Source organism: Enoplosus armatus, chromosome 5 (assembly GCF_043641665.1).
Source record: "Enoplosus armatus isolate fEnoArm2 chromosome 5, fEnoArm2.hap1, whole genome shotgun sequence".
NCBI lineage: Eukaryota > Metazoa > Chordata > Actinopteri > Centrarchiformes > Enoplosidae > Enoplosus > Enoplosus armatus.
Genome location: NC_092184.1, coordinates 3,345,863 through 3,490,041, shown reverse-complemented (window position 1 = coordinate 3,490,041; position 144,179 = coordinate 3,345,863). Strand labels below are relative to the sequence as shown.

Genomic DNA, 144,179 nt, shown 5'->3' with positions numbered 1-144,179 from the left:
CTCAGCCCATTAAGTGCCTAAGGGCTGAAACATGCTCCTCTGGCTGTTTCTTTTATACTTGAAGTACAACTACTTCCTTCTGTGTTTGGAACCTGCCTCTAGGTTCACAGAGAGGTTTACGTGTATCTTCGCAGAATCAAACGTAAATGGGCTCCAAGGTCCTGGCTTTAGCTCTCAGTCATTTTGTGGTAGAACAGCCTTATGTTTCAGGAGATTAAACAGGTTTGATGTTCCACCTGAAGTGATATTTGCTGTGATTTATTTATTTGTTTATTAGAACCTTACATGACACAGCAAGGCTTGCAGCTGGGGCTTCAAAGTCAACACAAACCGCTTCAGCTCATTTCACTGGCGCCTGTGTCGTCATATCTCAATCTTGGCTCAGGTCAGACAGGAGCCCTTCCTCTGGAGGAAGAGAGGCTGTGGTTATAACTCAATAAATCTAAAGGATAAGGGTTGTGAATGTGGGGTTAACAGTGAGGACTTCATTCGCAAGAATTTATTGGCGGTGTCGCGTCCCCGCACCAATCTTGTTTTAAAGCGAAGGATTGATGGTCTTCAACTGGAGATGAGATACTGTAACATACCGCGGCCACATGTGCGATTTCAGCAGTGTGTGGTTTTAATAATGTCTTATTACAGGATGCAGTCAGCAGCACGTCAGAGTGATCGGAAGTCTTCAGCCTTGATGATCTTATAAAGCTTTGACCATTGTACAGTTTACCGTGAGACCAGGAACAAGACAGAAGACATGGAGCGCTAGTTACGAAAAAGTCTGTAATTTTACTTTCATTTCAGCACATTTTCAACAAATACTTTTAAATTCATGCACACTGCCTGAAAGGGTCCGTTCACCCAAATCACAAGACTTTCTCTCTTACTTATATGCCTCTCAAACCTGTGATGTCCTGTTTACTCCATGTAATGCCCAGAGCCATCTAATAGCTTGAACACAACCCTGGACGCCAAAATAAAATGTTTTTGACATGTTCATATTTGTAAGTGCAGCTTTTTATAGCTGACACAGAATTTCAACATGCAATTTGGTTGAGACATACATGCAGCACAGTCTGTCCAGACAGGAGTTTCAAACTGCCAGAGCACATTCAGCTTCATTGTTGTGACATGTAAGAAGTCACTGTAGAGCTGGACTGACTTTGGTCATTACAAGAGGGACTAAATGGCTCTCCTCTCCTCAAGAAGGCATATAACAGCCCACTCACAGTGTGTCAAACAGCGTGTTTAAGACCCTAAGAGTGTATGGAAAAATATTTTCTGGTCTGGACTGATGAGATAAGAAATGAAATATTTGAAGTGAATCTCAAGCCCTACCGCAATGCATCCGTCTGAGGCAAACCAGATTGTAGTCTTCATCGCCTGGTTCACAGGGTGAATGAGTGGTATACCAGCCCAGTACCCTAGGAGTCACCTCGTCTTTTATATCCAGTGTCAAGGTTCAGGGCCAGTGCAGGAAGTAGTTTGTATGCAGCAAGCAGTATATATGTAGCGAGGCTAAAACTACTGTAAGGGTGTGTAGCAACATTTGAATTTCATACCCGAGACCAGAGTTTTGTGTCCTGTCACAGACTTGCAATTAGCGTGTTTTTATTAACTGTAACCACAATCTTTTCCCTGACCTTGACCAAGTCTTTTGGTTGCCTAACCATCGTTTATTTGCTACAACCATGATCTTTTTCTACCCTTAACCATACCATATCGTACCATAGTTTAGAGCAGTGCTTCCCAAGCTTTTTCTCAAGGGACCCCTATTTCACCATTGTATATACACTGACGAGTGCTTCACGACCCCCTGTAGAGCTTTGGCGACCCCTGATGGGGGTCGGGACCCCCAGGTTGGGAACCACTGGTTTAGAGAGCAAACTTAATCCAGGGTTTGAGTTGTTCAATATCAGTGATTCGGGTAAATCACGGTTGATGGAATGATGGCAGGGAACCTAAGAGAATATGGACAGACATAAAGAGATCCTTGACAAAATCCGCCCTGCTGAAATGCATAGGAGGATTTATCCGTCATCATAACAGCATAAACCACACAGCTACAGCGCTGGAGAAGCCAAAGGAAAAAAATCTTTGAATGTCCTTCAGTGCCTCCGTCAAAGCTCAGACAGTAATTCTGCCGAAACCACACACAGGATCACATTAACCTGGAGATCGCAGGTCACTGACACGCCAACAGAGCTTGAGACAGTCTGCCACAAAGCAACTGCCCAAATCCAGGTCCAAGGTGGTGGAGGCATAACCAAGGGGATTAAATAATCAGTGCCAGCGATGCTTCCAAAAGCACTGAACGGAGGATCTGACAGAGTACGTCCGTGAGGTACATTCAGTGTCACATTTCAAATTTGCAAAAAATGCAAAACACATTTTCAGCTTGTCCAACTTGACAAACTGAAATGTGGTGGAGGAAAAGTGAAGGACCGTGTATAATTACTAGAGTAAGTGCAAGTCACACACACATTTAACATTTACATTTAAATTTAACATTTAACTCAATCTTACAAAAACGAATTGTCAGCCTCTCTCAGGGTAACAGTCCACTCTGATCGGCCTTCATGATAACCTAAAAAGACATCACTCCTTCTGTATTCTTTTCCTCTCACTTCCTCCTCCTCTTTGCTCCCCACAAAGAAAAATAACTTAATGAGGACTAAATTGGGGTATTTCCAGCGCCTACATAGCTTTAAGTTGCCATGGAGACTTTGCAAAATAAGGGCCGGGCTTAGTTAACTGCTCTCCTAATGTTTCAGCAATCATCCTGGCTGTAATGAAAAGCAGCACACTAAAAAAAAAAAAAACCCAGCTCTTTACAGTCCGGTCCTCTTAGTTTTATAGTTTTCATGCCTGCAACAACAGTTTTACAAATGTGCTAAGACTCTTAAAGTGTTGTGAATACTGTACACCATGAAGTTTTTCCAAAATAGACAATTTTCTTCACCCAGCTGCTGCACAGATTGTGCCAAAGTTATACTTTGAGAAATGCTACAATGAATCCCAGTTGGTTAGCAAAGGTCAAGTTACTGAAAAAGTAAGAGCAGCACCTTTGGGATCCAGCCTGTCGTCCTGCTGAAGACACCAACAATGAGTGATTCATTAGCCCCACAGAGACTTTGCACATTTTAAACGCTTGCTCGCTCTCGCACAACAAAAACGCCTTTTGTTATCTGAAGGAGATGGAACCGATGGATGGCAGGAATCCGCTGAAGATGCCAATAGGCTTTGATCCCACAGAGCGGCCTCAGCTCTGCTTTGGCCAACAGCCATGGCATGTTCAAACTGTGAACTGGACTTAGCTTAGCGAGAGCAAGGAGGGAAAGTGGGTGAGGAGGAACGTAGGAGAAATTCGCAAAAGTTAGGGAGAAAACAGGACGAAAGAAGCAGAGCTGTTCCTCAGCTGAAATAACGCTGACTGTTGTTATCCTGTAAAGGCGTGGAGTGAGACAGCATGGTTTTCATCACAACATGCTGTGTTTGCTTAACAAGTTTACACTAGAGCGCTTCGCCTCGGCCCGCGCTGATGAGCCTTTCTGAAGGGAGGCAACGTTACGGAGGGCGGCCACGCAGTGAAGTCGGTCAGGCAGAGGAGAAGCAATCTGGGGGACATCTAACACACTGAGAAAGACACTGGCAGAAATAAAGTAATTACACTTCTTCTCTTCCCTTCTGTTGAGCACACGTCAATAATGTCCGGCAGCTTAACAGTTTCCAGCAGTTTCAAAACAAAAATCTTGTGAAACTTGTATGAACTTGAAGGCTACGTAAAAGGATGAGACCAGGCACCAACCTAGCCAATGTGGAAGTGCCTTAAACCTGCATTCTTCTTTCTAATAGCCAGCAGGGGGCGACTTCACTGGTTGCTAAAAGAAGTCCGTTGTATAGAAGTCTATGAGAAAATGACCCAACTTGTCATTTGACTTATTACCTCAGTAAACATATTCCTGATGAGTTCATGGTCTCAATCACTAGTTTCAAGTCTTCTTCAATACAGCATGATGTTCATTTTGTACATTTTGGTCCCATTGAGAGTGAAATCGATGAGAAAGCATGGTATGGCTACAGGTGTGGCTACCTTATGATTGACAGGTCTCTACCTCTGCGACCTGACAACCAGGATTGCAAGACACTCTAAGGAGTCGGCTGTACATATTTTACATTTACAAGCTAACTTTGATAGCAGCGACTTTGCACGGCGTAGCCGGATGCAGTCAGGTGGCCGTGCATAGTCCTGGTATTATTAGTGTGATAAGGACAATTATAAGACCGCTAATATCAACTAAGGTTGGCTCGTAGGCTAGAGTATTTCCCCAAATCTAATAAAGAGCAGGACAGCGCTGCTAATGCCACCCGAAAGTATTGAGAAATACTACTAAATGCTAGTATCTATACTAGCTAGTAATGATGAACTCCTCAGCTTTTGAAGTGTCACTCCGCTACTACTGTAGGTGGTAAGATAGTTAGCCAGGCATGCTAACGATGGCATCATACATTAAAGCAGACAAACTCACTGTTTAATCAAGTCTTTACACTTCTGCTCTTGTATTTTTGGTTTCGGAAGGTCTAGAAAAAAAGACTCCACACTCTTTATTAGTCTTACTACAGCCCCCATGCACACCGCTTAAGCATGAAATAGAAATCTTGATTGATTGTCTGCAGTGCCCAGCTATGGTTACCAAGCGATGATTGGACAATAGCTGTTCAGGGTAGGGGTTTAGCAAATGGTCAATTGCCTGTGCTGAGCTCTTAAACCAACCTGTCCCATCCCATCTGTCCACTCTTAACAGAATCACTCAACAGATGTCTTTTGTTGTTTTGACAAACCAGGTCTGGACCTTGGTTATCTCCAGTTCAAACAGTCATCTCCAGCTAAGCAATGTTATGGTTAGTATCAATCACATTTATAGTGACTTCCTCTCCTCTGCTTTGCCAAACATTTTTGTGTGACTCACTGGTTTTGATCTCTCAGCAGAGCACCTCTATCTAAATCGCAGGGTTGAGTTGTATTACATAATGCTTTCATTTATTTTCACCTCAGGTGAACATGCACATACAGTATAGCCATGCCCATACAATAAAATGTGTGTGTCATAGCATTTTAACAACACAGTGGAACGAGGAAAACATGCGGTCAAGTCTACATACGCACAAGCAGTAAAAGGCTCTTTTTATGACGGGTGTTCTCATGCTATCCACAGAGTCTGTTTTCAATGTGACAGCATTGGATCAAAGACCACCATACTAAAACATATGAAACACTAGACTCTGATGCCAGTGACATGATCTTTTTGGTTTGACAAGGTATCAGGTGTCATGTTGGCGAGAGAGGGAGAAACAGAGAGTGACGTAACCAGCACAGCAGAAGACTTTCACACGGACCATTAATCACTGGCGCCTTCAAAGCAGTCTCATGCCACACACTGGACCACTTAGTTCAACTGGGATGGGAACTGAGCGGGATCCAAAGTAAAACCATATACAGAAACCTTGTCCTTAGCAGGTTCAGGTTCATTTCTATTCTGTAGTTACATTGCAGTGGATTAAAAAAATATTCATCAGCAAAATCAAATGTGCAAATATATTCAGTGGGACAGAAGATTGCACAGTCAGTTGAGGACCAGTAACCGATCATGGCATTTTAATGCTGCTTTCCATCTAAGATGAATAATGTGTTTTTAATGAATTCGTTTGTCCTAAATGTAATTCACTAAATTCACTAATAGCTGAATGATACCTGAGTTATTTTTATTAGAGTTATTTGGCACAATGAACATGCGTAAGAGACCGAGCTGTTGGGAGGCACAGTTAAAGGAAATGCTAGCGCGCTTGCTCTGTGGGCCGCACTATGCGGAAGATTCAGGTCATTTTATACTCTGTCAACCTTCTTTGGCTTCATGCGCCACTGAGCAACTTTCATAGGAATGAACTGGACCCTTCCTCCAGGACGTATACATCCATCCAAGCCTACATTCAGGAATCACCTGGAGGGTTTGTACCCTGCAGCTTCACTGTGCTGCCAGGACGTAGTACTGCATGCAGTCACCGGGGCTAAGCTAACTGTTGGTCAGTATAAATACCTCCATGTCGTAGGCTGGCTGTTCCTTAAACCGCAATGTTGTCTATCTATAACTTACACATATATACAGATGTAACTTGTTGGTGTCGGGAGCTTGGAGTTCTCAGAAGGCACCTTTGATGAAAGTAATGTAATTATTTCTCATCACCATCTGTTGTTTATTTCTAATGAGTAATCTGTAATGAGAAATTGATTAAACTCTCCGAGTAACTTACCCAACAATGGTTATAATTAGGTGTAAAGAAAGAGCTGCTCCAAATTCTCAAAAAGGCCCAGCTTACTGCATTTTACATCAACACTATATATGGCTGCATCAATGTGGCCTCTTACTATACTGTACAACCATTTGAGGTCAGACGCGTGTGAAAACCGAAACTTTCTATATGTAACTTGAATTATGCGTATGAAAATATCTTCAGACATTTGTGAGACATTCTGTGTAAAATGTGCTAACACTTTAGGAACATGAAGACCGTAGGCCATGTGAACTGTGCATGGCCCCAGGCACTGGAACCAATAACTGGGTTCTTCCTTTTATGTTGGGTTTCCTGGTTTAAAAGTCCTCAGCTCTTGGGAATCTACACTGTGTTTTCCTCTACACCACACACGTGAACACATGAGAGAGTGGACATGCATCTGGATCCACTCCAGTATTATCAACAAATTGCTGATCAAAGCTAAATAATCAAACAGAGACTCTTGTGTCACATAGGAACACGTTATTTGGTTGGATTCTCTAAGGAGACATGGTAGATTAAGCATATTAGAGGAAAGCTTAAGCACACTGAGGCAAAGCTCAACACCAAGTGTGTAGATTTGACATATTGCAGCTACATTCAGCACTAGTTTACTCAAGGAGTCAGGGATTTGTGGTCAGGGATTATGGCAAGCCACAAAGACGCAGCAGTGATCATAGGAACAAGTGGTTCTGGCTCTAAAGAAAGAGGCTGGGGGTCCAAATTATGGAAACCAGTCCTGTGACCACAACAGGACTCCCATTTCATAGGATGGCATAGCTATAGCTGGTAATTCAAAGTTAGGATTGTGAACATCTGATTGGGCTGCTTCAAGCCTGTGAAAGCGGTTTCAGACAAGAAGAGTCAGACATACGCTTCTTAGTTCAAATGCTGTGATACTAGACATATGCAAACCTCTAGTGGTTTGCAGTAGTCACAGTATAATTATAAGTATTTTTAGACTTTAGATTTTTTTCCGAACCCATGGATTGGGATGCTAGAACTACTAGCTGATAACCTTGGAGGCATACATAACTGCTTTCACCCTTTTCTTTGAACTGTCTTGTGTTATATATGCATATAATAAAAAGCCTTTTAAAAGACTGTATGGGACATTAGCATCATAACCTGTAGACAAAGACTGAAGTAAAGAAACATTTCAGTGCACCATATATATTTCTAAGCCAAAAAGTCATTTTAAAGTATCTGAAATACAAAAGTTGTGCCTTCGTTGTAATGTGCGCTACATCTGAGACCGGTCCAGTTAACTTGGAGTCAGTAAGGGGTCCAAAAGAAGTAGAGATCAAGTCAAAGACAAAAACCTGATGCATCCTCTCCAAGTCCAAGACAAAAACAAGGGTCCATAGCTATGCTAGCGGCTCTGTGAGGCTGTACATAGGTACAGCAGTGCTTTTGGCTAGATGCTAACATCATCATGCTAAGATGCGCACAATGACAATAGTAAAAATGAAAAATGTTCTGTTTAGCAGGTATAATGTTACCATGTTTACCATCTTTGTCTAATGTGTTGGCATTTGTAAATTATAATTAGTACAGCTTGATCCTGAGCTAAACTGTACTGGATACATAAAAAACTGACCTGCTATGAAAAGTCAGAGGATCACCAAAGTTATTACAACTCATCCCAAAGGGGATCGTGGACATCTGTACCTACGTTTGTGGCAATCCGTCCAATAGTTGTCAAGACATTTCACTCAAACCACAAATGTCAACTTGCTGGTGGTCATAAGGATTGATTCTCCGGGCACCGTGGACATCTGCACCTAATTCCATGGCAATCCAGCCATAGTTGCTGAGATATTTCAGTCTGGACCAAAGTGGTGGACCGACTGACTGATTTCGCCATTCCTAGAAACACTCCAGTAGCAGGGCTAAAAGACTGTACATGCGTACATGAGGAGTAGGTTGTGTTCAAGTAAATGGCATAGAGACAACACAGGTGGAGTTAAGTTGTGCTTTGCCTCCTGAATGACAGTAATGGCAAATGGAGCGGGCACGGAAGGCATTTAATAGTCACATGTTCCATAAAGCCTCCAATCATGTATGTCCACTGTCGCTATAGGCGGTCCATACAAACATCTGTTCATTCTGTCTACGCTACAACGCTGAGCGCCGCTGCCTGCTTTCAGAAATGTAACTTCTTCCACCTCCCCAGCCTCCTCCTGTATTAGCATTTAGTTGTACGTCAAATTTCAAATGTTTTTCTTTATCATGTGTTCATGCTCAATAAATGTTGTTTATCTCAGAGTTGCGAGCTCAGGGACACTCACGCCCGTTCAGATTTGTTTCAGAGCATCACATGAGCAGAGCCCCACCGCCAAACCTGAATGCACATTGCTTGCATTAAAACCTACATGTCAGTGTCTTGACTGAACTCCGTTTAGTGCTAGAATAAAAATAAAAGTCAAACCAATGCAAGACCATCTCACAACGGGCACAAGACCAATGAGAACCTCCCCTACGGGCGCAAGCGGCAGAAAGGTTCTCCAAAACTTTAGAGGAGCTCACCTCTGCATTCTTTAGGACCTGCAGTGAAACTCTTCCACAATATGTTCAACACTGGCTGGAGATGTACATACAAACCTCTGCACAATTGATCACAGCTCTTTCTGAACTGTATTTGCTCTAACTGACAGTGAGGGGAGGTCCACTAACCCTGTCAGATTGTCAATATGCCTGCCGTCCAGTACTAATGATTAACCTTAACTGCAACATGCCCTCAGAGTATAAAGAATTACCCAATCCTTGTGGTATTAAACATGGAGGTAATCAGAGTTTGTGTGTGTGTGTGTGTGTGTGAGCAAGAATGGAGCACGTGACTGCATGTCTGTGTGTGGGAAATCTCAGGTTACCCCCTCATCATTCCACCGCGCTCTGCAATACATCACTGTCACGGCAAATGTAGCCTCGTTCCAAATAGTTTAGTCTGACAGGACCCACTTGAACACGATAGCATGGTCTTGTGCACAGCGCCTGACATATTCAAGCTAAAAGCTGCATTGTTAAAATAAATGGGGGGCATGTTATCAGTTTGTAGGCGAAGGCTTGATATTCATTCATATTTGGCTTAAAGTCAAACATCCTGTTTTAGATACTATTGCTCAATGAATCCTGCAGTTCTATGTGGATAGCATTATCCATAGACACAGACATACACTAATACGGTGTGCAGCCAAGAATGACTAATATGTTTTAGACGAGCAGCTGCTGCACATTGTCATAATGAAAACAAAACGTGTATGTATGAGTGTGCTCTGCAGAATTTCCAATTTTCCACCTCCAATCGAAATAAGTAATAACCACTGCACAAACTGCAGAAATGTGGTATTAGATTAGGCTTTTTCAGTTAGCTCACCCTGTCGTCACTTTCACAGTGAACCTGATTCTCTCCGAGGAGCCAACTCAAGACTCAATGGATCTTTGTTTTCTGATATTTTACTAACAGCAGTCCCTGTTGCAGTCCATCTGTGGGGGCCTCGTCATTGTGTTGTGGGAGTCAACGCACAGCGTGACCCTTTAGCTGTCCTGCGCAATCATGAACTCAAAATTCAACAGAGGGTAATTTAGGATAATTAACCCATGTCCTAAGCTCACACTACATCTGACAGCCAAAGTCATTAATGTGTTATGGAAATACATTTCTCCTTTGTAATGGCTGAGCAATCCAAGTGCATTTATTCACTAATGAAGATGTAATTGAAGCCTGGCAGGGATTTCAAAGCTTCTCTGGGGGCTTTGTCATCGTGTTATGGGAGTCAGCAATCATCCTTGACCCTTAAGCTGTCCTGCACAATCCAGATGAATCATTACTGAAAAACTCTACTTAGGCATGTTCATAGAGGAAAGTATACAGATATTAACTAATGCTGAACTGAAAAGTATATATCTGAAGAAATCCATAGCCTTACATCTCCCTAAAGCAACCGTGCTAGCAAGCCCGAATTGTGTTTTTCATCTATCCAAAGGTTGCCAAAACATCTCACTAAAAGCCAGAAATGTTAACCTGCTGGTGGTGCTAAAGGTAAAGTCAGTATGATTCACCCTCTGGGAACCATGAAACAACAAAATTAGTTTTTAAGATATTTCAGGGAGAGGATGCAAAACATAGACTGTATAAATGAAGTGGCCGTGACTGTGACTGTCACCCATTGGTTTGTGGACTACCATTTCACCTCGAATTCGGCATTTTGGCCATCACCATCTTATTTCTGGGGGCCAGAAGTGACCGTCTTTGGACGAGACGGTTGAGCTTGGGACCTGAGAACCCAAGGACACTTTTCATGCCTATCTATACCGGCGACCTGACTGCACCTTGCCACGTCGTGCGAAGCAGCTTGAAACAAAGTTAACTTGTAAATGTACTTTACAAATGAACGCTTCCATCCTGATTGACAGGTCATCGTGGCAGTGACGCCCTAAAGCATACCCTGCTTTATTGTCTATTTTACTCGAAATGCTTCATGACTACAAATTATAAACAAATAGAGACAAAGAATAGGAGAGGGGTCTGGAGGGAAATATCAGAAATAACTGTTTCTAGTACATTTCAAGGTCAATCATAGGCTGAGCTGTCACACACATACAACCGCACTTCGCACACATGGTTGGTGTGTACACAGGAACAACGGATTTCTATACAGTCGATCCTGTACAGACGTCAGTGTGGTACAAATCACATTAAATCTGAACACAAAAGGACTGATAATAAATGTTAACATGTGGAAACTCATTTATTCTTTGTGATGTTTGTCACGCAGTCTAAATGAACTATCATTAACTAATAGAGAAATTGAAGCTTGGCAGTGATTTCATAGCTCTGGTCAATTTGTTGAAAAGAACTGCAAGCTCTGATACACACTGCTTTTTTTTTGGAAGGGCCCTCTGGATTACCTTCTCCAAGGAAGGTAATGAGTTACAGGCTTTCAAATTCACATCCAACCTCCTGTCCTGTCCTTTTAGCCAAATATTTCCTGGAGACATGTTTGACATGTGTGGACGTAAATGCAAAGATGTAACTTTTGAAGGATGCTTTGCTGTATAGAGAAGTACTGAGGCAATGAGGAAACCTGGAATATGGAAAGTAATACTCCTTGAAATACTGTTGTCAACTGTTGTTTGACTGATATGAGTTTTTGAAAACAGATGTCAAAATTCTTATACTGAAGTTTCCAATAGCTGACATTTTTGTATTTAAATTTTAAATAAACTTTGAATTTAACCAATTCCAAATGACGGTCCTCTACAACTCTCCCCTGACCCCATACTAAGAAATTATTTTCACCTTTTTACTGCTGTGTGGATAGATCACTAGAGGAATAATTCAAGCAATAGTTCATTATTTTGTTAAATTTGTTTATTCAACTTCTTCCCGAGAGTGAGATGAGAAGACCGATACCACTCTCATGTCTATGTGTTAGATACAGAGGTGGGTGGTTAGCCTAGCTTAGCATAAATCCAAAGTGAAAAAATATGCCTACCAGCAACTCTAAAGCTCACTTATTAACACAGTCTCTTGTTAGTTTGTATCTATGATAAAACTGACCATATCTGGCTACCCAGGTTATAGCAGGACATATTTCACACAAGCACTAGGGGATAGATAAGCTAGTCAAGAAGTAATAACAAACATAACTACACGTAAAACCACTAATTAACCATGCATTTTCACATTTCTGCCATTTCATTTGGAGGAGCTGGTAAGCAAATGTATGAACTTTGGAGAAAGCTAGGGTAGCTGTTTCACCCTGCTGCCAGCCTTTATGTTAGCTAGCCATGTCCTGAGTCCAGTTCCACAAACACTGGAGTCGTGTTGATCTTCTTTCTCTGAGAGAATGCAAATCAGTAATCAATATTTCTCACAATGTTTGAACATTTCCTTGTTCCCATTTCAATGTACAGAAACTTCATGCAACAAATAATGAATGCGTTTCAATGAAAATTGCATGGTTTTAAATATGTTTTTAAGCAGCTGTGGTCATGTAAGAACATCTCTAATCAGCAAGCATCTTGGAGAACAAAATACATACGGTACATACAACATCACCACAAGCCAGGTCAGTCACAAACACTCACAAATTCAAACAGTCGCAAGTATTAAGTAGTTAAAGTCTCTCAGAAGAATGAGCGTCTAATTTGTGTTTTGCAGTTCATTCCGGTTGTGGTGAACAGTAACAGAAACCAGTCCAGTGGTGGACTCTGACTAGGACCTAGCTGAACCATTGTGGATTCTTCGTATATCACCGTATATGAATGTCAGGATAGCCAAATTTGCTAGTCAAGAATTTATACCCTCACATTTCACTCTCCTTTTGTTATTTTATTCTCCTGTCTGTTGTTTCCTCTGTTGTTACACACCACCGTTGGATTTGGTTTCTAACACTTTCCTCATCTGCCTCTCACTTATGAGAAGGCTAACATCTCTGGAACAAACCGTGAGAATCAATCTTCCTCTGGTCTTTTTGCAGAAAAGGGAGAGGACACTGTCTGGAAACAACCGTCACACCCATATACAGTCAGCTAGGCTTCATCCATCACTGTTCGTCAATCTGACACAAGTGAAAATACCTGTGCCTCAAATGTAAGTTTTATGAAGTACGGCGTTGAAAAGCATTATATAAACATGTCTGAAATTGTGCTCCTCTGCCAAAGTTACAAAACAAAAAAAAGCAAAAATGAGGAGAGCATGAGCTGTTTCATGGGGCTTTCTTCCAAAGTAATTCGCAGACCTATGAGTGCATTATTCTTCAAAATGGGCGCTGCCTGTACAAATGAAACACCCTTTGTCATGTGAAAATAGGTGATCTAGCCCTTGGAACTATCTGAGAATCAAAAATGGGATATTAGGAGAGCAGAAGAGCTAGGAACAAGCACTTGGAGTTCAGTTACACATTTCAACTAGGTGAACCATTGAGCTGACACAGAGGTTCGTGGTCTGCGAACAGATCGAGACGAGATGAGAATGAAAATAACCTCTCACGCACCTCACCATCCAGGACAAAAGCCAGAGCTGACCCATTATTTGTTCTGTGTGAAGCAAAGCCACAGAAATGCCTGTGCAAATGCCATGCTAAACATCTGGTGCAGCCCGCTTTTATGATATCATCCAACAGTCATCCGTATTTAGTATAACTCGACGAAGAGAACGCAGCTCCATCAAGACAATGCAGGCGACCAAATGTAGGTATGAGTCCTTTGAATTATCATGGATATTGTTCTCTGTTCGGTTTGGCTTACCCTGGTGGAACATGGTGGATGATATATGTCTGTTTCTAGAAATTCTCAACCTTCAATTGGATAACAGTGGGTGCTAACATTAGGTAATAACATTAATACTGCCTAGTGAATTTACTGATAGGTGGGGTTAAAGCTCTGAGGCACCTAATTACCTGAGTTAAATGTCCAGAGAGTCTGGCACAATTTTATTTCTTAACAAATTAAGGTGGTATCTAACAGCACAGTGAGAAGCACTGTGTCCAAATTCCAATAATATTCTCTTTCTCATGTTCATGCATGCGTACATGCACTCCCTTCTGCATGCACTGTGGGGGACAATTATTTCAGCGCTTATTTTCTAATAATCAATTCTGTAATGGCTAATCTCTAACTGGTTAGTGGCAATCCATTACAGTGTACAGACTAGCCGTCCCACTAAAAAAAAAAACACAACCTTAGACACACATCACCAATCATTATTGACTCTGGATCATTCCAGTGTTAAGATGGCTGATCCATTTACATTTCCAAACAGGAATCGCACTTTAGCAGCACTAGTGGCTGAGTTGGACATCTATCAGACAGCCATCATTGACAGCTTCCAGCCTCTAATCCATCAGCTTCATTGACTGAAATGTGGAAATACCTCCATGAAGGCCACTTGGGAGTAGTTCATCAGGCTCCTCTTGGGTTTTCGTGACACGAGCAATGATTCAAGTCCTGCTTTAATAACTTTAGTGTAAAGGCTTGACTAAAAGCAGCATGTGATTAAATAGAGGCTTTGTAGTCTCTTGTCTAATGTAGAATGTGGAGTCATTTTTTTTCTTTTCCTTTCGACTGAGGAGGAAAACCTTTGCTGCAGACGATGGGACCTGTTGATTCCAGACTTGGAAAATCTAGATGCCTCCAAGGGTAAGAGTGATCCAAGTTGTGTAACTAAGTTACAGCAAATTAATTTGCGGCCCTGATCAATATTGTCGTCCAGACATTATTTCACCTCAAAATCAACTGGCAGAAAAGACAGAGGACAGTCAGATCTCCTCACAGCAAGTTGACCTGGATGTAAATCCCTATGCAATTAGCAACAATGGGTTCAAACCTGCTGTCTTTCTGAGCCATTACAAAGTGCAAAGTTAGCACAACACATAGATCGACAATGGCAACATTAATGGGAAATATGCCAGGTTGAAACATACGGGAATTTTCCTTTTGAGTAGGACACAAAAGAAAGTGTCAGGAAAATAGAACAGTCTCTAACACAACTTTTTAATATCTATGAGTAATGCATACTCCCACTGTCCTGTTGAAAGTTATGGGTGGTACAATGCAGCAGTTTGTCCATTTGTTGCCATGTACAGCCAAATATTAGCCAAACACAAAAACCAAAGCTTATATAAGACAAAGAAAAGGCCAATTTAATCTTCCTCTAACAGCTGCCCTCTCGTTTTTTTAAGAAAGAAACCAGGAGGGTGAGGATGCTACGAGGAGCTGAGATTAAGAAGCATGGGCGTGACAGTGGTGTTTGACTGCCTCACAGTTTCCAGCTCCATTTATCATTCTCAGATTCCATATGTATAATGTGTTAGCAGTGTGGAGGAGAGGAGAGCGGAGGAGGCCCGACCCCGACAGTCTCTGATGGATCGCCTGCATACTTCACAAGAGTTCTAATTAAATCGACACCAACAGGAAAGGTACAGGTGCCTTGCTCTCTTCTACCTTTTGTTACCCACAAGCTGTAGTCTGGATCAGTGACGGGTCTGAAAAAAACTCAAACGTCTGGAGACTGTTCTGACAATAACTTTGTAGGATCGCGAGGCCAGATGGAGAAATACGCTTCTATTATGAAACTATCTTCTGGCAAACTTCAGCCTTTGGAAAAACCTGCAATCCCTCTTATATGAACACAAGTAGTTGAATGCAATGCATCATTTCACTCTGAAACAGCCTAAATTAACTTTAAGCCCCCTTTGGTCAGGATCAGTTTCTTCATGGCAGGTATTCTAGGGTGAATATGATCATTGCTTGAGCTTTCATTCATTTGAGAGCCTATTTGAAGAAACTGTTTACCCTTTTAGCTTTTATTTTTTTGTATTTTATATTGACCTCTGTTCAACTTTGCCGTTTGTCACGCCTCCTCTGTGCAATCAAACCATGCATCAGTGTGGAATTAGTCATTTAGCCCTTTGATGGAAAATGATAAATCAGTCTTTAACTACTTGTACCTTTTGCCAGCAAATTTTGATTAAGGCCAAATAAGCCAAATCCTTTTTAAAGATACACAAAGTGAAAAGCTGCCCTGCCACCAGTATCCTGGTGCCTAAAGGCTTAGGTATGCTTGAAACAAACTACTTACATACAAAGACTAAAGGCATAAGTGTATCTGTATCGAACTGCCACACACACAAAGGAAGAGTGGAAAGCCTGTCATAGTGCAACATTGTACATATGGGGATATGGAGTACATTTTCTCATAGTCTGTCCTCGAAAGCATTCATAGTTTTGCTTTGGGTTTGTACACAAAAAATAAGCTTGAGAGAGAAGTTCAAACTGTGAACTCACTCACTCACCTTGGCACACCTGGCGAATCATTGCTAAAGTGGGCGTGACTGTTGACTGTTGAATTGTCAGTTACAAAAATTACAGTTAGTTACAAAAATTGTCGGACCATTCCTGACATCAGAAAGGTGTGGGGGAATGGGGTTTAAGACACTGTTGGACGACCTGACTAGCATTTCATTCGAAGTATACTGACGCCTTAAAGGGTCAACTGGGCCCTCTCTCAACAACTAATTTCCTGTTTCAATGACCTCGCTTGTAAGGGTGAATTGGGGGCCACATCAAAGCCAGCCTCCCCAACTTGATGGACCGCTTCCAGTTTGCACATTGTTCAAACCACTCCACAGATGATGTCATGTTGTTCACCACAACATGAACCAGGACCTTCACACTACCCAATAACACCTGAACAATAAGGACACATAGGGCAGAATACTGTTTGTAGACTTCAATTTAGCATTCAGTAATAATCATGCCATAGTGACTGATAGGTAGGATCTCCTTGTTGTATTTCAACTTCTAGATTAACAGATTAAGAGCAACATCTTGCCTATCTTCAGGAGGACATGGCCTGACCATTCCCCACCACACATCTTTTGAGTGCATATTGCTGATGATCACCTGCTTGAACACCACCACCTGGCCAAAAGGGCTCTGCAGAGGATGCGGTTCCCGAGAAGACTGAAGGGTTCGGTATACTTGAAAGGAACTAGGTTGTGAAAAGCGTATGTCATAGATGATCTGACAAGCACGTCACTGACAGCATACTGAGGCCTTGAAGTGAGTGCCCCATTCTCACCACCTTTTCTCAGGGCACTGTTGAGAGTGTCATGACCAGCTAAATAGATCACATTTTTATGATTTGCTGTTTCAGTTGTCGGAGACTTGCTGTCCTATTACAGACACTTCACCAACACGGCAAGAATAACACAATTAATATTGTATAATTTAATATGATACTACCATATCTCTTCTAACATTGTTTCCCAGGTGTTTGTAACAAGTGAAATGCTACCCACATAAAATTGCTCTGTTTTCTGGCGTGTTCACTGACCACTTGCTACCCCGTGCCACTGAGTAAAGTCTTTGACCTTGTTAATGTGACAGCATGGTTGATGTAAGCCACACTCAGGGTGGGAAACCTGAGTGGGAAAAGTTGTTAAACTGGAAAGGATGGTACTACTAAAGTGAGGTGATGCTGAATCTTAGCCAATGTTCTAGTTAGCTACATCCGTGTTGTAAAATGTCACACTTACCTCTAATTAAACTAAAGTTCCATTTAAAAAATCCGACCCTTAGTATCTGTTATACGTTAACAAAATGTAGGCTAATATTATATTATTCATATAGTGAACAGCCATTTCTCAAACAGTGAAATGTAACCTGCTGGCTAACAGTCAGTCCTGAGCTGAAAATAGTCCCCAACAAATGTACTATTTATTCTTGTTTGAGTAACATTTACTAAAAAAACTACAGTGCCCAGTTGTTTGGGGAAATAATTGAGCCTTTTGTGCTTTGAAAAAAAAAAAAAAAAATCAAAGATATCCGTTATCAGGAGGAACAAATGGGCTTGAGGCTGAATAACGTGGACAGAGAGGCAGAAAGTATCAAGAGATGGATCGACACATCATTTAACTAAAATGTTTGAACCTCTTGGTATTTCTTATCGATCCACCCTGAGGGATTATCTTGGTGCCTGTATTGTGTTTGTTTGAGGATGATTGAAGAATGGTTTAATTACTTTCACCACTGTACCACTGTTGTTCAGTGAGATAAGCACGTATAATCGAAAGAAAGTCAGAAAGTGTGGCTGTCTGGCTGTTCTCCATCTGCTCCTTACCTGTTTCTGGAAAAACTGGAAAAAAGCTTATAGTGAGGTATATATTGTCATGGCTCTACCTCTCCCCTTATTTTACTGCTGTATTGTCATCCACCTCTGTGCCTGCGCCTCTTTACCCCATCCAATCCTTTTTCTTTCTCCATCCACACTTCTATCTCATCATCCCTCTCCTCCCTCAACCTCAAATCTCTCGCTGTTATTTTTTTTTTTATAGTGGTTGAGTCACCCCATAAGACATGAGGCAATTTAGCTGTGCAGAGGTCAGAGCCCAGCTGGTGCTGGTCTTGTGGTTTTCAGGAACAAAATAACTTGTTGCAAATCAAACAATGACACTAATTTCATCACTAACAATGTTTCTGAGTGAAAGTTTTCTTTTTACTACCCAACACCCAATTCTTCAGTCTTGCCTTTAATTCATTTCCCAGATTTGACTCTGGCACTCACACACACTTTGGTCTTTACTCGTGCCCTAATAACTACTCAAAAATATGTCATTTGCATTGTTAAGTGTTACTGCTTCAACAAATAGATTTTGATCAATCCATGACTTTTACTGTTTTCCCTCAGGGTCCTAAACTAATCTTTTTTTTGTAGGTGTGGCTGATTGCCTGGACAAAATAGCGCCATGATAAGACAATTTAGGCGATGATACAAATGATATGATACTGCTTTGTATAGGACTATCACAAAAGGATGGGGGGGCATGAAGAAGATGGATGAGATGAAGGAAAAAATTAATTTTTCTATATTTTGTACCATTTGGGTGGTTTAAAGGAAAGGTTCGGCTACAGTACATTTCAATGAATCAGCCCCTCCACTCCCCCAGTTATGATAGAGGTTGGCAGGGAAAAAAGTGCACTTCATTTTAAGCATACTGAGGTCTTAAGGGTGTGGGCGTTGGTGGGCATCAAGCATGTTTGTGTCCTCTCATAGACTTACAGCCTAACCAAGCATTTTGTGCCTGACCTTTACCATAGCGTAAGAACAGACTTAATCACAGTCTTTCCCTAAGCTTAACCCTATTGTAGTTGCCATGCCCAGATGTTGTAGAAATAATTCTAAAAACATCGGCAATTACTGTTTAAAAGCATTGCCACAGAAGGTAGGTATGATGTTGTTTCCTGGCGATAATCATTATTATAATAGCTTATTTAGAGATCGCTTTTCAAGCAAGAGGCACAAAGTGCCGAAGGGCTAAAATATAATGACAAGACATAAGCAGCATTAAACTCAACAGCATGAGATAAAAGTAGCAATTACACAACATAGTAAAGAAATATAAAACATATAAAATCCACAAAAACAGAAACATTAGGTAAAACAGTAGTAGTTAAGAAAAGCTCTTCTGTAAAACTGTGTTTTAAGACGAGATTTGAAAGCAGAGAGGGATGCTAAGTAAATCATTTGTAACTCTAAAACAATACTGTTGTTATTAAGTACCTCTAGAGGTTGGTCTATCAATCGATTTCATTTGACACATACAATCATACAAGGTGCAAACACAGTGAAATGTACCTTCTCCAGTGTATAATAGCTTTCACTATACAATAAGTCCACTAGATCCAGAAAAGTCTTTGAAGATGTATAATACATCTGCGGATCTTGTTCCTTTCAGTGGTCTCTTTTAGTCCTGGAGAAATAATAATGGCACCATACCCGTGCAGTCTGCGCAGAACTGGACTCTGACTCCAGGGACAGGGTTGCCACCTGATCCACCTGGAGGTACGTTTTACAGAGTGAGTGAGAAATGACCATTCACACTGTGTTAAATTAAGCCAGTCAATTATATTGCTACTTGTAAATCTCTGACAATTAGTGTCTGAGTGTAACCTCCTAGAAATGGAGCCCAGACTAGAACGAGCTCTTTGTGCCTGGACTTTATCCAAGCTGGTATAGTGTGTGTGTGTGTGTGTGTGTGGAATGCCTCAACATGCTCATGTTGTTCATGGTAGTTCTTTGCAATCACATGCTCATGTTGGCATGAATGACAGCACCTGGTAGAGATTACCTGTTGTAGAGCCGAGCATTGATGTACAATTAGCGCATGGCTCACGCCTGGCCTGGCCTGCTGGGATAGTAAATAGCAGGGGGGAGCTTAGCGGTTGGATTTTACAACTAACACCTGCCCCTTATGGGCCAGAGGTAGACTGCTCTACAACCGCACCATTAACCCGAGGAATGAGGGCTCACTTGTGCTGCTGCTGTGACTGTCCTGCATTCTTCACGCATCTTGTCAGAGCTGTTCATGATCTTATTGATTAGGATTTCTACCTCGGGAGATTGTAATGGTGAATACAAAAGTCAGCCATTGTGTGTGCCTTTAAGTGCCGGGGCAAGGGGCGTTAAATTGAATCATACATTTAGCTTCCATTTGGGGGTCGTTCATTAAGTGAATTTGTTCATTTGTGTGTTTTACCTACATACAGCGGCGGCTTCCAGCTTTGGATGACGCAATAGGCTTCAGAAAATAACAATTAAATGTATTTTATTGGATTATAAATCATTACATTTTGACATTTATAACACATTTCCTGCAAGTGACTGCTCTCCTCGCCCGACTTCCACACACAGGTTTGCTGCATTTACAGCAGGTGTCAAAGTGTTTGGTTTTTGCTTGCATCTTTTCCAAACCTGATCTGGATCTCAGTCTTTTCCTATGTAAGACAGGAGATGCAGAGTGGGCCGGTTGAATGTCTTAGCCAGTTCAGACGTTAATTATCGCCAACGTTCTATGAGCATTTTATTTTGCTAATTTAATGGTCTGCCTCCTCGAGAATCCAACCTGGTAAATAATTCGCCTGTGAAGCGCAATTATCATATCAATGCACGATCGTGTTGCACCAAGGAATAAAATTAGATTTTCACATTAAAGACTGCAGTTGTCAGGGGATAAGGTGAGGGCACATTTACTCAAACAATCTAAGATGTGATTATGTTGGACAGGGTGTGATTGTAAAAGCAGGCTCTAAGGTGGTTAACAGTAACTAGTGAGTCGGCTAGCTGTATAAATATTAGATTCAACGCAACACAATTTAATAAAGGTTCATAAAAGTAGGTATGTAGCCAAAACTGTACAAACTACTTCCATGTGGTTGTGGTGTGTCTGCTTACCTTTCCCCTAAAAAAGAAATTTGGTGGGGGGGGGGGGGGGGCATTTAAGAAGCCAGTGTGAATAAAGGTTCTTGTTTCTAGATAAATGTTACAGTAGCTCCACTGTCCTTAGTGGGTGGGAAGAGAGCAGTGAAAAAGTCATGGCTTAAGGCAAAGCAATTATTGAACTTCACAGAACTGACAATTAGATGGTGATGGGGGGGGGGGGGGTGATCCCACTGACAGGCCTAAACATTCTTCTTTTAGTCAACAGCCTGGACTTCATTTCACCGAGGACAAAAACAACTTTGAGAAGAAGCCAAAATACTGTTTCTAGCTGCCCATCAACGGTAAGACAGCTGCGAACTGGCTGACTGATTGACCGAACACTCTTAATGGTTGCAAACTGGTAAAAGCCATGTCTAAAGCCACTCAGACATGTAGAGGCCCAGCATGTCAATGAAACAGCCTCAGGAAAAAACAACCTGCTGGCTGCGAAAATAGGCAACTGTTAACTCGTTCCCCGTATCAACTTTCCACAGTGAGTGTCGTGTTTACAGCTTGTTCCGCTGCCTACAAGTGGCCAAAACATCAGTCACATACTGCTTGAAAGATTTTTTTTATATTGCTCTATTTTATTTCTTCATTGCTTATTGCTGTGAGGCGCAGTGATCAGGGCTCGCCTCTGCCCGGCTCGAGCGGGCCATACAGTGGAATGCTCGGATATAGGGACAGAGATGCACCTCGTGAAATATGTCACCATTCTGTAAACTGCATAAAAAAACACTTAATTGCATTGGTTGGTTGGTCTATGAAGAACAAAGTAAGGGCAACATAGGCAGAACAGGCCTGAAAGGACAATACAGTACAAAGGTGAAGTGTGAAAACTGCGAGGACATACAGCGTCTATCTGTTTACACCATTTCTAAAAAAGTTACATAATAGAAAAGCAATTCTAAACCTCAAGTGAGAAGAGGAGTAATGACAGTTCATACAGAAGACACGGTATTCTTTGTCAAAGGGAAAAAGATAAATTGAAGGCATTTGGCAGAAACAAACGCCCTATACGTGAGGGCTTTGGCAAAAGCAAGTCTATTTGTTACCTGAGTAGGAGGGTGCTGTCAAAACCACAACACAATACTTCACTTTGTCACTTTGAAAACCTGCAACTATCCTCTCCCTAAATGATAGGTGAGGGTGAGGAATGATGTCCCGGAGGGACATGCGGGAGATGCACTGTGGGTACGGCAGGTATAATCTTTCGGCACCTCCGACTATTGCGTATTTTGCGGTGGTGAAATTGATATGAGGTGAGCGCACTGAAGAGCAGAACTGTGGAAAACACTGACGTCATGGGGAGCTGGCCAGCAGGGCACGTTGACACCACCTTCAGAGCCAAAAGATGAGCTGGTCACCCCAGATCTTCACTCTCCCGGATCTGAAAAAATCATTTAGCAAACTCCAAGTGATGTCCCATTGCCCTTTCCCCTCGAGTGTCGCAAAAGTGCTCTGAGCTTCTATCAAGATGTCTTCATCAGCACTGGAATGCTGTGAAACTGTCCTACCAACTATACTAAGGACTGTGTGTGTGTGTGTGTGTGTGTGTGTGTGTGTGTGTGTGTGGGATTGCCATTGTGTCACCACCCCTGTAAAGAGCCTCATATGGTGAACAGACTTTGTTTATTTGGAGTTCACACAGCATGCATGTTGCCAATGTGCACATCTATTCTCTTACATTTCCTGCCCGCTTTTCAAGCAGGAGACACGTCCAAGTCAAACAACGTGCAAGAGAAATAATAAAGTCATAACAATTGCATGCGACTCAATTGGCTCAAATCCATTGGACTTCCATCTACACAGAACATATGACTGAAAGCGCATGAACGGACATCACATCCTGTACTGTGCACAATGTTCGAAGCACAATTCCCACTTGGAACGTACAGCTGCTTTCAGAGTTTTACATCATTTGGAATGAATTATTTCAATGTAGTAAATTAATGTCATGTGGAAGATGTTATGGAGTGCAGACCCTACCCTGGTACTTTCACGAGTCACGACAATTAAGTTTAGATGTGCTGTGTTATTGCATAAGTGCAAACATTTAGTGCTTACACATTTCCCCCTCTTACCATTTCATGTTCTTGCAGGGATATTTTATCGTTGAATTTTTTTCATAGTTGACATGCTATAAAAATGTCTGTTGCAGTTACTGGAACACACTGCAGTAAATAGGCCTATTTAACTTGGGCAACAAAATTAATTGCACTAAAGGGGGCGGCTGTGGCTCGGCGGCTTAATCCCAGGGTTGTGTCTCCTGTCCGTGCGTCGAAGTGTCATCGAGCCAGCCGGAGGCTAGACCACAATGTAAAGGGCTTTGGTAAGAAACATGCTATATAAAGGCGGTTGTTGTACAGTTGTTGCTTTGTTTTGGTAGTTAATGGAAGTATTAAAAAAAAAAAACTGCATTCTGTGTTTCAAAGTGGTGCCCCGTTTAAATGAAAGTTGCTCACTAGCTACATACGCCAAATCGGTTTTTCAGGCTTCCTCAGGCCTAGAAGCCTCCATCGGTTGTGGCCCCTTATAAGCATGTGCATTACAGTCCTTCTCTGGCTGAGCCGTATAGATGTGAATAGCATAGCACTGAAAAAAACGTATGTCCACGCCCACCTGTTGTGTGGGCCTCACCTCGGTCTCATCTTATGTATAAATTGGACTGAGACGGACAATCGGCTCCCAGAAACAGCTTTCTCTCCAGCAATTTAAAGAACCAGTGAGGCTCAGATCTCAGAGGGCTGCGCCTATACTCATAGTTACAGTTATGTATGGGCTTCACCCCCGCTCGTGGGATAAGGACGAAGCAGGATATAGTCTGTGTGTGCCCTCGCTGGGTCCGTGTGGTACCACAAGCACAAGAGATGAAACAATGGCAGCGGCCCGTGCTCGGACCACGCTCATCTTCGAATTCGGTCTTCATTGTGATCTACAACACAGCTGTAAAGATTCGCGACTCCGTGGTTTGCCTGGCTGTGACGCTATCGCATTGACAAAATCTCTCCACGGACAGACATATAAACACCACAGACAGGTTCTCAAGGTGAAAACACGACATATGGATTTGCTTCGTCTGTGCGCTAGAAGCGTCTTCACACATTTGACAGGTTATGCGCTTTGTTTTGTTCACTTTCGTAGCGCTTGATTTCTATTCTCTCTCTTTTCTCTGAGTTACACTTCGGATAAGCACATACATGTAGTTCTGTTCCAACAAAAGAACACGTGCGAGACTTGTGGGCTGGGGGTTGTGGATTTGTTGGTTCTATATCGCTGAGATTATATTAAACCACAGAAGACTGTTATGTCCCGTCAAATACAATGACATCACTGTTTTGTTGGGGTTTTTTTTAAGGTGTGTGTGTGTGTGTGTGTGTGTGTAGTTGAGATTGGGCTCCGTGGTGCTGGGTGGTGCATGGTCAGCTGTTGGCCTGCTAGGACTCCATGACTGATGGGTAGCAGAGCCATTGGCACAGACTTCCACAGCTGCACTCTGCACATTCCTCTAAAAGTAGGAGAAATGAGGTAGTATGCTTGTGTAGTGGCACGCAAAACACTATACGTTTACATATCTACGAATTCACACATGTAAACGTTAAAAATCAAAACCACCTATGCACATTACACATACATATACCTCCACATTGTAGCCACAGGTTTGTATGGGATCACTGTAAATAAGAGGTCTGTTGCTAATTTAGACCGGATAGATTTGGCAACTCATCAATTCAGGTTTCTGGGTGTATCCAAAAGGATTAATTGGAGCACATAACAACCCATAAACATATATTACAGAGTAAATATATGCCATAGAGTAAACTGGGGTATTTACTCCCCTCCTCTATGAGCTAGTGGGGCGATTCCGATTCCAAAAAGTTCCTAATATAATCTCCTGCCAGCACAATGAGTCAGTGGAACAGCTCTTGCATAACTGAGGCTTTGAAAATCAACCCGCATACTGTATGATGTGGCATGTGTTAATCAGATTATGATATCATATTCACCAAGTAGATCTGTTTTGGGTTTTTTTGTAGTTTAAAATGGCACGTGGCCCAAAGTTGGAGGGGTTATTGACACACTGAACAACTTGTGACGAGAAGAAATTTGGTCATACAACATCAGCATCACTGTTCCCACTAGACGTGAATCACGGGGGGGAATGTCAGCTTGTCAGGCAAATGCAACACAGTCCTCTCGGTCTCTCTTTGGCTTTTCCCAGTGGGCGATTGCATGTTTTACGTGTAAAACATGACACACAGTAAGACCCACTCAGGTGAAGGGCACAGCGAAGACTGTCCACAGTACATTTCGGCAAAGTCAAAGCAAATAGATCCGAGGCAACAAAGGCAGAATAAAGACTAGCTAATGGCGAACCAGAGAGCTTGTGTTCTCCAAGCCACACTGGTTGTAGTCCAGTTTGGGAGAGGACAGTTTCTGTCTTCAAATGGACTGAGTTGGTGATAGCAGTTAGGAAGAAAAGCAAATTCGTCAAGTCCATTTTATTGCTACAGCCCAATGTCACAAATCACACATTTGCCTCAAGGGGCTTTACAACCTGTACAGCATACCACCACACGCTCTGTCCTCAGGAGACTCGGGAGGAAAAACAGCCCAAAAAAAACTCCTCAGAAAGAAACCTCAGGACGCAGAGGAGGGCTCCGTCTCCCAGGATGGACAGACATGCAGTGGATGTCAGCAGTGGTCTGGAGGAAGGACCGAGCAATGGGGCCAAGAGGGCAGAACATAGGTTTGCGGGGTTCGGTTCTCCCTAATGAGTCATTCATCTTGTACAAGAAAAAAGCTGGTGATAAGGAAGTGGTTAACTAAGGAGGCGTTTCATCATCCATCATGTGCTGACTGAGCACCGGAGAAGCCAATTCCTGTCAAGGCTGACACTCTTTATGACCGAGGATTGGGTTTCACTCTCTGGCTGAGTGTTCGTGCTGTGTATTAACGTAATTATGACACACTTGTTTGTATATTAGTGTGCGTAGGAACACATTGTTCTAGATGGTGTCCAAAAGCTGCTGCAGTTAGTGGCACTTCAATGGAGGAAAACTGCTGACAACAAGTCAGTGTGTTGCAGCAAAACAAAAAAAGTCTCAGGTTTGTTCATTAAAAACTACAAAATACACTTGTGACAGACGTTAAAATCCACACCATGCTGTACATTAAATCACCCATGTGATGTTTATGTGCATGCCCGTGCGTGGACTCTTGTAAACAAATAAATAACAATATAAGATGGAGGTTTTATATTTCCATCTCACATACGCCATGTTAAGCAGATGATGTGTTTCGTAGTTTTAATAGTATATGTGTACATATTTCGGAGGAAAAATGAAACCACGTTGACTCTTTAAAGCATCGTTCATTATTTTTCTTTGGCCACTTGGGGGCAGCAGAACAGGCTGTAAATGCAACATTGACACATTATCACTGTATAAAGTCTTTATGGCAAACACGTTGGCAAGATTCAGCAGGCACAGACCAACATTAGCGCTGATTTGGGGTCAAATTTCTTTCCTCTTGCTGCTCTGTTTTGGTCTGCACACTAAATCCTGAGAAAAGCTGCTAAATGCGCCACCATGTTCACCAGCTAGCCGCTATGTGTAGGTAGCATACGGTCCTTTTATCAGAGCATTCTTGCTGGAAAGTGGATGTTAGCGATCACAGATATATTGGCATTGGCACAAAGGTTGACCGATTACGAAATTGCAATACAGAAATACCAAGATATGCATGCCAACACACTAAACTAAGATGGCGACCGAGGCAACCATAACCATCAGAGAGTTTTTTTTTTTTCAACAGTAAAATGTCTTGCATCATATATATCTTGGTCACAATTATTTAATAACCAAATGTAAGCGATCCTTAAACATAAAAAAAATGTTCATGTTATGAGTTTATGTAAAAAAAAGAATTTAATCGGTTAATATATCGTTAGAAGATTTTTAAATCACAAGCATCAGTCAAGCTCCAATGTGGAGTTCACATTAATATAATCCATGTGCAACATAAAAGAAAGTATGCTGCCACATAAACGTGCAAATGAATGCAATGATTAATGTCCATAACTGCGATGTATGCTGCACATGCCGCCAGTCTTTTCTGTCTCAGGCTGAGCCAGGTTGGAGCTGAAGCTGGTCAACATGTCACTGTGCTTTACAGCACTACAAGTAGCGTGCAAGTACTTATTGTACATGTTGCACATACAGAGGACATGAGTCTGTGTGTGTGTGTGTGTGTGTGTGTGTGAATGTGTCCAGGCATGCATGTGTGTGTGTGTGTGTGAGTGACAATGTTTAACTTAGCACAGATAAAGCTGAACCGTTGACTCTGTACGCATATTCTATTTAGTGTGTGCCGAAATACCTCATGTTTTTACATAATACCTTGAGTCAGCCTTGAACTGTTTTCCCTCATGGTCCGAACCTTTTTTGGCACCTAGGCCTAATACATCAAGAACAAAGCGGTGTCTTTGCATTGAAGAATTCACAATCAGAGCCATATCTAAGTGTGTATTGGGACATACAGTAATTAATGACTGATATTTTGTTTTTTTGGCACAAAGGCATGCTCTCTGAGTTATGCGCCTTTTTTTTTTTTTCCTCCTTTCTCAATAGGATTCCAGAGGTATGCAACACAAAAAAACGGAAGAACATTTTTTGGAGATGACACATTGTTAGGGCTGTGGTTTAGATCAGTAAGTCAAGAGGGAGTCAACCGACCTGAAGTAGACTCTGCAGTTCCCACATCTATACAGAGAATGTTGGTGTCTTTCAGCTCATTGTTTTGGTTTTACAGCCCACAACTTCACTCTCACTGCAGGCAGCTGTTTTCAGTAAAAAAAAAAAAAAAACCCTCTGATAAACCATCTGTTCACTACCTGCCCAGCACCAAATGACAGACAGACAAAGCTAGTGACTTGTGCTTGTGAGCACAGCGGAGCGTTTAGCAGCTACAGGAACAGATATTTCTATCAAAACAGAGATAGAAGAAGGAGAGTGAATGTTGGACTTACGTTCAACAGGTGGACGCAAACACCTATCCACATGGCAATTTTATATATATATATATATATATATATATATATATATACATTACAAGTAAACTCAATGTGCTTTGGACGAAATATAAAAATTTAGACACAAACACGAGATCATAGGTAACAATGAATCGTACACCCACCGACAGACATTAAACATACCACACAGCAACACGATGAAATAGACACCCCTGCCCTATCACATAACCACACATGTAACCAGCTGTACAAGCCATATGAGTACACACACACACACACACACACACACACACACAGCAGTTAACCATACGCCTGAGAGAGTAGGAAAGTTTTGAGTTTGCTTTTGAATGTGGACATAGTCGGATCTCAAGTCAGCACGCAGCTTGTTCCAGAGAGCAGGACCGCAGTCACTAAAGGCACCTGGATCTAATTCTGGGTACGGCCCGATCGGGTCATAATCAGTGAGCAAGTCAGAAATGTACTGAGGAGCCAAACCATTAAGTGCTTTATAGATTATTAGCAGGATTTTGAAGGCGATTCTGTCTTGTACCAGGAGCCAGTGAAGTGCTTTCAGTGATATGTTCAAATCTTCGTGAAAGCTCATTTTGCTCTTTGTCTGCTGGATGTGTAAATATGCAATCGCTTGGTAACATGTTACACCATATAAAGTTTAGAATGAGAACGTACGTCCGCGTCTGTGTGTTTTTAAACTGGTTTGTCCAGACGTCAAAAAAAAGTCAATTAATGTTGCTTTAAATACTGAAAAAGTCTACAGCGACACAAAACAGGACTTGTTTATCTACATTCAACCAAAAGCATGATCTTTCTCTAACAATCTTTTCCATACATTAATCGTAGTGCTTTTGTGGTCCCAACCCATACAACACGCGGGACACACACCCCTATCTCCGGTGTCAAAGTCCTGCACTTTGTACACCCACCAACCACCTCAGTGCGATATCAGTGTGATCCAACAATGTAGCATTTTTGTGGACTGGAGAAAATTACAATTACATTTCCTCCAAAACGTATTAGTATTTAAAGGTCAGACTTTTAATTCATGTTGATGTGACAGCCTGCGACAGATACTGAAAACTTGCATGGATACAGCGGAGCGAGAGAAAGTCGAGATCCATCAGCAACTGCCACCTGCATCTTTTGGTGCGATCAGGACCTTTAAAAGTTTTATGACATCAGTTTCCAAAAATGGTTCATTGTGCCATAAAATCATATTGTGAAAACACTGCGCTCATTTGGGTTTTCCGTTAAAGTTCCTGCACTTTGTCAAATGACTGCCTGAAACCCATAAAGAGAATGGATTTCCTGTGCCACACAGGAAAATGCATGTGCAAATATTTGAGAACTACCGTGGTGACTACTACTACCTTTAATCAAAGGTGAAAAATTGGGAAAAACAATACCTGCACTCTACATCTATCCCCTGGTGCGACATTTCGCCCCCTGCACATTTTCAGCATTTACGTATTGGCAGTAAAATTGTGAAAGGGGTATTGTTGGACTAACACTGCCTTGGGTTGAAACATAAACCAAATAAAGCTTAGTGAGAGCAAGATGTGATGTTGAGTTGTTCTTTTTCCTCTCTTCAGTATTGACTTAGTTAATTCCCTGTGCCTGAGATGAAGTTCTATGTGGAATGTGCAAACAGTAGACGGCACAGAACGACAACACTGTTTCTCTCCGGTGTATCTCAGTACCATGGTAACCCACCATGGGGTATATGACTGCAGCCCAGGCAGAGAGCAGGGCTCTGTCCGTTGACAGATACTGTCTGGCTGAGGATATGGGGTGGTGGGGGGGGGGGGGGGGGGGGGATTTTGGGGGCTGCAGAATTCAATCTGTGCAGGACATCAACCGTTCACACGTACGCATGCACTCACCTGCCCACTTACTCACAGCTTTCGAGGGAAAACAATCATGTCATACCATAGGAAAATATTTTTTTGTGGTTTTAAGGTTTTTGCTCATCTCCCTCTCTTTGCCCAGTACCTCAGAGCCACCAGACTGTTGCGCAATGCATGCAGCAGACTGTGAAATAAGTAATTTCATTTTACAGAATCAGAGACAGTTGAAACAACTTGAAAATGTCTATGAAACTGCAGTATCTTCTTTCACACTCCCCTCTCCGTGAGAGCTGTCAAGGTCTGTCACATTCCCTTTTCACCCCGCAGAGGGGAAAACAACAGCAGCAATGATGCCATGATGAAGTTTCCTCAGCTGACCTCATCGTCCACTGTAGTGATCCTATCCCTAGGAAAGAACAGGTGAGCTGCCATCCAGCCTTGACCTCCTGCAACAAAGGCCTACATTTATCTCAGACACCTGAACACCTCAGCATGGACGGATTACGAGACAATGGGCCCCTGTGCACAGACATGTAAAAGGCCTCCCACCCCTCATAGGAGCAAGAAACCCAGACGGAAGAGAACGACATTCAACGTTTGCAGTCATTTTGTGTCTCTTTCAGACTCTCAGAGACAGAATGACCTCTCAGAGATGTCGAGATGTAGTCATTTTGCATCTCCTGTGGTCATCGTACGTCTATTTGTGGTCGTTTTCAGTCTCTTTGTATAATTTTGTGTTCATTTGTGGTTGTTTTGGGTACCTGTATTAGTTATGCGCCTCTTTGTAGCCATTTGATTGACTTTAATGACATGACATGGCTGTCATCCGCCACTAAACAGAGTAGAAGAAGTAGAGGTTGCGGACCGGAAACAAAACAGGTCGCCACGGCAATCTGTAGGAGAAAAATGGAGAGAGGTCCTCGGGAATCTGTTTCTATTGGGTTAGTTTTAATTGTTCGTTCACGTCAGCTAGTACTAGCCATGTTTCATGCTGCCTGGAGACGAAGACAAACTAATGCGGAACAGCTGTTTTTACTGATCAGACATGTGAGTGAGTTAAAGGCGATTTTTCGACAAAGGCAAAAACCACCTCAAGCAAGTGTAAAGCCTTTTTTTTTTTTTTTTTTGCCGCAATTGAGGTTTTATCGAATTTTTGACGCTTTCTAAAGCAACATTTCAAAATGTGCATAAAAATGTATGGAAACAGGGCAAGTAAGAAGTAATTAGTGAAATAAGACAAGCTAATAGCAGATATCAGGGTAATATCTCAAAGGTCAGCGAGAACATATATCTGATGTAACAGCAAAGAGGGACACTAATTTAATGGAACGGGGGGGGGGGGGGGGGGGGGCGTTACAACTTGCAAACAATATCACAAAATGAAATGAAACCCAGTGCAGCTTGAATCAGCCGCTGCACAGATTGATTCATTCTTTCCACACCACCAGGAGAACCTTACGACTGTTATGTTCCACCACGTGCAGTTTATACACAACCATCGTTAACCTCCAACACATTTCAGCCTCCTCACTGAATGCTCAACAGTGCTAATAATTCACTTCACACATGTTCATTTTGTCAGTAACGTTGTGTCAATGATACAAAGTATAGTTTCAGAGTGCACAGTCATGGCCATGTTACCGAAGTGCACAAACTGAATATATTAAAAAGCAACAACAGCAACACAAAGCTGGGGCCCCTGTCGTTTGCCTACAGGGGCGAATCGCTCTGTGGATGATGAGGCAACATGGGCCTCAACATGTTTAGTCTGCTGCACTGAGAGGTCCTGTTAGATTTCATCCTTCACACACTGTGTCATTCCTGTGTTGTATAACTGTCATGTAATGTGTCAGGGCCAGTTAAGCAGGTCATACTTACTAACTGATCCTGATATATTTGATGATTAAAAACTATTCTGATGCAGGTGTCAGCAAAACTAGTCTAAATGCTGTAAAAAGAAAAAAAATTGTTTTGGAGAGACTTTCACCAAACGTGCAAAGTTTAAAAGGCAATTTAAAAGTAGGTGAATTTAGCACACTTGCCTGATGATGGTTCAACTCTTCAACTGATGGTTTTACCGTAATGTTACACAGACTACACGGTGCTGTGGCTCCGTTAACACACCATGAACTTAGATAAAGAAGAAAAACAAAAACATGACCGTATTTTAACACCCTAACAGAACATAGCACCGTAGCCCAATAACATTTTACCACAAACTTTTAAAAGCTCTGATTGGGTGCTGCAAGTAAGCATATTTAACTTTAACTTTAACTAAGCTGTCACTTCTTTAACTACAAAGACATAAAACATAACAAAAATAGTGAAAATCACATAAAACGCAGCATGTGCCTTCAAAATAAGAGCTGCAACCTTCATATAATGCCTGCTATGCCATTTTTCTGCTGTGGGCCAGTCTGCACTGTAATCTGCATAGTTGTTAGTTTGCCTTTCCATATGAGCACAGTACACACTTCTTATAGTGTTTACATGTTTACTTCATGTTATGTTGATTTTAGACAGCACCGCTGATTCATCAGACAGTTGAGCAGGAATGTGGTTGTGCTAGTGGTAAAATAAACAGACTGGAACTGAAGACGACGTGTGTGTGGTTCTCCTCCATCACCTGCAGCAGGTTACTACTTATTACTAAGTGAATCCAGCATAGAAACAGCAGGGAAGCCACCGTTTCCTCATAATACTTACAAGGCACAGCACAGCCTTAAGAAAATGGCTGTGAAATGAATAAACATGAAAAACAACAAATTCTTTGTGTGTACTAGACGATACTCAAGGTAATTTAAAGTCTTTTTAGTCGTTTTATAATTCCTCCTTGCTGCATGGAGCCTACACATCAAATTGCGTGAAAAATGTAATTGGGGACGTGGGGGTCAATCTGAAGTCACTTATTCTTATTTTTGGACTTAATAGAGACAATATGCAGTAAATTAATTCTACTCTGGGGTTAATTGGGTTTTTTTTTTTTTTTTTTTGGATACAGTTTTAACATCTGTTGCGAACAAAACACAGAAAACATTCTATTTTGGACTCTTAAAGCGTCACACTGAGGCGTTACAGAGGTGACAAAATGGAAGAATAGAATTTGGCTGCACGCTGCCCATGCCCTCAGATAGTCTGTTTATATTTGTAATGGGCCTAATGATGAAAATATATTACCGCATGTGGATGGAGAAGATGGAATGAGCTCATGTTCTTTCTTTGAAATGTGAAAAACAAAGGACCACAAGCTTTTTTTTTTTTTTTCTCAAGCTGACTTCACCCATCTGGCATGCTGTTGTTTTTAATAAGGTGCACAAATTTTGGAGCCCACCTTGACTCAACATATGACCGAAATCCTCTCGTCACCTGATACCTCATGAAACATTGCGTAAATGTTTTTCAGAGCCGTTAACTGGAGGGCTAACATGTCCCTGGAGGAGACGATACAACGCTAATATTGTTATGTCATCAGGGACGCATTAGCTCTATATATTACCCTGACAGAAAGGACGAGGAGGCATTAGAACACAGTGTGCTCATTCTGCATGTGTGGTATGCAAATACTGGGAATTACTCATCCGACCAGCAGGTCATCAAAATGTAACATCACCCAAAATCCCTGTGTCTAAGAAATATACTCACAGCGCTTCATATTATAGTTCCACTGGCCTCCGTTACCAGTTTCATCATTTAAGTTATCTGCTGTTACAAATGACCTTGATTTACGGCCCACCGATGTTGTGTTTGCGTCCTGCAACAGCAGCAGATTAGAGAACAAACATTTCTCAGAGAATTCAAAAAGAAAAACAAATCTCACAGGTAAGAGAAACTGTACCTCAACACCCTGTCCACCTCTGGACACATAATAACTGTCTGAAATGTTTCTTTAGGTGCACCACTATATTGCTTTTAGTCGTCGTGTAAGGGATCCACGTTCAACCAGAGTTGTAACACATCAGCCTCTCTTACAATCGACCATTGTGAAATGATTATAAGGTCCTTTTTCAGATGTTTTTTTTTTTTTACAGATATATTTTAAGGTGAAATTAAAGGAGCAAGACTAAAGCCCTGCTAGCAGCTCTGCGATGTTGTACATAGGCACAGAGGTGCTTTGAGCTAAATGCCAACGTTAGCCTGCTAACAGGCTCACATGTTATCATAGTCAGGCTCACAATGACTATGATAACATGCAGCCAACATGATGCTGAGCAGGTATAATGTTCACCATCTTAGCTTAGCATGTTAGCATTTGCTAAGTAGCACGGAACACAAAGTACAGCTGGTGGGAATGTCAGTTTTTCAAACCAAAGAACTGGACACACTTTGACCTGATGATGGCTCTTGATGGAGACTCGGGATCAGAAGTTATTAGGTTTCATCCTCTGGGCACTATGAATGCTCGCACAAAATTTCATGGCAATCCTTCTGGAGTTGTCGATATACCTCTGGACTAAGTGGTGGACCGACGAACCAACATTGCCATTCCTAGAGCTGCAATGCTGCAAAAACTTTTAATGGGGAAAAAATGAGAGGATGAAGATCCAGATCCTAAACATCTGGAACGAGCCACCGACAGCGAGGGGAGAGAGAGAGAGAGGTCCCAGGACAAGTCTGCAATATTCTCATCAGCAGGACAAATATGGACTATAAGTACCAGAATTAATAACTCAGTCATAGATTCTCCAAATCTCTGAACTGTATGGATGAACAGCATTCTTCCAAAAGGCATTTCCTCATTTGGTGTTTTGACAGTGGTGGTGGAGAGCACTGTCGCTCTACACATCACTCTATAATCTCCCATAGGTGTTCAGTTGGGTTCAGTTGGAGTCCTTGTGTTCTGGTTGAAGCATCTGTATTTCCTTCTCCACACATTTATTAAGGTTCTTCCTTTAATGTGTCACCTTCTATGTTTCATAAGCGGCTAATAAATCATTATCTAAAGGATGAGTGGAGCAGGGTCTTGTCAGTGTGTGCAGTGGCTGGGGTTATTGAGAATTATGACGGTGATGGGGGTGAACTTGACAGGTCAAAGGTTAAAGGCACTTATTATCTGGCAGAACTCTGTTGCGAACGTGTGGAGCTCAGTAGAAAAGAACATGCACAGCAATGTGCTGAGCACTTAATAATCAATCACATGATGTCATGAAGAAGGAGAGAGAGAGAGAGAGGTGTCTAAATTAAGTCAGCTGTCTAAACACAAGTTAATGGTGTGGTCCATATCTCATCCACATGGTACTGAATAAGAAACATGAACCTTTTACACCACCCTCTATTAAAAACACATCACAAATCAGAGACATGCATACAATACCACACACACACACACACACACACACACACACACACACACACACACACATGTATGTGCTTCAAGAGCCCTTTTTAGACACTAAGGACACCTAATTAACAAAATATTCACTCTGGGAATGAGCCACAGTGTGAAGTATTTACATTACAACCAGCGTGGCTGAAGTCCATTCACACAGCTTGATCAAATAAACAACCAATATTTCGTTACCAATCATTGGAGATAGAACATTGTTCTCCCTTCACTGCTGAGGCTTTGTCCCAGGAAACATTGTGCAGTGCAAAAGTTCCACCCACAAAAACTAGGATGTGATACTGATGTTGGCCTGTTCAAACTAAAACATCCAAAGACGTAGCTGCTCAGTCAATATCATCCGCTGCAAAAAAACACACAAAGTCTCGATTGTTTCTGGGAATACACATCGCCAACGGTACAGCAACAGTTGCTTCCCTTCACTCCAGCTCTTGTAGGAATTTCTTTTCACACGGCCACAAGTCTCCGGGGACCATGGGACCAGAGCAGGTTGTTACTGGACGCTGTCCATGCCTCTATCCCAGTACAGCTGTGAAAACCTGCCGCAGCCTCACATCTGGCGGCATCAGCCAGCCGTCGCTGCTGTGACGTCACCCGGTCTGAGGTCACCACCGTCTGTCACCAAGAGTCACCCACCACCCAGCTGTCAATCACAGTCCAGGTGCACAGGGGAAGAAAACTGTGAGTGAAACTGTGTGTGTGTGTGTGTGTGTGTGTGTGTGTGTGTGTGTGTGTGTGTGTGCGCGCTTGGTGGGTGGATATGGGTGTGCGCAGTGTATGTAGTGGTACTGTAAATATGACATTTGTTAAATTATGACCTCCAGCTGATGCTCATCAAAAAGCAAATCATCACCAGTATTAACAGAAATGAATCATAGTTTCAGGATGTTTATTTGAAACCTGCATTAAATAACATTTTTATATTAACGCTGAATCAAATGACAAATGATTAAATTATTTTTGTAATGCCTCTCACCTCTGCAGCTCTATAGAGCTTTTTAGCCCCTTTTATTACATTGTTTTGGCTTCGGCACACTTGCACCTCTGACTCTTGTATCAGTCTTTTTTTAATACATTGGTTAATCTCTAATCACCTCTACCTCCCACATCCTGCTGCAACTTCATCAGTTTGCGACGCAAAACAGATGCTTTTCTGTTTGAATGGACACAGGCCGCGTAATCAAGTCGGACTTGCGTTGTCCGTGTGCAAACGTGTCCGGAAGCATTGTTTATGTGCTACAGTGCGTAACTACAGTACTACTGTTTTACTTTAGTCTGAGGCTAGCCGTATCCACCTGCTTCCAGTCTTTCTGCTAAACAGGTCGCAGAGCTGCATCCGCATTTAACATGCAGAGATTAGATCAAATGCACTAATCCAGAATTTTCTATCAACAATGGATCAAATGACTATGTGTAATGCAGTTACAACCCACACGTAATTATCACCTGACTTTGCCCATGCAGTTCAACTTGGCTGTGTGTGGGGCCTTTTAGCGTCTTTCAGCTCATTGTTTCAGTTTTACGGCCCACAAATATGAGTGTTGAGGTTCAGTCTCAGCATTCACGTCAACGTTGTCTCAGCAGGCAGCACCAAGAAGCAGTCAGACAAACTTAGCCGCGAACTTGTAACATGATTTAGCGCCCAAAGAGCCAGATATTTTTCTCAGGAGTCGGTGGAGGCGAAGACAAAGCTAAAAGAAGAACGAACGTTAGACTTGGACTCGTCAGGAGGACAGAGACACAATTCCAGGTGAAAGCTAATGTTACTCTGCGTCTGATGGATGTGTCCATAGGCAACTGTTCGCTAACACAAGTTAAGGGAAAAAAATGAAAGTGATGTATTGGCAGCCAAAAACACCATGATGTATAACTATCAAACAGACATACGTAATAAAAGAATAATCTAGTATCTCAAAAGTATCTAAAGCATAATATACATTTTACATAGACTTGTCACTAATTACTACAATGAGTGTGGCCAATTTACTTTAAAGGATGAACTGGATTCACCTTCCACTTCTACACCCCTGATTGTGTGTGTGTGTGTGTGTGTGTGTGTGTGTGTGTGTGTCAGACTGAGAGGGGAATGAGTGAGAGACAGGGAGAGAGAAAGAAATCTCCCCTCCAGGCCAGACCCACCACATTAGTTAGTAACCACACAGCATGTTGGCCAACACTAACAGCTGAAACGCCTCGGTGAGCTTAATGCTCAGTTAGACACCATCATCCAACCACCACACCCAAAGCCAAGGCAGCCCAAAATCCCCTTTCTCTCTCTCTCTCTCTCTCTGTCTCTCTCTCTGTCTCTCTCTCTCTCCCTCCCTCCATCTTGCTCTCATTCCCTCGATCTGCACGTTCCAGGTAACGCTACACTAACAAGGCACACATGGGCCGAGCGTGCTTGTTTTTTGCCCCATTGTCCCACCGCGCTAACAGCATCATCCGCATTTACCCTGACAGGCCCGAGCTCTCCGGCTCTCCAAATATAGATGCAATACTCACGCCGCATTTGCACGCTTTCCTTTGCTGAAGCCTAATTACGTCATTATGTTGTTGCCAACATGCTGGGACCTGAGCAAGAGCAGATGTTGTGCGTTAGCATCTCGGCTGGCGAGCGCTCCCAGTGGATGCAAAGGCCACATGGTTGTTTGCACTCTAAGAAATGGCAAGAAATTACATTTAAAATACTTCCTGCATGTCACACACTGTATATGGCCATGCTTTTATGCATTGCGTTACGTAACTAGAGAGAAGAATACATCTAGATATCTAATCAGATGGGAAACACAGTGTGATCATTGTGGCATAAAGCAAGCACAGTATAGCTTCAGGCTCATTATTACTGTCTATACTGATTCATAAGTAATACTGGCTTTACATATACAGATGTGGTTACATAATGCTTATATTCACGTACATGGCATGAGTATTCTGCTGGAAATAGCTCGCCTTATGGGCCAAACACTGACAACAGAACCTCCGCTCCCCACCCTTGGACATTTCATTGTCATTGTGAGAAATTTCTCAGCACTTTGGCCGATGTATTGACCAGAATCGATGGTGACAATCAAGTCAAACAGAAGAGGAATGTTAATCTCATGAGAGAAATACTACAATGACCAATCAGATAATCGGATTAATAGGGGGCAGGAAAGTGCTGCCCCGCATTAGCCCCTCGGTCTGAGCACGAACAAACGCACAACTGTTTGGAGACGTTATCATCAAAATCATATGCCTCCTCCATTCCTCCCCTGGTTTGTTATCATGTGGCTTGAGCCCAGCTCCAGTCTAGTCCAAAGCAGGACTCTCTCTCAAGCGACCTTGAAAAGCATCTCTCTGAACAGTTTTCAGAAAAAACAAATAGGTGATCAGAATATGCACACGAGCTATGTCATGCACGCGTTGAAAGCGGGCCGCAGCGCGATGGAAGCGCTAACGTCTTCCAAATGTGCTGTGACAGATGACATCATGAATGCATAAACCATTTTTTGTGCTGGAGCCCTCTGCAGTGGAAAGTCCCTCTGTTTCTGGTGAGACGTGAAAAGCAACGATCACAACGCCGCGTAACACTCGCCTCTGACCTCAGCTACCTCCAGAGAGGCTGACCAATCACACAGGCATGTTCCCACCGACCTCTGGATCCGCGGCTGTCTGCTCTTGTGCGTGCTTGTGTTTTCACATGCGCATTGGGCGTGTATACATACAAGTGTGTGAATGCCTGTGCGTATTCCCACCGAGCGGTCCCAGAGTCTGCAACAGGTGCAGCTGATTAGCTAATCCCCCTCTCTCTTAAAGGAATTTTGCAAGAGGAAAAACTCCACTCCGCTCCTCTCCCAGTGGGAACATTTGCTTTTCGTCCATTTGGCTCCGGTCCAGATAGAATAGAGAGATCTCAGCTGCTCTCTGGATAGACGCTCCTCATCCATCAGCCTCCAGGACTCCAGGCTCAAAGCCGGAGTTTGTAATTGGTTTAAGTGTGGCCGTCACTGGGAGGATATCAAAGCTTTTCAATAAACCTGAGCGTTACGGCATATTCTATCAGGCAGTGTTCATGATGCTTTGCTAACAATACAAATCATTAAGTAAACCAGAAACAACACTGAATATATGGCTTTCTAAAGGCTGATATAGATTGTTTTTTTTTTTTATTTGGATCCATTGTTAAACATATCTGACCATTTCTCCAAAATAAAAATCCAGATCCAATATTAAGTCGCACTAAAACACTAAAACGCAAGACGTAGTAATATGAATTCTATGAATAGTTAAATGCTTTCAGCCACATCTCACTGTCTTCGTCAGTCGAAGGAGTTTGTTCAGTTGTCATGGATATAGCTCAAACCGACCAATCTCCGACTGCTATCAGCTCTTAACTTAAGCTCCGTCCAAGCTTTCGACCGCATCACATGGTCTTAATCAGCTCTGCTGTCAATGAAGCTTTTTTTTTCTATCTGAAAGCTTTAGGGAAAAAAGCTGGCAAGTGGACCTCGATTGAATTCTTTTCTTAGTAATAGAGCAGAGCAAAGCATCAATGTCAGACTGAAAACTGTATGAAAGGATGAAAGACGATCCAGGAAGTCCAGTTGCAGTAAGAGACTCAAGAATTCGAAGGCTTTAGAGACCAAAACGCTGCACAGTAGTTTATAATATGATAACGCAGGATTTTACAGTAATCTGCCAGGAATGCGTAATTGCATGGCTGCGTAACTGAGCTAGCTTCAACCTTTTTCTGGATGACCCTGCATCAACGCAGTGGCCTCTTTCAAATTGCATTGTTGTCAGTGGCTGCAGGCAGTCTGGAGACGTCGAGCGGTTTTGATCTGAAACTGTTTTGACAGACCGCTGTTGAGTTTCAGGGTGACGACACCAGGAACGGACCAAAACACAGTGTCTCTTGGTGAAAAGCAAGGCTCTCTGAGGTGAACACGGTGGCGGTGGTGGTGGTGGTTGGATGACGACTTTTGTGGGTTGAGAAACCTCTCTGACCTCCAGGGATTATCCTTTTTTAAAAGCAACTGAATAATGTTAGACATGAATGTCATTAAACCGCCAACTGTGTGCTCTTTATTTGTGTGGATCAGGCTTGTGCCAATAATAACAATAAAGTATGATCATAGATCGCTGATTTATGACTATTTATTAATTGGGCGGTTGGAAAAATATATCCATGAGGTGTAGAAAAGTCCTACTCATTCTGCTGTGGTAATCTACTAGTGACTTCCAAAATATGTTTTGCATTTACAGCTAAAACATTGAAAGAAAATCTTTCTACATTTATAAACATTCTGTGTAGCAATTGGGATGGTTTTAGTCCTAAATGTGATATTTTGGATATACAAGGTTAGAAGACTAGCTAAATGCTCTGTGGCTCTCTTCTGTGAGAAAAGCAGCCTTATAACACATCCCAAACTTCCTTATGTGTTTCAAAATACGGTCTGAAATGGAAAGCCAGTCATTCCAGCGTAAATGCCCGAGTTCACATAGGCTGCTGTGTGATCTGGAAGAATGCCGAATCCGAGTCGTCACTGTAAACCTCTGGAGTTCGTCAGGGGAGGAATTACAGCTTTTAGCAAAAATAATGTTCAGGGTCATTACCTCAGGTCAGCTAATTAGGAGGAAATGGTAGAACACTGTTTTAGATACAGTGGCACGTCACATTCATCATTATTGTATTTTTTTTTTACACAGGCCACAAATCACAGAGCAGTGCGAGAGCAACTGGGCCTCAACCAACAATGGAATTATAAATGTGAAAATTCCTGCAAGATTTCCCACTCACATGAGATTCCTTAAAGAATAACAAAAGGTAAGATGATATAGAGGGAAATGAATGGCTTTGCTGATAATCCCGGGCCTGGGAAGGACCAGACAAGCAGGGTGCCTAAACAGACAAATGACTAAATTAACCTACAGCCCTGTCATTCGTCAAAGGGGATGTGGGGAGGAGTGTTTCAGTAGATAGTTTTCCTCCCCTAGCTCCTCTCCTGTTCCCTTCTTTTTCTCTTACTATAATAACACCTCTCCGTGTTCCTTCCTCCTCCTACTTCTTCCTTGCTTGCTCTAGTACAACCAGTGGTGGAATGATTACCTGAAAGCAGCTGTGGCTCAAGAACACTCCCTCCGCGAATGGTAATATAAACATGCTCTTGTGATTAAAAACATGGAGTGGATGAGTGGTCCCGTTGGCAAGATATCCAGTGTTGATATGTGTAATATGACTGTATAACTGATTAGATACTGCAACTTTCCCACAGGAAACCATCCACTGAGGTTTCATGGGCTCATTTACCAAAAAACTGACATGTAAGATCCACATCTGTTTGGCCAAAATCACGGTCAGCTTTCTTCTGGGAAGTTAAATGTGTCAAAATGAAAGCAAGATGAAATGATCTCATGTCGGAAGTCACAGCTTGCGTGTTTCCTTACGAGCTTACACAACGGTATGTTGTGCCGTTTACTCCATGTGTTTTGATAAATGGCGGAAATCAAAAAGTCTAAAGTCTTTGTTTATTCAATGTTTCTGTTTTAGCGGGCGTTGAGGAACACTATTTCCTCGACAATCACAGCTTTTTTTCATGGGAGCGGTAGTTTTCTGTTTCATCATTGTTATATGAGTGGGTGTTCAATCATGGTTTAACTTTAAATCACGAAGGTTTCAGCTAATAGCAAGGGCCGTGGTGGATGCCAGTTTGACTTATAATATGGATAGCAAATTACCCCAGGAACGTGTTTACCTTTTTTTCTGGAAAGACCAATGAAGAAAAAATGCTCAATGAGAAATTGCATTGAGTTACACAAACTAGAGGCTAGCCCAGAGGTGACGTCAGGTCTTTAGCTATCTATTGTGAATGTTAAAAAAACGACTGTTCTGACACCCATGTTGGCAAAATACACAGAAACGCACAGTAACGAAGATATTATCTCTCCTCTCTTATGGGCAAAATATGAATCGAAATATTCAGGCGGGGTTTGTGTACTCAGCCGAAGATTGTTTATGAGGTAAAAGAACCTTCACTCTGTCGCACCTTGTACAATCAGAGTGTTCCTGTAGTCTCAGGAACTCCCAACGGAGTGAGACGTCTTCTATCTCCTGTCGTGTCGGATCGATCTCAGGACTCGCATTCTGTAGTTAAACTTTCAGTCATATCTTCTCAATGATTTAAGCTCACCAACTTTATAGTTTTGAATCAAGACCCTCAGAATTTGGATCAAGTAATTTTATATGATATGATTGAATATAAGTATTGATTCAGGGTCTGTACTGGCAGATGCCCAATATAAAAGGACTTGACTGTGAAGCAGCCACATGGGAAACACCACTCATGTCAGCCTCCTAGTTGTAATTCTGAGTCAGTTCTATATTGGCATCTGAGATATTGGGACATTTTGACACCCAATATCTCCCTCCAAGCGGTAATAAAAAGTCCTGCAAAGTGTTGGCAGTTACACCTAAACAAAATCCCATTTTGACAAATACGATCAAATTTAAATTTAAGGTACTGTGCACTACAAAAATGCAACTAGGTTATTTATCTGGTGTGACTACATACTAGGTATATTAGAGCTTGTTCGCTAAAAGGAAAACGCTGCTGCAAATTTCCCATTTGAAGGTGCGTTCCAGGTTCACGACGCCAAATGTAAACCAAAAACATGGCTGACCGTCAACTGATGTTCCATAAGACAGTGAATGTTGTATATTTCCTAGTGTTTTTCATGTTTTTGGTATTTTTAACATTTTCCCAAATAACTTTTGTGCAGAGAAGATGACTTTCAGAGATTGTTTACCGTAACCAGTTCCCTAATAACACTGGTGACATATTTTGACATCCATTTACATGCCGAACAGGTTTCGCTATATGACAGTGTGTATTGTTTATCATTTTCTATATCACAACGAAAATAAATTAATTCACAATGGGAAGTGTTTTGCTGATATCGGAGATCTGTGCAGTGTGCAGAAGCGGTGACACTTGATTTCGGCAAAAAGGTCACGTACACCTGACCTGAGAGGTTTTTCCTTCAGGGCTTTCTGCCAGAAAAACCAGGACTTTCACCCAGGAGACAGCTGTTTGTGTCCCGTGTGAAACCCCCAAAAAACTGACCTATTATTTTAACCCAAACCATTTTCCTAAACCTAACCAAGTGGTTTTGGTGCCTAAACCGAACCAAACTTTCACAACGTTAAACACGTGTTAGAAAGGCTTTCTGGCAGAAAGGCCTGGGACCTATTATAGTTTGTTTATTAATCTGGCCGCATGTCATTTTACAAAAGTGGACCCCGCAAGTTGAGTATTCCTGTCTTACACCACTCATCCAGTTGTTCCCAGAGGAGGAGTCACTTATTGTTTGAACTTGCGTGATCAAGTTACACAACAGCCCTACACGAGAGTCATGTGGGAAGGTGTAAATCAATGTGAGTCTGTCAGTGTATGGTGGTGTACCACATACTGTGCACATACATGTGCAATAAAACCTATGCTACACGCCTTTTTCACCATTTCCTCCAAAGGGCATTTCCTGTCAGCGAGGTGTACAAGACTTCTTAGATGAATCATGAAATGTCTTCAAGCCTAAAACAGCAAGTCCACATGCTCTTGTTTTACAAAATATCACATGGATGACCAAAAAACTAAAGTGGCATTGTCAAAGCCAGTGTTTCTGAACATGAAGTCCATTTTTTTTCCACAGCAATCTGTCTCTTCCTGTTGCAAAGAGAACATTGTTTCTCGCTCATGTTAGCATAAGGCTTCTAGTTGGTAGCACTGAACATGATGTTGGAAGTCATCTTTTAATAACATGTGTTTTGTGCCACCATTGTGTGACTGATTTGCCCGAATCCCTGTTTTTCCATTTTGTTTCCCAGTGCACAGTCTGCGTACTGTTCACTTTTAGCAACAAGGTAAGAAAACTGTTGCCATATATGACGCATTTTGAGGTTTTATTATCTTTAATCTGCTTTTGCGCTTGAATGACTGAGCGCCTGGCTTTGCTAGCAGGACACATGTTGCAAATATTAAGTGAGAGAACTTAAGATTGTTCCATATCTGCTAAAGCGGGACAAATGCAAATATCTTTATCTTGTAGAGGAGAAGTTGTTTTCCATCACTGAACTACTGGAACTATCAACTTTAAAACTTCTTACTTGGATGCCAGAATCAACATCACCCACTTCATTTCCACATTTAGTTCAATTGCCTGTCAATCATGTATGAGTTTTTCACGTTTATATGCATACTCTCTGACTTGTCAAATACAGGTGTTACAAACAACACTAATTATGGCTCACTCTGTGAAGAGAGCTGCTGGTCACTAATCGAAAAGTCTCAGGTCTATTTGAGACTTATCTCACATGGGGCATTTTGATTCCTCGAACGCAGGTGTAGCTAATAGCACTTATAAGAGCTACGTTCTATTCATGTGTATTTGTACTGTCTACTGTTGATGTATGTTTGTTTGTGCAGTTTGTGTTTTGTACTGTCTCTTGTGTATTTGTTGTTGAGTTTTAGGTATTTTATAACATTTAGGCTAGTGGTTCTGGGGTCAGTTTTGGGGGTGGCAGACATGCGTTGCATTATTTCGACTTTAGTCAGTCTGATCCCATCCAACAGTAGAGCACACCACTCGTTTTACTTCACGTCCTCTTACACCGGTAGGGTTATAGTCTTAATTGAATGTTGTTAAGCCACAAATGAGCTGTTCTGTGTAAAAGCCGATGGAGAAGCTGGTATTGATTAACTTATTGATTACTAATCTTCTCAGTGATGGTCTTGGCTGTTTCATGGTCATTACGCTAATGTCTCAGAATGGCCGTGGCAGTGATTTATTGACACTGAAAGGTCATAAATGTTCTGTCTTCGTGACCTCTGTGTGTGTTGCTCCACAGTTGCCCTCAGGTCCTCCAGCTGACGTTAACTGACTGAGCAAAAGAATGTGAGAGGACTTCACAATGGCCATTTGTGAATAAGCAAGACCCTCAAACTAATGGTAGTGGTCAGAGAATAGGAAGTAACAAGACAACAACAATAAAGAAACACTAGATTTGTGCAGCTGATGATACCAGTACTACATTTTTAATTGTCTCAATTTTCTTTTGAGAATGGCAAGTAATATGTCCACAGTTTAGTATTGTTTGCAGTGATGCAGCCTCCTAAACAACACAATCTCCACTGACATCAGTGCCACTACTATTACTCATGAACATAAATCTCTACATTGACACCAGATGAAAAAAGTGGCGTGATGAGAAAATCAGTGTGTCCTTTCAAGGGTATAATAAGAAATACTGCAGACGGACATCAACCCACGGCCTTGCTAGGTGTGCCAAAGGAGATGAGAAATCACTCAGTGACGCATTAAACATCTCACGGGCCTTGTATATTCACCCACAGAAGCTATAAAACCTCTGGGACGCTGCATGACAAATCAGCTTGTCATTGATGGCAAGTTTGAAGCGGACAAGTGTTTATTACTTACCTCTGCAGATTGGTTCACCGCACATGATCTCAACTTGGTTTACCTACTGTTTATTCCAAACAAACTGCTGTTGCTGCTAGAAGAAACATAAATCACATCAGGTTTTCTGAGAAAGACAACATCTCCTGCCTGAACAGCAAATTAAAAAACTGCCAAGAAGTTGTATCATTATTGTGTTAAAGCAATCTCCAATAGGTTGTGACAAAATGGATAGAAATGTAAATGAAAAGTCGTATAAAGTTGTCTACCTGATTTCCCTGTTATGAAAAACCTAGAACATCATGGGTTCAAGAGAAGCACTCTTAAGGCCCGTTTCAAACAAAATGCTTGTTAGATCGTCTAATGGTCTACCGAAGCCTCCTTTTTGAAGGTAGCCTATGTCTATGTTGGAAACTCTCGCCCTGGGGAGACAGTAAATAGTGGGCGCCAATGCTAATCTAATTTGTGGGTATTGGAGTCGCCTATTACTAACGTGCGTTGTTTTACCCTGTCGGCTGGGGGAGAGAAGTTACGCAAGTCAACAGGACTGCCAGTGGGACTACTGAGGGTCGAAAACTGGTCTGCAGTCCGTAGAGGTGACTGCAGACCACGCCACTCAACCGATTACGTGCTCTTGCGAGCCTTCCCACGCCGCTGAACAGGCACGAACTCTGCAAGATTTGCCAACGAGGTCATGGGAAGCAGCGTCACCGCAAACACCACCGTGTACCTGCAAAACTGTTCTATTGTATGATTCCTCGCATCGAGAGACACATAATTCTGTTTGGAACAAAGCAAGTATAACACGTCAGACACATGTCATACAACCTATTCTGTTTGAAACATACTAGGGCCTTGACTGACGTCAGTAAAGTTTGCAGGAAAAGTGCAGCACTTCAGTTTAAAGGTCATATTGTTTTCTGGAGGATCATCACAGCAGCCACTGCCACATACTCTCCCAAAGGATGAGACGAGATTCCACTTCGTCGTGTCTTGTTTAGAAAGAAGCAGATGGGAGAACAAAACCCATTCATGTTTTTGCATAAATCACATCCACAGAGATTACACTGATGATTGGATAGAGATCTCACAAACTCTCATTCTATTCACTAGCCATTATAATAGGCAGAGGGATGAAACAACTGCTTCCATTCAAGTCGTGGCCCCAAGTGTGGATGGATGGATGGATGGATAGATGGATGGGAGATTGGGTGGTCTGGTCTTTCTCCAAAGGCTGTCCTTCATTATCTAATCTGCACATTTCAAATTAGGACCTCGACATGTTCCTTCCATTCCCCCTTGAATGATTAGATCTCAGAGACCAGCTGAGGCCTGAAGCATGGTTAGTGTAGCCAGGCAGAAATGAGAGTGCTTCTAGTAATGAGAGAGAGAGAAAGAGTAAAGGAAAAACGACAGGGAGACACAGACAAAGCATCTATTAAAAAGCAACAGAACAGGCAGAAAGACAATCATGGGCCACTGCAAATTTGTTCTACCCCTGCTGATCATCTGATTCAACTCAGGGACTGCTGATGGAGATCTCCATCAATCAAACAACTCTGATTTTGAGCTAATTATACCCATAATTAAGTTTGTAATAATTCAATTGGTAATGAGCCTTGAAATGACATTTGCAACAAAAGTAAGTGTGCCAGTGTGGATAGCCAATATCACTTGCTGTCTCATGAGTCCTAATCAGTTTAATAAGCCAAAACAATGAGCTGAAAGACACTAAAAAGCCTGAAGAACTACAGCGCTGGATGATAATTTGCTAAATGCTAATTCTCTGTGTTCGTCACTGCGAGCGACACCATTGACATTGCACGTAGCCATTTAATCCATTGTCAATATAAAATATTGATAAGAACGGCTTTAAACCTGCAATAACTGAATTTATTGAGCCTCACCACCTTTTGATTTTATTTAGCGAACTTGTTGGCAAACAGTTGCTTATTTACACACTCGGCACTTGAGTTTCTGGCAATCAGGAGAATATAAGTCCTTATAAATATTCACTCTCTTTTAGCTCTGCTTTTGGTCTCCACTATGTTCGCCACATAAAGTTTTTTTTTTAGAGCATTTTCTCTGAAAACAGCTGCCTGCTGCGGCCGGAAATGAGTAGCAGTGAGAGTGAACCAAATCCAAAAACTCTAAAGATCCAGCTGCAGATTCAACTGACAATTCTCAGTAGGTTCATCACTACAAGCTGCCCCTTTCACATTGTTTTCACATTGTCATGTGATGCGTTTTATTATAAAAAAATATATATATTATAGCTGTTTTAAGTAATACAGGTAACATTTTGAACTAAGACAATATTTTGGCCATATATGAGCTATAAGAATGACTTTCTTTTGTCAAACTTTTTGTCTTTGTAAATACAAGTTTCAGTCTTCTCTATCACCCTCCATATATGACTGGAGCATCAGGCCTCCTGAGAGACAGATTGCTGCAAGTTCTCTACTCAATCTGCCTCATTGGACTGTATGTAAACATTAACCTACAGTGTGCCGGGATCAGACCGTATACTGAGAGGTCACGCAGGGTTCAAGCCTTTGATCATCCACCAATACGAAGAGCAGTACAGTCAGCTGCCCGCTGAAATAGTCTGAGCTTCAGGTAGTCCCATAAACAAAGAAACCCAGTAAAAACAGACCCATATAAGACCATGTGAGGCCACTTTTGCACTAAACTACTGATGCAAGGCTGAGGTCCTTTCTGCTCAATATAACATCAAAATCAAATGAATTCAACTACAATTTTCATGCCTAAAGACTTAAAGTGTGGAATGTTTTAAGAGTCAGTGTACAACTGTCCAATGAACCACCACTAAACTAAACATATAGAATGAGATAGATAGATAGATAGATAGATAGACAGATAGATAGACAGATAGATAGATAGTATAAACACAGCAAGGCTGTAAAGGAGGATGAGTGAGTAGATGAGCTTCCGTGTTCAGCATGAAGACTGATAATGTCCGACAACCTCTGTAGTCTCATTTAGCCACTTGTTAGCAACCGCCCTTTTTACAGACACGTAAAACCTTCATCATTCACGAGTGGGGTATTACTTAACCAAAAATCAAATTCAAGAAACCCATTGACTTCGACACGAGGTAACTGGAAATGCAAAAAAACGCTAACTCACTCACAGGTTTTAGGCCTCATTCCTGCAGCACTCTATTGTTAAATAATTTAAAACTAAATTTCTAATAAAAACATTGCCCCCCCCCCCCCCCCCACCCCCCGCTGTCCCCATCTTTGGCGTTATTGAAGAGAATATTGTCATTTTCATTCCTTCCCTTATCTGCCCTCGACAGACAGCCGTGGAAGAACGGCATCCTGTAGATTCCTGAAAGCAGCACTTTGTAATGGTCACGTTTGTTTGGAACGAGTATTAAAATGTCTCACAATTATTGATTCAGTGACGCTGGAATGCAACATGTTGCAATTTTAATTATGGCAACTTGCTCGTTGCGAAATCGTGACTCATGATGTGGATTGTTGTTGACCTCAGCCTCCAGGCTTCAGTGACACCAGGTCAGATCGCTTCACGGCCCCGAGGTGGACTGTTAACCTCCCATTCACCTCCTCGCTGAACCTTCCTCCACAATTAACAGGGAGCGTTTTTCGGAAATTATTGTAACAGTCCCTGGAGGTGTGTGTGTGTGTGTGTGTGTGTGTGTGTGGTTGTGTTTTGTGCGTGTGGCTCGCAGACACACCACCACCACCACCACCACCTCAACTGGGTGTGAAGGGTGTGTCGTATCAGTCCCGTGTGTGCGTTTTCATTGCCAGCATTGTTTAGAGGTCTGTGGAATTGCAGGGACACATAACACTCAGTCTTCTTTTGGCAGCCGACTATGTTTTACTTCCTGTTTCGCTGCAAGAAACCAGCAACTCGTGCAACAAAGAGAACTCTGTTGGCTTTATGTGGAGGCAAACTGAGAGTCATGCTGCTGAGGACAGCTGCACATTAAGCGTTAAATCTGATACAGACACCAAAATATAAGGAAATCTGCCTCCAGACAGAAGCATTCAATGTTGGAGTGACGGCAATATGATGACATCAATGCTGATGTCGTTAACATTATCATTCAACTGTAATTGTATTAATAACAGACAGAAAAACGTTTTTTTTTGTTCTTTACTAAAACCGGCAACGTTTATTTGACTCAGATGGCTTAAAAGGAATTTGGGGATATGCGCTTATTTGCTGTCTTTCGGGAGATACCAATCTCATATCTGTGAGATGAAGTACGGAGATTCAGCCGAGAGGCGGTTAGCCGAGCTTAGCATAAAGTAACCTGTAGACAAACCAATGTAAAACAGCAATTTGTCGTTTTGGTGGCGGGGGGGGGGGGTTTCTTGGTAAACAGCAATCAGGCGCTAGCCGTCTCCCTCTGCTTCAACCAGTGTTGCCAAATAGCCCTAACGTTTAAAAATGTGTAACGTTTAAAAAGGTAACTCAGGTGGCAATGCATTTCTTTCGAAAACGTGTTTGCCGTTGCAATTTAGTAGTATGAAAGAGACACGGTTGCCTGCTCCCTGTCTTTATGCTAAGCTATGCTAATTCCCTCTCGACTCCAATTCAGTACTTAGCGCACGTACATGAGAGCGGTATCAACTTTCTCATCTACCTCTTGGAAAACGTTGAACGATTTCTTTAAACAGCAGGTATGTTTGCTACTATTTTTACACAAGAACCCAGATAACCCCAGAACTGCATTCTTATCTGTGTGAAAAGCCTCTGAAACATGGAGGTTAGGTCCTGTTAAGGGAAAAACAGCCTATATGAATGTTTTTCTAGAAGTGTAACATATGTATTCATGTTTTTGGGGAGTCTAAACTAATGGTGCACACTGCCAGGATGTCATTGTTTCCCCACCTTTTTCTTCCCCATGACCTCACCGCAACAAGGTCTTACTGACAGGATCCAGCAGCTCCGTCAGATTCACCATTTTAAAGAAGTTTGGTGTGCTTTGACGAATGGTGGCTGATTTCCCCAGTCTCACACAGCCCCACACGGCAAAACAATAACAAATACAGCGCGAGCCAATTATACAAGCGGGGGGGATTAATTAGGCAGGGGAGGATTCTGGTTATAAATACAGCTGTGGAAGTTGTTGTGACTGCTCAGCGGTTTAGCTGCATTGCGACAGCGAGGCGGAGAGCTGGTTACCAGCAAACAACTGGCCGGACTGGGAGTTAATCCCCTCCAGCTGTTGTTGCTCCCTTTTTTTCCCCATCTGACTGGAGGTCATCGTTTATTTACTTTATTTACTGCCACACCACTGCTTTATTGTTTGACTGATGACATTGAAATTGATGCATTTCTTCAGCAGAACATACAAACTTTGTAATACTGACAGTAAACTTCCACTTCATAAATATTGACAGCACTACTGTGACCAAAAATCACGTCCACGTTTATCCCTTCGCAGACCATCCTCAGTGTTTCTATGAGCACCCTTCTCTCCCTTCTGCTTCATCCTTCCCTCCACAGCCTCCCTCACGGCAGTAACAGGTGGATCCCTGTTAGTTTACCACGCAGCGCCACCCCGTGGCCTCTTTAGGGACGGGCACTAAATCAGTAGTTTGGTTACATTGCCATCTAGAGGCGAAGGATTCACACATCTCACACATTGCCCAAATCAATAGGTGGCACGGGTGGTTTGATAATGTGTGTGTGTGTGTGTGTGAGAGATGGAAGTGCAATTAATAATGTTCTGGATTTGATGTCTGACAATAATAATCATTCCAATCATGACACACGTCTCCAAGTGACAAATGAAAATGCAGTAAAAAAAAAACAAAAAAACCCAAAATTGAACAACTCTAACTCACATGAACAGACCTTCACACATACAGTTGGATCTGTCAGTATTGTACTAGGATTATTCTTGATCTCATTTTATTTTATTTGAATTTATTTTATTTTGCTTTAGACTAAACTCGTGCATTTCCTCAGTTTATGTAAAGCTCTTTGAATTGCCACAAGAGGGCACTGTAGTGCAGCACAATGACACTGATCCGGTGTCACTGAGCTTTATCTGCGAGTTGTTGAAGCAGGTGAGATGACTCCAGCTACTTCAAAAACAGTTGATATTTGGAGACGCGTTTCAGGACCAAGCATGCAATGAAAATTGCCAGCACAACATCAGTCTCACAGATGTCCTTCAAAAGAGAAAGCTTCTAATGCCTCTAATGTTTCTGCAAAAATCTGCTTCTCACCTCGGTCGAGAAAAGCAGTAAAATTCTCATAGATTCACTGCAAAAAAGCACAAAAAGTTTTCTGTTCTCATTTTGGTATTGCCAGTAAACCCTCCGTGTGTGAGCAGGCATTTTGAAGAACTGGCATGAACTGTTTTTTATTATCTTGGACAGATTGATTTTGAAAGGGAGACCACACTCTGTCGAGTTGTTTTTTCTGGCCGGCCACAACGTCTCGAGCCGATTTGTAATGTTTATTTGTTTCAAGATGTTTAAACCGTAATGAGGCTGTCAAACTAACAACTCCAAATCTCTCCTCGTGGCATTAAAGGTGAAAAGCAGGTAAACAGGCCTCCCCGAAAATAGATGAAACCATTTGAAGTCAGTGAAAATACCTTTTGGGGTTGTGTCTCGGGTTTTGTCCTTTAAAGGGCAGTCGGCTCAAACTTGTATGTCCTCAGAGCTGCAGGCCTGTGTGTGTGTGTGTGTGTCTGCCTTTTATTATGTAAGAAAGAAAAGAAAACAAGAGTTGGACAGGGAACGAAGGTGGGGTGTGCCTCCAGAAAACAACCAGAGACCAAAGCGTGTCAAACGCTGCTGGAGAATATGTGTGTGTGTGTGTGTGTGTGTGTGTGAGGAGGAGGGTGATGAGAGGGGATTGCGTAACCTGTCGAGGACGAAGAACATGTGGTTTCCATGTAGATCAGCCCATGCTGCAGACGGATGCCGATGTGAAACTAAACTTTTAATTCATTTACTGCCCCCCGCCCCGAAAAAAGGAGGGTGTGCCGGTCAGGAGGGTGTGTGGGTGCTGCTGCAGCAGCTTAATGACACGGCTCATCAGCTCTGCGGTGGAGAACAAGATGGAGGTCTGCGACACCTCTGCTTGTCGTCTGCTAATGCCGTTATTTAAAGTGGGCGCGCAGATCAGGGATTGTACAGCTGTAAAATTCAAGCACTTTTCAAGCACTTTCAAGGTACCTAAACCAAACATTTCCAGACTCTCGAAGCCTTTATCGTCACATCTAAATTGTCACTATAAATGCAATTGGGAAAGGTTTACAGAATTCCTTTCTACCCACAGCAATCAATGTTGTATCGTCACTTTGTTTATTTTACCAGCTGTTCATGTTAACGTTAAAGACAACAAACAAATATGACGACAGGATTTCATATGAAAAGATCTTTGGTTTTACATGAGTGATAGTGGAGATGAAACACCAGGTCATGTTGAAACGTATATATTCAAAATAAAGCATATTCCCAACCTTTTAAGACTTTGTCCGGACCGCGGCAGATAGTTCCAGATAAATCTGACTATTGAGAAGACATTCTTGCCCCAAGGTCCATTTAGCAGCTTTCAAACGTATCACGCGATCTTCATCCGCAGATGGCACTGTCCAGTTATGTCCGGATATGTACACGTACAAGTTCAAACATTTTCGGAGCACTCTGAGTTGCGTTCCAAAGTGAATTCTTGACTTTGGTTGACAAAACCAACTCGGCTCAAGGTCCATTAGGATTAAATGTTCCTTGATGAGACAACTGAGGATAGGAAATTGAGAAGATTCTCGAATGTCTTAGGCTACAAAAAAAACTTCCAAAGTAACATTTAAAAAAACATTAGCACAAAAAGCTTAAAACAAGGCCAGTTTCACAGCTGAATCAACTAGTGGATCCACAGAACATGAATATGAAACACTTTCAACATTCTCTGAGTCCAGCTTCTTACATGAGAGGATTTGCTGCTTTCTGTTTCATATCATTTCAAACTTGGACTGTTGGTTTCACAAAATATGGAATTTGAAGATGTGTCCTTGGACTCTGGGAACTGGTGCTGCATGTTTCCCACTACTTTGTGACATTACAGTTCAATCAACAATTTAAAAAATGAATAATGAAAATAATCGTCAGTTGCAAGATGTTCCAAGATGCATTTTTGCCATGGCAACCCATTACTTTGTCTAGACTATGTCAGCAGCAGCAGCAGCAGCAGTAGGTAAAAGCCCACCACCCCCCCCCGACTCCTCCTCCTTGGTGCAGTTGCTACAGCGACACCGTCAGTTGGTCTGGTCATGTGGGCAGGATGGCGGGAGCCCTGGCTTCGACCCAAACACTGTCCTGAAACACAAAGAGCGCTCGGCCACCGCCAGACAGGCACGTCTTCCTCGTGCACATGAAGGAGGAGACAGTCCTGATGTCGGTCTGTCATCCATGATGACATGAGGCGCCTCCGCAACCACAATCACATTAAAAACAGTCTGGGAATCTCAGAATTATTTCATTTTCATTGGAAATTTGCATTTATTCATTTATTTGTCCAATATTGTTTTGGGGAATGTCTTCATTTATACGCAGTTATGGATCCCAGAGGTCCCCTGCTACTGAGAGGTGGCCTGCCAAACCACCAAAGTAACATTTTCAGTTTAGAGTTTAGCGTCACGTGATGCGTTTGAGACTTCTCCTCCCTCATGAGGAAAACACAGGGAGAACACCGAATACTTTTTGCACAGAAAGTTTACAGTTACAAGTTTAAAAGAAAAAGTAAAGGCCATCAAGTGTTTCAAGCTACGTGCGTCTGCCTTAATAGATATTGCTGTTGTTGCTCTGTGGGTCACACCTCACTCACAGACCCCTGATCAGCAAGACGCAGCTCTCTGAATAGCCTTCCAGGAATTGAGGCTCATCCCCCACACAGAGGCTCTTACTGGCACTGCTGCTCTTTTTGGCACTTTGTTCTCTAAACTATGGGGGACAAGACTCGCTCATATCTAATCACTGCAACAGATCACGTGGGACAATACAACCTTAGAGTATTTTATTTTTCAAAATACGACATTGGACGGTGTCACTTTATGTATGTGTAATGGGCGTCATTTGTTTAAAATGTATTTTCTGACATTTTACAGACTAAAAATATCGTTATCAATTAATCTGAGAGTAAGACAATTAATATACAGTTAGCAGTTGACAAAATACCCTGATACGTACTAAATTACACTGTATTGAAACAGCAGTAGAGAAAACTCAAGGTCCACTTTTCAAGGTTAGGGATATGCGAATGTATTCGAATTTCAACGTTTTCAACATAATCTGGCGTTTCATCTACACAATCACTCATGTAAAGTCAAAACGATCACATCGTCACATTTGTTTGTTGCCTCCCGGCGTCTCACGCTGGCCACAGAGCGGAACTGCAGGACAGCGAGGACTGAGACTTTTGGAGAGTTTGTCTTGAATGTGACCGGAAGACTGAAAGAAATCCAATTAATTTAACAAAGATACTATCAAAAAGAGATCTATGTAAATGTTTTATATACACACACACATATACATATATCACATTTATTCTTCCGTATCCCTCAGCGCTCGGCTAATCCCAAGTGTTGCTTACAGTTTTCATCTGTAAATCCGATTTAAGAGGATTTCTCGGCAACGCAAAGCCGTTTAACAGAAACCGTTCCAAGAAAAAGGTTCTGATCTTTATTATGGGGTATTTCATCCACACACACTTTGTGTTGTCGTTGGACGTGAAGCACAAGTCTGCAGGCTGCAGCAAATTAGTGGGGAGCTGATAAACGTCTATATAAATAAGGGGTAAAACATAATGATATGGAATGCATAAATGCCCCTGAAGAGTACGTTTCTGGTGCACCTCCAGATTGTTAAAACATGGCTGGGATACATTTAAAGTAAAGTCCCATAAAAGATTACAGAGCAGCTCACCAGCCTCTTGTAAAGTGCAACGCCCACCCCAGGCCAAAGAAAATAATGAGTGTGAACAACAGTTGGAAGATTTAATAACTCATGTTTGGTAACTTTATTATTTTTTGCAAATTTGCTCAAGAACAGCCAGCAAATATTTAAAAAGCCGGTGACACAATCTGTGCTAGCATATAGAGACAAGTTCACAGCTTTAACATGCACGACACAGCTCCACGTGTTCGCAGGCGACAGTGTGGAGAAAAACACCAGACACAGGATCAGCTACAAAAGAAAACGCAGAGGTGAAAAAGAGTGCAAAGGTGAGAGAGAAGAGGATTACGGTTTACAGTGGGCCTGTACAATGTCCCATACTTCTCTAAAACAGACAAAGCTTTAGTGCTTCAGTTGTCACAATCTACAGAACTGTTCTAAGTAACATTTGGCATAAATATGTGAAGTTCCAAAGACAAACAGCACAGTGCGCTTTTTTTTTTTTTTCCCATGAATGATGTAACATCTAACATCCACTATTGATTAAAGCAGATAAGTACGGCAGCGTATTGCTGCCACCATTGCAAACAACAGTTGTTATAAAATCTCTTGCTTTAACGAGACCCTTTCAACGATATATTCTTCATGTTATTATGACATAACTCTGCTTATTAACACATACTATTTCTTTTACCATCAACCTTTCATGCTAGAACATCATGTCCTTTATCTTCTATCACACAGAGTAAATGTGTCTCATTAAAAGATGAAACGTTTCTCATTATAACACGATATGTTGTTCTAATGATGTAAAAGTCCAGTCAACACTTCAGAGGAGAGTTACAGTGACGCGTGTAGCTGCGCTGGGAGCTGTAGTTTTTTTGTACGCTCACAAAGTAATAGTTATTTTAACTTTGCTCAAATTATGAAGCTTTTAACTTCTAATAGCAAGTGCTTGAAGTGGACGCTGACTTGCCTTAGAATATGGACAGTAAACTCTCCCAGCCCAGATGCGACGTCCTAGCCAGGACTTCAACCCCCTGTGTTTCAATGTACTGTAAGTAGCAAGCTTAATAAAGTATCTGATGTATCTGCTCTACCCTCTCCGTCACCCCTCCACCCCTGCTTGGGCTGTTTCTATTCATTTAGTGTTATGTCTAGTTTGCAGTGCGAACAAAAACATATTTGTGATCACAAATGAGTATGATTGTGTACATGTGGACTGGTGGTGAACCTTTACTCAGTGTAGGCTGAGATGGGATGGATGGATGATCCTCTGGCCATGTCTTATCCCAAGCATCAAATAAAAAACCTATTAATATAAACCAGTTACTGTCAATATTTCTAGCAGATGTAGGCTGCACTGTCCTCTCTTTAGGCACTGACTGGATCTTCTTCTTCTTCTTCTCTAACAATACACCAACTTATGTTATAAAAAGAGAGACATAACAAGATAAAGTAATGACGAGAAAAATATATCATTATAACATGAAATATATCTTCTTAAAGCATGAAAAGGATCTCGTTAAAGCAAGAAAATGTTCCGGTTGTAATGATCTGAACTGAACAAATATTGCACGTCATGGAGGCAGCAATATGCAGCAGCAGATAAGAGAATTAATACATATCTCACAATATCCTCACAACAAAAAAATCGTAACAACCTCAACATTCAGCACAATGTGACACAATAAAAAGGACACGTGTTAATAGTTTCACTACAGAGAGCTGGAACTGGGTGCTTATGTTCTACTAAGGCATGGTCAGTGGCTACACTGCAGCTGCATCACTGCAGGACAGGCAGGGCAAACTTCATCGAGTCACCTTGTAAGGCAAAATCCAGTTACAAGCACTTCAGAGAGAGGACGCTCCTCTCTGTCAGCGCTGGCACCTTCTTTTACGGGCACAATTCACAAAACGCCTTCATTTAGTCAAATCAAGAAAATAAATAGGTTCATAAATAGAATCAAAAGTTAACACAATTGGAAAAGGGAAGAAAAGGACTTTAAGACGAGGGTGAGACCACGTAACCAGGATATGAGCGCAAAACACTGGAATGATGGTAACATTAAAATCTGACCCCCTTTTTTTTTTTTTTTTTTTTTTTTTAAACTTACGAGATGGAATGTAACGTTTCTCAAACTTGGCTCAACTGAATATGCAGATTCTGTTCTGCGGGAGACACATTTGATGTGTTTTACATGAGAAAACACTGCATACTTGGAGCTGACCTCATACTCCTAAAAGTAAATTGACAAATGAGATAAGTGCTTCTCTAAATTTGAGTCTGAACAATTTGGAACCTGAAAATGGTGCCAGAAGAGATTTGGATCTAGATCACGTCATCACTCTGGCCAGCTGCAACTGAAGATGAACTAAACAGTATTTTAAGACAGTATGTGTTAAGACATTAGGGTTACACACGTCTGTGATAGAGATAAGAATAATTCTGTGTGTTGTAGCATATTTTGGATACATACCCCAACTACTAAATCATTGTCTTTTTTCCGACTGGGAAAGAAGTGCCGATTGTTGTGTTACCACCATGAAGGCAATAAGATGCTAAGGCAGATTTCCAAAGTGCAAAAACCTTCAACCATGTGTTTAAAGTGACTGTAGACGGTGTGGTGACACCACTAAAACTCTCTCCAGATGGTTTCCAAGGTGACTAGAGGATGACTGACCACGGTTATTGAACCCCATGACTATGTGGTCCAGCAAAGGTGGTGGTCTAGGATAAAAGGACTGAATAGATACACATAGAAGCACCAAGTAGTTGTGCTGAAAACTGTCCACAGTGAGATCTGCTGATTGTCCAGAGTAACGGGGACGTTGCTTCTGGAAACGACTGAATATTTTTGAACCTTATTTTGAAATGCTGTGATCACCACAGATTAAATAAAGCTAAAGCTATCAGCATGGACAGATAACACTAAAAGTGAGTAAAATATTCTTCGATGTAAGTGACCAACCCTTTAAGCCTGCTGGTTAATTAGCCAACTGACTGTTTTACAGTAACCTACGATAACCTCAAGTTATTGAGTGTATCTGCGCTAACACCATTCCTACATCCTTCATATGCCTGTTTTTGTGGAGCCCAGCTCTTATATAGTTTGGAAATTAACTGCACAGATAATTCTCCAGGGGACCTGTTAAAAGAATTGTGACACATCTGCGAAGCCAGTGAAATAACTTATGGCCAGCTCTTCACCACACTACACTACAGTATGTACTTTTCCTACACCTGGACACTGCAGGTTAAAAGAAAAAAAGAATCATCCCTGCGATCCCTCAGGAAGGCTCAGATTTAGGAAGTATAGCTCACATTATGTCAGAATCACATCTGTGGCTCTATACAGAGCCAGTGGGATGTTGAAGAATGGGTCAACAGAGAATACAAACACTGATGCTAAATCCCAATAGAGCATTTTGAGATTTAAATTGGGGGGGGGGCAGCAAATCCTGCTTCTCCAGATTAGAGCAACAGGTGTGGGTTTTTCCTGCAGGAGGGGATGGGGGACATCTGAAGCGAGTTTAGTCAAAGCCGGAGAGTTTAGCGAGCAGGAAGAGGCTGAATGTGGAGATGGGAGGAGGCATGTTTACATCTGAACAGCACGTCAGACACGTTCCGAGATCAAACACAAACCAGGCGCTCTCATGTAATCAAAGATGCTTCAAATGTAGTGTGTGTGTGTGTGTGTGTGCGTGTGTGTGTGTGTGTGTGTACGTGCGTGCACAGGACACTGTGTTCAAGAGCATCATATGTCAACACATCAACCACGTAATTAAAGACAGGAGTTTAAGGTGGGGACAGAGAATATTCCGTTCCACCAGAGACACTCACTGACGCTCCTCATCGCAGGAACATTAGTAGAACAGGAGCAGCCTCGCTGCCGCACTGCTTTTCAGAAATTCATCAATGGTGAACGATGAGTTAGGATGGTGGAAAATCAGAGCTAGGTGGCTGCAGTGGGTTTACTCATCATGCCAGCAGCTTCTCCGGGTTCTTGGTGAGGGTCTGCAAGAGGCTCTTCTGGAAGGCCTCCTCAGGTATTTCAGGAACCAGGAACTCCAGCAGAAGATCAAATATGCAGTAGACGAGGTGTCTAAGGGAACACAGGACCAGCAGTCAGCATCTTCACTTTAGTGACTTGTGGCCTGTGAAGGCCCCTTGGTTAGACTTGGAGCTCTGTAGCTCACAGGGAGTCTTATGTAAAAATGTATTAACACCATCTTATTTCTGTTAGTGTCAACAAAGTCTTTAACGGATTACGTTGAAGTTATTTCAGGTTATAGCTGACCAGAACGTTTTAGCAGGTCGCTTTGGTTGCATTGTATGTTGCCTGTGATGTTCTGAATCACACTGTTTTGCAAGTCTTGACTTAATACATTCAGCGTCTGAAGCCAGTAACACCAGCTCTTCTTAAGTTCACACTTTGCCTAAATGTAATGCAAGTATTTATGAAGTGGAGATTTATGCATCACTAAATTAAAACGGGTTGCACCACACAAACTACTTCTTACGTAGAGATTAGTCGTTACAAAGAAATATTTACACACAGTAACTGCCAAGTGCTTCATAGCTAACTGAATTAACTGGGGGGAAAAAACGTAATCGGAAAGAAAACACAACATACTTCAAATTACAAAGCAATACTCTAACAATGTTTGCTTAAATGACCCAATAAGATTAGCTTGGTCAGCTTAATCGGATAGTTCTCACCAGCCGTTTAATCCAATTCTGGTTCACCTAAAACATTTGTGTTTTTAGATCAATTCGAATTGCATTGATAGCAATAATGATGAATAATAATGTAAAATAACACATTTTCATGTATGAAGACCCCATGTCAATATACAGACCCTTTCACACTGGCTGTTTTATCCAATTCATGGGAGTGGTTCGCCTAAAAATTTGGCAATATATAGTGTGATTTTTCCATAACATGGTGGTCTGAGATTGGATACAATGGGAGAGATAAAATGACTCACAGCTGAAGGGGCAGAGAACAACATTCAATTGTTAGCAATGGTGGTAAACAGCTGTACTTTGAAAGTATCATGCAAATATACCACAGGAACATACAACAATAAACAAGCAGAGCAAGCTCAGAATCCAAACTGGGATTCAGACTGTAAGAAACATACCCAGAGAGAGAAAAATGGGTCTCATCTACTAACCCCGCATGTGACACTGACTCCACTAAATTCACAGTTAATGTCAAAATATAAAGACACAAGGCTCAGGAGGTTCTGACACAGAATTGAGACAGAATGGCTCACCCACTGACATTTCCCAGGAGTACAGTGGGCTCCATCATTATCGCATGGAACGGAGGTTTGAAACCAGTAAGACTTCTTGTAGAGCTTGTCTGTCTAGCCAAATTAAGTAACCGTGCAAGAAGAGCCTTAATCAGATCCAATATGTAAACTAAGTCTTGGAAAAGGGTGCTTTCAATATCGGTCTTCTTCTGTCTGGGACTCTGTGTACAAAAGTCAAAAACACCACAGCTGACTGATTCCAACCATGGTTTGTGCCTACATCTGTAAACCTTTTTAGACCTCTCCAGCTGTTGTTTACTCAACTGTCTGTTGTTCAGTGAGGAAATTAGTCCACACCGTGCGATTAAAGGTGAGCTTCTCTCCGTGCCTCCCTGGCCTCTTGATTAGATACACCTGCTTGGTAACAAAAGCCAGCGCCTCCAAACAGCAAACCGTGCGGCTCCATCCGAGTGTACAAAGCATGCGGGCAGACTCAAGATCCGAGTGGACGTGAGCTCAGCGAATGGTGTGCTGTCATTATTGTTGCTAGAGGTGCCATTCACAACGGAAATACATTCCCTCGGGTCATTTAAATAAATAGAGGTGAGACATGCTAGCAGCTCTGTGAGGCTGCACTTGGCTAAATGGTAACATCAGCATGCTAACATGCTCAATACTGACCATGACAATACTAGCATGTTTATGTTTAGCAGGTATTACGTTTACCATGTTGGCCACCCTAGTTTGGCGTGTTAGTATGCAAAAATGCGCTACTTAACACTAACCACAGAGTACAGCCGAGGCTCATGAGAACGTCACTCGCTTTGCAGGTATCTGGTCATAAACCAAAGCATCTCTGCTTCTATTTGGGAACTACAGTCCACGACTCCTATCATGCTTTGAGGTGTGCCAGCTGTGGGCTACACCTTGAGCCCCGCATTATTTTTTTTACTTATTTGTTTACAGTTTGGACAATCTGCATCATGGAAAGTCATGCTAAACAGCTATTAACAGTTCATTTTTTACACTGTATCAATGAATGTACTTTGGAATACTTTTGATCGGATTGGAAAGATATGAAGACCTATGTTTTCTATGGTGTCGAAGCAGACGTTTATCTGTGATGGAAATAGGAGACTACACTACCCCTGTCTGTATTAAGTCTGTGTGTTAAGTTTTGACTGAGTTAAGTACCTGAGAAGAAGGGGTGCAAGTGATTTTTTTTCCCCCCCTTCTACATGCACTGGTCCCCGAGGCAAACAGTCTATGTCGCCTGTACCACAAACTGCAACTGACTGTAATGAAGTGGCCATCGAGTGTATAGCGTATATTCACCTGTTAATGTAGGGGTCTTGAAGAGAGTCCAGTGCAGTCTGCCAGCTGAGTTTATACTTGTCTGAGCCCAACATGTCTGAGACCAGATCTAGAGACACAAAGGCATGGAGAATTATAGAACGGTGTCTAACCTACATATACCCCCAATAGATTTTTCTGTTACAAGCTTAACTGGTCCAATAATACTGGCCATGCGATGCATTGGTCATTCAAACATTCTGCGCTCAACATTGTCACTGTTTGTTTGTGTGCGTACATGTACCTGGTAGGATTCTCATCAAACAGTGTAACGCTTGTTGCCTGGTGCTGTCCTTCTGCTGCTGGCTGCGTTCAAATTGAGGGTCTGTAGGCAGAGCTCCTCCTGGCCACACAGCCTCCTGGATGACCTGCAGGTACACCACCCAGTATCTGGTGCAAGTCAGGTTGGCTACGCTCACATCCAGCCACCTGAAATTTACAAACACATAGCAATGGTTTTAAAACTCGTGGTCCCTGCCTAAGAAGTTCAACATTTATTTTCGATGATGTCCCATATCTCTGCTATTCAAAATATCTGTGTTGTATTTTTGCGATGTGGGTGGACTGAAACGATCCCCTCTTGAAGCCTGGTCACACCCACATCTAAAACTGCAAAGTTCAATTCATTTCAATGGGATCGCCAGCTGGCAGGGGGCGCTGGAAAGCTGATTGTCCGAAAGCCAGTGTTCGGCGTGGGGCGCAGGTTGAGTCTGCTGCGTGGAGTGAAAGGCAGCTTGGAGGAGTCAGATTTCTCAGCTTTCGTGTCCGACGGCTGTGTGTCACTACTGGCCAGTGACGTCACCGTCCCGGTAAAAATACGGAGAGATACTGGGGCATTTAATTCATACAGTGTGAGCTCTGTGCTGCCTTTTTCGAAGGAAACTAGTATGGGAGACCATGTTCTGATACGGGGTATGGGCTTAACGGTGTTGCACTGGTTGCTTGGTGCTTAGCTGTGGGTTGGTCCAAGGTGAGGTGGACATAGGTGTGCGGCCTGCACTGCCCATTGAAGGCGTGGACATCATTCGAGGGATTGACCTAGCTGGTAGCCGTGTGTGGGCCGACGGTGCACCTTCCCATAGTAACGTCTTCACCCTCTGTTGCAGGAAAACCAGATGAGAGTGCTCAATGTGTCCCGGGTGTGTTTACAGCTTGTGCGGTGACACGGGCTATGAGCCGTGCAGAGTCGGCGCCTAAGGTTCCACCGGAGCTGGGTGAAGCAGAGGAGGGTGAGATAATGTCTGTGCTATTCCTAATTCCCTCTTGTCTGTTTCCCACAGTGACCTCTTTGAATCAGCTGTTTGACAGAGTTCAGACAGAAAAGGAGAACTTGGACCAGCCAACAGCATTAAGCCCATAACATGCATCAGAATATGGTCTACCGTACTAGTTTCCTTTAAAGACTTTGACCCGCAAATTTGTGGCATTGACCAGTAGCAAGCGATCTTAATGTTTGTGACCTTTAAGGGGACGGCCATCAAAGCTTACTAGCTGTGTTGAACCATTCACTTTTATTTAACCTCCTCTATCTGAGTAAGAACTGTTCCATGAAAGAGGTATGGTTTGCAGGCAACTAGGAGACATGAATTAATAGCACAAATAAGTCTGAATAAACTGTGAAGTTATTGTCCCATTAACAACCAAACTAAGCTCGAGAGATTTAGTTTTAGTTCATCATTTTTTAGTGAACAATGCCATGGGGAACTAAATAGAACAGTAGAGAGAAAATAGAGAGAAGCTCAGTGAGCTATTTGACTGACTTGCACTAGCCCGGCCAGCTAGTGTGTTAGCGGTTATCTCACCAGCAGTTAACCAACTAGCCCAGCCAGTAGTCACTACATCATCAAGCATCCGGCCCCACCAATTTCACGTGGAGAAGCAAATATCACTTTGTGGTGTGACCGCCACTTTACATAAAAGTGTATCTCATTTCAAGGTACGACAACCTTGGCAACAACTGGTTAACCTCCTGACCTTAAGGTCCCACAGAACAGTCAGTAAGTTCATTGTGCTGTGACCTTGTCATCATGCCTGACCTGACCAGACCAGTGCTGAATGTTTCTGGCCACAGGCCAGCCAATTCCTTTAAATGTAACCCATGCCTCATTGCATTCCCACACAGATTTGAAACTCAGAGAGCAGCAAAGTAGTCTTGCCTGACACAGTCTCACACTGCAAGTGATCTCAAACATGTCCCTGAAGTCTTCCACATAACTGGTAGATTTAAGGTCTTGTGATGAGTAAATTCAATAGGCTGTGTCTTGGAGACGTTGACCCTTTGGTTCTGACCTGACCTTTTTCACACCACGATTTATCTGAGGGGTGGAAACACAGCCAGTCGCCACCCAGACTGGATGAGGGGGTTATTTAAAGCACAAAGTAAAAGCTAAAAACAACATCTCAATGTAACTCAAGTATTCAAGCATTGTACAGGCCCGTAAAGCTGCAGCAGATAGTAGCAAGTAGGTAGCAGGCTAAATGAAAAGAAAGTAACAAAGTATATACAAAATGATGGTGTTCAAGACCCTTGAAGGCCTTGAATAAGATAATTTCAGGTACTGTAAGAGTTTTCCAGGACTTGCAGACACCCTAAAAACATTTAACACCATGCAGATGCTGTTATGTAACATTGTTGAAAACCTCAAAGCTCTGTTAAAAAGAACCAGGGGCCTCCCTCTGGGCCTAACGTTCTCCCTCTTTTGCTCACTACATGTGGCCCCTAATGAAGTTATTTCATTAGCTTGTCCTGGCCAAATACCACACTGCTGAGCTGCAGTCAGAGAAGCTATGGATGGACAAGTTGTGCCAGCCACAATTTTTGGTTTCCACTATTTTACATTCTTTTTATCCCTTAGCATTTCGTAACAGCTCAAGAGAAGCCAAATCCTCAACACTGATGCTATTTTCGATTTCTCAAGTTGTACAACTGCAGACTCTTAACTTCATTAATCAGCCAACTCACTGGTGTGTGTGTGTGTGTGTGTAGGATCCCAAACTTTCCAAAGATACCAAGGCTGACTTTGAGGAGACGCAAATAAAATGATGCACAAGAGAGTTAAAATTAGACTTTTAGTTGAATAATCGCTTCGTCAACTGACAGAAAATTAATCAGAAACAATTTTGATAATAATTGTTTAATCAAGCAAAACATTCCCTGGTGTGTGTGTCCTCCAGGGGGCATGAATTTTTGGTCCAGACAATGTCGGTACAGTAATTTAATTAGTGCAATATCTGTGTGGGTGGGCACTAAAAATAGTTAACAGTTCAAATGTAATATCACTTCCAATTGCAACAAACATAGAGGTAATTATCCAGCTGGGGGGCCACTGTCTCCACAAATATGAAAAGACGGTTTTATGCCCAACAGCTGAAGTATCATTATAGTTTATAATTCCTTACACAAAAAGCGAGGAGAATTCCAATTAAAGTTCAACTTTAAGGGGACATTTGAGGGCAAAATCTGGGTTTAAAATATCAAAAAGGGTGACAAACATTCATAAGATATTGGGTTGATATGAGAGTAAATTCTACACCCACATATGCACAAGCACAGATAATGTTGTAAATTGTGTGAGCATGTTGTAAGCGTCCTCACCACTGAAGCTGAGCCTCATCCCCAGAAACAAGAGGGTATTTTGGTCGAGGCTGGTTAAAGCTCAGCAGGTGGACAATGAAGTTTGTCTCCTCACCAGCTCACACCAGTCAGACACAAGCTCTCTAAATCACACTGAGTTACGACTGGCCACTGTAAACATGTGGACACCGAGACCCAACAGCGAGTGACACAATAAAGAGCTGAAGTACTGTGACATTATTAGGACTAATTTACAGTTTGTCAGGGATTCCACGGTCGCTTTAGTGCCACAACTGTAAATCTTTAGAATGATTAAATTGCGAGCTTGCCGTGCTTCGGTGAATACCTCACATTCATTTTGACGTTTTAGGTTTTGAGTGGGAGACACGGAGAAAGCAACTTTTCTGCAGTGGTACGCGAGTGATACAATATATACTTGCATGGTATCCTGGAACAAAGCCAAACGCAGACAAGGAAGAGACCCATTTCAAATCTAGTTGTATACAAATATGGAGGCATTGTACATTTCATGGTTTTCTACAGTGCACTGATTGTCTTGTTGCCATCATGTCTCTCAAGAGATGTCTGTACATTTCTGCTGGTGGCTAATGACAGAGAGAAAGAGTCCATGTGACGAAATGTAAATTACTAAGGCATTCACTACTAATACACACATCAGTGAATGACAATAAAGCAAAATGATCCTGTAGCTATGATAATTAATGTGCACACAGTCAGTAAACAAACTAAAATCCAGTGAAGGTCTGTGTGAGGACACTGACTAACGCCTCTCACATTGAAAAGACAGAATTTAAGAACATGGATTAGAACAACATTGATGCACAGAAATAGACATTTCAACAGTAATGCATTTTGCTACTCTCTCTCTAGCTGGGGTGAGTGAGGTGTTCACATTATAGTCTGCCCTGTTATTTCTACTGACACTGCAAAAACACACCACATAGCACCATATCCCAGCTGGAAAAGGACCTTGCCTAATTGACAATTAGAGTGAAAACTGTCAGAGGAGTCACGCTGGGTCAATTAATGAGCTGTCTGTAAGTTGGCAGAGGAGGTTGAAGGTTGAGCAGCTGCCTTTCAGACCGCAGCAGGTGAACGCTGGCTGCAAGCTGAGTTAATTAAACGAGCCTCTGATGAGTACATCAAACCCACCTGAGTGCCATCTGAACTCGTGCTTTGATGGAAGGGATACAACTCAAAGAAATCTGACCTTTTGTGCGCCGGAGCTAAGTTGATCAATGCACAAATTTGCTTCAATTTGATTGGCAACCTAACTGCTGCTAAACCGCTGCCTTAACTCGGAGCCTATGGTATTTGGTTACAGGTACACATATGGGCCAGATCGAGTAGGGAAATGATGATGAGATAATTGCAGATAACATCTGTGCACCAATTCATTCACTTCAAACCCTACGTCATGCCAAGCAAATAACAATTAAAGCTGTCAAAAACACAAATAATCAACAGCAGGACACTCATTTTCTATGAGGTTATATGTGGAGACCATTCAACAAATGGGGGCAATTAAACGTACTTTAGCACTGTTTTCCCGTAATGTGCGTCTGTATTCATGGCAGGCATCACGCACTACGTTCCCAAACCCCACTTGGAGTGCCTCAATCTAGCGTCACACTTCAGTTTAAATGAACACGCTGACACTGTCTGGTCTGGGATCTGATTTAATGAAAGGCACGTAGCAGAGGGACTATTCAACATGTTCCAGCCAAGTTTCCATTCTGCTGAGACCAATCAGAACATGATCAAGATAATAAAATAACAAAACACGAAAATACCAGGCCAGAATACCTGGCAGCAACATGTCCAAGGCCAAGCGTTCAATATAGCCTGATCACGGCTGCACTGTAAGCACATTTCTCAAAATTGATATCTACAAAATGCCAACCTTCCAAAGTAAAAGCCAACACCTAAATTTGATCAAATCATCAAATTTTTCTTAACTACAAAGCAGTCACATTCTCAACAGCATTTACTGTGCGGGAATCTAATATCAGCAACAACATGCCACTGTGGCATAATGTCCTGCATATCAATACCATTGTAATTCTGTTACTGTCCTGTCATGCCCGAATCGAACTGTGACAAACATTTAGACATAACCTGTGTCTGAATGACAAAAAGTCGTTACTTTAACAGATAAATGAAGGCGTCAATGTGACATAAATTGTGGAAATTCGAGAAAGCATGTTCAAGGTAAAGATTTGCGCGATGGGTAAAATAAAATCTGAGATTTGATTCAGTGTCTTGAAATTGTACATTGAAATTGTAAGCTGATGCTGCTGCTTCATTAACCATCTGCAAAAGTCTTATCAGCTCATTTAACTATTACATTTGTAAACAAATCCTGAAAATGAAGGTGACCACAGAGTCGGACTGGTACAAACATCACAGCCTGTAACAGACTGATACAACTTGTAGCTGGACGATAGACAGGAAGCTGCATGTTGCCTGTTTTATCTCACAGTAATGAACAGCATCAGTTTTCACTGGACACCACTCATCCAAGCATGTTTCCCCTCAAACTATGTACACACTGGAGGTTCAGAGAAACTATTCTGGATTTAAAAGACAGTCTCATGTATTCAGACCCTAGTTATCCAGACAGGATGTGGAGTCAGAAACGGCAAATAAACAGGTTTTTAATGGCCGTGGTTTAGATGAGTGCATCACCTCTCACATAGACAAGTCTGCCTGCTATCTTAAATGACCTCCATATGTAGCAGTACACTGCTACAAATAAAAACCTCTGCCTGCATTTCAGAACCAAACACGAGGAAACACGAGACAATAAACAGGATCAACACATACAACCATCTCTGAATTGACTGTCAATCACTGTTGCTATCATATATAAACATTTTTGATAATACTGGCGCTGATGCTGCCCAAGAGAAGTGTCACTGTACATGCCAGTGGTTTGAAGTTGTGTTGTAACTACACCAAATGTGTTAAAATAAAAGCATAAATTTAAAAAAAAAAGTACACTTTTTGGAAGTGTACCCGACTTCTTTTGATTTACACCAATTCATTTCCAGAGTTTCCAGAGTTGCATAATCTTTGGGTTAAAAGTGGTGTGCCTTCCAGTGAAACATGTGAGAAAGTTTTCCTATTTGATACTTCTACTATAAATAAGAATAAAGATGGTACATTTACACATCAGACAAATGAAGCAAATGTTGGTATATTTAGCTAAATTGTTCATGTTGATTATAATTTTTAATTCTTTAGTAAATAAAGTTGAGCTTGACAATTCATTCTCGTCCTTGGAGGCAGAAGTCGACAACGTCAACTCAAGATCTTACTCTTTTAAGTTTACCTTGATTTGAGATTATTTTGTCAACTGGTAAATATAATTTCCATAAAAATAATATTCCCTTAGGAATTATAAAATGCTTTCAGGATTTCAACAGTAACACTGGGCTTTTGCAAACTATTAAGGACAATCTTTGTTGCAGGTTATAGTTCACAGTTGTTGTTTGTGTCATGCTAAACATTTGGCCATCCCACATGGGATTACAAGACACTGCTCCAAGTCATTTCTTATCTTAAATGGTTCATATGTGAACAGCCATCCATTTTTGGAAAATCTATTTCTGTTTTTATCTTACCAAACAAAGTATTGTGTCCTTCCCGGTAAAAAAAGGACATTTGGAAACAAATTGAAACTCTATTATTTATATCATCGAGATGGCACACTGGCCGACTATTTCAGTCAGAATTCTCCTCGCCTTCCACAATCTGCGTGTTACCGTATCACAAGAGCACCGTCTGCATCCCGGGCTTAGCGCTGTTAAAGGCGATTGTGAAATCCCAGAACGATAAAGGCTTCAGCCTGACCTTACTGGGTGAAGGTCTGGCTATGCGAGACTAATGCGCATATAACGTGAGTTAAATGTGAGCCATCACATGACACATCACGACATATCTAGCTGCCTACACGTGATGTGTATAAATAATAGATTTATCAAATAAATTCAATAAATAACAATATCCATTTTGGTCCAGATATCATTAACCAACTATTCTTTATTCAAGATCCAGGCACACACAAGCTTGTATCTATTAGAATACCTTTTATGTTAAATCATGTCGAAAATCTTTATTGATCATCTGAATTATCAATTTGTAAAGGTGAAAAGGAATGCAGACTTTCATAGGGAAGAATGCAACCAACAAGTATTGACTTTCTGCCGCTGTACTAGAAACCTGCTTAACCGTGACCTGAGTCTTGAGGTGAACGCTGAACTGGGGCGGCTGTGAATTTCGCACTGTTTACTCCGGTTCCCATTAAGAGTTCCATTGTCAGTAAATGGTCTTACATCAGAGAGAACAACAGCAGGAGAACAAGGACATCATGAAAACAGTTTACATCCCCACAGACGAGATCATTTATCTGCAGCCTGTGAGCAATAAGGAGGAATCACCAGTCTTGATGCGGACAGGGCAGTGTGGTCAGACAGGAGTCATGTGGAGATGAGCTTTGTACAAGACCATGACCAAAGAATTCCTGGGTAAAAGGACACCGCTGAGTTTCTTAAAATGAACACACCACAACATCTCTTGAGAAAAGAAGCTGTGCTAGTAGTGAATGAGAGCATGGCTAAAATGACAAGTGTCTGGGACTAATGGAAAGGCTCATTTTGTCCTGTGGAGCCTTTATATTCTTGAATCTTTTGAGTTTTCAGGGCACCTTGTGGTGTTTTTGACCACTAGTAATATGTTTTTCTGAGCAGGTACCCATTTTGTTTGCACCCCATACTCGCGGACAAGCACACCGGCAACACAATACACATTCCTGCCAATGTTTTCATGCTATCCCCCTGATTGACAGCTGGTGGTGGTAGCGTGCCAAGAAAAGTAGATAGAAGAGAAGACTTCTAGGTTTCAAGGGTGCATTTAATGGTCATTCTACAACACGGTTGTATAACAAAATCCACGTTTGTAGTCCCTTTATGCTCCGCGCGCAAACAACACAGAGCGAAACATAACAAAAAACGCTCATTGTGATGGAGTGAGGGGGATGAATTTAAAAGCCTCACTGCCTGGGGAAAGAAGCTGCTCTGGAGCGAGGTGGTACGGCAGCGGATACCTTTGGGCTCAGGCACCTCACGGATATCACTGATGCTCGGTAGATGGGTACCAGTGATGTTTTAGACACCCGCTGCACAGCCCTCCTGTCCTGGGCCGTGCACATTCCATGCAAATTTGTAATGTTTACAATCAGTATACTTTCCATTGCTCCTCTGTAGAAGTTGACAAGAACTTTGCACGAGATAAGTGCCCTCTTAAAAGGTCCCATATCATGCTCATTTCAGCTCTATATTTTTATTCTGGGATTAGCTTTGCATGATTTACAAGTTCAAAAAAGTCCTTAAGCTGGCCCTTTCTGCAGCCCCTCAGTTCCCCCCCTCTGTCTGAAACAAGCCGTTTGAGACAAACTGAACCACCTCCAAAAACCTGAAGAGTAGTTCCTGAGTAGAGCGCTCCAATAACTCAGACAGACTGAGCGGGTGGATGAGCATCCCTGTACTTGGTGGGTGGTGCTGCAGATGACCTGCTGGGGGTGTGGCTGAGGGCGGTGACTGTATAGTTGTGACATCACAACCTCACGGAAGTCCTGACGTGTGTGTGTGTGTGTGTGTGTGTGTGTGTGATGACCATGACAGGTTCTTTGTGATTCCCAGGAGCTCCACCTCAGCTCCACTGATGTAGACAGGGGTGTGTGTTTTCCTAAAATAAACGATGGGCTTCTTGGTTACGCTGACGTTGAGCAGTAGGTTGTTCTCAGTGCACCACTCTGCAAGAGTGATGATTTCCAGAAGAAGTATGAAGTCTCATCGTTGTTTGTATTCTGGCCGATGATGGTGGTGCAGTCAAACTTCACAAGGGTTCTCTCCATGTCAGGGGTTGCAGTCGTGGTGTAGAGCGAGACTGAGCACACAGCCCGGTGTTCAACAACTGATGTAGGTGTTGCTATTTTCAAGGTGTGTGTGAGGGCTGATTGGCAGTGGAGATGGCATCCTCTGAGGATCTGATAGTTCTGAATGCAAACTGGTGAGAGTCCAGGCTAGCTAGGATGTTTTTGATGTGTTGGAGAACCAGCTTCCCAAAGCACTTCATCAGAACATCAGAGGTGAGTGTTCAGACGAGTCACTGCAGACCTCTTTGGTACAGAATGATGGTGGCTGTCTTGAAGCAGGTGGGAACACTCTCCTGTGACAGTGAGATGATGAAAATGTCAGCGATGACATTGACTAACTGGTAGGCACATGTTCCTAGTACACGGCCAGGATGTTATCAGGCCCAGCAGCTTTACTCATATTCACTCTCAGCAGGGTTCTTCTCTAACATCCGCTGTGAATACTGACAGTGGCCGGCCCTCTGGAGGCGAAGTAGACTTGACAGCTGACTCTTTGTTGAGGAGATCAAAGCGAGCATAGAAGGTGTTAAGCTCATCTGGCAGTGAGGCCTCACACATGATGGGGCGCTCCTGCTTTTGTAGCCTGTGATATTCTGGATTGCCCGCCACGTCTTTGGTGTTGTTGGTATTGAGGCCTCTCTCAGTCTCCTCTGATGCCTCCTTGATGCCAGTTCTCAGTCTCACTCTGGCGGTGCAACAATTTTATTTTTCTGTGACTGGACATTAGCCAGGAGTAGGCTTGATAGTGGAATAGCCTTAGGTCTGAGCTGGGTTAGCTTAGCTCTTATCCCGGCTGTGGGCAGTAATCGTCTCAAGGTCCACTGCACTTAATCCAATCCCTGTGCATCCTTTTTGATGTTGATGAGTGTACCCCTGTCATGGGTAATACATCCTTCCACAGGTAATACATGCATTAGTAATAAAGGTGAAACAATAATAAATTAAAATAAAAATGTAGCATAGTTTCAGGGAGCTACTAGCCACCATATCAGCACGAGCCGCCGTCGTTGCTAGCTAGCAAACAGTGTAAACAGTGTAAACAATACTTGTAAACAATGCAAGTTTGAAAATATTTCTAAAAATCGGCTTTGCAAATGTTTTACAGTATGCGGAGGGAAATGCATTCAGTGCTTTTGTTAGGATAAAGAATAGACACAATCTGTTTTGGTGAAAAAGACTGAATGTAAACATAACTTTGTTTATAAGAAAACCCCACAAAGTATCTTCAATAAAGAGATTGTGACATAGTAGTAGTAGTACTATAGTAAATACAGATACTATTTTGACAAAGTAATACGTTAGAAAGATCTCCCTAAAGCCCCATTTGAATGGGATTAATATTCCAGGGAGGTTGGTAAAACATATGCTTCTCATTGTTTAGTAGTTACAGCAATGACAACAATGTATCTATATCCAAATTACAAGATGTGGTAAATTGAAGATATTCTGCAGAAAAATCGACTGACCCTCATCTGTCCTGATGGGACAGCCAAAAAAAAATCACGAGATATTTGGCGCTGCAATTAATACAGAAATAGAGGGGGAATTATCAGACACATATGTGCTCTGAACAGAATTAAAACCACTGATCAGCACACACATTATTAAAAAAAAGATCCAATTAACTTTTCAGAAATAAATCACTGCTAAAGAATAGCCCCCAAGAGGCATATCAACACAGTAGAAATATCTACTGATCGAGAGTAAATCCTGAAGTAACTGCGCACTACAGCAACAATGATTGATTCCAGACATTACAACATATGGTCTTTTGTTTTTTTACTAACTGCCTTGATACATATCTCCAACGTCAATGATGCAGCTCTAAAAGTCAAAGTACATTCCATTGTGCCCTTTAGGAGAAACTCATGGTAAAAGTAAAAAAGTCAGTGTCAGGTGCTCACTAAAACCAGCTCTGTTCAGTTTAAGAAGCAGGGATAAAATCAGAGGTCAGTCAATATGATGAAGTGTTAATTGTCCAGTGTTAACAGCCAACCCTTGCTCAGAACAGTCACGTCTACAGACAGAAGTAGATACTGAGATTAACGCTACATCTGTTTATACACAACATGCACTATTTTTGGATATTGTAGCATGAGTGCTAAATCAACGTGTTTATAATAGATTCACAATATACAAGTACAATATATTTGGGCACCCCACCCAAACAGATTTGCCCCGACCCAAAAAGAGACCTCCATATTTCTTCCTTTCAAATGTATGATGAGGAACACTGTTGACAACACAGAAAAGAAAGCCAGAATGGTGCATTCAAGGGTAACAGTTGGTTAGCTTGAAATTTCAATGCTGTTTTGTTGCCCACCAGACCAACAAAAGTGGACGACAGCATGCACACGCACATCAATGGTTGCGGCACAAACAGACGCAAAACACATGGTGACACCATTAGGCCTCAACACTAGGGGGCAAAAAGGTAAACATAATAACAGGAAGGTGGGTCATCGTTGTCATCATCATTATATAATAGCCTGCAGTACAATCATAATACAGAAAGACAGAAAAATCCATTCCCGCGGACTTATACCATCAGAAGTGGAGTTTGTTTCACCTAACTGTGTGATGTGTCTGCTCCCAGTGAGGCGTACACCTCAGTCCAGCTCCCCCTGGCTCAAGGTTCATCACATCACCACCTCCATTCAGGCCATGGTGCCGTCTTACAGCAGTCTGCCTTGCTGTCTAAGGTCAGCTATGTTACTCTGTGTATGTTTGAGTGCGAGCATGGACGTGCCGGGCCTGGTTTTATTAGGACTGTCGTGGCGCCTCGTTCCCCATGGCTGGTCAAAACAACAGACATGTGACGTTACAGCCCTGAGCCAGAAATTAATCACGTATGGCCCCACAGAGGTTTACATTAACACCGTCTTGGTTCCGTATGTGTCACAGCAATGCACAAACTGACACTTGGCACACAGGGAAAAACTCAGAGATAGGTCAGTGCATGCAACACACACACACACACACACACACACAGGTCAAGATACCTGCCTATGCTACAACAACATCCATCAAACTTCTCTGCTGTCATCACCATTGCAGTCTTATGGCAATCACCAAAGGGATGACTTTTCCCTTTGGCGCATGCAACCACACACATATTTAGATCCTGCACACACACACACACACACACACACACACACACACGGCAGAGTGCTCTCAACCAATTAGAGCTGACAAATGCCAAGTAATTCTATATGAGAGATTGTGGTCTGGTAGAGTCTTAGACTGCGCAGCATTAATGCTACCATGAAAACCACCAGAGTTGTTTTCCAGGCCCACTCTGTCAGAGAGATATTTTTCAAGCATGGGGAGAGCGCCCAACTAATGTTCTGCTTTCTGCCTGTGGGCTTAATGTGGCTTAAATTAAACAAAACATGTAGTGTAACTGTATTAAAGCCACATTGATACACAAGTGTAGATCACCTCAGGGGAAGTTTGCAAAATGTGTGCAAGACACCACCAGTCTGTTCTATCAGCTAATTTTACAAACGTCTTGCAGATGTTTGTGCCCATCTTTAAAAGTATACAGCACTGATCATAAAGGAAAAGACATATACACTATATTAATATAAGCAGTCTGCTGTGCACAAGGGGTCGGTGGTTGTTGCTGACCCAAGAATGCCTGGGTGAAAAACATGCTGCTCACATGAGAAAGCAGGGGGACCTAGCCAGCTACTCTCTGTGGTAGTGATTACTGCAGCTCCTCTGTTGGGCCTGCCAGGAAAGAGACGTTTACAGTGCAGGTGACATACTAGCATCCTATGAGGAAAATTCCCTCGAGCATTGCCCTTAAGTTTCCAAAGATACACAAGTTGGCGCAGAGAGTATGCAATGCTAACCCAATATGAGCTCAGAGAAAGATCCCATAGAGCAGGGGTGCACACACTTTTTCAGCATGCGAGCTACTTATAAAATGACCAAGTCAAAATGATCGACCTACTATAAAAATGCAAAACATATATTTATTTTTAAATATATTGAGTATTCTTTATATGCACAATATATGTTGGTGTACCTTGCATAACTGCATGGACCCATATTGCACAATATAACTCTGTACATTTTTTGTCATTACCTTACTCTGATGACTTGCACTGAATGGAATCAGCCAGGGATGCATTTTGCCGCACTTGGCGCACTTGTACGCGCATGCGTGGTGACCCATGTGTCAGAAAAGATCAGATGTCAGACTGGCTGCCCTGTATGTCAATCAAGTGACAAATTTCATAGTGAGGATGGATGATAGGCTGACGTCTATTTGTTTAATGCCATGCGATCTGCCCACACTACCTTTGCGATCGACCGGTAGATCGCGATCGACGTATTGGGCACCCCCGCTATAGAGCGTTGGAGACAGAACACAGCTCCACATCTAACATCTTCCTACTCCTTTTATTCATATGGACTGGAGGGTAACTATCAGTCTCTGAATCCACACATTTTCTCAAACTTCCCTTGGCCTGTAATGCCAACTGAATGGGAGTCAGTGAGGTGACTGAGCAGATTTAGTGTAACAGTATTGCTCAGAGAATCAGAGTGCATTACAGTCAAACTGAAATTTGAATTCTCCTTTCACTTTTCGTGGAAAGGAAATATAAACTACAATGATACTGCAGCTATTGTGCATGTTTTTCCATTTTTCAAAAGGGGATAAAACTGTTTAGGGGCTTATTTGTGGAAACGGTGCCTAAGCTTAAGCCTCTGGGTGAGTGTTTCCTATGGCAGCTGACTGACATTTAAGGGCTGGCATTGCTAGGAGACACGCTGTCAACTTGTGGTTGGCGATGCACTACTGACTGGAGAACGTCATACTATATCCCTACAAACGTAGATAAAAGGCCCTTTTTCAACCAGTCAACATTGTGTTAGCCATCAACTATAAGAGTTTTAAGATGTCGGTCGCTTTACAACCTTCAACATTGGGGAAGCCCCATAGTGCTGTAAGTTCATACTCCTTCAAAACTCCTTCTGAAGAACATTAATGCAGGTTTTTGGTAATTACAATTTTGACTAAATAAGTCCAAAAACCTAGGATATATATGCTGATTTCTTAGCAAAAATGAATTTAAAATAAAATCAATTTCAGTATGACTTGAATTCTTTAGACACTGTGAACTTCGATAAGACACTAATGGAGAGTTGTAAGAGACAGTCCAGATGCACAAGCTCAAAGGGTCTGAATCAACTGATTAAATGGGGCTCAACTCCAACAATCAACCTGACACAATCAACGGCAATCAAGATAAAGGGGAGATGCTTTGAATACTTGGCAGGAAATCCATAATCAGTGACGCAAGAGAATCCAAATACACGTAAAACATCAGCCGAGCTGGCCAACAACTATGTATATGTTGGACGCCAGTGGGATTTATTTTAGTTTCCATTTATGGTAAACACAGACAAGTATAACCAGGTCCCGTTTGAGCTAAATTAAGCCTACAGCCAGTTTTCGACAGACAAGATGTCATTGCACAAGTATGTCTCTGGGGACCAAAGACCAACCATGACTTTGGAGCCACATCTCAGGCCCCAGGCTCAGGTGAGCAGTGAAAACGGACACCAGAGATGTGAAGAGGCCAAAGGGTCACTTATCGAGTTCATTTTGCAAACATCCTGACAGCGTTTTAGCACGCGGCACTTGTCCTCCATCTAACTTTATCAAGAGTGTGGACAATAATGAGCCACATTATCTTTCATGTCCTGCCAAGGGAGGATTTCAGTATCCCTACAACCCACTAACACTAAATAAGGATAAATGGACACAGAGGCTGGCAAGCTTAACTGATGGCACACTGGGGCTGGGGATAAGTGTGTTTCATAACCTTCCCGAGAAGTGACCCAGGTATTTGACCTACAATGTCCCCTTGAGACGGTTACATAGGTCTGTAGGAATTGGAAAGCAACTGCAGACTACTATTAGCCTGTAATAGAAGACAATATTTATATTTCAGAAAGGTCTGTAGATGTAGAAAGGGAATAATGCCCCGAGCAAACGTGATGGCGACATGACACCGGGCAAGCTTCCAACTGAAACACAGGGTGAGATATAAACCACTCAGACAGCCCGATCCCACAATGAGGAGTGCGTCTGAATTTGTCTCATCTCAGGAACAGCCTGTCCAGGGATGTCACACCTCCTCCACTCTACGGAAGCTGATAGATAGCCCGCACCATTATGTAATAAGCATCTTTTCCATCCAGCACTCCCGCCTCATCTTCCCACCAATACTAAATCCGTCACATATGGCCCACCCCCTCTGACCACCAGCACACTCAGCCTCAGAGTGAATTCCTGCTGACAGAAGAGGCATGGAGCTTCCAAGCAGGGTCTTATGTTTATACCTCACGCTTGGCCCCAGGACCCACCATGTCAAGGAACAGCACCAGAACAGAAAAACAGCGGAGGACTCTGATATCACGTCCTCACTGTGAAAACAACCAGCGCTGTCAAAAATCCTCCCGAGCTGGGGAGGGATCTCTGTTTTCGGGCCAATCGTTTAGAAGAGAAAGACTTAAGCCCCTGGATCCCACTGTCACTGAGAATCATTAGGTTTTCGCACAGTAACACAACATGAGGTCTTCTGTTATGTTAGGAGATGATAAAAAAAACTAACTCTGACACTTGTAAAGTCAGGCATAGGAGCCAAATGAAACACTATATCCAAAAGAATCAATTCTAGGAACAACAGCTACTAAAGTCACAACGAGAAAATTAAAAATATTCTCATCTTCAGAGCCAGACACATATGACTATTCCCTCATACTGTTAATATCTCAAACTAAATATCTGCTGATGCATATTCTTACATGGAGTAATTTTAGAACAGTGTCTGAACCAATTAATTTGAACAAGTACAAGTATTCTTTTTTTTCTCTCTGGTGGAGATGGTGGCGAGCCTGCAGCAGACTACCAGGCAAAACGGGCCTGGTAGTCTGCTGCAGACTGCTGCACATGGAGCCATATGGAGATACTGTAGCTGGAGTCCTAAGTTGTGCCCAAATTGTACTGTGGCCTTTGTAAGGATGAATAACAGACTAGGTGTGTTTTCCCAATGGTAACAAAAGTGAATGATGACCATATTAAATTTGAAAACAATTGCAGAGTTTTCTTTTTAGTCTTACCACCCTTGGAAGCTCAAACTGTATCGATGTAATGGCCTTCTGCAGCCACAAAGTGTTGACAAAAGGAAAATATTTGATTATATAAATAATCTATCTTTGACATTTTATTTCTGAAACCTGCATTAATTGATTTTTGTTGATTCCACACAACAAGCTGTTGAATCAACAATGACAGAAGTTGGAGAAAGTTAAACAAGGAAGATCACGTCCCTCATGATCCGTCTATATCTGAGAATCTCTGCTAGTATCATAAACATTGTGTATTATCCTTTGGAGTTGCTTCTCTTCAATGACCTGTCTGTTCTCTGCTGGTGAAGACGTTTATAAGCCAAGGAACCCACATCTCAATGACAACAGAGAAAAAGCAAAGTGCCAAAAAAAAGCCAGTAAGTGGACCCATGAGTTAAAATTGTTGTTGTCCGAAAAAGGCCTTAAAAACCATCTACTTGTTTGAAAGTTATGGTATCTGGTGTTACGTGTTACTGTGTTTATGTGAAATTTCGTCTACATGAGCCTGTAGCGAAAAACATCATATTAGGAAAGACTTTAATAACCAGATGAACATTCTCTTGGATAAAGCATGCTCCAAAGCTCTGACGCAATCCACCTGCCCATACGAGTGTGCATTCAAAGGCAAACAGCCAACTCTTGAAATTGAAAAAAAAAAAAGTGGGCTCATGGTGAATAAAACAAACTTCTTTTAAAAGCCTGTGTTATATATTTTGTTAAGGTTGGAGTTCTGAAGCATATATTCAGAGTTCTCTCCAAATGCCACAATGTGGTCACAGGCTAAATTGTGCAGCACTGAGTCAGAAACCACTTTCCCTGAAGCCAAACAACTTGTTGTCCACCACCAGTGAAACCCAAGCAGGCCGCTGTGTGTCAGATGGAGATCCCTGGGTATTAATTAACAGCAGAGCTGAAGCAGTGACCGAGGGAGCAAAAGAAAAAAGATTGAGAGAGTGAGAGCGCTCTCTGTGACAACTGTTGACAAGCTTTAAAGCCGCCGTACTCCCCGTCATCCTCACCTCCAACATCAAGCTGTCAGCGAGGACTTGTGGTACCATTTGAATTGTTTATGGAAGTATTAATATGCCGTTTTAGGGAGTAAAAATAAAGAATCATGTCATTGTGTGACAGGTGCATTGAGGACAGGACTTGCAGGGGGAATGTTCCACACTTACAGTGTGTTAATGACTACAGTCCAATGGCAAAAAAAAGCTTGCAGAGAAAATCTAAAATACAAATGCGATTTGATTAATTACAATCACTGTATCATCATCGCGCAATTGTGGCCAATGATCAGTGCATGTAAGTGGGTATAGAACAACTGTAGTGCAAACCCCTCAACAACTCTCATGCATGCATTTATGGAGTTGACGTCATACATTTTAAAAGGTTGACATAAGTCTCAGCACACTTTCCTGAAAGTGTAACTGATAGTTATTTGTATTGATGGATGTCCGCCTCAAGATAATCACCAGCTGGAGTTCACTCTGCTTTTTATTTGGCAAATGAAGGAAGCATTATGTTTGCACACACACACATTTAACCAAAAAGAACATGGAGTATCCCTACAAATGCTTGTGATGTTGACATAAAGTGGCTGCACTCTGCTACATCTATAGTACATCTAGACACTGACAACAATCTGGCTCCAGCTGGATTTTCCATCCAGACTGCTGTCTATGAGAAAGAGCCTATATTCATCTTAAACTGTCCCACTTTCCAGTCCATAAAAATCAGACATCTCCCAAACCAGAGCCTCGCCTTGGACCCCATTTATAGGCGCAGAGAGCCGGCTTTTCCAGCCAGACCTGTCTCTCACACACACACACACACACACACACACACACACACACACACACACACACAGACCCAGATTTGGCCTGTTGAATCCTGGTTTCATCTCCCACGCACAAACACACACTTTCTCTATCCACTCACAATTCCAAATTCAATTCTGACAGACATGCATACAGTTGTAGACAAGCACGGATAACGTTTCTGCTGCCTGCAGCTTCTATTTGCCTCCCACTAAACAGCTGTCAGATTGTGTCAAGTGCTGTGAAGGTTTTCATATAATCTGTCAATCCCACGAAAAAAATGCATATATATCTATATATATAGATATATATGCATTTTTTTCGTGCATTTTTTATGCATTTTTTATATCTATATATATATATATATATATATATATATATATATATACATAAACTAGCAGAAGAGTCTACAGCCATGCTGTACGTACAGTGGTGCTCTGAGCAAAATGCTAACATTGGCATGGTAACATGTTCACAATGACAATGCGATGGCAATGCATGCTGATGATTGGATAGTTGGATTGGCAGGTATAATGTCTACCATGGTCGCCATCTTAGTTTGGGGGATGGTAATGCCATTCATTTTGCAAGTATACGGTCATAAACCAAAGTATCCACATTTTGACCTGATGATGGCGCTAGATGAAAAGTCAGAGGATCACCTATTATTATAATAAAAATGATTACCGTTCATTACCGTTTGGGTAACATGAATGTCTGCACCAAATTTCATGGCAATCTATCAAATAGTTTCAATCTGACCAAAGAAATTTCCGCCTGCTGGTGGCGCTAGATGAACAAAGTCAACAAAGTCAGTAGGATTCCTCCTGTGGGAGTCATGAGTGTCTGTACTATATTTCATGGCAAACCATCAATATTCTGTCTGGACCAAAGTGGTTGATCAACTGACCAACCATCATTGGCATTCCCAAAGCCAAGCCGCTAGCTTGGCTAAAAATATTGTTTAGCAGAGCTTTAAGGCTTGGCTAGGAATGGACACTGAAACTGCTACATCTTTGTTTTGTCTATCTCTTAATCAGATGGAGTGCAACCCAAAATACTTAGGCATGGTTCTGGTAACCATCAGTAAATCCTGGCTAAAGCCCAAAGGTTGCGGCCCAGACGCTTTAAAACACCCTGACATACGCTAACAATCATTCACATCTTTCCTCAGTCACTTTTTCCTTTTAGTGAGTGACTTTTATATAAGGCTTTTATATAATATCAATTTTTATGTAAGCTATTGCTGTTTTATGTTCGCATTTTACTTTTATGTAACACTTTAATTCAATCTTGGAATTTTGTTTCCCCCCCCATCTACATGGGTTTCATTTCATTTTGTTGCTTTAGTGTCTTACATACCACTTTGCATTTGTTTTGAACTGCTGAAAAATGACCCATGAACAGAGCTATCTTAGTAACACAAATTTCACATGTAGTGTGAGTTCACAGCCAGAGCATCTTGTCTCCTCTGTACAGAGGAACCGCTTGATGAGAGGAGATACCTGCCACACTGACGGCCGTCACTGCAATGTTGACAGACTGCAGCCTGATATAGACAAGGCCAAACAAAAGCACAAGGCCTTTCGTACTTGGCTGGTGGAACTTCTTAAAATAGAAGGCCCTGTGTCAATATGAAGAAACGATATTCTGGTACCGACACCCCAGGGAACGTGAGGTCACAGCACCACCCGCACAAACACTACAGCCTGAGAACATTGTCTGCATGTTCAGTTTTACTGGCAGCAGGAGCTATACCTATCTGCGGCAAATATTTGGGAAGTTGATGTCAGGCGTTCTCTCGAGGGCCAAATAGTGCAGGCATGCATGTATGCACATAGACTCGCATTTTACAACAAATGTAGCAGTGAAAAGAACGAGACGCAAGGCTCCCTAACTGGGTAGAGGATATTTCTTCACTGTTTATATATGTGTTAAGTGGTTAATAAATAAACTGCATTGCAAGTGATGCCGCTGATTTTGTAAAACGCAGACCACTGCAACGGCTCAATCCTCGTCTAAAATATCTCTTGACTAACGACTGTACACGAGCCAGAGTCCCCCTCTCCAGCTCATAAACAGCCCTCTCTGTGGAGTCTCCACTGGGAACAATGCGTCTTCGCGTCCTGACCTGAGTCAGCCGCTCCCTCCTGTGTAGTTTCCATCACTTCTTTGCAGCGAAAAAACCTCTTTCAGTCATCCAGAGGCAGTCGTTGTTAAAGGGGGAGAAAAATAATTTGCATTGCTGTGGCAGCATCAGCAGTGTGGTCCTGATCAGGTTGTTTTATAACCAGTCACTGAGGATGGGGAAAGTTAATGAAAATGAACACCTCCCCTACACTCTGTCAGCAACTACCTATGAAAATTCAACTGAGCAGGGCACTAAGCTCCCCGCTGCTTCAGTGGGGCTGATCTGGGCCAAATCCTAAGACTTGATTTGCACTTAGTGCCAACAGTAGAGAACTGTGGGTGCATGAACAGTACCTAAGTGATGTTTTGTCTCCATAATATTCCATGAATATAACAATAAATTCAAATGAAAAATGGTAGATTGCCCACTTTAGGTTTGGAGTAAGTTAAGAGTTTGAGCATGTCTGAGTCTTGATCACAAGTGAGGGAAAGACAGACCCATCTTTAAACACAGCAGCTTCTGTCACTTTTCCTCCTGTGTACAACACTATGAATACCTTCGAGGAGATTGTCCTAAAGTAAACACCATTATCCCCATTTTAAAAAGGAAGATCACATCTCGCCTCTCTTATGATGGCAGGCTTTCCGCCCCACCTTTGAGTGTGGACATTTGTGACAAATATGAACACTTTTGAGACATGGTCAGACGACACATTGCGTGAGCTAGTTAGTTTTGGGCATACTGACACTGTATGAAGCTTTGAGTAGAACCAATGCTCCTGAAAGTACTCAGTTACTGCAAGATGCTTTGGGCATCTGGTTAGGATGCCTCTTGGATGCCTCCCTCTGGAGGCCTTCAGGGCACATCCAACTGGGACGAAACCCCGGGATAAACCCAAAAGACACCGGAGGGATTATGCATCCCATGTGCCCCGGGAAGCCTCTGGATACTCCAGAAAGCGCTGGAGGATGTGGCTGGCGGGGGAGCATCTGAGCTACCTTACGTAGCCTGCTGTCATCGCAAAGAATCGGAAGAAAATGGTTGGATGAATTGAATAGTGAGATCACTCACACCACAATATATTGTTCTGCTCCGCTGGGATCACTAGGATGTTCCAACATTATGATGCAGAGGAAAGTACAGGTCGGTGACAAAAGAAAAGCACATCCATGCTGCACAGAGAATGAACCCTTTTGTGTTTTGACGACCATCGGGACTCACAGTATGCTGTGAGTATGCACAGTTTAAAAAGCAGCAAAAAATACCTGGACTCTCCTTCACAGTCTACTTACAGATCACATACCGTGTGATGTGTTTGCCGCCAACCAAGCACCACCCAGACATCCCTTACGGCTAAGCGCAGCATTGATGAAGCGCAAATTCTTTTACAGATCGGAGTATGGCTCAGCTGTGGGAACAGTATCATGGGGTTAGCAATCTATCTCCAACACATTTAGAACTGAGATATCCTTTAACTGTGAATGTTTCAATTTTCGATAATACTGCAACACATTTACTTATCAAGGTCCTTATGTGACTTTAGCTTTCTTTCCAAGTCACTGATTCGTAAGATGCCTGAACTGAGATGATTTTTACCTGGTAGCACCAATGTAAAGATTTCAATATGAGAAAGTGCTGTTTGCAAAGATGCAATACAACATACAACGCAGACATTTTTACTATGCAGCAACTACAGCAGTGGTCCCCAAAGCTTTTTAGACCACTGCACCCTTTCAAAGGAAATGTTTTGTCATGGCACCCTGAGCCACCCAGCTCCCAATATAACATGTATATATGTCCACAGATGCTTATGGGCTTTAAGGATTCTATATTATATTATATCAATATTGATTGAAATAATATGACCCATTCTCAATCAGTCAGAGCCAACAGGTGTCCTGCAGACTTACAGATAAATATTGGACTAAAATAAACAATGAATATGAACATTGGGCGGCATGGCGGCGCAGTGGTTCGCACTGTCGCACGGGAGGTAGAGCAGGGTAGCCATCGGTGTGTGAATGTGTGAGTGAACGGGTGAATGAGACCTTTGGGAACCGTGAAGGTTGAAAAGCGCTATATAAGTGAGATCATTTACCATTTACCAGTGCAATTAAATACGCTCATATGTTAAATGTATTTCTTTCATTTTCTTCAAAATCATCATATATACAAGGACAAACAAACAAACAAACAAACAAAAGAAGGTTGCAGGCATTTCAATGGGACACGAGAGCCTGCTGTTGGTGTGGGGAGAGCTGTAAGTCCTGCTGTGAGTACTAAGCTTGATGTGCAAGACTCACGTTGGCACGAGTGTCAACATGAGTCGACACCCAGTGCTGCAACTAATACGTGTGTGTTATGGAGTGCAATGGATGACGGGATGAAGGAATTCCTTGTGTGTTGCTTTTGCAACTAGGGGCACGAAGATGCCTGCCTGCTGGAAAGGCCTGAAGTTACAACCTTTTGTCACTTTTGCTGGTTTTGTAGATGTCACTAAGACTGTCTTGCTTAATACCTTGCTCATTTTGCTGGCAATATTCACAAGTTTCCTTCTGGGCAACATTAGCGTTACCATGCCAACGTCAAGCCAATGGCAGGATGTCAAGACTTATATAAAGATCTCATAATAGAACACTCATGGTCAAAGGAGGCTAGCTTTCGCATATGTAAGTGAACATGTAAGTATGTTAGCACATGTTAGCATTAAGTACAGGTAAGGCCAAGAAGAATTTGAAGTTTTTTGAGGTATTTTGTGTCATAAAGTAAAGTGCTGGAAAAGAGAAAATTGTGATCTTCTGGTTACTAATCTATCTAGTTCCACTTGTCATGATCTTATACCCAGGACAAAGGTGTTGAGACGGTCGATTAGTCTGACAGACATGCCAACACTTACACCACCATCACTAGAGCCACAGCTTTAGCATGGCACCTGCAGATTCACAGTTATGTATATCATTTCAGCTTGCCAGCTTGTTTTTATTTAACTATATGATTAAATTCCTTTAATGTATTTATCTAAATCAGCTCCTTTGATAAAATTGCTGTTACTAAAATAACGGTTTTCTTATTGTCTTGTATTGTGAATGTCACCTGTTAATAAGGGTCCCAAACAGCAGCTTGATGGTCCTCTGAATGTTTTCAGTGCACAGCCAGCTCCACTGCTTCTTCATCAGCAGACACAGGATGTTCAGGGCCACCTCAGCCAACGCCGTCTCAGACCCTGTGCCCACACCATGCAAGACACACATAAAAATGCACTATGACATACTACAAGATCATTCCTGGGTTAAAATATACTGCACTGTATGTTGGTTTAGCATGCACAAGTAGCATCTGACAGAAAGGCGGCTCTGTAGAGGGACATGTTTATGTGAAACCAAACTTTATAACCTGTTTCAGAGAAATACATTTCCTCCGTGTGCATATGATGAATATGCAGGTCCAGTCATCACACCAGCACTCCACTTCATACATTTATTAACACTGCCCTCATGTGGTTAGACCTAGACACTGCTGGTTCCGCTGAGTGTGACTTTATTCTAGCTATCTGAAATCTACTAGTTTTTACTACATCTACATGTTCCATGTTTTTTAGTCAAAGCAGTCTTTTGGTTAGCACATTCACTTGAATGCTATCTGCAGGATATATTCAATTGTATGTGTGTTTTGAGAGTGAAAACGTCTTGATGGCATCAAAAGTCAACAGGCCACCTAAAATCCTCAGAGAATCAAACACACACACACACACCTCTCTGGAGTCTTGAACGGAGGCTGTCAAAGGTTTGCAGTTTTATCCTTTATAGCCATGTGAGGCTTTTTTCCACTGTGAAAATTTTTACAGTTTTACAACCACCTCCAAAGTCCACATAGGGAGAATGAATACTGAAAAGACACATGCATTGAGTAAACCCGTTTACTGACAGCTTTCTGCAGTAACTTATTAAACTGAACTGAAACTGAAGCCAAACACTGCAGTCAGTCAAAATACTCTGCCAATAAATAAATAGATACACAAATAAGCAATAAGCAGATACATAATAAGCACCTGGATACCTAAATTGTGACATTTAGTCACTACTAAATACTTAATATAGAAATTGAAATACCACTGAATTTACAGCATTGAAATATTTGACTTTAGAAACCATCCATCTGTATTCATGAGGTTTTGTTGCCTCTTTAAATTTCCAGGTCATTTAAAGGTTTGCAATTTCAAAAAAAATATTTTTTTAATTCAGGCTGACAAATTAAATAGAAATGTCCAGGGGTTCCCAGCCACTCATCTGTACTTCTCTTTCTTGGATCATATGACTGACAGGACGCGACCTGACTGTGCGGAGGTCCATTTCATTCAAGTTTCAATCTTGAATTTGGCATCTGACTTTTACCAGTCCTGTCCAATTTGAGCAACTTGAGCTTTGAACTTAACTTGAAACAATTTTAGATCCCAAAATGAACGATTCAATTTGAGCAACTTGAATGTCGCGTTTTGAAACGGAACTTGAAATGACCTTCCACAAAGAAGGAAATTCAAACCACATAAACATGGAAAAGACGGCTGTCAAAGCGCATCACAGGATGCTGACGTCTATATATCTGCTGTGAAAGTAGCGTATTAGCACTCTGTGAACTGTCAGTCTGGTAACTTTTACAGTGGAAGTCTGGTCAGAGCGAGACGCTTCATTCACCCTGACTGTCTGGGGAGAAAGAAAAAAAAAAAAAAAAGTCCTTCAAAAAGACAATGACCAGATGTCTAACAAGGAAGAAAGTTGGATTCAATTAAACAGGGAATGTCTCATTCCAATGTCGAGCAAATGCAGAGATAGTTTCCATATGATGTTAATGAGATCATCCATTTTTCCTATGGCGATTCCCTGTGATGGAGAAAGATGCAGCAGTGATGCAACATGGTGGACGGAGAGAGACATTCCAATCAAGAGTTAAGGACAGCCAACACACTCGAGGCATGGGTCCCGTCATCAGGCCGAATATGACCAGTGTTTGAAAGAAAATAAATATTCAGAGCAAGACGAGGCAAAGCATCTTGAAAGACAAATAAATTGAGCTCCGGGAATTGAAAAAAAAAAAAAAATGCTTTTAACAATGTACTTTACAGAAAAAGAATCAGAATTTGGGCCTGAACAGGTAAATGAAGCAGCAACCCCATTTACACACTTGCTTTACACATGAATCAATTGACACAAATGGACTTATAGTCTTAACACAGTAGTCCCAAATGTGGCCAAGCCAAGGGTTCCCGGGTTTCATATTGTCATTGTTCATTTATTGTGCGTTTTTTAATAATGTTTCAATATGCAAGAATCAAACAGGAATTGAGGAACAGTAAGGTGACGTGGTATGAATGTCCTGGAGAACCCAATCCCCCCCCAGTGACATCCTTTTGGGATGCGTGGCCACATTCACTTCACTGTTAAACCGCAAAATGACAAAGAATTACATAAGTGATATAAGTTTCACTTTCAATTCTTGCTTTGCTTACTCACCCACTCTCTCATATTGTCTCAGTGTCTCTCTCCGAGGAGTCAACTTATATGGCTTAATAATAATTTAAACACCAACATCGTTAAATCCCATCATTTCTATCCCTAACAGAGATGGCTGTTCACCAAAGCCAGGCAGTGTCAGGACTGCGTTCAGATGCATGTTGACCCATGGGGAAGCTTTTAAGCTTGGAAAGGAAAACTAAAAAGGACTGTTACATCAAGTCACATTTCTGTGTTTTTGTCTCTTGAGCCGCAGTAGCGTGCCAAGGGCAGCCAAAATATGAACCCGGCCAGATGAATCCCGACAAGCGACTGGAATGTGGGACAAGCTGGTTTCGATCAGATAGTAGCGTCGTAATCGCGGCGAGATACTGAATGGAAAGTGGTCGAGTGAAGCAGACAGGAAAGCAGGAAGACGCGACAGCCAGTGAGTCAATGAGTTGGTCAGACACAAAGGAAAACGAAAGCAGAAGAGCCAGGCTGAGTCAGACAAGCAGACATGATGATTACAGAGATAATGATGAGAGGCTGTGAGGCTGAGATTCAAGTTCACAATTGGATTTTAGCAAATTTTAAACATCCACATCCAACAACACGGGCATGATGATTCCTCCACTCGTCTAGACAGAAGCCATCAGACTGAGTTCTTGTGGAGCCATCAAGAGTTCAGATATTAGAATTGGTCCTCATGCACTTGGTCCAGCAGACTGCGAGCACTAACTCTGCTGCATGTTGATGCTGTGCTGGCAGTTGGATCCAACTATGGGTGATGGGGGGGGTTATTTTTTTCCCCCATCGGTGCACTTTGAAGTCAGTCCTTAGACGACTTTAAACTTACCTAAAGCAGTTTTGAGACATTAGGTAACCTGACTGAACTTGAGATCAAGCAGATACAGATAATACTTTATCTCACAATGCATCCCCTTGGCCCGTTCTTACCAGGTTCCTGACTGTGCTTTCCTCTCAAGCCATCGTCCAGATAGCCCCCGAATTCTCTCACTACTGGACTGTCCTCCCTCTCTGGCTCGACTTTGAGGGCCAGTTTTTCTTGTTCAGCGATAAAGGCTTGCAGATCTCCCAAAGACATCCCGTTAAACACCTTTGAGAGCAGGTAAAAAAAAAAAAAGAAACATCCCATTAGGGAATCCCTAAAAATGTCAATGGATTACTGAAACAGCAAATATCAGTCGTGCGTGTGAAAGTTTAGTGACTTACTGTGCTGGTTTGCTCCCAACTGAACAAAACCGCTGGTCTAATGTCTGAGCCGTTCATAAAGGGAATGTTTTTACTGGAGAACTTCAGACGAGACCTGGGATCACACAAACAAATGAATATGTACACGCACTGACACACACAAAATCAAAAGATTGGCTCCCATAGTTGAGTTAGGGAAGCAGGGGCAAAAGGGCTGGCCACTTGTGTAAACACCTCCCGCCCCAACATGAAGTGTGTGTGGATTCTCTGCACGGGTTTGTGTTTTTCGGCATATATGTGGTTAAAGTTGGTCTGGATCTCTGGAGTCATACTTGCTCTTCTTGTCGGAACTTATTTTCCCTCCATCCACCTCTCCCTCATTGTCCTCCGTTGGGCTCTGAGGTTCTGAACGAGGAAACGCCGTCTTCAGGGTGTCCACGATGGCATTCACCACAATCTAAACACAAAAACACACATGTGCTGCAATACAAACTCACTATGAGCCCAATAAGAGGCTTAGGCATTATTATCTCACATAATAACATAATAGAATCCGTGTTCATGACATTGCGTCACAGTCTGATTACCCTGCACATCATAAATAAAGTGTTATTCAGTCGTGCCATAATGAAGTATTCAGGATCAAACCTTGTCTATGCGTGAGACAATAAAAGGTTTCTTGACAAAAGCGATCCTGGCGTCTGTATTGAGAGCCAGAAACTCCTGCATCTCTTCACTGTTGGCTATTTCAGAGATGGCACACAGTTGCTGAAAAAGAGGACAGAATGCAACTTCAGAGATCAAAAGCAACAAAGCGTTGCGTTGGGCCGACAAATTCTAAATTGCTGTATTAAAATATCGATCCACTAACCTTCAGAAAGGTCTCCAGAAGTCCTTTCCTGGCCTCTATCTTCTCACTGTCCATGTTTCCAAACGGCATGTCTGGAAATACTTTCTTTGGACCTTTCACACCTGAAACATGATCACACTTCAGGTTCAAGCACCGAACGTCAATCAAACTGGATCTTTTAAGCAATGGCCCAGAATTTCTCCAAGCCAGACTAAAGCTAAGTAGGACACCGTGTCACCGCTTGAAATATGAACTTAAAGCCACAAAAACTCTGGAAGTCTATCCCTCCTACCTTTGATGAGTTTACGTAGTTCTGTTTTTTCTTCCAGCCGTGTTTGCAGGTTGAGGAACTCGCTGTACCGTCTGTTCACCATGTGATAGGCTACCGGCTGAATGGGTGACGGATTCTCACAACCTGGCAGCACAACTTCAGCATCCTCAGAGCCGGGCTGGATGCTTCCTGGGTTCTCACAGCCCATCGCTGTCTCATACTGAAAACCAACACAGCAAAGTATACGGCTTTTTCCTGCCATCATCTGCTGTGTGAAACGTATTTCTGTTTGTGTCTTTAAGCTACTGTCAGTCGATATCATTGTACCAATATTAAATATAGTTCAATTTTACCATCTGCATGTCTAACAATGACAATGTTTTTATCTTAAAATAAAAAACTAGGGTGCACAAACTCTCCAAGGTTGATTATAACGGTTAAACAGTTTGGCGTTAAATGTCCAAAATGTCAACATGAGAAATAAATCCTGATGTGAAGGATTTTATCCCACTCAAGTTAAAATGTTACCATTACATAAAAAAAACATCAACATTAAAAATCTATCTGAGCATGAAAATGGAAATTCAAAAAGAGGCACTATTTTCCATTTGGCAATTTTTCATTTTCAAATTTCTCTGAGCTGAACTGAAGTAATTGCAGTGATGTGGATTTTACAACAGTAAAGACTGCTGTTAGAAATCAACAGTGAACACAACCTCTTCTTACTCATTAATTGGCAATTATTTTGATAATTGATTATCCTTTCAGATTTCTTTGGTTTCGGGTTGTCAAATGTGAGGACTTTTCTCTGTCTTGTTGTTTTGGACTAATGGTCAGATGAAAAACGCAATTTAAGTTGGTCACCTTCGGCTATGGAGAAATTGTATGGGCATTTTTCACAGTTATCTTATAGTCTTCTGCTTCACTGCCTTTGTTGGCACGTTTCCGCCAACAATCATTTCATTGTTGAACACTGAACTTCATTTGTGACTTTTAAAGTTGTCTTTGAAAGTCTCTTAATAATGAATAATGAACAGAGGAAGGAGAAACGGATGCATGTATAGATTATGTCCTTACTTTGATAGTGTAAAGAGTGTAGGGGTGTGAGCCGGTGCCACGGTGTTCCTTAGCTGTGATGGTGCCAGTGATGCGGAGGTTCTGGATGATGACTGGTCCATCTGGGCTGCTGAGGGGCTCAAAACTGAAAGACGGCATGGGGGAAGAGCCCTGCAAAGGACTGACTTCCGTCAGCTCATTGGGGTTCCCCAGCCCAGTCTGTTCTACACCCAGAAGGAGCTCTCTGGCTGGGTTTACTGAAGGGGAACCGCCCTCCCTCTCCAGGTCCTGGAGGCTGTTGATACTAGGAGTCCCCTCTGCTGTCCTAACTGATGAGGGGCCGCAGCCATTAGGATGCTCTGCTGGTTCTGAGGTCACCAGGACTTTGGGGCAGGAGCCATCCACCGGGCTGGGGCAAACATCCTCCACGTCCACACCATTACTGCTGTCGACAGACGTGGCACATTCTCTCTGTCTGTCATACAGGCCCTCCTCTTGGCCTATCATGACCAGGGAATCAATGGAACTTCGTTTATAATCAGCCAAAGGAGAATCCAGGTCCGAGTCATTTTCCTGGTAAAACGGGTTTGATTTGCTCCCTCTCATGTAATGCCTTAAAAAGGGCAGAGTAGGCTCTTCTTCTTCGGTGTTGTTCTGCGGACAGTCCACCTCCTCGGAGTCAACCACATCATAGGCAGCGAGTTCAGGCGCGGCCATCTCTGTGTCATTGACCATCTCAGTCTCGGCTCTTAGAGGAACTTCATTAGTCTTTTGAGGGACGTACGTCGTCTCTTGCAGTGGAGCGAGCTCTGGTTGAGCAGGCGGCGGTGGCAGCGGTGGTGGTGAAGTCAGCGGCTCTGTTGTAACTGGCTCCTGCGGTTTGCTGGACTTGCCAAATATTTCGATCAGGAGGCTGTTTAACCAGTCAGGGTCAGAAAGTTTATCGATGAGGGGGAGCAGAACGTTGCAGGTGATGAGCTCTCCGACAACGAACCGTCCGGTGCGGCTCTCCAAGTGAGGCGAGGGCACCAAAACATGCAGCAACAAATCTACAACCGCTCTGACGTAGTTCACTTCCACTGCGTCACTGGTCACGGCAAGATGACGCGTGGTAAACCGGGAGTAAGCTTTCCACAACTGCTCGCTCTCACTGCTCCACTTCTCCGTCAGAGGCATTTGCTGCTCGGCCACCAGCTCCTTGGCTCTGATGTAGTCCTGCAAGTGGCAGCCAAACAGATCCAGGATCCTCTGGGTAAGCTCCTGCAGTGATTGAAAAAATGACACGTTTAAGCAATCAATGTATGGACTTCCGTAGTTGATAGGGTGAAATCTCTTCTCTAAAATAAAAGTGTTAATTCATTCCATTGAGGGCTTTTTTATTTTTCATCTTTTAGGGATGTCCTGATCAAGTTTTTTTGCCTCCTATCCCAATCCGAGTCATTTAATTTTGAATATCTGCCGACTTGTATTTTCCTACATAATGCAGTTGCAAAGTGCACACCTCAAGTACATTAAAGTTATTAAAATCAATCCCATGCATATGCTTGACAATTGAATAGCTCTGCAAAGCATCCAAGCTGTTCCTTAATGTTTTGCTTTGCTTTTACAAAATAACAAAGTAAACAAACTAAAACTAGGGCGTACCATGGCTCCAACAGACGGCAAAAACCTGTATTCTCTACAACAGCGACGTGCTGATCATCCAAAGCCATGAATTCAATTACCTTTTCTGTAATCTTTTTTTGTTTTGTTTTGTTTTTCAATTTAAAATATTTCCGACATTTTAGCCGCACCCCGCCCACAAATTCTGCTCTCCTATGTGACAACTGACGTAAAACAAAGAATTTAAGTTTGTGCTCAATATAGTCGATGCTGATCAGTGAAAATGTGAAAATGAATGCCTCAATCGGCCCTGATACCGATCTTTGAGACCGGATCGAGATGTCCCAATCCAGTCTCAACGATCCCATTTTTAAAAATTGTTTTTCATAGGTCTTTCTTTAGGCACTGGGACAGGTTGGGTTCAGAGCTGTCTTATTGATCTATTTATTATGTAATAAAGAAATAAAAAGTTCAGGCAAGCACACGACAACACTCTGCAAAAGCTCCCAACAGTGATGTCTGTAGTTCAAAGTACCTTCCTGTCGACCTGTCTTGCACGTATTTTCAGCTCCATGGCCATAGAGATCATGGCCTCTTGGATCTCTGTTTCAAAATCACTCTCAGAGGACACAGTGGAGTACCAGGAGGTGACAAAGTCCCTGATGATTTTCCTCACTGTGTTGTGGATCTCCTGGTCCAAGTGATGCTCATCCTCCACAGACGGTGGAAGCTTAAATTCAACAATGACAAAATAAGTGTAAATTAAGTGGTCCTGGAAGTAGATATGGCCCCCCCCTTTCCCAAAAGCAAGAAAGGCTAAGATTATCTTAAACCCAATAGAACGTTTACAACCATGTCTACGAATTAAAAGTGAAACCAACACTGGAACTGTAAAACCACAGTGAACTGCACATTTACCTGCTCCAGGGTGATAAACCTCTCCAGGTGAACCACACTGTTGGACTCCAGAACGGCCTGCGAGCCGAGCCAGCCACCGAGCACCACCAGCAGGCTGGTGAACACGCACAGCAGCCAGATGTTGACCAGCAGGTGGAACAGTACCAGCCATGCCAACACCACACCAAAGCCCAACAAGCTCCTCTGCCCCAACACCTCAGCCATGGCACGGTGGGGGTTACCGTCTGGCTTCACGGCCTCAGGAAGAGATGTGGAGATCATGCATGCCAGAGCAATGCCACACCTTGAAAAACAAAACCAATGGAGAACACATATTAGGTGTGACGTTCGAAACAGACTGAGAAGCTGCATGGATGTCAGTATGCGATGAATATGAATTAAAGAGAATGAATGCATGGTAAGATTAACCAGTATGTATCCTGGTGCTGCAACTACCTCTGGAGGACAGTGATGGGAGCAGTCTACACCCGGCAGCTTAGTTACACAGTATTTTGCCTAAGGCCCAAGAAACCAACCACAAATCATGCTTGCTTACATGCGTGTCTGTGTGGTGTAATTAAAGACAGATGTATTTTTTTTTTATTTATTTATTTTTTTTTTATTTATTTATTTTTTTTTTATTATTCTTATTTTAGCTTTTATATTCTACTTATTTGTTATCAAAACAATAGCACCTTCAGACCACAGCAAATTCCTTGTAATGTATGTTACTTGGCAATAAACAGTTTCTGATTCTGATTCTGATTCTGATTTAGGAATACGCAACATAAAAACACACTAAAACAATAAGGTATTAAAATTCAATACTACACATAGCTAGTGTTTTCAAGCACCGCTTACTTTTACCGTAAGTGCTGTTGACTTTATTGATGATAAACAACTCATTTAATTGGACTCAATTTGCAACGCCAAAATATATATAATATTTATGCTAGCTGCTAACGTTTGTTGGCACGATATATGTCGGCAGTGAACGAATGTTTGCTAGCTTGGCCATTTGCCCAGCCAGTGTTCAGTCACACTGTTATTGTTTGTTAATCGGTATTTAACAGTTCCAGCAAACCTTCACCAGCTAAGTACCGTGTTTAACTAACGTTAGCCCTGATGCATACCGTTATCTGCTGTGGTGAGAAAACGCGACACCAAACCCCGCTCAGAAATTCGACAATTTACAGTTTATTCGTTGCAGAAACACGTATACGGCCGATAAACATGGATTTAAGAGCTTAATGACTCCATTAAATGCCACAGCAGAATATTCGGCAAACAGGTTATTCGACCTTCGAGCAATATATTTCAACACAATACCCTTAAATTGACGTTATAGTACGTCCTCCTTCTCCGCCCTCCAGTAGACTAGCAATGAAAGGCGGATAACTGTTACAAGTCGAAATATTAATGAGATAATTGCTTTTTCATGTCATACATTAATGCCGAAATAAATTGAATATCCTAGCAATTTGTTTGAGGTCTTCAGTAATGCCCTGCGAGGTTTCACTCTTTGCAAACAAGCATACCTACTTTAAATTGCTAAATATTTGGCTAGATGTATGCGGCGTTAGGCTAGTACCCAAAGATCGAAGTATCATTAGCCAGCATGTATCCTTTCGTTGAGACATTTTCCCTTGCTGCCTATTCAAATCACATTTAAAAAAGGAAAAAAACATTTAACCTGGACGAGCTGTCATGGCACGCAATAGGAGGTCTCGTGAGCGTCTGGATGTCAATTCTTTCGTCTGGTTTGTTTACTTCCTGTATCATGACGTATGTGCATCTTCTTCTTCTTTTTTTTTTTAATGTTTTATGGCGGGTGGCAACCGGCGTTATAGTGCATTACCGCCGCATACTGTGTTGGAGCGTGGACCAGAGTTATTTATCCCTTTAACCAAACAAACACACAAAACAAAAAACTATATTTAACTGAACACTAACTTCAGTCTTTCAAATAATGGAACAGACTCCCCAACCAGATGGCAATTTTTTTCTTCCACTCCAAGCTACCTGATTTCCCTCTTTGGTGTTTAGTGTACTTTTGGCAGTGAAAAATTACATGCTCCACTGATTCCTCTATTTGGCAAGCACCTATAATCCCGATAGATGTTTATTAAGCGCGGTGTTTTATTAAGTCTGGTATGTCCTACCCTCAGCCTTGTTAAGACGTTCTCCTCCTCGGTGCTCCTCTTAGCTGTCCTCACTGTGCTCACTTCTCGCTCACCTTTGTTGTTGGACATCGATCTTCAGAATGCCATCGAGGATTTGCTCCAGTCTTGCTTCACTTTGAGGTTTCAGCGGCTAAAGTCCAAATGTGTTTTATATCATGATACCATCATAAGTAGGGGAGTATTTGCTGCTCGGTTAGAAAGGGAACCAAAGTGGCACAACAAAGCGTGGGAATGTCCTCTCACTGTAACCTGCAAAGCACATGAATTGCCCTCAGCTGTATTCATATTGGAGGAGTCTCTCAACCCCTGTGTGCTGTTGACTGCCGGGCCTGAAAAACAAGCTACTGTGGGATGCTGCCAAAAAACTCAACACAACAGAACTTTATAAAACACCAAGTCCAATGGAATCAAATAAGGGTCATTAATATTTTGAGCTTGTGAAATGATGTTCACAAATAATCTCACAGCCTGCAGTTGTGTATCACCTCTTTGCATGCACGGATCTGAACGTGCGAATGTGTAATAAAGTTTTGCAGCTGTAGAAATATTTTGTGTACGTGTAATAAAAATGTGCGCAGGCATACTTTCAACAGTCTGAGAGACGGACACGCTATCTGTGAATGCTGGAACTGACTAGCCAATCAGCACGTTACCCTCTGACTAGCCAATGGGTCTAAGCGTCTGGCTCAACTTAACGTCTGATTGGGTTCGTCAGTTTTTCCCTCTAAATGCACATTTCGCAGAGGCGCCAACTCATGAGAAAGACTCCGAGTTTATGTAAATGTACAGCATATCCCTCGAGAGCAATATATAGTGATTTTCCTGTATTGTCCAGGACGAAAAAAGTTAATTATGCTACCCTCTGCAAAACTTTTATTGCACATTCACACGTTCAGATACGGGCATGCAATCTTTTTTTTTTCACATACACACAAAAGGTGATATTCAACTGCAGGCTGTGAAATGATTTGTGAACATCATTTTTCACAAGCTCAAAATATCAATGACCATTATTAAGTTCCCAGTTTGATAAAAGTGGAATCATTTGACATTTCGGGCTTTGACATTTTGACACTTTATTTCCTTTTGGGGTTTTTTTTGAGAGTGATATGAGAAGACACCACCCTCACGTCTGTTTAGGTATCGAGCTTAGCGCTTTTCAACTCAGCTACTTTACGCGTTGTATGTCATTTGTTTAATACATACAGGAACAAAACTGTAAAAGAGATCATTTGTGATTAGGAAGTTATGTGCTATAACTATTTGTATTACTGTTTGTGTACAGATGAAACAAGATACGTGTTAATTAGGGAGCTTTAGAGGCGTTGGTAGACAGTTCGGAGAGACCCCAAGCGTCCATTGTTTATGCTAAGCTAAGCTAATGGCCTCCTGGCTCCATAGTGAGCTTCTCATCTCGCCCTCGGAAAAAACAACTTCTTTAAACTTACAATGACACATTTGTTTGACCACTTGGGGGCAGCTCAACAAGCTGTAAACACAAAATTGACATATTATCATCTTATAAAGTTGATAAACGTGAATGCGTTCGCAAACAGTGGCTTATTTACACATCCAGCAGACACATTAGCAACATTAGCAGCTAACAGTAAACGCTCACTTTGCTAACGGTATCTGCGTCTTGCCGTTGGGCAGCTAGCAGACAGCGAGCATCACAGCTCTGCCTGCTGTTTCTTTTCTCTTTCCGTCTTCTTCTTCTCTTTTTCCTTTTCACTCTCCCCCCCCCCCCCCCCCCCCCCCCGCCACGTTCAGCAGACCCAATGAACTGACTTCACAGCTTTAAGACCTCAGTCTGATTTCTCAGGGTGTGCTGAGAGCTGTACCTTACACAATATACATTAACATGGCTGACTTAACTCCCAAAGCCTCATTACTGTAGTTCAGTGACCTCGCCGTTTTTACACATGCTGACAAAAAACTGTGAAATAAAACCTGCCCCTTGCCCCTCAAACAATGCTGCGTTCAGCTATGCATCATCTATACATTGCCAAACAGTTTTGTAACCTGTGATGCAGATTCTCACCTGAGCTTGTCAGGTGAGCGTCTCCCTCTTTGAGGCTTCTGCTGAGTCGGCAAGCAGACTGTTCAGGTTCAAAATCGAGCCTTGACACAAGACCGCAGTGTGGAACTGGAAATATTGGAAATATTGGAAACGTAGACATCTCCCGCTCATGTGTTTGGTTCATCTGTATGTGTTTTTTCCTGAGAAAGTTGTAAGTGACGCTCTTTCTATTCCTTTGCTTTATTTTGTCAGTTTAAATAAAACATTTCCTCAATACTCTCCTTCATCACTTCCAGTTGTTCAGCTTTGAATAGAAACAGTGACTAATGTGCTCAGGAAAACGAAACTTGACCAGACTTTTTTTTCTTCTTCTTGCTTTTGCTTTCCTTTACTGCAGCTGATAAAGTCTAGGTGCTTTTGTCTGTTGGATACAGGAAAGGTTGTTGGTGAGAGGGACTGCTTTCTTTTGGCACCAAAGACCGTACATTTCTACAGGTAAGTAGTAAACACTATTTAAAAAAAAACAAAAACCTTATAAATAAGTAAAGGACATCTGTAATAGAAAACAACAAAGACTTGGAATGTACTGTGATTTTGTTAAGTATGTTTGATGCAGCTTTAGGTTTGACTGAGGCATTTTTGGATAGCACTGAATGAACACTCTCAGGTCAGATATTGAAATGAGTGAAAATGGAGGAAATGAGGTATGCTGATGACTAGTATAACCTCACTAATCTGATTTGTTCAGTGTGGTTGACTCTTGAGCCGGTGTGGGAAAATATTTCTGGAAGACCTGAGGAGCCACACAGTCCCCCTCATTAAAATGACGTTGTGTGCAATTTCACACATACCACGCCTCCCAGGTTTTTCCAGGCTGCTTTCGTATGGCGAGACGCACAGCGTTGAAGGTTTAGCTTTCATCAGGGGCTGGGTCATTTCTCCTCAGTCATGCATAGGCTCACGACAACTTACGAGACATTGCCTTTGATAAAGGTGAGCAGAATGCAGAGATAGTCTCGTCTGAGCTGACTGATGATTTACTTGCATGCGTGTGCATTCATCAACACGTTCAGTTCAGCGGAATATGACAAAACTGCCGGAGCCTCTCCCACTAAACCTGTAACATGCTTGTCTTCACTACAGGGTTCCTTGTCCTCTCCTAGTGCCAGCATCAACAGCAGAAGCAAGAAGTCCAGACTGTGGAGCTCCATCCTCAAGATGATCCCTCACATGGCCCTGTGCAAATTCTGTAAGTATCAAATCCGCCGCAGTCACACAATGCATTCATTTGAGTTGAAAGTCTGATGCTGCCATTGTGATTTCATTCATTATGAAATCCATGTTTGACATGTAATTGAATACAGCCATTATAAAAAGATGCATCATGAGAGGGAGAACTTATTGCGCAATGCAAGAGGATTATTGTGAAAATGCAGTCTGACCAGGATATATTTAAATCATTTGTCATACACCCTAAGTTCTGCTTAGAGATGTGATTCTGTTGTGTCTGTAAATTCAGCAGTAAAGAAAGGAAACTGGAAGTTGGTGGTTGCTCAGCGATCCCTCAGGGCTTTTTCTGTTTTAGCAGCTAAAATATAGAAAATATTCCTCCACTTCTGCATTTGCCTCATGATGCTTTGATTTCAACACTTTTTAGTTGATATTTTCCTCCGTCATCAGTTCCTCTGGTTCTAGTTGGGGTCGTGGTGTTTGCTGTGACTGGGATCATTGGAGACCCTCTGTACGAGTGCCTCCAAGACACTGACTACAGTGAGCTTCTCGATATGGTGGACAAAGGTCTTCCTGCCACCAAGACACCTCATCATGTAGCCATCATCGGCGGGGGCATCGCTGGGCTGACCGCTGCAAAGTTTTTAGAAGATGCCGGACATAAGGTAAAGTGATTTATGGTGAGGAAGTAATGACTTGATATGTAATCATACACATACATTTTCCGAGGGGATACTGTTGATACTTGAAACACGTGCTGTACACATTAAAGTGTATTTCACATGATGATGATGTGCCCCCCCCCCCCCATGGACAACAAGGTCACCATAATAGAAGCCAATGACCGCATTGGAGGGCGTGTGGAGACCTTCAGGAACAGAAGGGAAGGCTGGTACGCAGAAGTGGGCGCCATGAGGATCCCCAGCTTTCATAAGTGAGTACAGAAATGACTCTTTTAGCTGTCTGCTGGGCCATGAAGGCACTTTGTTCCATCAACACAGTACTCAAGTACTTCATCTTGGATAATTTCGAAGTACGTTTTTCATTTCAGAGGGAAATACTGTACTTCTCACGTCACTAGATTTACTAGATTTACTGGTGTTTACTGACAGCCCTGTAGCTAGGAATGCTAATAAGCTGTTAATAAATGGATTCTTGCATGCAGACCAGTTTTCAGCACTTTACCCTCCTCATTAATTCAATTGCCAGCTAAAAAGGCAGGGCAAGTGACGCTGTAGAAAAATACGCATCGGCAACCCAACCGTTGTTCTAACAAATCAGTTATTACTGATACTCTAATACTCTCATGAGTATTACCAGTCTAATAATAATGAACACAAAGGTTACTTTTGATACCTTATCTTAATACCAGACCTACCTGTGTTGTCGACTGTGCGCCGCTTTTCACTCTGTTGCACATAACATTGAGATAGCAGGCGCCCAACAAAGGTACTGCTATGATCACACACAGCTCATGAGCCGTGTGATTCAGTGTGGGTTGACCTTCTAGACAAAAGCTGTCACCTAAGTGGAATGGCCCTTTCAAAGCGTTCAGACGGTTTGACTCAATTGGACGTTGGAGCAGACTATGAGTTTTTGGACCAGAGGGATCCTAGAGCTAAGCCCAAGGTCATTCACTAAAACCACCTGAAACCGTATTGCTGGGCCTGGCCAGCTGAACGTTCACCCTCATCTTCAGGCCAGGACCCTCACTGCTTACTGCACTCTCAGGCTCCAGACCTTATGTTGAGCCCATCCACGCAAAGGTGCCCTGTGGCTCCGACTAGGACTCAGAGGGCTGCCGCTGCCACGACACAGGTGGGAGACAATGCTGCAACAGGAACGGTGTATGCTGTTCTACTATTAATTGTTAAATTGCTCCTGTTTGCATTACCATCACCTGTTTATGTTTGTGGTAAGAGTGTAAGCTGGTAAGTGTATGTCAAGTAAGTTCAGCTGTTTTGAAGCGAGAACGCTTCTTTTGTAAAGGGGGGAAGGTGTGTGAGAGGAAACATGGTTGCGTGTCGAATGTCTATCAGCTTGTTTGCACATGGTTGGTGTTTGCAGTGGTGTTGTGTTGATGTTCCAGAGGCAGGTGTTTTTCGACTGTAGCTAGCGCCGTTTGGGCAGCTGGTGGCTCTGGGGAGCGAGAAAAGGGAAGAAGAAGAAGAAGAAAGGAGTGGAGAGTTTGGGGAGTTCGAAGAGGACTGTAATGGCCTCATGAGGAAAACCCAGAATGTGTTGGACTGATTCATTCCAGCACAGCCAACGTTTATGCCAACACCGACATATCTGTGATAAGCTAACATGTTTCCAGCTGCAGGCAGCTATTTTCAGCAAAACTCCTCTGATAAATAAGCTGCCTGCCCAAGCACCAAACAACAGACAAAGTTAGCAACTAACTGGTGAACGCAGCGGAACGTTTAGCAGCTCAGGAGTTGGTGGAGACCAAAAACAGAGCTAAAAGGAGGGTGAATATCAGACTTACATTCATCAGGTGGCCAGAAACAGAACGTCGTGTGTAAACAGGAAACTGTTTGCTAACTTATTCGCCATATCAACTATCAAAAGGCGAGAATGAGTCAGTGTTGAGTTTACAGCTTGTTGCGCAGCCCCCAAGAGGCAAAGAAATCAACTCACGCAGCTTTAATTAAATGATCGGAAATGCTCTTCTTAGGTCTTACCCTAAAAAGAAGAATGTCAAATCTGTCTCACATATGTAAGATATTCAATATACAGTATCTGTTCCACAGGATTCTTCTGTCCTTTGCCGCCAAATTGCAACTTTCCCTAAACCACTTCATCCAAGACGACATCAACACCTACTACTTGGTAAATGGAGTGCTACAGAAAACCTATGCGGTGGAAAACAACCCCGGTGTGCTCAACTACAGCTTGAATGAAAGTGAGAGAGGGAAGTCAGCCGCTCAACTCTTCAGCCAGGCGCTCTGGAAGGTTTGTATACGTTCCACACATTGATGCTGTCATTGTTCATTTTGCACACGTCAGTATTTCACATTTTCACACAGTTTTATTTCATAAGGATAGAGTTGCCTTTTTGCAAGTGACGTAATCTGTGCACAGGTGAGGGACGACCTTAAGGCAATCGGCTGCCGTGCCATGTTGGATAAATATGATTCCTACACAGTGAAGGTAAACTTGAATTTGACATTGTCTTGACAGTTGTCACGCAGGTCATAGTTTACATCCGAATGAAAATGCTCACTCTCTAAATAAAATGTGACGCTTGATTGCCGACAGGAATATCTGGTGAAGGAGGGCAACCTGAGCCGTGGTGCCTTGAGGATGATCGGGGACATCTTGAATGAAAACAGCCTCTTCTACACGTCGCTGATAGAGATGCTGTACATACAGTCAGACATTAATGACAACACTGAGTAAGTGATATTCATTCGGCCATTTTATTGTGTGTCTGTCACACGCAGCCTGCTGACCTGACTTTGGCTTCCCAGTTGTTCTCAGCAACAGAACATCTCTGGAGGGATAAGAAATGATCTCATTGGTTGAGTAACTTTTTAAGTTGAGCCATGCTTGAGAGTTAGGCCAACAAGCGAGGATAATGCAAAATCATTTTTGACTTACTTTATAATCAGCATTATTTCATCCATTTTAAGAACGGCGGAAGAGTGGCAAATAAGATGCAAAAATGTACCTGTCATGTCAAGAGAAAGGTCTGAAAAGCTCAAAACAGTTGCTTATTTACACATTCAACAGAAACGAAGCAACATATTTTTATAATAACAATGAGTCAATGCAATGTGAAAGGGGTTATTTATAGTGGTGAACCTACACAGAATGATCACCTCAATCTGCAGCTCCCCTCGGATTTACAGAGCTTCATAGCGAGTTTCAGCTCAATGTTTGTCTGCAACTTTTTAAGCAGTTTTGGTTCACACTCGCCGCTCTCATAGTGTCGTTTTCAGCCACAGCAGACAGCTGTTGTTGGAGGAAATTCAATAAAATTCCCAATAAAAATAAATAAAAAATACTGATATTCATCAGGTGGACAGAATAAGCCGCCGATGATAAGTCAATGTTATGTTCACAACTTGCTGCTTCCAAATGGCCCAAAAAAAATCCAGGTGCTGGGCAGGTAGCTTTCCGTCGATTTAGTGTTGCTTTTTTTTTTTTTACTGGAAACAGCTGCCTGCTGTGGCCAAAAAACGGTGTTGATGAGAGCGGTGAGAGTGAAACAAAACAGTCACATTGTGGTAAAACCAAAACAATGAGCTGAAAGATGCTAAAACGCTCAGTAGAGCCGAGGGGAACTCCAGTGTCAGGTGATAACTCCCCGTGAGTTTGTCACACACATTACACACAGTCATTTGATCCACTGTTATTATACAAATATTTATTAGTGGAGCTTTAATGGTGTATTGTGATTAAGAGGTTTTTCTTGGGTGATCTTTTCCAGGTACTTTGAAGTGACAGATGGCTTTGACCACCTCCCAATGGCTTTCTACCAGGTGTTAAATGCCACCATCCTCCTCAACTCCAAGGTCAAGCTAATCAATCAAACAGGCGGCAGCAATGTGACCGTAACATACCAGGACTGGCGTAATTCAGGCTCCCTGACCAACCTAACAGTGGACTATGCCCTGGTTACAGCCACAGCCAAGGCCTCCCTCTTCATTGACTTCCAGCCCCCTCTCTCTGGGGACAAGATGGAGGCCCTGCGCTCAGTTCATTACGCCAGCTCCACCAAGGTGGTGCTCAGCTTCAGGGAGCGGTTCTGGGAGAAAGAGGGCATAAGAGGAGGGAAGAGCGTCACAGACCGGCCCTCTCGCTTCATCTACTACCCCAGCCACAGCTTCTCCGGAACATCTGCAGGGGCCCTCCTGGCGTCTTACACCTGCTCCGACGATTCCACCCTCTTCCAGGGGATGAGCGAGGACGAGCTGATGGCCGTGGTCCTGGAAGACTTGGTGAAAATCCACGGAGAGGACATCAGGCCCCTGTGTACAGGGGGGCTGGTGAAGAAGTGGGGCTTGGATCCTTACAGTCTGGGAGCTTTCGCCCTGTTCACACCCTACCAGCAGGGACACTACTCCAGGGAACTGTTCCAGAGTGAGGGACGGGTGCACTTTGCAGGAGAACACACAGCTACTCCACATGGGTGGATTGAAACTGCCATGAAGTCTGCACTCAGGGCAGCTAAAAATATTAATAGCCTTACAGTTTAGTTTCATGTGTGGCAAATATGCTCATGCTCATCTTGTCCGATATATTAGTTTACCAGTATATCTTGTGAATACTAGCCTATCAATGTTAACCCCCTCTGTTATGACGTATGTTTTTGTGTTTACGTACATATTTATTGATTTAAGTATCTACTGATACTTATCCCACAAAGAATAGCAGAAATACAAATGCATTTATTATCCCCATGATCATGATTTGCAGGGTTGTACTGTAAGAGGATATACCATGATTTTATGCCAGAATAAAGCTTCAAATAACACTGAATTAGAGCTGCAAGTAAACCAACAATTATTTTCTGCACTGATTGACATGCTGATTGTTTTTTCATTTCATGCCCTTAACATCTGCATTTTCCATTTCATTTCAACTATTTTATGTTTTACTTACATTTTATTTTAAGGTTGAACAAGAAAGTAAAATATCTGAATAAAACACAACATCTAACATATTTTATATGGAACATCAATTAGACACGTTTCTTGTAGGGGACACATATGGAGAGACTATTGTTTATGTATGTTTAGCACTGAATGTCCAGCTGGAGACGCCACTGGATTTCCCATAAAGGCTTCATTATGCTTCAAATGAACTAGTTCATAAACACGGGTGAAAAATCTGCTGTCAACTAGTGATGGAAAGTAGCTAAGTATATTTACTCAAGTACTGTGCTGATGTACAATTTTGTGGTACTTGTACTTTACACCACTTTATGCTTCCACTCCACTGCATTGTTAACAAGGGTTCCGCCAATAGAAAGAGTTAGATAACTCTTCATAAGGGTACAAAACATAAACTCCAGTAATGCTTAGCTATTTAAAATGTTAATTAATGTAGGATGTATTATGAATTGTAGTTGCTCACCATTAACAAATGATCAAGTCACTATGACTTAATGTTCTGAATTAGTAAGTGTTACCGACATGTGGGGAAAGCCAGTGGCTCCGTTAAAATAATTGTTTGAGGCATAAAGAGGTGAAATTATCCAGTATTACACAAAAGATAAAGAAAGAAATCAAAGACTAGAGAAAAATAAAGAAAATGCTACAAATTAGCATAGAACTATGTCTTTTCTTCTCTCCTTTTCCTTTTGGGACCCTATGGAGGGGCCCGACCCCCAGGTTAAAGTAGTTGAAACTAGTCCACCTCAACCTACTATAACAGTAAAATACATATGCATAGATGCACTAGTATTATCAATCTAATACTATAAAATCAGTCACAGGGGACATTTTTCTGCAGAAAGAATCATTTTACTTTTGATACTTTAAATACAATTTGCTGATGATGCTTCTGTACATTTCCTCAAGGACTTGTATTTTTACATTGCGGTATTGGTTCTTAAGCAAGTCTTGTCAGTGCCGACATTTTGTTTCCACGCCTGAATCCCTCTTATTAAGTGCCTGAAACACACAGCATTTCCCGGTACTTTATGGTTTGGACAAGAGGTGGAGGAAGAACTCAGATCCTCGACTTCAGTAAAAGTTCCAATATATTACAAAAAAAGGTCCTGCAGAACTACATCAGCAAAAGATGACCCCTGTGAATGACATTTTACTGTTTCATATTATTAGATTGACGCATCAATACACATGTAACGTTTGAATGTTGTCGTTAGTTATGGTAGAACTAGTTTTAACTACTTTATGTACCGTTTGTATTTTGGTATTTTAGTCTAGTGGTTCCCAACCTGGGTGCCGAGCCTCCTCGAGGACTTTTTATCTTTATATATTGGATAAGTTTGGGGCCTTTTTGGGGCTTCACACTGTTCCTGTAAATGGAACTATATGAGAAGTCTAGAGGGGAAGTGTCTCCCACACAGCTGAAACATGACAAAGGGATGGGAACCACTGGTTTGGTCTTTAACAGTGCACTGGGTCACGAGTGTTTAAGGTTTTTCCTCCAACACACGCTGCCCTGTATGATGTTACAAAGTAAATTTGTCACAACCAGGTGACAGGTGGCAGGTCAGTGATGAGCAGCATAAATATCTATATCTGTTATTAACCAGTGTTGTTGTTAATGTTGGTATGGTCGTCTTTTTCTAAATTCCTATCAGTTCACCTTTATAACCTTTGATAACCGGGAGTGAGCACTAAAACTGCAGCCACCATAGCCGGACTCTCTTTCCCTGCTTCATCCCCCATTTTGTTCAGTGCACAAAGGACCACAGACAGGATGGTGAACGTGAGCGTACTGTGTCACTTTACTAATGTCACATTACATGACTTCTCAATTCAAACCGGTACTTCTTGCTGTCTTTTGAAGCCACAACCATGCAGAGTTTCACATTTTAAACTAATTTTTTGGACCCGCCAGGCACCACCAGTCGATAGCATAAACAGTACGTCCTCAAAAACATGTCCTCTTCCATTTATCTTCCACGGACATGTTAGGAATACAAAACATTTTATTCAAGTCCCCGTTGGCATCTATAGTCCATGATCAATGAGCGCCCTTCTGCACCATCTGCGTGAAGCGGTTGGTGATGGTCAGGGTGGTGTCGATGAAGCGCTCAACGCAGCTCTGCAGGCAGGTCTCTGTCCGGTAGTCCAGCTTCGAGCCCGGGCTGTCCACACACTTGTCCCAGCAGACGTCTGTGAAAGTGTGCACCTGGAATAAATTATAAAAAGCCGATTAACAGAATATGTATAATTCATTTTACAGTAATAACATTGACATGTCAGTGCTCTCTGGTGGACAAACAACGTAATGGAAACACTGTCTTTAAGGGGACTTTAACATCCTACAGGTGTGTTTGGTTAGTTTTTCTGGGCTGGTGTAAAAGCTTCTGGTGCGGTTAGTGTGTGGTATGAAAACAAAGCATGCACGTACCGCAGGACTTTATTATTATTATATTACGATACAAGACACCTCTTTTTTTTGGTCCTACCTGGCTTCATTGCTTCATGAGCTCTTTGCGGCACCACAGAAGATAAATAATCAAATATGGTTCAGTAAAGTGCAAGAGCTGTCAGTCACCAGAATTTGATCTCCCCACGTGGGTCCATCCCCAAACGTGTCCAATCAATGAGTTACCTTCAGTCCATATGCTTTCATGTGGCTATAATACTGACCATAACGATGCATCAGGTCTTGAGTTGATGGCACTCTATTCATAGCAGACTTTTTTTTTTTTTTTTTACTATGGTACAAGTACTTCATACTGAGGCAGTCATGCCAATCTCCATTTAAAAAAATGCCAATTTTGATGTGACCTTGTTAAGCAACCGAGCTGTATGCTCCTCAACATTTAACACTAACTTTCTAAATAAATAGGACTGTTCGCTTCAGTCAGTGTGTTCAGTTAGCAGCAACATGAATAATTTGTAAAATGTCACATCATGTGCTACGACTAGCGTGGTCTTTTTTTTGACAAACAGTAAAGACGCCCTGAATTGTAAGATCTTCCACGGGAGTTTGGTGTGACGTCTCACCGACGGAGGGCGGCCTCGCTGTCACAGTCGAATGCTAAATGGCTGGATACAGATTAGCATGGTTAGCATACAAACCTGGGCCTGGAACTGCGCTTTCTGTTGCTCTATAGCGATCATACGCTGAAGCTCCGTCGCCTCTGCTTTCTCCGACGCGCTGAAGTTGTCAAAACTGTCCATTGCGTTGCTAAACAGTTAGAGCCCGATTCTACACTCGCGGTGGCAAGGTGGCGAAGTGAGGTGACCTTCGGTTTCACCGCGAGTGAGCGCTGTGGCTTGTGAAGTACCGCTGATGTACAAATCACATGACGAGCGACACACAGCGGCGGCCCCTGCCTGTGTCAGTTGTAGATCGGCGCGTTAAATGTGACGCAAGAGGTGACGCTTACCAAGATATTTCATGTTTAACAGGAGCTCACTCAACAGGAAAAAAAATGTTCTGTATAAAAACACATCAATACATCATTTTGCTTCAGTAATGATATTTCATCTATAACTGACTGTACCAGCTGCTGCTAGAACATATGAAACCTTTGAACTTTACAAGGTTTTTATTTGATTACTGTTATTATTATTATTATTTTCTTTTTCATTGATCATCTTTTCATTTATCATCCCTTGGTGTGTTCATATACTCACATTTTGTAAAAAAGGTTATATTGTTGCTTACTTGATGTATACTTGTTCTATCTGTTTCATTAAAGTGTATCGAATACAAGGAGTTGATTCAAAAGCGTTCTGATGCTCAGTACATGTCAGGCAAGACTAATGCTTAAGTATAATGCAATGGCTCTCTTAGGGGTCCTTGATCTAATCCAAAACCCTCCATAATGATGACCAATATTTTAGGTAAGAATGAATACATTCTCAATGAGACATTTGCTTAAAAAAACAAACATAGCAAAACGTATTCATAAAACCTAATACAACCCTAGATTTCACACACACACACACACACACACACACACACACACACACACACACACACACACACACATTGTAGTCACATATTAATGAAAAGTATAAAAAATAATTATGTCAAGTTGACGGTGTAAAAACATTTACTTGTTTTGTGCTTGGGGATCAGGATCCAAAGTGTAAACTCAGTTTTGTAGTTTTGCACATCAGATTGGCTTTAAACTGTAACTAACAATTATACCCAGGACAGAGTTAACAATATCATGTGAGACTTTTGGGAGTAGGTCCAACAAAACAGATATGGATAAAATAGTTCCTGACTTTAATTTAAATAATCCACACATCTGCTGCGTTGCATCTTTAACATCATCGTCATTATACAGTTTTTGCATGTAGCCAAGTGTCACATTCTGAGCTGAAACTGTTTGCCGATCTCCTCAAACGCCCAACATCTTTGTGCTGCTGACGACTCAACAACTACATCCGGGTTACTGTGGTGACCTTGGTTGGTTGATCATCATGGCGGCTATCGTCAGGCTGAGTTCTGTATGTCGCAGAGGAGTCAAACGTGGGTACTTCTGTGTATTCTCAATGTTTCTGTCTTTTTGTTGTGAATAGCTGTGCTTACTTTAGTGTAGCAGTTTGATAGCGGGATGTTTTGACAGAAAGGAGGTGGAATATTAGCTGTGTACGAACAAATCACGTCTGGCATAGACTACTACTTTCAAGTTCACGACTTTAGTTAAGGAAGCCTTTGGTGTAATTATTGCTGGGCAACGTCATCATCATATCATGACACGTAATCTCACTCTCAGACTGTTTAATAGTGATGCACACTGAGGGGGAGTTCAAATTTGCTACGATGACATCAGACTGCCCGACCATTACGTTATTGCTCGCACGACAGACGCAGAACTGTACGCCAAACACTATTCAGAAGTTTGGGAATTATAAAATAACCTACACATTGACTAAATTACACACTAGGTAAAACTTTCCACCAGACATTTCCTGAGATGGCAAGACTCCAATTTTAATTCGGCATACATAACACAAACTCAAGAGCATAGTAGCTCTCTCAGTAAAAGTTCATGTTAGGTTAAGATGGCTCGCCACCGCCCTCCTTTGACTGTTTGGGTCGATGGTTTCCAGCTGTAAAATTGGCTGTGTGGAAACCAGATTCGTTGGACCACATTTTTTTTTCTTTTCTGTTTTTTTGCCCAATGTTTATCGCAGTATTTAAATACCCAACCATACATTTAAAAAAAAAATTTTTACCCTGTGGGACCTAAATCTGATTTAATGCTGCCACAATTCCTGGTATTACTGTGGTAAATACATTTTTTGAGTTTTCAAGAAAGATAAGAGAAGGAAAAAAAATGTGCTTTGTGTAAATATATTTAAGGCAAATAATTATGTTAACATGATTCGTTGCTTGTTGCGTTGAGACGTGCTAAAATGACATACTTAACAAGAGTGTCTTTTAGTTTATTTTGTGGGTGTACTGTTCATTCTAGGTGAGCTGTGGTTGAATTTCATAATTTATGCCCATTTGGAAACTTTTTGTCTTTTCTCTTCAGCTCTGTTCTACCAAAGCACGTTGCTGGCCAGGCCGCTGGTTGTACCACACAAAACCCAGGACCAGAACTACCTGCTGACAGCAAGGATTCATGCGTCACAGGCTCTGTATGGTCAGTGTCGACAAGTGAAAGTACGCAGTAGTGCATAAAGTATATACAGGGAGTATACAGAACAACAGGAAAACCTTAATATATTTGGCAAACCAACAGCTTGACATACCACAGCCTCAGAAATCACCTTCAATCAACACCTTTCATAATAAACATTATAAGCTCCTCTTTTTACTGAACTGAACTCCATTATGATTGCAAAATAGTGTAAATGAGATCTCATTAAACTAAGTAATGTTCAGTCCAAGTATCGTAGCACAGGTGTCTGTTAAAATGGTCAAAGTCCAGCGTGCTATAGGTCGCGGAGAATGTGCCAATACTAATACCAATAGACAGGTGAGGGTGTCTGTTTCATGTATAACAGGATCAGTTTGGTACATTTTCTTGATTAGTTTCTGCTATTTGCTGTCGGTTTAGTTGTGTTTTTGTGGAGTGATTTGTGTACATACCTCTCGGGTTTGCAGGCAGCAGCTTTCCGGCTTGACACAGAAAGCAGGTGCCTGATGGCTTTGGTTGTGTATAACTGGTGTTTTGCGGTCCAGATTTAGCGTCCCCAAATGCTAGACCAGTGGCAGTATTTTGACACCAGGTACATGTAAGGTCTGCTCAATGCGAGGTGCAGGTTTCACCCACAGTGACCCACTATTCAGGTTATTGGGTCATTGACAGAATGATAGTAGGGTGAAGACTTTCTCTGGAAAGCCAAATGTTTCTGTCAAATACCAAAAGTTGGCTCAGCTTAGTCAAATTCTTAGGCTTTATTTTTCATTGATTGAAATCATAAATATTTGTTTGTGAAATGGAAAAATTATACTCAGCACTTTGGGTGTCATGTTGGCACTAGCATCAATAAATCTGGTGAATTGAGAATACCAAACCAATGTTAGCAAACCTCAATACTTTTTGAGTACTGACTGAAATGTGTGTGCGGCATTGAGTAACACAAAGTGTCAAGTATGGCATGCTTTTGTTAAATGAGGGGGGAAAAAAGTTGCGTATATGTTTTTATTCTGCCTTTTTATAAAGTTTACAATGCAGGCTCACTCGTACATCTTCATACCCAAGCCCAGATAACCCCGATGACATCATCAGGGTGATGTGTGTGTGTGTGTATATGCCGCTCAGTTTGCAGGCCGTTTTTTCCGGGAAACCATGTGGGTGATGGCCTCAGTCGTGTATGACTGCTGTTTTGCGGTCCAGATTTAGCGCCACAAATGCTAGACTGATATTTTGACACCAGGTTGATGTAAGGTCTGCGAGCAGGTTTCACCCACTGTGATGACATCGGGGTAATGAATGTGTTTGATGATGGTCTAACCGGCTATAGTTTATAATAACACCTGAAAGTGCAGTGTGAGGTCACTATTAGACATTGTTTTCCAGGTATTGCCTCGCTTTGTCTAACTCCTAGCAATCACATATTAAAGGAATAGTCCAACATTGACATAGGCCCAGTGTTTTTGCTAAGCTAGGCTCACCAGCTGCTGGCGGCATAGATGGATTACTAAATGGACATACCAGGCCCCCCTGACTCCTGGGTCCCCTTGACTAGAGCCTCCTGTATGAATTGTCAGCTAATATTTCTTGTTAGAAAGTCAAATGACCACAAAACGCCTACAAGTGACACCCCCGAGTCGTTTTTGTGTCTGAGAGTAGCTTCATATTTACACTACAGTCATGAGAGAGGTATCGATCATCTCATAATAGAGAGGACCTATTCCTTTTAAACTCTTAAATCATTAAATAACCAGCTTTTTGTTTGGGGATACAACGTTTTTTTTTTTTTTTACTGTCTGCTGATAATCTGTTGTTTCTCTTGCTCTCCAGCGGGCTCCGGCTCCAAAGCCGCCTCTCTGCACTGGACAGCAGAGCGAGTGCTGAGCATCCTGCTGCTGGCCCTGGGACCTGCAGCCTATTTTAATCCCAGTCCTGTCATTGACTACTCCCTGGCTGCTGCCCTGACCCTGCATGGACACTGGTAAGACGGGCAAACACTAACCTGAAGCCTGGCTGAATTACTTCTGAGGATGAAAGTTTTGTATATACGTACACACGAAGCTTTCATATTCATGCCCATCTTCCAGTTCTGAAACAGATCATTTCTCTGCTCTCCATGCCTTATCTTTGATACCTTTAACACGAATCCCCACCATACCCTCCATTTCTCACCCACCACTTTCAAATGGCACAGTTTCACTTCCTGTTTTTTTGGCAGTGACACAGCAAAGATGTGCCAGACTAATTCGTCCTCCAGTTCTTATTCTTGTATACTGCTCTATATACAGTAGGTTACCAGTTTATTAGGTTCATGCGCCTATAATGTTCAGTTTCAGTTGAAACTGTTTTGAGAGTTGTTGGTTCAACTGCGTGGCCATTTTGAGCAGCTGAGGGGTGTTTCTATTATTTTGTCCACCCTGCTTCAGACAATCAATGAGGGGTAGACTGAATATTAGAAACACCCCTCTGTATAAATAAAATTCAACAGTACCACAGACTACAGCTTCCGAAATGAGCGGCACAGACTTCACTTATCCTGGGAAAACGCAAACATGGCGGGTAAATTCCTTCATCACGAGGTCCACAGGGAGTTGTAGTCCAGTACGAAGTTTAATTTGACTTGTCAGTATCCAGGTCAAATATAGTCATCCTCACCTCTGTGGTCATACACCAGCAGATTGTGACTGAACAGATCAAGAGCATTTGAGGAGTGTGAATGAAAGCTCTTTGAACCCTCCACACACTCCTTTCCCCAACGTCTCTACCCAGTACAAAGGTTTGGCTTGTTCATTGACCCTTACTGCACCTAAGGCAAACTTTGTGCCACGGCGATTTGGTTGGGGGGGGGGGGGGGTCCAGCCATCTCGCCGTAGCTGTCAGCAGCTATTAATTCAGCCCTGGTTAGTTACGGCTCTGTTTGCAGACTTGAGAAGGTGGCTTTAGCTTAGCGTCACAGAGATGTGTTCTCCCATCAGTTAGAGCGCAGACTAACCAGCATGGCAGGTGTAGGCCACAAATCCCAGTCATGAGTAGTGATAAGTCTTCTTAAGCAACGGCTTTCGGGGCAGGTGCGCATCTCAAAGGGTCAAGCCATGTCCTCTTCGACCAAAAGCAGTTAGACAAATGCTCCGATGTCATTTGGCGGCATCATTGCCATGAGATGAAGCATGAGAAGGTTGGAAAGCTTCCTCTTTTTTAACTGGTGCCGGGGATAAGCGTATTCTGTGCCTAATAGGATTTTATACCGCTAAGGAATGTTGGAACTGAATGCCAACCTGATGAACAGGGTTTCAATAAGACATTAAGCTTTTTGAATTAAGGTTGTTAACTCATTTGTTAAAGGAAAACTCTGCTTTATTACAACTTAAGTCTGTTTTTTTTTTTTCATAGCTCCAGCCATTGCCTCTATTGGGTATGATACCTGTGATCTTGGAACCTCTAGGTTAGCCAGATTGATTTGGAAGACAAAATGATAATAAATAATAATTATAATAATAGCTTAATATTCAACTTTGACGTACCATACTTAACTTAGACGTAAACACTGATGGCTTCCATAGTTTTAGTGACATCACAGGTGCACTCCAAATAAAGTGGTAGCAAATCTAGCAAAACTGTCGGCCGAATGCTCATCGTTCTTGCTCTGTACTGAAATTTCTAGTGATGCCGTTGTTGTCGTTGGGATAATGTTATCACAAGAATAAAACCCGGATTGTAATAAACCTTAGTTTTCATTTAAGGCCTCAGTATGCTTCAAACCAAGAACAGTGTCTGAAACCCCCTCTTCAAAGGCAGAATTGGGTGGGGCTGCATCTGATGATATGACAATCACTTTATGCACAGATTTGCCAGGTGAATGAACGAACACCTTTGTCAACACGTAGTGCGACCTAGTTCACACGAAGCATACTGAGGCCTTCGCCCTAATTTTGAAAACAACCTGCTTCTCTCTTCACTGACCGCTCTGTGTTTTTCATACACTTCTGTCTCGTAGGGGCATCGGGCAGGTGTTAACAGACTACGTTCATGGGGAGACAAAGATCAAGATTGCCAATGCAGGTCTCTTCCTCCTGTCCACGGTCACCTTCGCTGGCCTTTGCTACTTCAACTACAACGACGTGGGAATCTGCAAAGCCATCGCCCTGCTCTGGAGCAAATGAATATAACTGTGGACTGTGAAGCTTTGGACACTGGGACTGGGAGAAATCTCGTCCCGGCTGAAAATATCAAGGTGTTCGATGTAAATTCTTTATAAATATATTATTTTGACAATATTACAGTGATTCACAAGTGTGTAATTGTAATTAATGTCGATCGATTCAGGCTTGGTCTCTGTGTTCTTGCTCAGTTTAGTTAAAGTAATGATTTTGCAACTGACATCCATTTTCTCTTCTGGTTCTGTTTATGTGGATTCAATTTAAGCGGCGTACCCCTGTAGATTTTGATCCCAAGCAGCAGCAACATGTCGAGTTATTTCAACTGTCACTACCAATTCCGCTAACAACAGATATCCAGTATCCTGACATGTAATTGGTATATTTACTGGGGACATGCATGTTTTCAACTCTGACTTCTCAAGTCAAGTCTTACAGGAAAATGCAGCTTCTTTTCGTGTTCGAGTCCTTTTTGTGGCAGATTTCCGAAATGTATTTTGTTTCAGTCACAATGTGTGCATACTACCTTTGTGCTCTTAAACCCATCAGGAATACCAGGGCAGCACTACAGATTTAAGCAGTGTTTGTATGAGAGTCGACATCACCCTCCACACTAACATTATTGTTAGTTATTATTCATAAGGTCTACATAATGTGTCTTTCGTTGCTATGGCCTCATTGTGTGACTCAGCATGAGAGAACTCCTGTATTTTGACTGACAAGAGCAAATGTTGTTGAACTGAAAGTCAGAGGGTGTATTGTGAAACCTCTACCCTCAGTCGAGCATGCAGTACTGCATTTTGTGCAGAGAGCAGTGGGTGGCTGGGGGGGGGGGGTTCTGAGAGCAGACTGCGTTTGCATGTATTGCCTGTTGAGTCCAGGAAGGGATCTGCTCTGCTGCTCTATTGAAGGTTCATTAAAGGTAAGGGAGGCTAGATCTGAAGTGCATCCTAATTTCAAGCCATACATGAAATACTCAACCTACCTGTGCACCAACACAATGCAGCGTACAAGCTCCTGTCAGCTAACTGTGTACAATCCACAGCAGGGTCTGAAATCAACAGCTGCAAAATGCCGTCCTCTGCCGATTCAAATATCACTCAAGACAGTAGCTGACAATAATACCAATGCCTCTGTAACATATTGAGTCGTGTTATGCATCAATTACATAGTTTCCACTGTGAGTGAGCAAATTTGGGGAAAAAAAAAAAAAAAAGACATTTTGAAAATATTAAAAATGTACATTTATTTTGAACATTTCAAAATACTTGGCAATTCTTTTTCAAAGGTACAACCTCTTGGCAAACAAGGCAAAAAAAAAAAAAAAAAAAAAGTGTTCAGGCACTGCTCCTAAATCAATGTGAGCCTGTATGATTCAATATGGCTGGCTAATCAAAACTGTTGCATGTTGTCACGTAATCTTGGAACATTTACTCATAGCGTGTAATTGGTGCACACAGTCCATGCATGCAGCTATTAATACCAGCAATTACCTCTGTACTGCTGGCACGAGGTCTGCGTCCCGTCACAATGCTCCTGCGCTGAATGTTTAAGAGAGCTTACGAGTTCGCTGTTGGGTCTGTTTGTTTCGTCTTCAGCAATTATCCATTTGTAACATCTGTTCAGTTCATTTTATTTTTCAGATTCTACGCACAAAATGAGATGTGGCAAGATAATGTACACTTCCTGCCTCAGCAGAATAAAGTCTGCTTTACAGATTGTTTTCATATTTTGACATTTTATTACCTAACAATGTGCACAATGTATACAGTGACAGAAGAGTACAAAAGGTATAAAATATAATTATAAAAAGCTTCAGAAATTCAGTACACAAATGATCTGCCCATTTCCACATTTGAATGTGTGACACAAGTATAAAAACATACAATTTAAAATTGTAACATCTATTTCATAACGTCTTTTTATTTATCTAATATTGAACACTATGGGGTTCCATGTGCTCCAAGGTAAGTTGTAATTCATTCAATTTAAATGACTAAATGACACAATTTAACTCAAAACTCGAGTTTCCTGAAAATACAACAGTAGATTTGCTAAACTCGGCTGACTGACAGACATTTACTACGTCATCCTAGCTGGATTTTGTACATCTGTCATTTATGGGTCTCCTTGCTATTCAATCTTCAGTAATTAAACTCATTGTGTCAGTGGTAGTGCACAAGTCTTGTTTTCATATGTGTGGGCAGTAATGGCTCGATTCTGTATGGTGAAAACATGGGGGGGGGAAACAACTTCGTGGACGAGCAGAACCGCAGATTGTCCATATAGCAATTTATCCTTAATGAAACACACAGGGATGGTTGTGTCAAGATTACACTTGAAAATTAGTACAATCAGAAAAAGTCATCTCGCACCTGTCGTCCACTTCATCTTTGCCTTTATGACGCAGCACCAGTTTGTTCAGAGAGGGATTATCCGCATTAGGCTCAAATCCCAGGAATCTTTGCGGGTACAGAGAGGACTCAAACATATACTTGTTTGTTTCGTTGGCGAGTTTAATCAGGTAGAACAATGCCTTGTGTGCAGTTTCCTCGATTTGCTTTGGAAGATCCTTCAGAAAGACAAGTGGCAATCAGGTTGCAGTCAAAAGAATGGAAACATTGGAACATGAATGACGGGTTGTCACGATGAGACTGGTGTGTCTTTTGGAGCTCTCGGTCAGTAACACACTCACCATGTCACATCTAACAACATCGCTGGTAAATACGAAGCATTTGGCTCCACATTCCACTCAATTACAGCTGATGACTTTTTAGCAGTCACATTTCCTTTGCGCTGCAACCCTCTGATCTAGCAGTGTGACACTGCAGATACAGGTATCACTGTGTCATTACGTCATCAAACACACATTGTTTAACGCACGCTCACAATTTTCTCTTAATGTAACATACACAACTCTATTTGTCTGGAGGGTGGTTTTGCTGTGGCTACACTAGTCCCAATAAGAAGTGAAGCTTGTAGCTTGTGACGCTAAAAATAATTCTTCCTCCTGCTCAACAGTTCTGATGCTGAACCTTTCAGTCAAACTGCGATTCTCTCACAACATCAAAAAAACATCCATTTGTGATGCATTGACAATGATATTTTGTGGTCAGCAAACAGTGTCGCCCTCCCTTGACAACAGGTACCATGCCAATCTTAAACAAATAAATCTATTACCACCACCAACAAATGCGCTCCTCGTAACTCCAGAACCTGCCTGAGAATCATCATGTTTTTAAGTTTTCTTCAGTATCGTAGTAATCCAGTGATAGTAGTCGGTACATCCATGAGAACATTGCAAACAGGAAGTGCTAATTGCTAATTCAGCATACTTTCAATGGTGTCAATTTGCAAAAAATGTAAACAAATATAGGCCAAGAAAATGGGGCTACAGTTGAAACCTACTGATTCCATGGCACCATTATAATTCCTGTTGACATCTCCCAACGCATTATGGGAAATGCAGTTCCAAAGGTGGTCTCGATTTTGATTACATTTGTGAGGTATCAAATCAAACCGGATGACAGACAAGGAGGACTTTTAAAATAGTCTTTGTCAAATAAATGAGGCCCTCTGGGGTTTCTTTGATAATAGAACCACTCAAAGGGGAGCTTCATACCACACACTGTAAATAACTGTAAATGATTTGTTCATACTCACCATTGCCTCTGGATACATTTCATTATTGGCATTGCAGCATGCCACCATCTTCTTGCCATCTTTAATGGCATATAGCATGACTGCCCTCCCCTTCCTTCCCACTAGGCTAGACTCTTTGTAAATCTGGATGTTGAATTTGCAGTCTAGAAAGGAAACACAGGGTGAGCAGGGGGGAATAAAAGGGAAGCATGTCACAGAATGGAGGATCATTGTCACAGACGTGCAAAATCTGACAATGAAGAATGTTGTCACGGTGTGACCTCTGTAATCTCCTGTTTCTGTCCGTCACTGTTTATGTTCTGTTCATCAGTAGACCTGTGTCAGTTTTAGTGGACAGAACAGACCTTTTTGGACCTGACAAGAGTTCTGTATCAGATACTGTATTGCCTGTACAGTGTCTACCTGAGCCAATCTGATGCGCTGTCACTCATCTGAGAGGTTTTACCAGTTATACTGAGGGGTGGTTAGAAAGGAGTGATATATCCTTGCAGGTGAGGTGTCATACAAGACTCAATTTGACCTTTTAGTACTACTAAGTATATATAAGTAGCTTGGGGATTGTAAATGTCATAATAGATTGTGTATAGAAACATTTTCAGAGGTGGTTTGAATTGAGTTTTAAAATGCTAAATATAATATATAGTGAATGAAAGGTGACCTGTGCAGTGATTTTGCAGTGAGGGTTGCGTGGTTGGTATAATATTAAGAACTTATATTGATGCTCTATACTGGCAATGCCTCAACTTGGTATGACTTAGTAAGAAATGTACGTGGTCTGCTTGGCTTGCAGAGAGTGATGAGAGGAAATTGTTCAATGGCAATGCCTCCAAAAGAAGAAGTAATGAAGAAATACCTTTTGCAAGTGTCTGGTATATTTTTCTGGCAAACAGCAAGAATTTCATACAAGCTAATGTTACTAATATCTAATGCAGGGTGGTTTCCATGCTCTTTGCAATTGGTCATGTGGGACAACCACAGGTGCCTCACTACTTGCAAGAGCTAGTTTTGTGTTGACTGCGTTAGTACTATTTCTGCTAGCGGCAGCTATTTCTCACAGGAATTCCATGTGTTGCATACACATAAAAAATAACTGTACTCATTTCCAGCAAGTTTCTAAATGCTGACAATGTCCACACAGAAGCATCGCGACAATGTCGTGATATTGACATGACATTGTTCTGTTCAATATACATATACAACGTCTTCAATTGTATATGGAAACATGTCTGTAAAGGCTACGCTAAAGTATGACATTTTGCTGTAGTTTTCTGCATCTTACCAGGCTGACACTGCTGCTGTGAAGTTAAGTTTTGCCCTTGAAATTGTCCTTTGGCATTCACGAGCAGGAATTTGTTGTCCTTGCTTCGGATCAAATGTTTACAGTGCTGATCGGAAATTCCGAAAGCGTCTTCCTCCATATCTGCATTTTAGAGAGAAAAACATGTTATGAGACCAGAAACGTCACACACTTGCTATGTTCTACTATAAATGGAGGGTGAATGAGGAAAGCATGAAACTGAGGTACTCAATTTGCCACAAATGCATTGTCTAGGACTGTGTCATTAAAAAAATAAACAATATAACAATTGCCTTACCTGTTTCAGCCACTTTAAATAGGGAGCAGTGGACAGTAAAAGAGAAGAGTTATATAAGATTTACATACAAACATTCAAAAACGAATAGGGATTATGATGTTATTATTAATAGTATTAACAACAATAAATACTATTTATTGTATCATATAATAGTAATCTCTAATTCACCTATTGAGAATGGATAAAGTATGAAATCGCTGTTACCTTCAAAGTAGAAGGCATTCTCACATATACAAGAAAATGTTGCAGGGGTGCAGCCATTGGTAGCCATCAGGTAGACCTGGAAAAAAACAAGTCTTTTTTGGTTATGGAATACAGTGTATATCCACAGGCTGTACACTGCTGCCTGCCACGGTGTCTTTTTTGATGTTACCAATGGGTGGTACCAATTTTACAAATTCAACACATAGTGGCTCATGGTTTATTATGTGTATATCAAATATAGATGGGTGACAAATGAATGAAACCCCCCCCCCCCCAAAAAAGTAAAGTATCTTCTCCAGGTGTCGTTCCACCGCAATCCTCCAGAACAGCTTCAGGGCTCCTTGGCAAAACATATTCCAATATTTGGTGTTTTGATAAGAATGGTGGAGAGCGCTGTCTTAACACGTTTGCTCCATAGCTGTTCGCGTGGGCTGAGACCTGGGCCTGCTCAGCAGGTTTATATGTGGAGAGGACCCTTAATGTGCAGGTTTGCCCTTTAACCCTTTCACGCATAGTGGTCACTACAGTGGACAGCTATTCAAAAGCTGTTTTCTTGTATATGCATGGGTTTTAATGGTATAGTTGCACATCAACCACCACAGTGGACGCTAGTGCGTCATCCCATACACTACCACCCACTGGCCAGCCATTGTAAGCGCAACACAAATGTCTCAAAACCAAGATGGCCAGCGGAAGGCCAGAAATGCTGAGCAGCTCAGGAATAACTTGCCAATCCTTCTATAGTAGGAGAACCTTGCAGGTAAATACAATTTGGTAACATCAAATTCAACAAACATCACATTCATGCATGAAAGGGTTAATTTGTCACCAGTCTGTGCCGTCAAAACAATTGGGTTTACATACCCACATAGGTGACTCATGATCTTGGCCAGCTCAATTGTAAAGGAAAACCTGTAGCAAACCCTAGGCAAACAAGGAAATGGGCCAAAAGCAAGGGAGAGGCAGTTTATGGATGTCTGAGGTTACAAAAGGAAACATAAAAGGGGATAACAGTAGCAGAAGAATGATTGCAACCTCCATTATTACACCAATTATAATATCATATATATATATATATATATATATACAATACCAGTAAATTGTATTATATATATATGTACAATACCAGTTCTTCACACTATTTTAACTCCATCGGGGAACCTGTTGGATAAATCAGTGATGCTGTGTTCACAATCAGGTCGCACCTCACAACAGACAGCATAAGCTTGCTAAACCACGACTTGTGGCAGAACGTTATTTTATATAGAAGAAGAAGAAGAAGAAGAAGAAGAAGTTCGACGTTTATCGAAGTATTTTACCAGCAACAGCGAGATTTGACTGAAATGCTGCTTGTGAGCTATCTGCTAAAATGCACCACTAACCAAATCGGCTAAAGACGACGAGTTACGCTGTCATCTAGTTAGCTACGTGTTGGGTAGCAAGTCAACAACAGTCCCCAGGTAATGCGTCCTGGTCCCAGGTAATGAAGCAGGCACAACACACACTCCTGGCTGGTAAACGCTGATGGAGCAACATACCTTTTTTTTTTCTTTTCTTTTCTTTTGGCGGGTTTCTCTCTCTCTCTCTCACACTCTCCTTGAACTGAGGGGCGACAGACAGGAAAATTAAACTAAATGTCGTTCAGTTTAAACGTTGTCCCTCACTGTGGCTGCGGGGTACAGAGTGACTACCGCTTGCCTACCTGACGACGCCCTGCTGCCGCTGCTGCCGCCGCTGCTGCTGCTCCTCCTGATTCCGACAGACTGACTGAGGGCGGGCGGCGAGCGTCGCTCACGAGGGCTGTATGTGATGAGGTGCGAGACGGGCGCGCGCGTCCCCTTCTGACATTAGACGGAAGTGAAAACAAAGGGAGCGAGACGAAAACGCAGCTATTCCTGTTTCCTTCCTGTTGTGTGGGTTAACCCCGGTATGCTTGTTTTACTCTCGCTTCTTATTGCCGGTGGTTTTGAACGCGAGAAACAACACACTTTCTTTTTTGACTCCTACAGGCACAAGTTTTCTAAAAGCAGAAATGATAGAAATGTGTTTATATGCTATTATTATAAGTAATTTCTTCCTCTTTCTTTGCCTCTCTTCTTCAATTGGCTTGCTGGCTCTGACCATGTAGCAGTGATGTGGCGGTCGCGAACGAGCCGGTTCGAAGAGCCGGTTCAAAGAGCCGGCTCTTTTAAGTGAACGATGGGAGCCGGCTGCCGTCCGCGACCGAGCCGGGGGGGTTTTTTTTTTGGAGGAGAGAGGAGAAACCGGATCAGCCCCTCTAAGCTGAGGCACTCGGTCTTCTTCAATGCCAATCTGCCCTGAAAGAAATAATAAGAAGTTAGTTAGATGGTTGATGGTGGTTACTTCATAGAGACACCTAAAACTGCAATTTGCACATTGCAATATATTTATTTTTATTATCTATTTATATTTATTTATGATTATTTTTTACTTCACTTCACTTTACTTTTTTAGTACTTTACTTTTATATATATATATATATATATATATATATACACACATATACAGTATATTGTACTTGTTATTTTTAGGCTCAGCAAAGTTTTGAACTCAGCTGGGGTTTTTTTCTTTTGTTAATACTAAAATAAAGCCCTGCTGTTTTGTTAGGGGTGTCTGTTTAAATAAAAATTGAAAATGTCAATAGCTGTCCTTTATTTTTAATTTCTATGCTTAAGTTTTTATAGGTGTTTCTATCTGCTTTGTGTAGCAGAGCGGTTCTTACAAGCCAAGTCAGTGCATTCATTGGGTGGTTTCAGAGAGTTACAAGGGTCTGTAAATGCAATGAAAACAATTGGCTACAGCAATTTATTGATATTAGAAAATGCAATTTTTACTTTTGAATACTTCAGTACAAAAGGATGTATTGAATAATTTAAGTGATATATGTGTACACATACAAATCATCAAGTCAAAACAGCGCTAAATTTGGCTGGATTATAAAAGGTATAAGTGGTAAAAATGAAAAGCCGTTTGGGAGCCGAAAGAGCCGGCTCTTCTTGGTGAGCTGAGCCAAATGATCCGGCTCACTAAAAAGAGCCGGAATTCCCATCACTACCATGTATCTGTATCTGTCTGCCACCAGAGGGCCAAAACGAGCTGAGGGGAAGACGCAACATCAAGCGGGTTGTCATCCTGAGTGACAGACAAAACAAACAAGTTAATGAGAGAGATGTAGGGCCTGAATGTTTACATTCTTCATAGAGTGACTGTTGGAGGGAGAAATATTACTTCCTGTGTGGTGAACTTTCCCTAAAGGCTATCATCAGGGAGAAATGAAATCCTCTTAGGATCGCACTCTGTAATGTGTGTTTGATTTAACACCAGCAGTTTTATTTGTTCCATTTATGCAGTTGCTTTTAGGTTAATTTTGCCTTCTTGAAAGAGGATAGACTTAGCTTGTGTATTTAACAGTTTTGCTACTTGTTATCCACCAAGTCAGAGGTTTTGCAGTGAGGGAACTCAACCTTAAAACGCCAAGGTGCTTTACAGCTAACCACCGAGCTGCCACGCAAGGTGCTGGTCTCTTTCATCAGGAGCAACTTAGGGTCCAATGTCTTGCTCAAGGACACATCGACATGACGGGGGGTTAGGGTTATAATAATTGCACTGTTTGCTGAATTATTACTGCTGTAAATCCTTGTTTAGAATAAGGAGGTACAGTGGCTTGCAAAAGTATTCAGCCCCCTTGAACTTTTCCACATTTTGTCACGTTACGACCACAAACAGAAATATATTTTATTGGAATTTTATGTGAAAGACCAACACAAAGTGGCACACAATTGTGAAGTAGAAAGAAAATTATACATGATTAAAAAAAAAAATTACAAATAAAAAACTGAAAAGTACGGTGTGCAAAAGTATTCAGCCCCCCTGAGTCAATACTTTGTGGAACCGCCTTTTGCTGCAATTACAGCTGCAAGTCTTTTGGGGTATGTCTCTACCAGCTTTGCACATCGAGAGACTGAAATTTTTGCCCATTCTTCCTTGCAAAACAGCTCAAGCTCAGTCAGATTAGATGGAGAGCGTTTGTGAACGGCAGTTTTCAGATCTTGCCACAGATTCTCGATTGGATTTAGGTCTGGACTTTGACTGGGCCATTCTAACACATGAATATGTTTTGTTTTAAACCATTCCATTGTAGCCCTGGCTTTATGTTTAGGGTCGTTGTCCTGCTGGAAGGTGAACCTCCGCCCCAGTCTCAAGTCTTTTGCAGACTCCAACAGGTTTTCTTCCAAGATTGCCCTGTATTTGGCTCCATCCATCTTCCCATCAACTCTGACCATCTTCCCTGTCCCTGCTGAAGAGAAGCACCCCCAGAGCATGATGCTGCCACCACCATGTTTGACAGTGGGGATGGTGTGTTTAGAGTGATGTGCAGTGTTAGTTTTCCGCCACACATAGCGTTTTGCATTTAGGCCAAAAAGTTCAATTTTGGTCTCATCTGACCAGAGCACCTTCTTCCACATGTTTGCTGTGTCTCCCATATGGCTTCTGGCAAACTGCAAACGGGACTTCTTATGGTTTTCTTTTAACAATGGCTTTCTTCTTGCCACTCTTCCATAAAGGCCAGATTTGTGCAGCGCACGACTAATAGTTGTCCTGTGGACAGATTCCCCCACCTGAGCTGTGGATCTCTGCAGTTCGTCCTCTTGGCTGCATCTCTGATCAGTGCTCTCCTTGTTCGGCCTGTAAGTTTAGGTGGACGGCCGTGTCTTGGTAGGTTTGCAGTTGTGCCATACAATTTCCATTTCCGGGTGATGGATTGAACAGCGCTCCGTGAGATGTTCAAAGCTTGGGAAATCTTTTTATAGCCTAACCCTGCTTTAAACTTCTCCACAACTTTATCCCTGACCTGTCTGGTGTGTTCCTTGGACATCATGATGCTGTTTGCTCCCCAATATTCTCTTAACAAACCTCTGAGGCCGTCACAGAACAGCTGTATTTGTACTCAGATTAGATTACACACAGGTGGACTCTATTTAGTCATTAGGTCAACATTCGATCATTCAGCAATCATCAGGCAACTTCTGAAGGCAATTGGTTACACTCAGAGAAAAGGGGGCTGAATACTTTTGCACACCGTACTTTTCAGTTTTTTATTTGTAAATTCTTTTTTAAATCATATATAATTTTCTTTCTACTTCACAATTGTGTGCCACTTTGTGTTGGTCTTTCACATAAAATTCCAATAAAATATATTTAGATTTGTGGTCGTAACGTGACAAAATGTGGAAAAGTTCAAGGGGGCTGAACACTTTTGCAAGCCACTGTAAGCCCAGTCGTGACAGCGGACAGTCAGGATAACAGCGAAGGAAGCCGTTACTTATCCAAAACTGTCTTTTTGATTGTACTTTCAGTATAATAAAGTACTCAGGCACCTGGATGGACATTGTCATCATTCACTGCAATATGAAATACGGCTTTATCTCTCAAGTTCAGAGTGAAGGCGTCCTTATCATGAAACATTCTAATCTCTGAAGGGTTGTCAAACAGTGGTTAAACTCTGTCTGACTTCAGTCACAAGAGATAAAAAACGTAAACGTAAGGAGAGTCACTGAAAAGTCAAGGGGTCAAAAACACACCATGTGCATCTTTTCTCACAAAGGACAGCTCACATTGTTGGTCACAGGGTTACGAGTGAGTTTGTGTTTTGTCTTTTCATCAAATGGTGCTCCATGCGGCAACAGGTTACCAGCCACTGACGGTGGCCACAGCCGGATTGCTTGTGTGAATTATTTGAATTACAAGTCGGGATCTCACCAACCTGCTGCGTCTGATGTTGAAAGACCTGACCATCCCAGGTTACGTCACAGATGATGTGTCCCAGCGCGCGCAGGATCTCAAAATGGTTTGAGAAAAGTGTACAACTCCAAATCGTGTTTTTTGTGCTCATTTTACTCCTAGTCATTTACATATAAACACACTGAGTCTGCTGAATCTGAATCTATTAAATGATTTATATGAAGTAAAACGGATACATGCAGGTGGAACAGCTTTGTCTTTACTGGCTTTAGCTGTATGCCACAATTTACTGGAAGTGTAAAATAGACATTAAAGCTGCTCTATTCATTTTTTTAAATGAACAACTGATCAAGTGACTATGTGTACTGCGAAAGGCAACACTTGTAGTGACTAAACTACACTCATCCGCCCGTCCAGCAGGAGCCATTTACCCAGAAAAAGCTCTGATGAGCCCACTGCGTGACCTGCTCAGCACCAGACCGTCAGCAGTCAGTCAAAGATAGTGACTATGTAAACATAGCGGAGCATTTAGCTATTTTCCGGGACTAGAAGGAGAGTAAATATTGTACTTTTTGATTTGTTAGGTGGCCAAAAACTGAATGCTAATATTGCTCCGTGTCGACCGGATGTGTAACACGACGCTGCCATCGTTGGATGTGTGTCTGAGGGGAACGACCAGGAATACATGGAGGTCGTCAGCGACTTTGTCAGCTGGTGTGAGCTCATGATGGATTTCAGGAGGAAGTCACCCAGCATCACACCGGTGAACATCCAGCACTGACAGGGACAGGAGGGGGCTCAACAGACTGATTAGGCGAGCCGGCTCTGTTCTGGACTGCCCGCTGGACTCCATTGAGGAGGTGGGGGAGAGGAGGATGTTAGCCAAGCTGACATCCATCATGGACAACACCTCCCATCACCCCCCTGCTATAAGACTGTTTAACTGCACATAAATCTGCACATTTTCTACATACTTTATATTTTTCCGTGTATATATTTATTTTTGTCCCCCATATTTTTTATATCTGTATTTATTATTTGCATATTGTTTTTTCTTTTTAAAAAAACATACTTCTAATTCTCATCGACACGGTGCTTGTTCTGCTGTGTGTTTCTGCACCTTTCTGTCTTTGCTGCTGTGACGTGTAAATTTCCCCGCTGTGGGATTAATAAAGTCTTAAGTCTAAGTCTAAATCTTTTGGTGATTTGGAACTTAATAAGTTTGAATTTTGGGGCCTTTCAGGTCTTGTCCTAAATAAAAGCCCATGCCCTGGCGCCTGAAAGCATGTTTGAGACTTGAAAGTCTGTGTTGACTCGAACAGTATGTACCAAGTGCATACCAAGCCCAAAAATAAATCCGAACAAAGGAGTCATTTGTTCATTTTTGCCCAAGTTTAACTTTTTTTTCTCCAAAACAGAAGTAAACTTAGTCAAGGGTGCAAAAAAAACATACAAAAAGACAATACGACATACCAAAAAACCCCCCGATCCTTTCACATGTTGTCCGCAGCCAGAGCAAAGGCATTACTGTGGACTTTTTCGGCCCTGACCCCACATTGCTGACACAAGCAGAATGCAAAACATGAATGTTCTTTCTCATGGCACCAAACTCTCCCCCTTATCACTGTAACAAACCGATCACACCCTTTAATCCCCATCCCCAAATATTAAATGAAAATGCTGCATGGAGTTGAGGATAATAACTTTTTTTTTTTTAGAGCAGTATAATGGCAACTTTATCTGGATTGTTTTAGTTTACTCCTAGCTACCATCATGGGTTTCCGAAGTGAATGTCTGTGTGAGTGGATCTTTGTGAAGCATATCGCCCAGAGCGCTCCCCACCACAGAGCTACTTTTTCTGGGGCAAGAGTGGCTGGGCCTTTCCTGCTATTTTCTGCTTCAGTTGTCCACGCCGACAACAAAATAGGTTACATAAAATGAATCAACTGCCCTTGAACCACCGTATCATGATTTTTCAAAAAACATTTCAATCTGGTAACAACAATGAATAGTGTTCATTACATTATTCATATGCATCACTGTGGCTTTGGTTGATATTCCCAACATTTTCTATTTTAAAGACGCAGTTCAGCATTTTGGGAAATTCACTTCACTTCACTTCTCTGCTTTCTTCACGAGAATGACATGAGGCGATCGACCTCAATCTCGTGTTGGAGGCGCTTAGCTTAGCTTAGCTTAGCATAAGGCTTCACATAAAGCAAATGCAACGGTTTATCCATCCACCCAGTAATTCTGTACAGTGCTAGTTACCCTCACTGTCTTCACAAGACTCTGGGAAGCGATGCAGCTGCGTGTAATGACAAAGAAATTGTACGGATTAAACAAACCAGATTAAAAAGGGAGTTTTACTGAGTGTATTTTCGAACAACCTACCTGTTCTCCTCGACATGGTGTCCATCCTCTCACTTAACATTCAGAAAGAGACCAAATTAGCATTGTTCCCAAAATGGATTAATTATTATTATAATTATTATTATTATTAAGTTTATTGAAAGATTTTGTTGGGCTGCAAGGATCCTAAACAACATGAACTACATGCGCTCTATGACAGCAGTGTGCAGAAATATGGATCGCAGTTTGTCATTAACAGTGAGCTGATTGTTGGCGCTGTGGTTTCAGCTGTCTTTTCACTGGATATTTCCATCAGCTGTCATTCTGCAGCTCCGATCAACAGACACAAGCTGCTCTTTGTTCCCCCGTCACGCCAAAGTGGGAATTTTGGGGTCATAATGTCCTGAGATGGCTTACATTTGTAAACAGCGGTTACACAATAAAATAGCTGCAATGTAGTGGACTTTCTCTTTCATGCTCATCGTATACCGCGATGACCAAGTCACCAAATCTCGCCAGTGTTCCATGAATCTGTCACAGTAGTTCCTCCTTTGCTTCAAAGGACAGTAGCTGTTATCTCTGTTTCCTCATTGTCAAAATGCCGTCAATAAATCAGATTGTTGGGGTAGATTTCCAGAGTTGGCACACCACAGCTTTGACACAGTAAACTCTTTAAATGGCTTAGTTATGCTTCTGTTATTGTGTTCAATCTATACTCAGTGATGTGATTGCTGCAGGGCATGAGTTGTTTTTCTGGGAATTTCCTATTTGAGTTACACAATAGCTGCAGAAGTAGGGTACAATGACTTCAGCATTTATATTCTACAGTGAAGTGCTGTCACAGGACCTGAAACTGGGCCCAGTCACACAGGTCTAACTGCAAACCTGGAGTCGGTTTCCTTGTCGTATATGATGTAAATTGGAGCCTACTGTGAGCGGTGGAAGTTACACTGGAACGTTGGCAAGCCAACTTTAGTTTGAAGGAAACCTATTAAATAAAACGAATAAATGATGCATTAAAAGAATAGTACGACATTTTGGGAAACACACTTGTTCTTTATTTCATTGTGGATAGTTAGATGATGAAGATGGATACCACTCTCACATCTGTAGGTTTAATATAAGGCTACAGCCAGCAGCTGATTAGCTTAGCTTAGCACAAAGACCGGAAGCATCGTTAGTAGCTTAATTGATTTATTGTTAGTGGCCTTTGCTGTGTTAAAATAGCGCATCTGCTCCTTTTTCCCTGAAGGTTAAAATAATATATTTCATTAAAATGTATTTAATTTGTACGATGTCGGTAGAGGTGGTCTTGGTTTGCGGCAAGGTGGCGCACCTCCACTAGAAAACACTGCAGGAAACCCTGATATTTAGAGCTGTACATTTTGGAAGTATTCACATTAATACAATGGAACTACATCATCATTATTATTATCATTATTACCATTATCATGGACTCTATCCAGGGCTTTCCCTAGTTTTAATAGAGGGAGTATAAGAGAGCAGACGCTTGACTGCTTCCACTTCCATGTGCCCTGGGTTTCACCCATGCTGCACACGACGTTGAACAATGTTCATTTATGCCAATACAGATAACACAAAGTGGGAGTTGATAAAGCTCAGTCAGTGTGCTCTGTTGGTCCTCAAGAATAATAGAGGTGTAAATTGAGTATTTAGAAACAATCGCATATTTCAGACCTATTTAACGTATTGTTTTATTAAGAAATAAGCCAATTAAGAAATCTGCATATCAAGCGGAGTCACTTGCCTGGCCCTGACTTCATGGTCGACTGATTACTACCTTTTTAGATTCTGCAGTCCACCTGACCTGCACATCTCTACATAACCACCTCTCCAGAAACCATAAAATACTTACTGCCCTTCTTTATGGGGGATATTCTGTACGTTGGTGAAATTTACAGTGTGACACGCAGATATCAGGCTGAGGTATTTATGCTAGCACTCCACATGAACCCAAAAAGGAAACTCTCACATAGAAAGAAAACATTCCCAGATGCTTCAACTATTCCAGAAATAGAAGTTTGCAAAAACAAAGATACAAGCAGGCCAATTGTGTGCGTCTACAAAACGTCCCTCCGGCTTTCTCCATCACTGCACATTTAGCATGACAAACTATATCATCTGTAAAGTGTATTTATATTACTGTACAAATGACCATTTGGACTAAAGACCTACTTGCGAAGAATGATGAATGCTGCCACGGTGATGTTGCGACTTGTCAGTGAGATCAAGTGATTATCTCTGTAAATAAGTTACCACTTGTATTATCTTGGGATGATAAAGTACTTCTTTGGTTTTGGAGAGTCTTACACAAGCATGAAATTACTGTCTGCTCGCCTACTTATCTGACTGTTTCGAGGCAGCGTCACAGCCAGGAAGACAGTATAAAGCTGAGTGCCAGTTTTGGAGAAACAGCAGAACCACAGGAGGAGTGTGCAGGCCCTTGACTCCGCTACATAGCCAAGAGACAAAGCTACAGCCATGGACACCATCACACATGAACAGAGCAACGCCCGAGGTAAACATTTGATTCTACCAGCTATGCACAATTTACCTTCAGTTCATTTGTTAAGTGATTTAAATGTCCTCCTGTGTGATTTGTAGCAAATGTGACTCTGGTTTGCACTTAAGTCTGCTATCTTTTTTTCCATAGCACTCAAAAAATCCAAGTCCAGGAAGGACATCAACCACTTCACTGATGTGCACGGCCTGCCTTGCATTGAGAAGATCGTGAGCTCAGTGGAGGACACCCCCGAGCCCATCAGCACCAACATCACTGGCAAAATCCCAGAATGGATCAACGGGAGCTTCTTGAGAAACGGGCCCGGGAAATTCGAGATTGGGAACCACAAGTGGGTATAGCATCTTAACGTGTTGATCCAGCTACTGCGGCCACTGCATCACAGAGCTGACTCCTTTCTCCTGTTTCCCCATTCTCATCAGGTTCAACCACTGGTTTGACGGCATGGCTCTCCTGCACCAGTTCAAAATATCCAACGGTCAGGTGACTTACAAAAGCCGCTTCCTATCCAGTGACAGTTACCAGGCCAACAAGGAGCACAACCGCATCACAGTGTCAGAGTTTGGCACCATCACCATGCCAGACCCCTGTAAAAACTTCTTCCAGCGCTTCCTGTCAAGATTCGAATTACCAAGTGAGTATCTCATCAAACTGCACGGACAGGCTTCACCAGACTCTGTTCACAAAGCGCATAAGATGAAAGCTGAATGCAAACTGCCTCGAACAGTTAAACAGCTTACTTCCATGTGCCTGGAAGTACGTGAAAGACAGACCATGAGAATAATTTTGGCATCTTCTTCTTCTTCTTCTTCCCCTTTAGAGCCCACAGATAATGCCAATGTGAGCTTTGTGACCTACAAGGGGGATTATTATGTCAGCACGGAAACCAATGTCATGCACAAGGTGGACCCGGACACACTAGAGACAACCAAAAAGGTAACACGACGTTGAATGTAAGTTGTAAGACGTGTAGTTGTAGTCGGCGGTGGAATACTTATTTCCTTTTCACGCAACTTTATACTTCTACTCCACTCCATCTCAGAGGCAAATATTGTACTGCACTACATTTCTCTGACAGCTTTAGTTACTAGTTACTTTTTGGATTACAATTTTTTCATTCCCTTCCTGTCCAGTGAAATCCATGTATGTCCAACTTTGGTGATTTTGAATTTGAATTTTTCTGATAAACTGAAGGATGGAGTTTTTCCTTTATGGGTTGAGAAAAGAAAAAACCCTCCTCCTTCTTAATTAAGCTAAATAACCTTTTTTTTTTTAAAAAAACAAAAAACAAAAACACCCTTGGATTAGCTGGAAAATGCATCGTCACAAAGCTGAAAACTAGGGGAGAGACGCTACAAACATATGATGACCCAACTGTATGCAAAGTAGAACAAACATCTACGGCAGTGAAATGCAACATACACATTAATGCAGCAGTAATATTAATCCAGAAACAACATGTATTAATAGTAAAACACTGACCTTTCTTTTCTGCGTAATGAGTACTTTAAGTACACGTTGCTGATAATACTTACATAGTTTTACTTAAGCAGTTTTGAATGCAGGACTTTTACTTGTAGTGGAGTATTTTTCACAGTGTGGTGTTAGTACCTTTACTTAAAGGATCTGAATACTTCCTCCACCACTGTCTGTAGCTGATAAATCTGCCGACACATATCTGTGTGCAGCAGTTTTATTGACTTGAGTGCTTTACACATGATAGCTGAGGCAAGTCATAAACGGCTTGCAGGCCACTGTCACTCCTTATTGTATGATTAGCTGCTGGACACATTCAGAAAATAGAAAGTGTGTGTGAGTGTAAGTCGCTCATGCATTTGTGCCTAACAGGTGGACTGGAGCAAATTCATTGCTGTGAACGGAGCGACCGCACACCCTCACACTGAGCCTGATGGAACGACGTACAACATGGGGAACTCCTACACCACTAAAGGTATTACAGAAACCCTCAAATCAGTTTGTTGGCACAGCACATCATAGGATGTCTGTATATTAAGAGGAAAGTGTACCTTTAGCAAGAAGCTAATGGTGTCTGTGCCGACAGGAGCTTACTACAACATCATCCGAGTGCCGCCCACCAAGACAACAGATGGGGATACCCTGGAGGGGGCCACAGTGCTGTGCTCTATTCCCTCAGTGGACAAGACCAAACCATCCTACTACCACAGCTTTGGTGAGCAAAAGCTCTCACACTCACATCAAGGTGCGGGTGCTTTCACCCTTGAGCCTTGACTGTAGATCAGTTTAAAGGAGTTGGATTCAATCTTCATGTGTATTCTACCAAGATGTCAGCAAAGGTTTCCCCTAAGGATCCACTGCTCCGATACTCCGGATCGTTTGTCAACGCATACATTGACCTTATTAAGTGGACTAGGTATTGGCCAGACAAGACCAATATATGGTCAATCTCATCAATGTGGTAGCATGATTAATCAACGTAGGGTCTCAGCTCTAGAATGATCTCAGTGAGTACCATGTAGACAGGTACACAGATTTCGAATTGCGGAATAATAAAAGCATTGGTATCGGATTGGGACTAGGTATTGGCGGATACTGGAATTGGTATGCGGAGAGAAAATTTGGACCGGTCAAACAGAAACTAATGTCATCTTCTCGATCCTTTGCAGCAATGTCTGAGAACTACGTGGTGTTCATTGAGCAGCCCATCAAGATGGACCTGTTGAAGATCGTGACAGGCAAGCTGAGAGGGAAGAGCATCAGTGACGGCTTTCTCTGGGACCCGAAACTCAACACTATCTTCCACCTGATCCACAAGCAGACAGGGAAGGTAAGGCCCTAGCACCTACCATGAGCTCCCTAAAAGAGTGCAACCATAGTGTAGTCCATTCACTCTGCTTGAACTGTACATTAAACAAACACGGGTTGCTTTCATCCTCCTGCGTGTGCTCTAGGTAAGCTCCACCAAGTACCTTGCCAAGCCGCTGTCAACCTTCCATCAGATCAATGCATACGAGGAGGGCGGCTTCTTGATCATAGATATGTGTGCTTCCGATGACGGCCAGGCAATCACTAACTACAACGTCCAGAACCTGCGCAAGTCTGGAGAAGCTCTTGATGAGGTAATCAGGTCAAGTTGTATGTCTCACGACTTCCGTGCGAACGTGTGCCATTGAAGTGGAGTGCTTAAGTTGCTTTTGGTTCAGCTGAACAGCTGGTTCGTTGAGGCTGAGAAGATGTTCATCTTGTCCCATCAGGTGTACAACACCTTGTGCAGAGTCTTCCCACGTCGTTTCGTTCTGCCTCTCAATGTGGACCATGATGCACCCTACGAACAGAACCTGAACAACCTGCCCAACAGCACAGCGTCTTGCATAAGAATTGCCAAGAGCAAGGTGGGCAGCCAACATGATCTACATGTATCAACACATAGGAAATTGCGAAACTCATTTTTGTGTCAAGCGTAGGAAAAAAAGGGAGGGGGGGGGGGGTGGATTCCTGGTGATAGAACAAAAGAACATTAGTTAAGTGAAGACTGAATAGCGTTTAAATGATTCAACAGCTTTTAATTTGATCATACTTTTTCACATCTGTCATACTCCACGTAAGTATCAATAATCATTTACAAATATAATATAAAGTATTTCACAGTATCTTAAACTGAACCTTCTTTATTTGTTCACTGCTTCTTTGTATTATGCAGGAACTCAAATGTTTTAGAGTATTTATATTAACTTAATGTTCTGTAAAACATCCCAACTATTAGAATTATGTTTGATACCCACAAACAGGAATAAGACTTATGAGTCTCATTACCCACGTTGCTTTTTTCTCTCTGCAGGTCTTCTGCACCCACGAGGACCTCCACGGAGAGGATCTTCATCAATACGGAGGTCTGGAGTTCCCTCAGATCAACTACAACAAGTACAACACCCGCTCCTACCGCTACTTCTACGGCTGCGGCTTCAGACATCTTGTAGGAGACACACTGATCAAGATGGACCTCCACGGAAAACACATGAAGGTGAGTTTGAATTTGTTTCCAGCTGTTACGGCACGGCACGAGCAACTTCATTTAGTGACGCACGTAGCCTTAAATGTGTGTTGTGCTGTAATATTGTAGCAAATAAAAGGGAAGTCAATTCTAACCTCAAGTCAAAGAACAACCAGTGCAACAAAAATCAATCATTTTCAGGTGTGAACGATGGCAATTTGCATGAAAAAATGTTCCTTAAGATTTGAAGAAAAGTCAACTATGATAACAGCAAGACTGCGGCAAACTTGAACTCATGAGTAACAACTGTATTTTCTCACAGGTGTGGGAACAACCTGGTCTTTATCCCTCCGAACCAGTCTTCGTACCTTCTCCTAATGCCACAGAGGAGGACGATGGTGTTGTCTTGTCGGTGGTCATCACTCCGAATAAGGTCAGTCAAAGGTTTTTCAGGACAAGGGACTGCACATCAGACAAAGGAAATCAATTTCTCATTTTGTGATGTCAACAACATGACACTTCTCCACTTGCTTTTAAACACACTACAGATCACAGTACCTTTTTCGTTTTGATACACGTCATGATTTAGCTAGAGGCTCCAAATCCCCAAATTTCACAATCACACAATCACAGTCGATTCTCAAAACATCAGCAGTGGTTATTTGATTTGGAGGTGCTATACCAAAACTAAAGAGTGTGCCTTTAAGTTTACCAAAGCACATTTTGGTGCTTAAATATGTCAAGTGTTGTGTGTGCAAAATTTGTTCAATAAACTTCTCATCTCCGTAACTTCTGGAAAGCTTTAAACACTAAGTATTTTTTCCCTGTCATCTCCTTCCAGGACAAGAGTACGTTCCTCCTGGTTTTAGATGCCAAAACGTTCGAGGAGCTGGGCAGGGCTGCGGTGCCTGTCAACATCCCCTACGGTTTCCACGGGATGTTCAATGCCACGGCATAGACGCGTGAGGAGGAAATAAATGACACCTCTGACGGCACATGGATAGATAGAAGTCGTGGCAGAAGTTATACACAATGTAAATATTGTCTGCTTCGTTTGTCTCGTCACACGCGCAAATTTAGAGGTCATTCCACAGATAGTCAGTTTTCGTTTTCTTGGATTTCTTAGCAAAAATGAAAAAAAAAAATAAAAAAAAAATTCACATTTATTGATATTGTTGATGTTATATTGATGTTGTACTGTGTTAGAAACATTTTGAAGTCACATCTTGCCATAAATTGTTTGTTTGTTTGTTTTTCTATGTAAGCCATTGTTTTGAATATTTTAATTCAAGTACATTTACATTTTAAGATAAGGACTGTAGGGGGGGGGGGGAGCAGACAATTTCTGTGTTTTTTTTCAAATGCAATTCCTGCTATTCTATACACACACTGTGATTGCAATAACCATTTTTACGCGACAGAAAATGTACAGGTTCAGATCAAGTTCAGCGAAGACTCTTTTTATGGCATCCTAGGACCAGAAACTGATAAAACTGATAAGCAAACGCACGCTTTGGCACAGGGCCCGCATGTTGCAGAGAGCTCTGTTAATTTAATGAATGACTATTGTATGACTACATGGAAATGTACATTTTGAAATACACTACTGAAAAACTGTGAATACTCTCAAAATAAAAAGAGGTACTTTAACATCCAGTCTATGTGCACTCATTTCCTCGTTGAAATAATTGTTTTCATGAGAAATATTTTCCGAGCAAACTAAAGGTGGACATTATTCAACACAACCGCAGATACAATTTCTACAATAGCCGTTGTAGAATATTGTAGAAAGCCATTGTATTGATGCAGTTGGAATGCTTTGCATAGTAATTTCATTCTATAGAAACTATACATTTCAGTCACTGATAAATCAAACACCAACTCCACTATATTATGAGTTCTAAATATTTAAAAGTAGTTGTTAATGTCAATTTAGGAATCCGAGTGTGACACGCTTGCGCCCTCTGCTGGCCAGCCGTCTGCTTCAACACCATTTACAACGCAAGAAAGAAACATGGGAATACAACAAAGCTTTCTCTAAGCTAACAACAATGACAACATTGGGCAATTTAATTCTTTGTAAACAGTAATAAACACTTTTGTGCATACTGAACTTTCATTTCGTACTAAAATAATGGCATTTAGTCAGTTATATTGAGGCTCCATCACAAGATTAAAGTATGAAGAATCAAAAGTGAAATTGTGATATGTGTTGAGATTTGAGGACGAATAAATAATATCCCATTCAAAATGACTTTTTAGTAAAACTCATAACTCAACTCATAACAGTTAACATATATTAGTTTATTTCATAGTCAAAATAATCTATTAATAGTTAACACAGGAACTGCAGAAGGCACATGTGCAGTGCATGAACAAAGCTGTTCACAAAAGAAAACCATTCCTCCATAGAATAAACAGATCTGCTTCATCGCGCAGGTGACCGTCCATGCAGCAGACTTAACCCTGCAGTTTATCAGAAATTAGAGCCAATGTTTCTCTCAGGTGGGCTTTCTTCTCTTTTAGGCAAGACTTGAGGTTTTGAGTTTCTGTCAAAACGCCCTGCAGCTCCTTCATCTGCGAGGTATCTGCCGCAGCTCTCTCACTGCAGCAAAGCATGAATACTGACATTAGTAGTGCGACTGTGACGGTATGACGTGTGTCAGTGCTTAATCGATTAAAAATTGTGCGATGAAAAGTATCAAAAATATTGACACCTTGTCCGCGCAATGCTGAAGATCATTGTCACTGAGCCCTTGGGTGGTCTCAGTGACAAACACACGTCAAGTGTGAAGCAAATCATTTTGTGGCAGCAACAATCACAAGGCTAAACCACGTGAAGAATTGCGTATTCATGTGATTAACATGCTCACACGTGAACATTTAGCATGTTAGCATACAATGTTAGCAAGCAAAGGTGAGCCTTGCTTTGAGATCACTTGTTTCAGAGGAATCCTGTAGGACAACTGAAAGAAACTTGACTAAAGTAGAATAGGCGTGCATTTTCCTGCACTTCCTTAATGTTTCATTGGCATCATTTGGAAAGCTCACAACTCAAGAGTATATCAAGCAACTACGGATGGAAACTTTGCAAAGTGTAATCTAGCTGTTTAAATATCACCTACCTTAACACTTCAGCAAATTTTGACATCAGCGTGCTGACCTCTCGACTGCTACCTGTGCCAAAGAGCAAAACAAAAAGGAGGGATGCTGCAGATTTCCCCCTCGATGGCAAAAACTAAATTGCAATTTGATTTCAGTTCATCATTTTCCAATATTTTATTCATGTGACTGAACAACACTGTGTACGGGACACTTTGAACTTCTCTCTTAGTTGAGGGTTCACTTCATTCTGACTCGCTGTGAGCTCACGTTGTTAGCAGAGTGAAAGTGTTTGTTTGCTGCTGCTTTCATTTGTTTTGGCATTAACTGTTTTGAGAAGAAATAATGCCTGAACAAAGCCTTACAGCACTGTATCTTTTTTTTAAGTCTGAAACGCAATTTTCCAGCAAAACTTACGTACGACGTTGCACATACTTGCAGTTGAAGCCTCGAATAAATCTGCTGACCCCAAAGTGGACGGCTTGGAGGGAGATCTGTCTTGATTTGCAGGTGTATGTTCCATCTATTACAATGGGGGGAAAGACAGATTGCACTAAAACATTATTTACACGTTGAAAAGTAGATTTATCTGACAACAAGTGAAATCTCAATAATACAAAGGCTGTAAAAGTTCTGTACCATTTGCAGCACAAACTCTCCTTTAACCATATCATTGTACATTTACTTTTTACTTAACTTGACTTAAAATACTCAATTGGAGGGACTCTGGCACTTGCTCTTTGAAAAACATATTTTTCTTGTAAATGATGGACTAGGCTCCTGCTGGGAGGCTACCCGCCGCTATTCTTACCTCTCCGGATGTTGTCTGTTTGGGGCCTGTGTTGCCGTTCACTGCCCTCTTGATTAATGTCGGTGGAATCAGTTTTCCTGCCATTGGTGTTGCTTCTTTCATTGCGACATGCTGTTACTGCAAATGTGACATTAAATTAGACAACTGAATAACTGCTTCGGTATAGTTTCAGCTAAAATAGGCCCATATAGCGTATTCTATACTCATATGTTTTGTTTCTCATATGTCTTAATGTTAATAATATAAAGCTAGGTTTGACATGAGTTAGCTGAATATACAGTAATGTTATCAAACCACCTTTACCTCCATTCAATTAGTCAACTCAGCATTAATGCAGGTAGTTAGTTCTGGGCTAACTAGCTAACACAAAGCTAAAACAACACATTAAGTTAGCAGGTGACGTTAAGCTAACCTTCCTTACCTGCTAGTTAATATATTAACGTAACTGACGGCAATTAGCTAGTTTTAGCTAGTTAGGGATTTCCCTGCAGCGACAGCCAACCTCTACTGACAAGGCATGCTAGGTCAGTGGTCAAGAGTTGAATATTTGGCTAATTTATGCGAATATGACAGTGACTACCGGTAACTTCCTCGCTGGTGTGTGTGTGTGTGTGTGTGGACCATCAGCTGAGGGGGGGGGTGACTGTCAGTTTTAACCTTTTAACGTAAAGTCAAGATAACGGTCGGGCACTAGCGCGTGTCCGGCAAAAATGCTACTTTCAAGGCTCCTCGTAAACTTCAGGCGGCAAGTTAATTCAAGAGGTAGGTGAGGATATTTCTATTTACACGCGAAAACGTGGTGAAGAATAACTACCAAACATTACAAAACGCATTCATTTCACTTTTGTAAGAAAGGTCATCGCACATACCACAGAGCGCATTTTGCTCTTAGCTGTAGCGTGTAAACTTTATTTCAATTTTCAATATGTAATATCAATATCTGACTTTTAACAGCTTCCACCTGGTGTTGGCCTGCGACTGAATAATACAAAGTCATGTCGTCCAAGCTGCATCATGTCCCTCGTATGTACCAGGCGTGGATAACGCCGAGAGGACCAGAAACAAACCCCAGTAAACCCCTGACTGACTTGTGGATGTGTAGGCAATGAGAGAGAAGCAGTGCCGTTTTACTCATTTAGTATTATTATGATTTTCTTTTGAGATAATATTTATCTGCAGCTTTCAGCACTTTTGTAGCTTCTCTGCTGGTTTGAGTTCCTCTGTTCCTGTTCTTACTTTCATCCACTGTTAAACACCCCTCCAGAGGAAACTAATTAGGGGTTTGGGGGGTTTTGTGACATAACAGAATAAAGTGATGTTGTTACAACAAGAAAGGTTTCTTGTAAAAAAAAAAAACTGAATCATTTGCTATCTGGTAATAACAGAAAACTATGTCATAATAACCTGAATAATATGAAGTGTTCATAGCGGTATATCATATCGTTATAATGAGAAACTAAGCAAACTTTTTTTTTGTTTTGTCATGGTGGCTGCAATACACTGTCATAGTAAGCAGTGCCTAGGCCTAGCTCAAACTCAACGTTATTTTATACTCTCTTTTCAAAGCTACCAACCAATTATTCAGGTCCTGAGCAGCTCTAAAAGTAACAGCTCCACTCCCTGAAGTGGATTAAGATGTTTTTTGGTACATGAAAAATGTCTCTTTTAATGAGACTAACACGACCTGCCTGTCATGGACATGCGGCGTCTTCAAATCCCTTCATGCAGCCTGGGTGGATTAAATCAATGGGATTATAGAGAGGAAGATTATAACTACACTGTGAGTAAAGTGGATATCGGATGAAGCTGCTAAGGTGGTGGGTTTAACTGCAGATCAATGCTGCTGCCCGGTGGCCGCTAAGTGGATTATTTCAGTGTGTCAAATAAAACCATACAGCAGCAACAAACCAAAGAGAGCACGTTTACAAGTGGTCAAGGACATGCCATCCAACTTTTGATAAAAGAATAAAATACAGTAAACAGAAAGGTACGGTACCTCCACAGACGCATTTAGATTAGAGGTTTGCATTAATGACTTGCAATTAAAGTGACTCACTGAAAAAGGATCATGTTCGTTGCGTAAACTTTCAAATACAAGGAGCTTAACATGTATGCCACATTAAACAAACCAGTGTCTTAAAATAGATAGAGCTTGAACAGTAGTAAATACAGTAGTAAAAAGGGAGACCGGGCCAACTGTGTTTCAGGGACTACTTAACTGAGTATCTCGGAGCCATACTTCACATTAAGTTAAGGTTTTTTTAAAAGTCTTTCTTTCCTCCTGTTCACACTGGCCATGAAGAGATCCCTTCCTAATGCACTTTCATTGTAAGCGATGGAGGTATATTCAAAACTTCATCTAAAGCAGAGTCAGAGACAGAGACACAGAGAAGGGATTTTGTACTAAACCGACTTTAACTTTGCAGGATACCCACTTTATTTGACTACTGAAGCCTCACGTTAGCTTCAGATGAACTTTGGAATGTGATTTTTGGGTATTTTGGCCCCAATCTCTGACATTGAAAGCGCACTAACAAGGAATAAGGGACCAATCCTAATTCTTTTTCTGTTCCTTTTAAGAACGTGGACATTTATTCTTTTATATGGGACTATATTTGGATTTACGGGAGTTAAGGGGACACAAATACCAGAATTTGGCTCATGTGTAAATACTTAGAAGTGCTAATCTTGCAATAGGGTGCAATGTTGTTTTTACACTGGAAATACAGTATGACCTAGCAGATGGTTAGTTGTGTAGTCAGTTGTGTTTCCAGCTGTTACATACCCAATAGGTCAGTGGGAACAAGTAAAAAGCTGGCCACCTGCTCTCATTGGCAGGCGTGAAACTGTTAACATCCATACATTCGCACACTAGCAGGTCTGCTGTCATGTTAGCTTGGTAACAATGGCTGAGAGTTAGGGTTATTTTCAGTTTATCTTAATCCATCAGGAAAATCAATCACACCAATAACAGCTTATGAGTAGAATTGTACTGAAATTAGATGCTGACTTGGTCGATCCTTGTTACTTTATTATGTTGTGGCTGAAACTATGTAGGCAATTACTGCTGAAAACTAAGTAACACTAAGTTACAAAGGTTAGTTTAAATACGTCACTTGGAAAAGGTGTACTTACCTGATTCTATTGTTACGTTTCTTTTGGTTCTGTCCCCTCTTGGGTAATATTTGCTCCCTTCTGCTGCATGTAATAATTGAAAGGTATAATTTCCGCAAAACGTGTGTACATTATCAAACTCTCAGAGGAAAGCTGCAGAATTTGGCTACATTTGAGCCCATTTATTTATATATTTATCTTTTTCACAGCAGATATTTTGACTTGTCCCAGCAGGAGAAGCACAAGCCAAACTCATTTCTTTAACAATGGCTCAGTTCCATTAAGTGTCCTAGTAAGCCAGCACCCAGCACCCTGGAACTAGCTCACCTAAATGAAGTGCAGTCATATATAATGTTGATAATTACACCTGCTGTGAAAAAGGTCTGTGGTTGGGAACCGAGGATGCTGTCCAAGCTGCGGGTCATCTTGGACAACGTCTCACGTCCTCTCCTTGACGTACTGGTCAGGCGAAAGAGCAGCTTCATGTGGGAGACTCATTCCTCACAAATGTACGACTGAGCGCCACAGGAAATCATTCCTGCCTGTGGCCATCAAACTGTTCAACCCCTCCCTCCGAGTGTCACTGACAGTCAGACGAAACAGACTGGAAATCTGGACCTGCCTCTACATATACTACCTCACTATTACTTACTTATTCTATACATATATAAAGACACACATATACATTGCTGTTGTATATATTTTTACTTTTATTTTTCACTTAAATATTGTAAATGTGTATATTTTGTATTTTCTATTTCTTATTTTATATTTTGTACATACTTTTATTTCTAAATTTATGCTGCTTTCTACGCTTGAGAGCACCGGTACTGTACAATCCCCCCCCCCCCCCCGGGGATCAATAAAGTATTTCTGATTCCGATTCTGATTAAAGACTGATGCGGTCTTGATTCACTGGAAACAACCAAATAGATAATCCATATCAGCCTTGAGTGTGTCAAGGTCACTGCAGTTTCTAAACTGCATAGTTAAGACCCAAGCCTAATTTAGGAGCAAGCCTTTCACAAAGCCACTTGTTAAACCATAAAGAAACCTCGTCCAGGACTGTAACACAGACCAACTTTGTTTTCCTATGGAAGTGGGAGTCCAATCAATATCCAACTAATTCAAAGGTTTTGCTGGAAAGAATAAAATTCTTAGAGGGTGTTTACAAATGCAATCCCTGAAGAAAACAATCAATGAAAATAAGGTAGACTGAACTGATTTCCAAGTGGAGACAATGTAGAGAAATGTGTCTGGGTGTTACTGTTGAGCAGCTACATTGCGTTTAACTGTACACATAGCATATATATATATATATATATATATATATATATTCCTTGTCACAATCAGGATCATAAGATTGAACACTGGAGTACTTACAGTACAGTGCAATGCTGTGTGTTCCAGGAAATAGTCATATAAGGATCTTCAGGAATGTGCAATAAGCAGGAAGTGACATTGCTTTTGAATTCATTTGAAGTGATCAAGATGGCACGATCAGCGTTGTACGCTAAATGTGAAGCTATAGCTAGCAGGCGGTTAGCTTAGCATAGCATAAAGACTGGAAGCAGTGGGGAAACAGCTAGCCTGGCTCTGTCCAAAGCTAACAAAACCGGCTAACGACGGTTTCATCTGACATTATGTTTTTAATGTTACTGCCCCTACAAACATATTGAAAGATGTGTTATCATAACTGAGGGCTGGTAATAACTTTGAGTGAGATACATTAATGCATTACATTTGTTCATAGTTATTATAAGTTATTATTATACTGAGATGTGGATTGTTTCCCAGTTTTTCCACACAATAATTAATTCGTAATTCGTATCTAATGTTATTTTTCACGTCTTGTTTTTAAATTCACGTTTATTTGTGTGTGTGTTTCTCTTGTATTGTTGTCT

At 41.9% G+C, this 144,179-nt stretch overlaps 6 protein-coding genes across 10 annotated transcripts; 3 read left to right on the top strand and 3 right to left on the bottom strand.

The window, feature by feature from the left end:
- Positions 1-59,672: 59,672 nt before the first annotated feature.
- On the bottom strand, positions 59,673-96,094 carry snx19b (sorting nexin 19b). The gene is made up of 14 exons (XM_070905901.1): positions 96,006-96,094; positions 94,334-94,616; positions 93,951-94,145; positions 91,835-93,073; positions 90,779-90,977; positions 90,508-90,608; positions 90,285-90,404; positions 89,969-90,093; positions 89,658-89,751; positions 89,382-89,541; positions 86,029-86,158; positions 62,550-62,734; positions 62,288-62,375; positions 59,673-59,796 (listed from the first exon to the last, which is right to left on the bottom strand). Exons 1-14 carry the CDS (start codon positions 96,092-96,094, stop codon positions 59,673-59,675), a joined length of 3,132 nt encoding a protein of 1,043 aa, XP_070762002.1.
- Positions 96,095-99,463: 3,369 nt separating this feature from the next.
- Positions 99,464-105,232, top strand: il4i1 (interleukin 4 induced 1). Its single transcript, XM_070905650.1, has 8 exons — positions 99,464-99,508; positions 99,659-99,764; positions 100,196-100,410; positions 100,567-100,679; positions 102,499-102,700; positions 102,830-102,898; positions 103,007-103,143; positions 104,181-105,232. The coding sequence occupies exons 1-8, from the start codon at positions 99,464-99,466 to the stop codon at positions 104,947-104,949; spliced, it is 1,656 nt and encodes a 551-aa protein (XP_070761751.1). The 3' UTR covers positions 104,950-105,232.
- A 1,915-nt stretch (positions 105,233-107,147) lies between these two features.
- Positions 107,148-108,648, bottom strand: timm8b (translocase of inner mitochondrial membrane 8 homolog B (yeast)). The gene is made up of 2 exons (XM_070906113.1): positions 108,478-108,648; positions 107,148-107,578 (listed from the first exon to the last, which is right to left on the bottom strand). The coding sequence occupies exons 1-2, from the start codon at positions 108,577-108,579 to the stop codon at positions 107,411-107,413; spliced, it is 270 nt and encodes an 89-aa protein (XP_070762214.1). The 5' UTR covers positions 108,580-108,648; the 3' UTR covers positions 107,148-107,410.
- A 1,175-nt stretch (positions 108,649-109,823) lies between these two features.
- LOC139285236 (succinate dehydrogenase [ubiquinone] cytochrome b small subunit B, mitochondrial-like) lies at positions 109,824-116,875 on the top strand. The gene is made up of 4 exons (XM_070905756.1): positions 109,824-109,885; positions 110,898-111,008; positions 112,836-112,986; positions 115,000-116,875. The coding sequence occupies exons 1-4, from the start codon at positions 109,837-109,839 to the stop codon at positions 115,163-115,165; spliced, it is 477 nt and encodes a 158-aa protein (XP_070761857.1). The 5' UTR covers positions 109,824-109,836; the 3' UTR covers positions 115,166-116,875.
- On the bottom strand, positions 116,410-122,413 carry LOC139285235 (uncharacterized). Of its 4 annotated transcripts, none has more exons than XM_070905753.1 (6): positions 122,324-122,413; positions 122,160-122,223; positions 120,622-120,697; positions 120,102-120,242; positions 118,823-118,965; positions 116,410-117,731 (listed from the first exon to the last, which is right to left on the bottom strand). In XM_070905753.1, the coding sequence occupies exons 3-6, from the start codon at positions 120,686-120,688 to the stop codon at positions 117,492-117,494; spliced, it is 591 nt and encodes a 196-aa protein (XP_070761854.1). In that variant the 5' UTR covers positions 120,689-120,697; positions 122,160-122,223; positions 122,324-122,413; the 3' UTR covers positions 116,410-117,491. The 4 variants fall into 4 exon arrangements, with proteins under 4 accessions (XP_070761854.1, XP_070761855.1, XP_070761856.1 ...); XM_070905754.1 differs by lacking the exons at positions 122,160-122,223; positions 122,324-122,413 and adding exons at positions 120,418-120,429; positions 121,486-121,547; XM_070905755.1 differs by lacking the exon at positions 122,324-122,413 and having other exon boundaries at positions 120,622-120,699; positions 122,163-122,250.
- A 9,014-nt stretch (positions 122,414-131,427) lies between these two features.
- Positions 131,428-136,233, top strand: LOC139285002 (carotenoid-cleaving dioxygenase, mitochondrial-like). 2 transcript variants are annotated; one of them, XM_070905421.1, is made up of 11 exons: positions 131,428-131,609; positions 131,701-131,912; positions 132,099-132,214; positions 133,127-133,229; positions 133,341-133,469; positions 133,924-134,084; positions 134,209-134,376; positions 134,512-134,649; positions 135,096-135,278; positions 135,571-135,681; positions 136,090-136,206. In XM_070905421.1, exons 2-11 carry the CDS (start codon positions 131,723-131,725, stop codon positions 136,204-136,206), a joined length of 1,416 nt encoding a protein of 471 aa, XP_070761522.1. In that variant the 5' UTR covers positions 131,428-131,609; positions 131,701-131,722. The 2 variants fall into 2 exon arrangements, with proteins under 2 accessions (XP_070761522.1, XP_070761520.1); XM_070905419.1 differs by lacking the exons at positions 131,428-131,609; positions 132,099-132,214; positions 133,127-133,229 and having other exon boundaries at positions 131,708-131,918; positions 133,335-133,469; positions 136,090-136,233.
- The last annotated feature ends 7,946 nt before the right edge of the window (positions 136,234-144,179 follow it).

What these genes read in the sequence shown, in the direction of transcription:
- il4i1 (XM_070905650.1), top strand. Translation starts at nt 99,464, where the DNA reads ATGCATAGGCTCACGACAACTTACGAGACATTGCCTTTGATAAAG. An exon ending in AGACATTGCCTTTGATAAAG is followed by an intron (nt 99,509 to 99,658) that starts GTGAGCAGAATG and finishes TCTTCACTACAG; the next exon opens with GGTTCCTTGTCCTCTCCTAG. An exon ending in CATGGCCCTGTGCAAATTCT is followed by an intron (nt 99,765 to 100,195) that starts GTAAGTATCAAA and finishes CTCCGTCATCAG; the next exon opens with TTCCTCTGGTTCTAGTTGGG.
- LOC139285002 (XM_070905421.1), top strand. Translation starts at nt 131,723, where the DNA reads ATGGCTCTCCTGCACCAGTTCAAAATATCCAACGGTCAGGTGACTTAC. An exon ending in CTGGAGAAGCTCTTGATGAG is followed by an intron (nt 134,377 to 134,511) that starts GTAATCAGGTCA and finishes TTGTCCCATCAG; the next exon opens with GTGTACAACACCTTGTGCAG. An exon ending in TGGTCATCACTCCGAATAAG is followed by an intron (nt 135,682 to 136,089) that starts GTCAGTCAAAGG and finishes ATCTCCTTCCAG; the next exon opens with GACAAGAGTACGTTCCTCCT.
- timm8b (XM_070906113.1), bottom strand. Translation starts at nt 108,579, where the DNA reads ATGGACAGTTTTGACAACTTCAGCGCGTCGGAGAAAGCAGAGGCGACG. An exon ending in AAGCGCAGTTCCAGGCCCAG is followed by an intron (nt 107,579 to 108,477) that starts GTTTGTATGCTA and finishes AATTTATTCCAG; the next exon opens with GTGCACACTTTCACAGACGT.
- snx19b (XM_070905901.1), bottom strand. Translation starts at nt 96,094, where the DNA reads ATGATACAGGAAGTAAACAAACCAGACGAAAGAATTGACATCCAGACG. An exon ending in TGCCATGACAGCTCGTCCAG is followed by an intron (nt 94,617 to 96,005) that starts GTTAAATGTTTT and finishes TTGTTTTTCAAG; the next exon opens with GTGTGGCATTGCTCTGGCAT. An exon ending in AAAGCACAGTCAGGAACCTG is followed by an intron (nt 86,159 to 89,381) that starts GTAAGAACGGGC and finishes GTGTGGGCACAG; the next exon opens with GGTCTGAGACGGCGTTGGCT.
- LOC139285236 (XM_070905756.1), top strand. Translation starts at nt 109,837, where the DNA reads ATGGCGGCTATCGTCAGGCTGAGTTCTGTATGTCGCAGAGGAGTCAAA. An exon ending in ATGTCGCAGAGGAGTCAAAC is followed by an intron (nt 109,886 to 110,897) that starts GTGGGTACTTCT and finishes TTTTCTCTTCAG; the next exon opens with CTCTGTTCTACCAAAGCACG. An exon ending in CTGACCCTGCATGGACACTG is followed by an intron (nt 112,987 to 114,999) that starts GTAAGACGGGCA and finishes TCTGTCTCGTAG; the next exon opens with GGGCATCGGGCAGGTGTTAA.
- LOC139285235 (XM_070905754.1), bottom strand. An exon ending in ACAGCAGCAGTGTCAGCCTG is followed by an intron (nt 118,966 to 120,101) that starts GTAAGATGCAGA and finishes TTTCCTTTCTAG; the next exon opens with ACTGCAAATTCAACATCCAG. An exon ending in AAATGTATCCAGAGGCAATG is followed by an intron (nt 117,732 to 118,822) that starts GTGAGTATGAAC and finishes GTCTTTCTGAAG; the next exon opens with GATCTTCCAAAGCAAATCGA.